The sequence below is a fragment of the Cnephaeus nilssonii genome, assembly GCF_951640355.1.
Source record: "Cnephaeus nilssonii genome assembly, chromosome: 4".
NCBI classification, from domain to species: Eukaryota; Metazoa; Chordata; class Mammalia; order Chiroptera; family Vespertilionidae; genus Cnephaeus; species Cnephaeus nilssonii.
In genome coordinates, this window is record NC_137075.1 from 43,404,204 (window position 1) to 43,537,937 (window position 133,734).

Genomic DNA, 133,734 nt, shown 5'->3' on the forward strand with positions numbered 1-133,734 from the left:
TCCTGACTCCTCCTCCTCTTCCTCTCCCACCTCCTCCTCCTCCTCCAGCTCAGCCCCTTCCTCACCAGCCAACACTGCCACACACAACTCCATCAGCGCTGGGGGCGGGGGCGGCCCCCACACCAGCCCGGCTCTCCAGCACGTTCCCTCCAGGCCCAGCCCCTCTCCCATTCCAGATCCTCCCTCACACCCACCGCTACCCCCACTCCTCCGGGGCTGACTCACCTGTGTCCCCACCCACAGGGGCACTGGGTGGGCAGCTGCCCTCCGCCTCCCCACTGGAGGATGCTGGGCCTGAAAACTGGTTCTTCTTGTTCTTAATGAGGATCTTGCCTCGGAGATCCTCAGGGCTGGGCAGGGGGCTGCCTGGTTTCAGCTGTGGGAGAGGAGAGAGTATCAGCACCCTCTCCTCACCTTCAGGGAGCAGCCTCAGTTCCTTCACACGGAGCACTGCTCCACCTGCCCGCCTCCTCCTGCAGCCGGGCCTCTCGCCACTGCCCCGCGCGCTAAACTGCTGCCTGGCCCAGCTCTCCCCCGTTCCTCAGACATGCTCTCCCTCACCTATTCTGTCTGCCTCGCTCCTTTCCCCACTCTCACCAACACAAACCCAGCATCACTCCTAGGTTTCAGCTTAGCCATCACCTTCTCCAGGAGGCCTTCCCTGATCCCCAAGACCAGTTCAGGACGCCCCAGGTACTCCCAGAGCAGCCACTGCTGTCATGGCCAGGGTCCTTGTCTTTCTCCCCACCAGACGGGAAGCAGTCTGAGGGCTGGGACTGCACCTTTGCCACTAGCACCCCCCCCCCAAAGCCCAGCACAGTGCCTGACACGTGATTAACCTGGCCCCCACCGTGCCCCTGGTCCCCAGCTCCCAGCCCCAGCTGTCCCACAGAGAAGTCCACTCGCCGGAAACTTTTCTAGGGGCTCGGTGAGGAGCATGTCACCAAACATCGCCCGGCAGTACTCAGCCATCTTGGCCTGTTGGCGGGGCCTGCGGGGGGCAGAAGTGGGAAGGGTTCAGCAGCACCACCCTCCTCTTGGCCATCCTTCCGGGCCCCTGATCTGGGTCATCAGGAGCACAAGAGGTCGGGGAGGCAGGGACACAGGCAGGAGGGAATTGTGTGGAGGTCATGGTGGGCAGAGGCCGGGATACTTGGGGGAGGGCAGCACTGGCGGAAGATGGGGACAGAGTAGAGAATGAGGCTGAATGGGCCTGGATACTCACGAGTCCACGTGGTTTTCAAATGACAGAATAACAGGATAGGGGGAGGTCTTAAAGGCACTTTCTGCAATCGCTTCAATTGCTTCCTAAAAGAGAGAGGACTCCGTGGAGCGAGGTCCGTGCTCCAGGCTTCCCCTCTCCCCCGTTTTCACACACACGTTGAACCGGAGGGCCACTGTTGGCCCCTGTCTCCTCTGGTCTCCTCTAGTCCCCATGCTGGTCTGAGGCCCCCAGCCATTCCTCCGGCTTCGTGCCCCCCACACCCAGAAGGCTTGGGGACCAGGGCCCTTCCCTAGTGCCTTACCACCAGCCTCCACACTCCGAGTCTTACCTTGAAGTAGATGTCTGTGGTCATGGTGAAGCCATGGGTGATAATGGGCTCCTCGTCGGGGAGCTTCCCCTTCCAGCAGTCCAGCTCCACACAGCGGCAGCCAGCCAGCAGGACCTGGCGGTACATCTCCGCAGAGGAGAGGCCTGAGAACTGGCCGGCTGAGGCAGAGCAAGGGGGGGGGGGGGCAGGGGCTTCACTCAAGGGCTCTCCCCCACCCCACTCCAGCGTGGTCTGTACTGTTGGCAGCCCAAGGGCAACCCTGCGAGGAATTCAGGGAACAGGAGCAGCCCCCTTAAAAGGAGAAGTCAGTAGTGAGGAGGCGAGGGCCCACCTGTCAGGTAGGTGTTGTGCGAGGAGTTGATAAAGTAATGATTGAGTGGCTGGGTCATGTCGTGGTGAACCAGCAGCTTGTCCTGCACCAGCACGCTGTTCTCCGGCCCACAGAGAAACCACACCATGCCCTGGGGTGACAGCTGGCCTGGGGAGCAGGGGATAACTATCAGGGCCACAGCCCAGGTGTCAGAGCAGGACAAGCCCACAGGGGCTGAGGGCTTCCATTGGGCCTCACCCCTCTGCACGTTGATGCCACTGGGCTCGTACTTGTCGATGAGGCCCTGCACCTGGTCAGGCCGCGCTGGCGGGAACAGTAATGTGTTGAGGCGAGGGTCCCTCTGTTTCTGGTTGATGAATTTGGTCAGGTGGTCCTTGGTCATGTAGGGTTTGGCCTTGGCATGGCTGCAGGCCAACGAGAAGAGCACAGTCTCCATCCTCTAGGCAGTCCCTCTGTCCAGCAAAGCTTCCTAACTGTCAGCATAGCAGGTAGGACTTTTAGCCACACCCTTTCCCCATGCCCAGCCCAATCCAAGAAGCTCACTGGGAAGTGAAGATCTCGTCTATTTCTGGCCGAGGGCAGAGGTTCATGAGGAAACTCTTGTAGACAGATTGTGGGAAGTCCTCAGGATTGATGGCGTCATTCTGGGGAGACAGTCACCTGATCACTTCTGCCCCACCTTCTCAGCACTAAGAACCACACACTAGGCCCGGCCCTGCACTAGGGGCCTGATCCAAAGGAGGGCTCAGGCAGACAGAGGGGCATTAAGGACATGCTGAGCCCCACTTTTCTTTTCTTTTTTTTTTCTAACTTAAATTCTTTATTGTTTAAAGTATTACATAAGTCTCCTTTTTCCCCTATTAACCTCTCCCCAGCTGCCCCCACCCCCCAGCCCATGCCCTCAACCCCCCCACCCCCACCTCCCTGTCTGTGTCCATTGGTCATGCTCATATGCATGCATACAAGTCCTTTGGTTGATCTCTTACCCCACCCAGCCCCTCACCTTAGCTATGGTGAATTGTGAGCACCCACTTTTCAAGGCCCTGGTTGCTGAGCAAAGAGCATGCTTAGCTGGTTTGCTTTGCCCCTGGATTTGGACACTGGCTGGTCTCTTGGCTGGGGCAGGATTAGAACTAAGAATGACCAGAATGAGGAGGGGGAAAGGTCAGAAGTAAGTGGTGCTGCTTGCCAGAGTAGTGGGCTAGGTGTGTGTTTTTTAAGCGAAGAACAAATTTTCAAAAAGAAGCAATTTGAATATAAAGAATACAGCTAACAACAGAGCCCCAAAATGCATAATGTAAAAACTGACAGGCCTGGCTGGCATGGCTCATTAGTTGAGCATCGACCTATGAACCAGGAGGTTACAGTTTGATTCCTGGTCGCGGCACATGCCCAGGTTGTGGGCTCGATCCCAAGTGGGTGGGGGGCATGCGGAAAGCGGCCAATCAATGATTTTCTCTCATCATTGATGTTTCTATCTCTTGCTCCCTCTACCTTACTCTCTGAAATCAATAAAAATATTCTAAAACAAAAATAAATAAAAACTGACAGAATTAAAGAGAAAAATAGACAAGTCAACAATAAATAGTTGAAGACACCAAAAAGCACAAGAACAAGAACAAGAAAAGATAAATTGGACTTCATGAAAATTAAGAACGTTTGTGCTTTGAAGGACACCATCAAAAAGGTGAAAAGATAAGCCACCGAATGGGAGAAAATACAGGGTGGGGCAAAAGTAGGTTTACAGTTGTGAGTGCACTAAGGTTTATTCTTATATTCTTTTTTTTTTAATTTCTTTATTGATTATGGTATTACATATGTGTCCTTATCCCCCCATTACCCCCCAACTCCCCCCCATTCATGCCCTTACCCCCTGTTGTCTGTGTCCATTGATTAGGCTTATATGCATGCATAAGTCCTTTGGTTAATCTCTCCCCCTTACCCCCACCCTCCCCTACCTTCCTTGTCTTATATTCTTATTTATTAATTATTTGATTATTTTCCATAAGAACAACTGTGACCTACTTTTGCCCCACCCTGTATTTGCAAATCAGATATCCATGAAGCAACAGCTCAGCAGTAAAAAAGCAAATAACCTAATTGAAAGATGGGCAATAGATTTGAATAGATAATTCTTCAAAGAAGATATTCAAACAACTAATAAACACATGGACAGATGCTCAATACCATTAGTCAGGGAAATGCAAATCAAAACCACAACGAGATATCATTTCACTCCTACTAGGATGACTAAAATTAAAGAAAAAAGAAGATAAGTGTTGGTGAGGATGTGGAGAAATTGGAACCCTCGTACAATGCTGGTGGGACTCTAAAATGGTGTGGTCACTTTGGAAAACAGTTGGCAGTTCCTCAAAATGTTAAGTAGAGTTACCATATGATCTAATAATTCCGCTACTAGGTATATATACCCAAGAGAATTGCAAACATATATCTGAACAAACACGTATACATGAGTGTTCATAGCAACTTTACTCATAATAGCCAAAAAGTGGAAACTATCCAAACGTTCATCAATTGATGCATAGATAAGCAAAATGTGATATATCCATACAATGGACTGTTATTCGGCCATAGAGAGGAATGAAGTATTGATACATGCTACAACATGGATGAACCTTGGAAACATGCTAAGTGAATAAAGCCTGGCATCAAAGATCACATATTGTATGATTCCATTTACACGAAATGTCCAAAATCGGCAAATCTATAGAAATAGAAACAGAAAGTAGACTAGTGCCCGCCAGGGATTCTGTGCCTTTGCATCCCATCCCAGAAACACCCATCCTACGTCCTCCAGGATCACACTGGAAGGCCAACATCCGTTCGGAGCAGGAGAGCTGGAACAGATTTCCCGAAGATTGGACCTTGGACCCTCAGCTTCGAGCAAAGATGGGCCAGTGGCCCTACTGGGACACAAGCAGAGCTGACAAGTCAGGACTTAGCCCAGCTGGGAGCTCAGGGGGCAGGAAGAAAGGAGAGTGGGTGTGTACTGACCGCAGCTTGCCCTGCAGGCTGTAGGGCCCTCAGCAGGAGCTCATTCCCACCCTCTCTCCCACCCCAAGCTTTGCATCCCATCCCAGAAACACCCAGGGGTCACCAGCTCCATAAAGCTGTGACTGTGGGGGAAGTATCCTCTTGAGATTCCTGGGGACAAGTGATCGGTGAGGTCTTAGTTTAGTTACAATGTTCCAAATTCTTAGCAGGAGAAAAGACTCCATGGGGTGCGTGTGGTGCCCTGTGCAAAGGCATGGCCAAGCGGGGAGAGGGGGCTGAGACCCACTCCCTCCGCCAGGCATGAACCCTGGCTCAGCCCTGCATCTGCCCATAATATACCTTATGGGTGTATTACATAATACACCTGCATACAGCTTGCAATTAAAAATTACTTACCTAAAAAGAAAGGGGAAAACATTTTTCTGTGTTGAGCTAAAGTCTGTGTCCTGGCAGCTTACGCCCTTGATCCTGTGCCCCTCCCACACCCCGCAGAACCAGTCCCTGCCTGCACCTCTCACATCCCTGCAGTCCGCCTCCTGACCCTGCTGACCTCTGGCTCCTCCAGCTGAAAACATTCATCTCCACTCCCATCCCACCCCTGGCCCCACCGCCACCAGCGGGAGGAGACCACCCTGCTCAGAAGCTGGAGCACCTCGCCCCCCTTGCCTGGTCCTGTCTTTGTGTATCAGAACCAGTGGTTCTGGGGTTAGCTGGCTTTGGGGCTGTTTGCTGGGACTGTGCTACCATTCTTACCCTCTCCAACCCCCACCAGGCCTGGCCAAGTTGCCTGCTGGTCAGAGCCAGCTCAGGCGACAAGGAGAATAGTGGGGTGGGGAGGGGGGAGCCACTCACTTTGCCTTTGGGGAGGTGGCAGGCACTGAGAGCAGCTTCTACCCGCTTTCGGTCAGCAGGAAACATCTGGAAAAAACTAAAGGAGCAGAGGGAGGCGTGAGACGAAGAGAGGAGTCCTGCCTGGAGAGGGAAGGCTGTGGAGAGCTGGGTGGAAGTGTGGGGAGGGGACGGGGGACACTCACTTCTTCACAGGAATCTTCCCTTCAGGGTTGAGCTGCATCTTGAGCTTCACCAGGCTGGTGGGCAGAAAGCAGCCTGTCAGGCCCTGGGCGGGCACACTCAGCCCCACGCTCCAGGGCCAGGCAGGCACTTACATCTTGTCCAGGAAGGTGGTGCGGGGGGCGTTGGCTGTCAGCGGGTGCTTCACCAGAGCCAGTATATCCTCAGCCCAGTCCTGCGGGGCCCCAGAGCACAGCAGTCAGGCCCCTGCCCGCACAGGTGTCCACGCCTCCCCACGGCCCAGGCCTGTCTCTCGGAAGTCCAGGCTGTGCCAGGTGCCCAGCCCCAGGCCCGGTGACCCCGGCGCACCTTGCCCACGTTCTCCTTGTAGGAGACGAAGTTGTGGAAGGTGAGGTCCACCATGTCCGGGCCAGACACCACGGTGAGTGTCTTCAGCAGGAAGTTGTTGTCAGGAAAGTCCAGGTTGAAGACCTCCCGGAGCTTCTGGCTCTGCAGCAAAGGTGACGACACGGTTAGGGTGGTCCCTGCCCACGTGGCGCTGCTGTCCCTCCCCCTCAGCCCCTGGGGTAGAATCGCATTCCCATCTTAGGAGCCACAGGCCTCAGCATCTTCCTACCCCCCGACTTCAGGGCCTGGGGCCGGGAGGGAGAACCCCACCAGAGAGATGAACCGAGGCCCTGGGGTCAGGGAGTCCTGCGTATTTTGGTTGCCATTTTTTCATTTGAATCTAGATTCTTAGCTCCCTGTCTCCGGGAATCCTGCTCCCCCAATCCCTTCCTCCAATCTTCCTATGAGCATTAAGCAAATATAGGCAAACCAGTCAGGGAGTTGGGGCGGGGGGCGGGGGGGGGGGGTGTTGGGAGCCACACCTCCCAGACAGCCGGGGTGATTTAGGGGCAAGGGCTGGCCTTGAGACAGGAGCAGCCATGCCCCTTGCTCGGCTCAGGGGGAGGCCCGGTTGCCCAGCCCAGGGACCTCTCCTCGCTCCCCAGGGCTCCTGCCCCAGCCCCGCGGAGCTGGTGACCACGCCGAGCCTGCGCTGCCACTGGGCCCACCTACCTACCTTGGGAATCTTGGCAAACTTCCCAAAGCGGGTGTCCCGGATGCTGGTGATATCCAGAAACTCCATCTCCTGGCGGGGGGGGGGGGGGGGGGGGGGGAGGGGGGAGGAGAGGTGTGGACATAGAGCAGGGAGGAGGGAGCTCCCACACCCCTTCACATCCCGGCCAACCGCCCTCTCTAGATGCTAAGACTGTGTGGGGCTGCCCTTCTGTCCATTCCTTCCCTGGCCACTGGAGTTACTCAGGGGGTGCACCCGCGGTCTCGCCTCCCCCACCCTGGACTCTCTCGGGTTCTCCCGCCCTTCCCTCTGCCTGGGTGCTGAGGCCCGTCTCTGATCTCCCTGAGGCCTCAGGCTCACCGGGGACCACAGGCAGAGAATCAGCCTTCAGCAGCAGCTTTTCCCCTTCTCGCTCTCTCTTTCCATGCCGAGGCTGAGCATCTAGGCTGACGACAGCCATGGCTGGAGTGACTGCACCCTCCCTCCCAAAGCAAATAGCCCCTGCTCACAGGAGATCCCCCAGAGCCACCGGCCGGCCGGCCGGGTCGTTCTGCACTCCCAGCATGCACCTCCGGCTCCGCATTGCCACGAGGCTGCTTTGACTCCACGGAACAGCAGGAGCCCGGGGCCACGCTAGGAGGGCTGCCTCACCTTGCTCTGATAGGTCCAGTATAAGTAATAGCCCTTGGGGTCCACGCGAAGGATAACCGGGGAGGCGAATGTTGTTTCCTGTGGAGAGAGAGAGTCAGCGCCCTGCTCTGAGACGGCAGGCCACGCTTCCCTGGCGCACACCGGGGTTTCGGAGCTCAGCATCTCCCTAGGAGGTGGCTGTCCCAGGAATCTGCGGGCACTTCCCTCATCCTGCGGAGCTAAAGGCTGGGCATAGGCCTCAAAAGCTCTGCGCCAGGGGAGGGAAGGGGTAGAGGACGGGGGCGGGGGGGGGGAAGGGGTGGTATTTCTGGGAGAAGAGAGGGTTTCCCCTATAAGCCCCAAAGAGAGGTTCTCCCTCTAGACCCCAGACAGGGTCTTGGCCCCCACCTCGTCCTGTTTGTAAGGGCCACAGCTCAGTCAAAGGTGTAGAATATCTCTCCCGAGAGTCCATACCACCTCCAGGGGTGCTCAGCAGTGAGAGCTGAGAACCCCACTCCCACACCTGCATCCAAGGCCCTACACAATCCGGCTAAAACCTAGCTTCCCACACGCTCAGTCTTCCCCTCCATGAACTGCTCCCCCATGCACCCATGCCCCATAGATACCAAGTGCGTCCTCACCTCCAACCCTCCCTGCCTGAAACACCATTACGGACCAGCAGAAGCCTCATGTCTTCGGAAAAGCCTTTTCTGAAACAGCCCGAGTGGGGCTTATCCTCAGACCTAGAAACCCACCCAGGAAATCCCCAGGGGCTCGAACTTTCAGGAAACAAGCCCGTACTAGACCATGAGCCCGGTGCCCCAGGTTTGCTAGAAGAGTGACTGCATGATGAATGAACTCACTTCTAAATTCCTGTTCAGTTCACAGAGCACACAGGCTACCTTTGATTGTAATGATGTGTATGCGTATATAACAAGATATTAAAGTTGAAGCTTCCTACAAAACATGGTCGTTCCTGCACACCAAAGCAAGTCAAGTGCAGCATTTACAAAGGAAAGAGTCAAAAAAAAAAAAAAAAAGGTTCTCAGATCTGGGATGCTTAATGGACTGGAGAAAGAGAACACTTTGTGAGGAGGCTAATTTTGGAGAAAGCTGTGCTGTGAGCTCCATTCCCTTCCTTCCCCAAGGGAGGATTGGGGTGCCTGACCCCTCACTTTAAGCCCAGTGAGCGGTTTAACTGCACTTGGAGAGATTTTGTCGCCCCTGCTATTGTGGGACATAACTGACTGGGGTCTGACGCCTGCCCAGGAAACCAGACCAGCTGACTGCTGGAGGCAGAGACTCTGGTGTGCGAGGTGAGCCGGACCCCCGGGGTCTGTGGGGACCACGCACATGTGCACACGTGCTGGGGTTCAGCGTGGGCCTGTGGGAGAGAGGGGCCGAGTCCAAAGCTATGGGAAGCTGGCGGCGGTCACTGGGTTCGGAGGGGCTGAAGAAGCCATTGCAAGTGGCCTGAAATACAGAGAGCAGGAGGGCCCTGAGCGAGAGAACCCCAGTTCCGGGTGGAGAGGTCTCCCGAGGATCCTCAAAAATGTGCACCATCGAGAGAATAAGCTCAGAGAGCACGAGCCAGTTGATGATGCCTGTTCAATGAAGCCCTTTGATACCCCTTTTCCATCTCCCTCCCTGCACCCCGTCCCTGGCGGGACTTGGAGGAGGAGAGGAAACCCCACAGAGGCCTGCAGCCCACCTAAAACCATTCCTAGCAGGAGGAGGGCAGAAGACGTCATTCTACATAAAGGTTGGAGTTCTTCAGGATAACTGTTTCTGAAGTAAGACTTGGCTTTGTGAGGGGAAGTGACCATGGAGTTGTGTTCCCCGAGAGCAAATGGATTGTCTGTGGCTGCCTGAGTGTCCTTCCGCGGGCCGGAGGAGTGCTTCTCCCAGCAAATGCATTGTAAAGGGGCATGGGAGACAAAACGCAGTTGGGAGTTGATTACATCCTGTACATTGTGCTTATTCAACATGGCACGGCATACCCGAGTCACCTGCCACCTGGGCTGAACAGTCTGAGAGCAGAGCCCTGGCTCATAGGTCCATGTGCCCTGTGGCTGGGCGTGGGCGGTTCCTGCTGTGGAAATCCGGACTGAGGGCCCTGCAGTGCCCTACCTTGGGGAGGGGAGGGGGGGCAGCCAAGTACCCAGGTGCTGGCTTGCAGAGAAGGCCACAAAGCATGCCCCCACCCGTAATGACCCTCTGCCCAGTCAGGTTACGCACACTTCCCAGAGGAACTGAGAGAGGCCACTTCACTTTTCATTCTGAGCCACTTCCCTCATTCCACAGGCTCCTGGGACATGCCAGCGCCATGCCACATCTACCACACAGCCCTAGGGAAGCCGAAAGCACCCGCCATGGCCTCCTCCCCGTAGTCATGGCAACCAGATTGCTCAGCCCAGCCCAGCCCTGAAAGGCCGAGAGCCCAGGCTACCTTCACTCACAGACCCAGCGCCCCCTCAGGACCCTCTCTTCCACCCCCTGCAGCCTTCCCCAGCCCTCACTTCCCTTCCTGGGACCAGCCCCTCTGACTCTCACACGGGGCCGCCCAGCAGCCGCCCTCCCTGCGGAAGGGTCCCCATACCTCTCTCCTCACCTGCCCCAGAGAACCCCGGCCCCTGGGGTCTGGGAGGACCAGCGGCTGGAAGCAGCCCCAGTTTGGGAAGGAGCAGACACAGTGGAGACACTACAGGGCCAAGCAGAGCCTCCCCCCGCCCCCGCCCCCCCGCAGACGGGCAGGCGGCAGGGCGCCGGCTGAGCAGCCCGCAGAAGCAGAAGTCAATCCGCTCCTTCCGGGGCCCCTGGGACTTGGGGTGCAGGGTCCTCTCGTGGCTGCCCCACAGCCACTTTTGGGAGAGCAGGGCTTCCTTGGGATAGAGACAGGGACAGGGACAGGGACAGGGGCGGGTGGGGAGGGGCGAACAATCCTAACGGGCAGGAGTGGGGCACCTGTGCTGGGAGCCGGCCCTGGTTCACCGCTGCTTCTGGCCCTGCCGCAGCTCTGGGGCACGTCCCTCCCACGAGGCCGGGACCAGGAGCCGCACACCTGGGGGCGATGGGGAAAGACCCACCGGACCCAGAGAAACGTCCTCCCAGGCAGCCCACCAGCTTCTCACATCCACACAGAGCCTCAGCCCCGTAGCCCAGGAACGTATGTTTGGGGCACACACCCTCACCCCCAGGTTTGTTTATCCAGGCAGTTGTGTCAGCTGCCTGGCCAAGCCACGCAGGCGCCGGAGTCCTGACAGAAATAAACCTACCCGCCACCCTGGCAAAGCACCTCGCAGCCCGGCCTGCTACCCGTGTCCCAGCGGCCCACCGCCCGGCCCCACTCACGTCGTCCCATTTGATGAAGCGCTCCCCCTGGCTCAGATAGGCCTTCACCTGGGGGGGCAGCAGGACAGGGTTGAGCAGAGACATGGTGCCAAGTGTTCCTCTTTGGAGAAGCCGGACAGGCAGAGGCCGGCAGGAGGAGGGCGGGCAGGAGGAGAGCCAAGCTGGGCTCACATGGCACCCGCCCCGAGCTGGTCCGGAAGTCTGGGTGCTCCTGCAGCCCACGGTGGCCGGGGCTGGGTGCAGAGCTGAGTGCTTCGGACAGAGGCCCCGCTGCCTTTTAAGTCAGCCTCCTCCTGCCTGCCTGCAGTGGGGGGCTGTGGTTACTGCTCCTGCCCTGGGAGGCCCGCTCCCCTCCTCGAAGCCCCCGCCCTCACCCTGTGCCTCAGCACTTCCTGCTCACAGCTTCCTTCTCGCTGCTGTGCAGGATGCAGGTCAGGAGGTCTGGTCTGCTTGGAGCTGGGGCCTCCCGGTCCCAGAGGTAGTCCTACTCCCCTCGATGCGGCCGGGGGACTAGAGAAGGAATACTATGGGGCCAGCTGCGGATACTGTTGCCCAGGCAGGGACTGAGGGGAGGAAGCAAGGAGGTGACCAGGGAAGGGACTTCCACAGAGGTGGGGTTCCCAGAGCCGGAGGAGCTGGGACCACCCTGGCAGTGGGAGTTGAGGGCAGGGCAGGGCCCAGCTGGGACTGAGCGTTTTTGAATAAGCAAAGTTTGCTGAATACCCAGCTCCTCTTTCTCAACGCTTCCTCCCCATGAAAATGAGGTGCAAGTGAGGCAATCACACACCTCACCCCCCACACATGACTCTCCCCTCTTGGACCTCTAGGCCTGGCTGACACCTGGAAGCCCCGCTGACCAGCCACCCTCACACACAGCCAGCTGAGCAACCCTTGGCCACCAGACTTCGCGAGGCTCTCCGACCAGGCCCCCTCCTCTGACCTGCGCCCAGAGCCTGGGTGAGGACGCTTGAGGCAGGAGGCTGCTCGCGGAGGCCTCAGCTGTGGTCACTTGCTCTGGGTGCCTGCAGGGCCTCTACACTGCCCCAGCCCCGGGAGCTCAGTCCTGGCCCAGCTCAGCCAGGCCACTTCCTCTTGCTTAATCTGATTTGCTTATCACCCTTGCTAATTCAACTGGGGGAGCAGGGAGCTCTGCCCAGGACTTCCTTCCCTCTCAGGGCCTGGTTGGCTGTCCCAGGTTCTGCCATGAGCCTTAGTGCCAGCCCCCCGACGACTGTGGGATCCCCACTCAGGCCCTAAAACCGACTCTGCTGGCCGGTCTGGGCCAGGGCAGGGGGATGGGAGCTAGTGGGGCTGGAGCTAAGGGGACTCCCAGCACTAAAATCACCTCTAGGAGAGCAGTTCTAAGACTTGGGATGGAGCCTGGAGCAAGCAAGGCCTGGCTGAGCCTGTGGAAGCAGCTTGGGAATCCTCCAGCTTCTTTGCCCTTTGCCCTCATCCTCCCACCCCTCCCTCCAAATCCTGCTGCCCCCTTCTCTCTCCCCCCAGCCCTCTAGCCAAGGGCCCCTCTGGTGTCCCTGTAGTTTTGGTTCCCTCCTGGGCTCAGGTTCCCTGTTGGTCTGTTTGAATAGATTTTGCAAGGGAAATCCCTGCCCCTTCTCAAAGCCCCTGCACCTGTCACCTGCAGCCACCTCTGGCCCTGCACCCCCGTCCCTCCCTCTGATCTGCCCTGCAAGGCATCAGCCTTCTCTTCACTTTGGGCCTGGAAAGACAACCCCTTCCCTCTCCCTTGGGACGTGGGGGGCGTGGGAGCTGGGGAGAGACAGGTTTGGGGGTGACACAGGAAAACAGGGAGTTCAGGATATTTTACTCTAATCCTTCCATTCTCTGGCTCTGAAGATTGAGGCCATGGAGCCACAGAATAAATCCTCACCCATCTTTACCCACTGATGGCACTGCCTGGAGCAAGTTCTTGGGGACCCCCCGTAGCTTCCCCGGAGCCTGTGTTTTCCTGCCCACATCCTGCCGGGCAGCCCTTAGAATGCAGGGGGTTCACACAGCGAAGGAAGCTGGGAAAACCTCCATCAAAGGGCTTTTTTTCTTTTAAAAACACACTGAGGTCTTTTCAAAAATGTGTATTGACAAAGAAAAATACTGTATAAATAATGGTAGAATGGATATGGAGAAAGCAGGCGGTCGCGCGAATACCCAGTTTGAGAAATGTGCTCCTGGCCTGAGCTGAGCAGAGGGCCCCAGGCAATCTGCCAATCCCTCCCCCCACCCCGCTCCTTCCAGGGCAGAAGGTGGAAGGGTGACGATGCCCCCTGCTGGGCACACTGAAAAGCTCGTGCCTCCTGGGGAAAGGCTGGGGATCAAGGGAAGACAGATCCCGAGTGAAGTCGCGGGAGGGTCTGTGTCCGCTGTGAGACACCCACACTGGAGAGTTTGGCATGTGTGAGCTCTGGGCCATACAAGCCACTGGGAACGTACCGTCAGCACATTGCTGCCTCCCAGGGAGATGGTGGTGGCCCAGAGCCTCGGAGGCAGGACCCCAGTTCGTTGGCTCACTGGGCAGCTTGTGTGAGGACCTTGTGCTTTGGTTTCCCAATCTGTTCACCAGAGAAGTTTAGTGGTGGAAGTTGAACTCAGATCTTCGGTGACCCAGTTACCAGCCAACAAGAGTCAGATTGGGTGGGTTTCTTAGCCGATGCCATGGCTTCCCTGATGAAGCAGTTGGGGTTCGGGAGCCCTGAGGCCTGTTGTGCATCTTGGGCCAATGGCTAGCTTAGTTTTGGAATGAGGAGGGCTGCTGTTACATCCTCTGGGGTCTGTTTCTCAGTCTGACACAGGAGCCAAATTCACTGCTCTAGGAACCCAGTCACCCACTAGCTGGTTTACCTTGTGATACTTAACCTTCCTAACCTTCCCGTGCATCAACATCCTGACCTGTAAAATGGAAATAACTATGTTTCAAGGGATGTTGTAAGAACTAAATACTAGAATGAACATAAAGTACTTAATACAATGCCTACGCATGAGCTTAGTAGTGGTAGCAGTAGCAGCAGCCACTGGCAGGAGCAATGCATTTTCTTATTACGTCCTCCTCAGTATATACGCTATTCTTTCCATAACAAATATCTTCACTGACTTGCTCTTTGTGTTTCCCTCCCCCCACCCCCCCGCCAGCAGTTTGTGTGGGTCAGGGGCTGGACCCACCTTCCCAGGGCAGGCCGAGTTAGGGGTGCTTCTGGTTGTAGACTTGAAGCAGGCTGTCCCCCAGATGACCAGAACTCAAGAAGTTGAGTGCCAGCCTCCCACCACCACAGCCCCCACAGCTGATGAGGCAGAGGAAAGAGCAGGAGCTGTCCATCAGTCTGTCTGTATGTCCAGCTGTGGCTCCAGATCCAGCCACCCTCTACACGCTGAGAGTTGAGTGCGAATGGAGGAACAAGGCTGGATAGCAGGTGCCGAGGTTCTAATTCCTCAGGTAGGGGAGGAGAGACAATCGAGAGTTTTCCGTAGAAGCCCAGGAGGGAGGTGTTGCCTGTCCTCCCAAACTAAGCTTTTCTAGAATCATAGAGGGAAACATCTGGGACTTAGAGGTGGAAAAAGATCCAGTCCCATGTGTGTTTCCTTTGAAGTGCCATTTTGGACCAAACTTACTTGGAGATGTAGCTGAGTGAATACTGGATTGTTCTCAAGAAACCCAGATTTTCATCTCGAACAGAGGAAAGGTTTTTGCTGTGTGATCGAGGCAAGTTACCTGAGCTCTCTAATCTGTTAGCTTTTGATCGTTCCTAAGATTCCTTCCAGCTCTAAAAATCTCTCTTTTTCCAATCAGAAGGGTCAACCTTGTGGCGTTTATCTCCCACCTTTCCTCTGGGAGGTGACAAACCTAGAGATAGGAGCTGCAGATGGCAGGAACGGACTGGCCCCTCCCGCAGCAGGGTGCTCTTAGACACAGTCCGCCTCTTCCCTGCCCCTGCTTCTCCGTCTGTGAAACGAACCCACTTTCCTAAGTGTGATGAAAGTGAGACGATGTCCTTCTCCAGGCGGGCCTGGTGCCTTGCACATAAGGAAGGCCCTCGGGAAGATTGATTGTTTGCTTCTGTCCTTAATCCTGTCCTTGTCCATCTTTTTATCAGGACCCGGGCAAAGCCACAGGGATCAAGCCCCTCTACGTTGTGGATAACAGGCAGTCCGTGAGAACAGGGGATGTGTTGGGAGACACACTCAGGATCACAAAACCCCCTCACCTGCTGGAGTCACAGCCTGAACCTCAAAGGTGAAATGAACTTGGCTTAACGGAGAGATCTGGGCTTGGCTCCAAGGCACCGACTGTGCAAGGACAGGGTGGGGAAGTGGTGGCTTAGCAGAAGCAAGTGTGAATAAAACTGAGCGTTTTTGCTGACAGCCAGCTCCGTGTGAGTCAAATGAAAAGGCTGCCAGAAAAGCGGACAGACTCTGCGGCTGCTGAATTGAAGTCGAACACTGAGCCCAGTGACTCTCCATCTTGCTATCAACCAGAATCACCTGGGGAGCTCTGGTAACACTGTGTGTCCTTGCTGTGGCCAGACCCTCTGAATCAGGACCTGGGATGGGTGAGGGGGAAGCGGGGGAGGAAGGTGAGGAATTTGTATTTCCAACGTTTCACCGTTGGTTCCAATGTGCAGCCAGAGCTCCAGAACCAAGGAAGACGCAGTCACATTCTCATTCCTGTCCTGTCAGACCACGTGTCATGTACTCGGGGACTTCCATTTGGTTGCTTTATCTTGGAGAAACGAACAGCGGGAGGGCATTTGGTGGAGGACAGCCAGGATGTAGGATGCACACAACACTCCGTGAGGCCTGGTGGAGGGAACCATGGCTCAGAAGACTCAGGTGGCCAGGAGGTCTACCTTCAGATGCATGAGTTCTCCTGGGTCCCCAAGGTTAGAATCTTAGGTGACTTAGGTGACTGTCTTAGCTCAGGTTTCTCATGAAGCATTATGAGGAAAAGGTTTTCTTGCAGAAAGTTTACTGGGAGGCACTCTCAGAAGCAACATGGCATCGAGGAAGTGAAGGAGTCAGGATTGAGCAGAGGAATGCATCGATCAGTGATGCAGTCACAGCAAAGGACGCCTCCACAGGGGGCCCTGGAGTGCAGATTATCCCTAGGAAGAGCTCATGGCGTAGGGGCAATAGTTCCTCCTACTCGCCGTCCTGTAAGATCCCCGGAGAAAACAGTCACTAGAATTCTGGAGGAGCTGTTTCCACACAAAGCCAACTTCCCCTACGAAGCATGGAGGGCTAAGCCATGTCCAGGGGGCACGGCTGCGGTTGCTGTGGACACCACCCAGGTCCTGCACCTGCGACTAAGAAACTTAACCCCAAGTTTCCAGGAGTGCTGGAGGCCGGGGGCTCACAGCTCTATCTCTCCCCGAGCACTTCCGAAGGGAGCTGCCTGACCCGGCTTCCTGAGCAGGGACCATCTGCCTGGCCAATGTGGGGACGCCAAGGTCCAGCCCTCTTGCCTCAGTGGGGCCAGGTCTGAAGCGTCATCCCAACTCCAGAGGCCCCTGTGGAGGGGTCCTTTGCTGTGACCCCATCACTGATCAATGCATTCCTCTGCTCCATCCTGACTCCCCACCACTGCAGCCTGTCTTGGTGTCACTGGTGTTCAGCATTCTCCCCGCCCCATTACCCAGTCTAGAGTCTCTTTACTTCAGTTTGCACCTCTGCTGGTCTAGGTGGCTTCCCTGGTGGCATTCCTGAGGGGTCTGAGTGCCCAATCACCAGGCCCTTCTCAAACCAGGCTTCTGAATTTGTCTGCTTACTATAAACATTGGGCGAGGGAGTACCAAGACACACCCAGGTGCCTCACCTGCGTGCCAAACATATTCTTTCCTAACCCTACTGTGTAGCAGCAGCCCTGTCGTTTCTAAAGGACCAGGGTCACGTATCCCTGCCAGGAAGTGACTCCTTTCTTTGCCTGCTGGTCTCTCGGCACAAGGAGTCTGAAGGATGAAAAGCGGCCACACTGAACATTTGTGGGATCCTGGTTCTGTCCCCTGCTGGAAGTGTCCCGCCTCTGGGACCCAGATTCTCTAAACCACAGCGCCTGGAACTGTAGGAACAGGAACCACAAAGCCCACCCCTTCCCCAAGGGTCACTGGGAGTGATGGTGAGTGAGGTTATTCCTCCTTCTACCCCTTGTTCCCTAGACCTCTGTATTTTAGCTGTTGAGCCGGGGCCCAGATTATAGCTATTGGATAGAGTGCATACTTGATGCCGGAGCACACTGTACTAAAGTGGTGCTTCAGCTGCACCTTTGAAAGGCGGTTCTTTTACTCTATCAGCTCTATTCACCAGTGGGCAGCAAAGTCTGTGATGTGCCCAGACGATTATATGACCACTCTGTCGCTAGGAAGTGGGACTCTCGATCTGATGCAACATTATGTGAGATCCTAGGTCCGTCAGTGAATCAAACACTCTTTAAGCCCTTGGAGAGAGTGGTGCTGGTTGAGGCCTTTAGCAAGAATGTATGCCCATTCAAGTCAAGATGGGTCTCCAACCCTTCCAGAGTACCTACCTGATAGGTTGTTGTGAGACAAGTGAACGTAAGTGCTGAGTATGGTACCTAGCACATTAGGGCGTGGGTGTTGCTGCTGTTTTCATTGGTCAGAACTTTCCAAGGCTGCCGTAGGGAGCAGACAAGGTACACGATCATGGAGGGTATTTTAGTTGACGCTCCATAGGGATGTCGTTCTAGGGCCCATTGGAGTATTTACACAAGATGACCTTCTGGGCCCTTTCTGTCCCCACCCTGCCTTGACGCTCTGATTTCTCTCACTCTCCTCCCTTAGTCGGGGAGAGGCACTTAGGGAAGCATATTCACCTTCAGGCCACTAGGGGGCCATTTAGTTGCCTGCAGCAAGAATACACTAATGGTTTCTTAATGGCTCAAGCACCAGGGAGATCAGGCTCAATTATATCTGAAAGCAATTTGAGTTCTGGGGTAAAAGACACTATGTAAATCCAGATAATAAATAGGGCTTATTGATAGGTTAAAGAATCTGGCACTGTTTAGTTTGGAGAAAAATAGGCTGAGAGGAATTGAATAAGTGCTTCTCAAGTATGCTTTATTCTTTAGTATAGAAAAGAATGGCATGCTGTTTTCCGCTCCACTGAGAACCAAGCAAGAAAAAAGAAGTTTAATTTGCAACAGAAGAAATACAGGGTAAATTCAAGGAGGCTGCTTTGGGTTGGCCTTACCTGGAATCTTTCCGAATTAATTTACCTTGTATAGTTGGTATGATCAGTCCTGCCAGGAAAGCCAGAGGGCAGGGGAGAGGAGAGGACAACATCCGGAGGCAATTCAGGGATTTTGACTTAGCAACCCCCTGTGGCTGACCTGGGAGCAGGATGGGAAGGAGCGGTTGTCTTTCCCCCTTCAGCCCAACAGAAGACAATACACACTCCAAACCTCCAATGTTCTTGAAATTTCTCAGAAAGTGAAAAGGCAGGCTATTCTGGAAATAGCATCCAGTTGGCCACTGTTAGTGGCAGGCTCACAGCTGGGCCTCAGGAATGGGAGTGAGGGGCCAGGCTATAGGCCTTTGGCTCCCTCGGCCATCAGCACACTCAGTTCCGGTAGCCACCTGACTTCTGTGTGTAATTGGTCAGAACTGTCCAAGGGCTAAGAAGCGGCCTCGGGGAGCAGGCAAGGTCCACCATCACAGAGAGTCTCTCCGGGACGCTGAAGAGCGCTCCGTAGGACATTGTGCAGGAGGTTCTAGGGGCCATGGGGGTATTTACAAAAGATTTCGGTCCCCACCCTGCCCTGATTCTCTGATTCCTCTCACTAGGCCTACCCTAGTGCGGGCAGGACAGCAGTGTTGCGAAGGGGATTCCTCATCATGGGGCATCGTGTCTGGATACCCTAGGTCTCCTGTGGAGGATGAGGGAAATGGGAAAGGCGAGAGGGTCCTGCCCCACAGAGTCAGAAGCGAAAAGTCAGGCTCGCATCTGCAGGGGTAGAAGTTGGGAGGAAGCTGTTCACCCACAGAAGCCCATCACGACCACAGTCCTCTCCCCACACAGGCACAGTCTCCCACACCCAGGTGGTCCCTACATCCGGTTCTGGGAACATAGGAAGTAGAACTCAAGGAGGAGGGACCTAGAAATTCTGGAAAGTCTTGCAGAGAGAGAATAGGAAGAAGAGAAGACAGGAGCGGGGAGGGCAGAAGGAGGGGGAAGGCGCAGGGAAAAGCGTCTGCTGAAGAGTCCGAGCTGGGAGAGGGATCGTCAGAATCGACCAGAGGACAAACCTCACAGGGGAACGGGGCGGGGCTGGGGGCGAGGGAACAAACGCCCATGCTCTGCGGCCTGGAGAGGATGCGAGGTGGGAAAAGCTCTTGGAGCCGCCCCACGGGTTCAGTGCAGCCCCTTGACCTGGGGTCGGAAGCCCCCGAAAGCGGAATGACACCTGTTGCAAACTTTGGCACTAAGATGGAAGGCGAGCCTGGAAAACGAGCCTAGCACGTGGTCCTGGCCCGGAGGCTCTGGGCACCCTGACTGGGGCCCTAAGAGGACAAGGAATCGGATGGATTTCAGCGAAGCCCCGGAGCCCCGGCGGGACGGGAAAGGGGGTGGGGCCGGCGGGGAAGGGGCGCGACCTGCCGGGAGCTCGGCGCGCGGGGCCGGTCCTCGTCTGCCTGCGCGGGGCGTGGGCCGGAGTCGCTGGGTGTAAAGGGGTCTGGAAGGCCACGTGTAGCGGGGCGCGGGGCGCGAGCCGAGAGCACGCGCGTGCTATCGCCCCACTCCGGGGTACACTGAGGCCTGCGGCCCAAGCTGGTGCTGCTGTTCCTCCTCGGGACCGTCAGCAGCGAGGAGAGTCGCCAGAGTTGACAGCTCCGCGCTCCGCCCGCCCCTCCCCGCCCCTTTCCTGTCCGCTCTCCTCCCCGCAGGACGCGGGTCCCCCTTTAAAGCCGCACCGGAGCCCCCCGTCACGGGCGGCGGGCGCGGGGCGGCGGCGACGCTGCCCCTTTAAGACCAGCCTCCTTTAACCCTCTCGCGCCCGGGCGCCCGGCGGGCTCGCGGCGCCGACCGAAGCCCGCCTCCCGCGGCGCTTCCGGACCCCGGCGTCGCCCCTTTAAGAGCAGCCCCCCGCGGCGCTCCCGCCCCGGTCCCGGCGCGTTAGGCGGGGGAGCCGGGCTGGAGCAGCGCGGTCGGCGCGGCCACTGGAGACCGAGCGGCCGGCGGCCAGGCAGACGGTGGCGGCGGCGGATGGGGACGCGGAGCCGGGCGGCTGCGGCGGCTGTGGCTGTGGCGGCGGCGGGGAAGCAGCTGACGGGCCGGCGGCGGCGGCGGCGCTGGCGGCGGTGACTGGCCCAGGCCCCGGCGGCGGCAGCGACGCGGTGGCAGGCTGCGGGCGGGCGGTGTGAGGAGCGCGGAGCGGCCGGGAACCGGGGCGCCCCCGCCCCCTGTCCTCCAGGCCGCCAGGCCCCCGCCCGCCGGGGCCGTGGAGCGCCGCGCCAGAGGCCGGGGCCCCCCCATGAAGGAGCGCGACGCGGCCCCGTCCGAGCGGGGCAAGCCGGCCACCTACACCGGGGACAAGAAGGCGAAGATGGCGGCCAAGACCAACAAGAAGTGGGTCCGGCTCGCCACCGTGTTCGCCTACGTGCTCTCCGTGTCGCTGGCAGCCATCGTGCTGGCCGTCTACTACAGCCTCATCTGGCAGCCGGTGGGCGCCGGGACCTCGGGGGGAGCCGCCGGCCCGCCCCCCGGCGGCTCCAACGCCACCGGCCAGTCCGGGACCTCGGGGGCGGCCGCGGGGCCCAACGCCACCGGGTCGTCCCGCCGCGAGGCGCCGCGCGACGCGCCCCCGCTGCAGGCGGCCGGGCCCCCGCCGCCCGAGCCCCCCGCCGACAGCCCCCTGGCCGGGCCGCCGGAGCGGGCGCGGGGGCCGGAGGAGGACGAGGAGGAAGCGGCGGCGCCCGGGAGCCGATGAAGTCCTCGCACCTGGGCGGCGGGGAGCCGTCCTCCCCGAGCCTGGACGCCGGACTTTGCAGCAGGACGGAGAGCCCGCGGGAGGGACCCTCACGGAGCGAACGCCCCCTTCCCCGACGATCGCCGAGTGGTGGGGCGAGTGGCCTGCAGCCCGATCTTCCGCGGAGGGACCACGATCGGTCTGGGACTCGGGGGTTCGGTCTTCCCAGGACTGTGCGGCGGCGCCGGGTCTATGAGCCATAAAGGGGGGTACGGGGGGGGGGATTCCTGCACCGAACCCTTCGGCGCCGCTTGCAGTGGTGCATCCTTCGTGCAGGGGTGACTCGGGCTGTCCCCCCAGACTCAGGGGAAAGAGGGAGCTGTACGGGCTCTTAAATAAGCTGAAGCTGTCGGAAGGAGGGAGGGCACCAAAAAAGCAGGGGGAGCTCAGGTACGTCAACCTAGTTGCAGTGGCCACAAATGCATTTAATTTATAGATCCCTGTATATAGTTGTTGACATACGCACCAGAAGTTGTAATTACATAGTATTCTATCTATTCTCCCACACCCTGGGTAGCTGATGGGGTCAGGCAAGGGCTATTTGCTGGGCCCCAGAGTGCAGCCAGCCACAGGGCACAAACTGTTTTTTCCATCATCCACTCTTTCCCTCTTACTTCAGAAATAGGTTTATGACACAAAGGAGTATAATCATTCTTCGACTTGCTGAAGGGACAGTGGAAACCCTGAGGAGAAGTAGAAGCAGTTTAGGGCGGGTGGGGAGGGTGCTGATCGCCTCCTCTTCCCACCCTAGCGCCCCCACCCAGGAGGTTTGCGGTGGCACCCTAAGTATCTGGATGTGGGCCAGGAAAGAAGGAAGGGAAAGAGCGATGCCTGCGTGCCTCAGTCTTTGGCCTTCTCACAGTTTTTTAGGAAGAGCAAGCTTTTGTAAGTAGAGTGACTCACAAGTGTTTGTTTTATCCCCCTCCTTAAAATCTCGTCTTGGTCCCGTAATCATCCCAGCCTTCCCTCTGTCCTGAGCTCGTAGTGACAATTTAGCCCAGCGATTAGGATGAAATTTGTTGTGAAATCAGAGCTTTGAACACACCCTCTGGTTTAAAAGATGGGCTTAAAGCTCAGGATTGTGCTTTGGTAGCCAGTTCATAGACGAGCGGTGGCAAGGTTAAATGGGCTTGTCTTTACCTCGCCTGATAAACTCCTGTGCTTTTTTCTGAGATGAGAAACATCAAGGGGAATGACACTTGGCAGAGCTCTGGGGCAGCAAGAATTATACATCCTCAATTAGGATTCCATTTCCTTCTGCCACTTGCTTTTAGGCAATTGAGTGTGGGTATGACAAGATACCAAACCCCTTAATGTTTCCTTTTTGGGAAATGAGGCACCTTTTTTTAAAAGGGACAAATTTAGCCACCTGAGCCCTGAAACAGTTTGTCTCTCCAGTTTTCTGGCCTACACTCTAGTTAGCTCTGATCCAAGGACGCACAGCCTTGCTTTAAGCCATGTCCTGTTGTGGGCAAGAAAACTGCCGCTGAGCTGTCATAGCCTGGGGGCCGGCTGGTAGCACCCCCAAGGTGTCTTGCTGGAGGAGATTTCTGAGCAGCTGACTTGACTTTGGTCAATAGAAAGCCTCTGAGGCCTTTTAAATTTTTGGTGGGGACCTATGGGGGAGAAACATAAAATGCCACTTTATAACTTCAATAATAGCCTGTACTTTATATTTATTGTGTGAATTTTTAGTCCTATATTTTAATAATTTATAAATCGATCTCTTATTCCAAGAATTCTTTGAACTTGCAGGAGAACATCTGGGAGTCCAACCCCCCTGTCCCCATCCTGACCCCTGCATTCTGGACTGTTGGATCCACTCTGGGATGGATCAGAGTCTAGAGAGACCACTCACAGGCCCAACTGCTGGCCTCCTGACTCTAAAGCCTTCACTGGAACTGGGACATTAGTTCCAGCCCTAGCTGTGAACATGACCAGAGACATTATTTATAATTCAGCCATTTAAGATATACCTGTACTCAAAAAAGTCTTGTATATTTTTTAAAAGTTTTATTTTTCAGGTGAACAAAAATACATTCTAAGAACTCTACGTAAGCCTGTGTAAGTTGTTTCTGTTTTCGAATTTCTTGAGGAAGGAGTAGAAGTTGGAAGAGGAAATGGTCTGAGATGTGGTGGATGGGTGATGGTAAATAGCTGTCGGAGGAAAAAACAATTGCCCTAATGTTCTCTGCCCAATGGCTTGACTGAATTGATTAGTCAAGGGTGGCAAGATCCATCTTAGTTGGGAAGCAATGATGGGGTTGGCAGAACAGTGATATCTAGCTTTAAAAGGTTGGGGGGGGGGGGAGTTCTGCTTTTATAGGACTCTGAACAGATGCCTAGCTGAAGAAGCTAAGGGATCAGCCACCATGCATATTAAGAATTAATGCAAATATTGAGCTGGCTGAGAGCTGAGGTGAGGATAAGCCGCGTGATAACATCACTCTTCTCAGCTTTAAACAAACCATTGGCCCCCGGATAGTTCAGGAAATGCTAACACCGGGAAAGATGCTGAGGAGGCTGCAGTGGTTGGTCAGGGCTTTGTCTAAACTCCAAATGGAGGAGGCGAGAGAGCCCAATGCTGAGAGAACTTTAGATTGCTTCAGAAGTGAGGCTTTTTCTCCCCCTAAAGCAAACAATAAAAGACATGTGGGTGAAGAGCACAAAACTAAGGGATTAGTTATGCCGCAAAATACATGGCAAGCAATTGAGCTCGGCTCATTATTAGACGGCGCTGCCCAGTACACAACCAAAAGCCCGTGTTGGTGGGGCCCCCTGGGGCCCTCACTTCTACCGAGCTGTTGGGGGGTGGCTGCTGCTCTTTTACATCACCTTGTAGTCTGCAGGGGAGCGGGAAAAAGTCCGCCCTTCTTTTATTTCCCTCTTCAGCCTACACAATGGCTTTCTGTGAGAGGGCTTGGTAAGGCAGAGCCGAAGGGGCGGGGAAGCGTTTTGTGGTTCCAGGCAGGCTCCCTTTCCCTGGATGGTGACATACGGCTTTTGCTGCTGCACCGGCTTCACACTGGCGGTGGGCCATGCCGCAGGGTGTGTGGCAGGGGCCTGCTGGCTGATGGGATGGGCACCATTCCACCAGAACAGGACCCAGGTGGTGGGGGGCAGTGGTCTCAATAGTTTTATTTTCAAGGGTGAGGCATTACCTGCAAAATTGTCCAACAGCTTTTGAGTCAGAAAGTAGAGATTTGTGCAAAGGCAGTTCCTTTCCTTCAACTAGCTGCTTTGTACCTGCACCACGAGGATAATTTCTCGATGTTTGCTTATATTAGAAGTTACTGCCGTGCGCTTATTCCCTGACAGCCTGAGTTGGAAGGAAGAGATAGATAATCCTCTTTTGAAAGAGGTTTTGGAGGGTGAGGTGGCAGCCAGGAGTTTGCTAAGCCAGTTACACTGAGTTTGTGTGAGTATCATTTCTCTCCCCCAGGGATGCTGAGGTACACAAAGTGTTTCTCTGAAGTTTTAAGCAGAAGAAATATTTTTCTTCCTAAGCTCTAGATTTCTGCACAGTATGAGACCATTTTCTGTGTACCTTGTTTTCCAGTTTTCACTAGGGAATGCTAAGATACTGTGTTCTTCAGCTGAGTATTTATATCCTGTTTTGAAATGCTGAGTGGAGAGCATCTACTTGTTTCTACATGTTTCTTCAAGGAGAACTGAAAGGTCAGCTCCTAAGCTTTAGGGCTACCACAGCTATTTAAAAGGGGGTAATAATTGTCCTCCCCTTCCTGTTTGCAGAGAATAGAGGTACTTCTGGAATCGCAATTGCATTAACAAAAGGGTTACAGCTGGAGGGGCTGTGTGTGTGTGTGTGTGTGTGTGTGTGTGTGTGTGTGTGTGTGTTTTGGTCTCTCTGGGCTGAGAGAGGGACTTTGCTCATTTCTCAGGACCAGCACTAAGCTCAGTGCCTGGCACAGTCGAGGGTGCTCTGCGTTTGTTGCTCACCTGGTTAATCACTGTGTTGGATGGCCTTGTTCCTGTGTCATTGTGGTGTCACGGTCATAATTCACTTGTGGACCCACATCCACAGCCCATAATCTGCTTCAAGGGAGTGGACTGATTGGCGGAAGAGAACCCCTGCAAATCACCGCTGCGCTGGCCGTGCTTGCCGCCGTTTTCTTCATTTGTGGGCCGTGGGCTGGGCCTGCCCGTTCTTCCCAGGCTCCAGGAGCCCACAGCTGTGTTCCACGAGGTGCTTAATGGAGGCAACACAGAATGTGTGACCCGCTCATTGTCTCCTGCGTTCTGACCCTTTATGCCTGATGTCCAGCTATAAAAATACCTACTCCATTAGCAGTTTTACTTGCTGACATAGCCTGCGGGTTTCTGCTGCCAGAAAACCTATGTTCCGCTCTTTGTTCCCTCCAGTATCTAATTTTAAGACTACAAAAACAAAACCTTTTTTTTTACCACACAGCCAGGCTCTACCAGGCTCTCCATCCTAAGTACAGAAACAGCTATGCTCCCATGATGCACGGGAGCCACCTGGTCAGGAAGGAGCACAGTTCCCTTGTGCTACTCTACACATTCGGTGAGCTGCTGCTACGGGGCCAGACAGTTACCACGCAGTTCTCACCCTCAAGGACTTCACCGTCAGTCATGCCAACAAGAATCTACCCTAGTTATTGCCCTGTTTTCTTAACTTCAGTTATCTGTTTTGGCTAATAGCTTATCAGGTAAACAGCAATAAGATTCTAAGTTAATTATTTTCCATAAACCACTACCATTAATTCAAGAACTATTTATTTAGTGCCTACAGTGTGACAAGTGAGCCTCAAACGTCCCAAAACCAACTTGTCCAAAAAAGCAATTATGTTGATTACCAAGGGTTTATTTTTAAATATACCTCTCACTGCTCCCTCCGTAGTATCCTGAGTCACGAGGTGAGCCTCCCCGCACTGTGTTCTGGAGGCCACTCATCCCCGCAGCTCCCGGCTGGTCAGCCCGGGCAGTGTGTCACCGCAGCCAGTCTCTGGCCCACTGACAGCTCACAGTACCGTGAGGACCTGGGTGGGAGGCCGCATGCTCAGGAGGGACTCCTGAATGGGCTACTTGAGGACTCGACGGCATTGGCCATGGCCCTTGAGAGCAAATGGAGGCAATAGATGCGACGGGGCTTGGAGATCTTGGGAATAAAAGTACGGTGTTCACACGTGAGGGAATATGTTTTCAAGGGCATGTCTGTCCCTTTGGGAAAAACCGATGCATGGAAAGAAATGTGAAGGGACAGGTAGCAAACACCACACCCGTGCCCAGACCATCAGCTTGCGCATCCCTGGGAACTTTAGAAATGCCACGCCTTGGGCCCCATCTCAGACCAGCTGAATGAGAAACCCAGGAATGGAGCCCAGCATTGTGGTTTAACTAGCCTTCCAGGTGATTCTGATGCATACTACCACTGGTCCAGCCTTTCCCTCGGAACCTGCAACAGGCGAGGGTATTTCTGTTATTTATTTTTATTTCAGAGAGAGGAAGGGAGAGAGAGAGAAACATCAATGTGAGAAAAACATCAACCAGCTGCCTCCTGCACATGCCCTGACTGGGAATCGAACCCGCCACCTCTTGGTGTACGGGATGATGCCCAACCAACTGAGCCACACCGGCCAGGGCTGAGGCTATTTCTGTTTTGACAGATGATTATCAAGGGGACTTTTGATCCTCTTGGTTGAAGCCAGCTGCCCTGCTAGGGGGAAGGGAAACGCCGTGTCCCCAGAGTTTGTGAGAAAAGGGGAAAAGCCCACAGCGCTGAACCTCTGTGACAGTTACAGCAGAACCTGCCTGGAGAGCTTGTTAACAAGGAGGCAGTCCTCTCTCCCCTCCCTCCAAAGGTACTGATGTGTTTGCCTCACCTCCGCCCTGAGCCTGCTGCTCCGGGAGCCCGTCCTTAAAAGGAGCAGTGGGTGCCACATTGCTTCCTTCTGGTGCCAGGTCTGCGCAATTTCACTTCCCTGGCGTCAAGTGGACGCTTAGTGAGAGGCCGTGACGTGGGCCAGCAGCCTCGTTGAGAAAAAGCAGCCTCGGTCTGGGCCGTACGCTGGCTCCTCTCACTGCCTTTCCCAGCCTTGCCTTCTCCCCCGCAGTGAGGCTGTGGTTACCCAGTGTCAGCCCTTCCTCAAAGCCCTGATAACCCTCGCTCAGCGAGACGCTTGCCGGGGTCTGTGGGTGCTGATAAATGACTCAAGAGGCAGAAGTGAAGGGGTTGGTGTCTTTACTTTCTCGTATGCCCTTGATCCCCTCTGATTAATCCCCAAAATAAGAAAGTAGGGGGGATTTTTTGCAGTTTCCTTTGTTCTTCTGGGGAGCTAGTACCATCTTTACCTGTTATTCCAGTCTCCGAGGCCAGGGTTGGGATTGGAGTGGACTGGTGGTCAAACCTTCCCAACGTGTGCCTTGTTGGGTAGCAAGAGAGCTGGGGAGCCCCTGCTTCTAGGGATCCCCAATTAGCCATCCCTTGACCGTAAGAAAATATAGTCATGCTGCTCCTTCGGGTGACAAAACTTAACACTAGGAGACATGGAGCAACACAAGTCGAGTGTGTTTCTGGGGGAAATACTAAAGGAGTAAACTCTGGTGGGAGTTCATGAGATTCCTAATGATGGGAACAGAGGAAAAGAGAAACCACTCTGACCTGTGGGGGCCGGTGTGCAAAGGCAGGCAGAAGCGCGTAGCCCATCCTTGGACCCCACTGGTGGGTGGGGGCAAAGACCCTCCCTGTAAGAGACGGGTCACTTCCTGAGGCCCTGACTCAACTAGACTTCCCGGGGTGCAAGCTGGTCAGCTTTATAAACCACCCCTTGTTTCCCTGAGGGTGTACTGACCCCGTGAAGATGAGACTAGAGGAGAAAGTAAAAGAAAAGATGGGAAACAAAGTAGACAGGTCACACCAAATAGCTACTTCATTTATTCAACATTATTCACCAAGTGCCTTCCGGTGCCAGGCTACTGTTAATTGAGTGCCTACTGTGTGCCAGGCATATTTTGCATACTCTTATCTTTAATTTTTTGAACAGCCCGTCAAATAGGTATTACTAGCCCCATGTTGCAGATAAGAACACAGGCTTTTAGAAGCTAAATTGACCAAGGTCATCCAGCTGGCAGATGGCAAACAGGATTCAGATTCAGTCTGTCGATCCCAAAGCCCATGTGTGTCCCATCATTAAAAAAGGTCCCTCCCACCCTGGCTGGTGTGGCTCAGTTGGTTGGGCTTTGTCCCGTGCACTGAAAGGTCGCTGGTTCAATTCCTGGTCAGGGCACATGCCCAGGTTGCAGGCTCCATCCCAGCTGGGGGAGTGCAGGGGACAGCTGATCGATGTTACATCATTGTTTCTCTCTCTCCCTCAACCTTCCTCTCTAAAAATCAATAAAAAAAATATGTTTAAAACAAAACAGAACACATACCTCCCTTACAATATGGTCTGCTGTTCCTCTCTGCGAAGGGCTATGGGCCCAGCACAGGGCTGCCTCCTGCCTCTTCCGCGCTCCCTGTTTTGAGGCCTTCGGTCAAGTTGTCACCTCCCTGCTGGTTTCCTGTTACCCTCTGCGCCCTCCCTTCTCAGTTCCCCCAGCTCTGTGCCCGGGCTCCTGAAAGCCATGTCTCATGAAGAACTTCCACTTTTAAGAGCAATCTTGTCTGTCGGTTGGAGAAGAAAAGGGATTCTGAGAGGGAGGCTCCCGACCAGGCCTTAAGGATCCAGGCATAGAGAAAGCCAGCCTTCCAGGACCCCGAGTTCTGTGGAGGGGTGTCTACCCACGTTCCCCTCCTGCTCCATATCCGGTTCCTAGAGCAGGAGGGGGGCCCTCATAGCTGCTGGTTCCCTTCATTCTGAAGAAGGGCTCCCTTCTTTGTGGTTGTTGCTAATCCTCACCCCAGGATATTTTTTCCATTGATTTTTAGAGTGGAAGGGAGGGAGGGAGGGGGGGAGGGAGAGAGAGAGAGAAATATTCATGTGAGAAAGACACATCGATTGCTTGCCTCCCACACAATGGGCCTGGAAAAAAACAGGAATTCCTGCCCTTGACCAGGAATCGAACCCGCGAACCTCTGGTGCGTGGGCCGGTGCTCCACCACTGAGCCACACTGGCCAGGGCAGGGCTCCCCTTTGTTATTAAAGTACAGTGATATTTGCCTTGCCCTACAATCTTCCTCCAGGGAGCATGTCCTGTGCCAGTCTTCTTTCCAGCCCCTCGTGACTCCCTTTCTCCTAACATCCTTTTGGATGTGGCCCTCAGGGAGAGAAGCCCTATCTGTCCGTAGCCTTCTGCCCCTCTTTCTCTCTTGCGTACGTCCTGTTGTGAGGACTGAACCAGAGCTCTGCCCAAATGCTAAATCCCCATCCCACAGTCAACATGCCCTGGCACATACCCTCGAATGAAGGCACATCTGTACGGCTGGAAGCATCGGAGTTGGGAGACGTTTGTGAACCTTAGAATTCAAATTCTTGGTCACAATTATTTTTGGAGACACCTGCATTCCAGGGCTCTGCCCACCCCAGCTCCATCCTTTGGGAGTCATGGGTTCCAGGGCCAGAGCAAAGCTCCAAAGCCATGTTTGTGTGACTGGAAGGCCAGAGGAAAGCTTGAGCTGGGACTCTCTCATCCTTGCCTATTCATTTCCTAGGGTTCTTCCTCCCATACGCACAGGAATGTTCCCAAGCCTTTTCACAATCCCTTTGATCAACCCCCACCAGCCTCTTCCACCCCCTTCACCTCAGCCCTTTCCCACCCAGCGTTCTCACTCTCCACCACACGAAGCTGGCAGCCCCGCTCACTGGCCTCTCCAGTCTCTTCCCAGCTGCCTCAGCTTCCCACCCAGCTCTGAAGCCAGGCGGCTCCCCACACAGGGGCAGCGCTTCCTCATCCCTTACACAGCCAGCAGCAGGCGGTGAGAGTCTAGTCTGTCTTTGCCCCCCCCCCACCCCCCCCCGCATCTATGCTGGTCCAAACCCTGACCGCTAAAGTGTGGTCCAGGAATCAGCAGCACAGGCCCCAGCTGGAGACGCATCAGACATGAAAGTCCCCAGGCCTGCCCCCGGCCTGCTGGATTAGCATCTGCGTTACTCTGCAACTTAGCGTGTGAGAAGCCCCTCCTCACGCTTCCTGAATAGTTGGGGAGGGTGGAGTGAGAACCCGTGAGGAAGCCCAGGCGGCGACCTCATGGTCAAGGCCTCACTTTGACAATGGAAATCCTGGGGACAGTCTGGATGCTCCCCCGAGAACCTAGGGAAGCTGGTGAGGCCAGGCGCTCTCAGCAGAGAGGAACAGCCATGGCAGGAGCAGAGAGGAGGGGAGCAGAGGGGGCCCACGGGGAGATCCAGGCAAGGGCTCGGGGGCAAAGGGTACGTGTGTTGAGAAAGGGAGGGTTCCTCCCACCATCCCAGTCCCTGTCCCCTGTCAGAACGGCTCCCGCTGTGCAGCCTGGCTCTGCCCCTGGAGCTGCCGGATGACTAGGTTTCCTCCCTCCCCCTTGCTGGCAAAGTCACTGTCGCCCACAGGCTGCGTTGCTGGTAGTGTGTGCTCAGGAAATGTTTGTTGAATTGAGAGGAAGCCACAGCTTGTGCGGAGTCTGGATAATTCACCAGACGTGGGCCTCAGAGGAGGGGCAGAAATGGAGACTTCAGTAGGAAAGACAAGCCCTGATGTCGTACTTAGGGAGAGTTGCTGTTTCTCATCCCTGAGATCCTGTCTGCGTCCTGGCTTTTGCCTGACGATGGGGCAGTGAGGTGGTGAGAGGGGAAGGAGGAGGGGGCAGGAAATTACCCCAGGCTGCAGGGCTGCTCCCTGACCCCCCTGCAGGGTGCACTCAGTGTCTGAACTGGTGTGGGGGGGGGTCCCTGATGGTAAGGTCTCCCACCGTACTGTGGGGCGAGGAGACTGTCCCCTCCTCTCCCACTCACTCCATTTCAGAGAGGAAGTCTTCCCAGGGGAGACCTGAGCTCTGCTCTTCTAGCCCCAGCTGTGGCCTCCTTTTCTAGAAAGGCGGAAGGCTTCTGGCTGCTGGATTGGCCACCCTGTGAGTCTGGGTGCAAGGCAGAGGCGAGGGAAAGGGCCCAGGCCTGGACTGGTCATGCCAGCTGCTGAGGTGCCTGCACGGAGGAGCTGGCAGCTGGCAGCTGGAGAGGGAAGCCACACAAGCCAGGTGCTAAGTGCTTCTCAGCCTTGCTCTCTCGCCGAGGGGGGGGAGGGCAGGGGAGGGAGGGGGCAGGGCAAGCTTGTGGCCGAGGCCGCAGTAGACCCAAGACAGAGCTTACCAGCCTCAGAGACCAGGTGTGGGAAACACCTGCACAGGGATGTGCACAGGAGGTGCGGGAAGGACAGCTCCTGCCCCCACACATCACTGGGCCAGAGTTTGCCAAACTGCTGAGCCAGAGGCCACAAGCCACAGCACCCAGACGCCCGTCACAGAGAAGGCTCTTGACGGTGATCTTCCTTCTCTCCCCAGTGTGGTGCCCCTGCTCCCAGGGGCTTTGCTCAGCATCTCCCTGCAGGGCCAGGGCCCCCTCTCCTACTCCTCACACCTCCCGTGCCCCTCGCTCCTGGGCCAGCTCCTCTGGGGGGCCTGCTTCGCGGTGCCAGGCCCTGCTGGGCCCCAGCCTTGCCAGACCTGTCTCTCCTGGGTTCCAGGGGCCCTGCTCCTCTTTGTGGCTCAGAGCAAGTCTGGACTTCCTGCTCAGCCTGGGGGTCACCCCACCCCACAGGCTGCTCAGAACCGTCCCCCGGGGACACAGGACTGTCCTGGGCCCCAGGCCTCAGACACATGCTCCTCCCAGGCCCGGGGCTCCCGGGGCCTCCTAGAGAGAGGTCAAGGGGGACCAAGTCAGCGTTCTGTGGAGAGCCAGGGGCCGGACTGGCTGCCGAAGCTTCTGGGTCCCCTTTTGTCCCCTCCGGGGATGCTGGAGCCGGGCTGGTTGCCGGGGCGCCCGGGGGTCTGCCCTGCTCCATCCTGCTCTGTGTCTGTGCAGGTTCCTTCTCATTCAGAGTCTGGCTGGTGCCTTCACTTCCCTGAAACAAGAGATTGGCACTGCTGGCTGGCAAACCAGGGCTCATGTCCCTAGCCCGCCCCACCCCCTGTCCAGGTACCCACCTCCTGGCTCTCCGCCTCCTCCTTGTCTTCCTTTGTCTCCCACCTGTAGAAACACCGCACGTGGCAGGCCCTGCTCTTACCCACCCCCCTTCACGTCCTCCGCACTGTCCTCAGTGGCTCCAGGGTCTCAGGAGCATCAGAGCCAGAAAGAGGCTCCAGGATACTTCCCTTCCAACCCGCCTCGCTCCCCGAATTCAGTTTCCTCTGAACACTGCCCTCCTCAGCCCCATCTCAGGTCCCCCGCTGCTATGCATGGCCAAGCCTGAAGCACCCTGAGTTCTGTGGAGACTCCAGGCACGTCCCCTCCTGCGCTGCCTGGGAAAGGCACCTGACTTCCCGGGGGAAGGTGACTGCTGTAATTACCACCGGCCTCCCTGGGCACCAGGCTCTCGCTGCTGCTGCCTTTGCTGATGGCCTCGCCCTGCATCTCATTAACCGGCCACCAGGCCACAGGCAGCAGGCAGCCGGGAGGCAGAGGCCGGAGGGCCAGAACTGGCCCCCGGACCAGTGTGGGTCCTCAATTCCTGGGGCAGAAGGGAGCCAGGAAATCAGGACGCTCAGACGCTGCCCTTGATTTTGCCCCCTGCCCCCTGTTACCTGCGGGCCCTGCCAGTCAGCCTCTGCGTCCCTCGGGCTTTGCTGTGTAGGGCCGGTGCCACCACGGGTCTGCTAGATTGCCCACCCCGAGCGGCACCACCTGCAAGAAATGGCCCACAAATCAAGGTGAGAAGAGGGCCTTCGCAGCCTGGCTCCCTCACCAGCTCGGGGGACCCTGCTCCTGCCTCCCTCCTAACTCACCTTTGCCATCAGGGGACCGAGGTGGGGGCTGCAGCTTCCGGTGGCTCCTGGGACCTAAGTGAGGCCAAGGAAATGGGGAAAGGGAGGGTGACAAAGGATCCAAACACCAGTTCTCCCAGGACCAGGGGGCTGTTGGTCATTCTCTTGGTCTAGCTGTGGGTTTTCTGGCTCCCACACAGAGCCCTGGTCTGGCGCCCAGGAGGGCTGGGTCCCTTGCTCACTTTGCCACTCCCACTCCAGCACCAGCCTCCCCATGTGTAAGACAAGGGACCAGGGATCCGCAGAGCTCTGTTCTAGGCCAGGCCAGGGGCAGGGGAACGCGGGCTTTCGCCCACGAGGAGCCAACAGCTCAGCAGGACCCAGCACGGGCTTCCTCGTGAGCTTCTCCCCAGACCTCTGGGGTCGGAGCCAGGGGCAGGAGCTGTGGTTTGGAGGGGAGCAGGGGGTCATGGTGACCTCCTCTGATAGCAAGGGGGAGGAAGGAAGATGTTCTTCCATGCTTCCTGGCAGCTCTAAAAATAAGTGGCAAACCAAGCGGCAGAGAACAGCGAGGAAGAGGGGGACAAGGGGTTTAAAAAAAAAAAGCCAAAGAGGGGCAGGCAGTGAGGGGGGTGTGGCTCACCCCTGGCGCTGCCGGTCCCGCCGGGGCCCTCATCCCGAGGCTGGCTGGAGCCCGGGAGCCTGTGGAGACAGAGAGGCGGTCAGGCTGCTGGTGCAGGGAGGACAGAGGCTGCAGCAAGACCCACACCTGCTCCCCCTCCCCCACCCGAGCCCCAGAACTGAGGGCAGCAGGAAGATGGTGGGCCCCGGAAAGATGGGGGACCCAGTGCCCACCCAGAGCCCTGACTCGAAGGCCCAGGCAGACCCTCACCACCCTGGGGAGGGTCCTACCAGCTCTCCAAGAAGCACCCACAGTTAGCCTACCCCAAGCCCCACAGCACGTCAGCCCAACAAGCTCCCCTGCCCCGCCACCCACGTGGGCTTGGCCTTGTCCAGGTCCCATGGGCGGCGCCAGTCACCCTGTGCATCCCTGTGCCGGGCGAGGCGGGCCAGGTCAATCTCCTCCCGCTCCTGCTTCCACTGCGCATAGTCCCAGCCCGCCTCCAGGCGCCCCCACGCGGGCCGGGGGGCAGCTGGGCGTCCCAGGCCTGGGTTCCGGGGCTCCCGGGCACCCTGCCAGGAAAAGACACTCAGAATTATGGGGTAGCAGCAGAAAGTGCCCTCAGTCTACTAACCCCTTCCTCTCTCAAGGTGTCACTGTCCCCATCTAAACATTAGGCGTGTTCCATCTCTAACGTGCTGCTGGCGGTAGGCATGGTTTCCACCCCCTTGCTGGCTGTGTCTTTGGGGCAGTTACTCACCCTCTCTGTGTACCATTTCCTCATCTGTAAAACGGGGTAATAACAGCACCTGCCCACAGGGACGCTGCAGGGGTGTGTGGCCAGGCCCAGAGGGAGGGCACCCAGCCGCTGTGAGCAAGAGCCAGGACTAGGTGCTGCTGCCACCTAGAGGTCGGACCTCCCACGTGGCCAGTCCCTGGCTCCCTCCTGGCCCCACCCACGTGCCACCAGAGGTCCAGGTAGGGTAAGGGGCTGGATCACAGGTCTGGCTTACCCTGACTCTCACTGCAAGACCACCCAACACAGGGACTGGCCCGAGAAAGGGAGAAAGCGTGGGAACTCTTGCTGGTGCTGCCTGGCCCTGTCCCCACAGATGGGGACATGTGACTCAGCTTCTTGACCTCCCCCGGAGGGGAACCACCACATCCATGTCCCCGTCCCCTCCTGAAGATCTACCCTCCGTGCAGAATCCAAGCTGGCAGCCATGTGCGTGAAGGAGCTCCGGCCCCAGCCCTCTCCAGGTGACCCTTCTGCCCCCTGGTTCCTCGCTCTGGGCTTCTCACTTACGATCCGCTTGGCCTGGGGGAGGTGAGGGTGGGCATTGCGGCGGAGCTGGGGGAGGAGGGGCTACACACCGGGTGCCTGGGCTCCCCCCCCCCCCCCCCCGCTCACCTCGGCTTTGTTTTCCATGGTCACGGCCAGCTCCACCCACTCCCCCAAGCAGAACGTATCCGCGTGGTCCCCCACCTCCTCATCCTCCAGCATCTCATTGGCTGCTCCAGGCCCAAGGGCGCTCCTCGCCCAGTTCCGGCTGACCACCCGCTTCTCCTGCAGAATAAGGAGCTCTGCCCTCCGGCCTTGGGGGCAGTGCTGGGGGCTGGGTCCTTCGGGTGGTTCCCCAGGCTGGGCTCCACCCTGGCCCTCCCTGGAATGCCCACAGAGGAGCTGGCTCCACGGGAGTTCACATGCCGGTGGCATTAGGTTATCAAGGCCTGGGGCCACCCTGGGGCCCAAGATGCCACAGTGACCGGTCATCTCTGAGCCGGGAAGCCCAGAGCAGTCGGACAATGGGGCTTTGTCCCTCAGCCACTGTTCCTGGCCCTCAGTCCCAGCTCCCTGGCCCCGGGGGTTTGGGGTTCAGGAGTGCTTTGAGGCCTGTGTACAGGGCTGTGGGGCTGGAAAAGGGTATGAGGAGGCTTCTGCTTGTTGGCCTTCCAGCTGTGGCCCTTAGGGGATGGGGACAGCAGTGGCTTGGGCTGCATGGGGTTGGGAGCTGGAGAGCAGCCCAGGACTGAAGTGGGAGAAGCAGAGGGGCAGGGGTGGTTGTCCGCCCCGATGTGGGCTGGGCCCCCACCTGCTTGCCCCCTGCCCTGCCTGGGGTGGGGCTTACCCCGGGAACCTGGCTGATGGTGACGGTGAGGCTGTCAGGGGGCAGCAGCTCCGGCGTGGTCACAGCCATGCCCCCCTGCTCCGCCTGCCGACGGTCTTCCTGGATCTCCTGTGGGGTGACCTGGGGTCAGCATAGGCCCCAGAAGCACAGAGAACAGTCGCTGGCAGGCCTACAGAGAGGCACCGGCGGGACACCAGGAGGCAGAGGCACCACGTCACCGAGTCCCCAAGACCCTACAGAGCCTCTGAGATGGACCACACCCACCCTTACCCCGCCCCCAGCCCCAGCCTTCAGGGAGAGACCTCCACACAAGGGGTGCGGGTCAGACAGGGCGTGCCAACCCAGCTGGTCCTCCCAGCCCCTGGCACAGCCCACTCACCTGGTACCTGCGTAGTAGGGCCTGGTTCTTCTTTCGAAGAGCAACTATCCTCCGGTCCAGCTCTGCATCCTTCTCTTCCTGCCTGTTCATCGGGGTCTCAGCCCCGTGAGGCCCCTGCAGAGGGCAGGGGGCCCGCGATCCTGACGGCTGGGCCCAACACTCACCAGTGCCCCAACCTTCCCACCAACCAGATTCTTACCACCCAAGGAACGGACCTGAGGCCCAGAGCTAGGGGCACAAGGGGAGATGGCACAAAGGGGCCCAAGCCCCCACCCCACGAGGCCTGTCTGCCCTTCGCTCTGCATTCTCGGGCTCAGGTCAAGGCCTCATACCCAGGCCCCAGGCTCCCAGCAGTGGGCTGCCCCTCCCCCGGCTCTCCAGGGAGCGCCACTGCTGAGCACAGCCTGGAATGGGAGTTATAAATGGCTCTGGCAGCAGAACCTGCCGTGACTGGGAAGCTGCCAGGGGATTCGGGAGGCCGAGGAGCGAGCTGTTTGGCTCCCAGGCCGAGAGCCGCCGTGGAAAGAGAGGCCCCTGATTCGTCCTGAACTCCCAGGCCCTGGACCCCACTCCCCAGGCCTGCGCCCAGCCTGTGGGAAGGAGCTGTTCCCAGGGGTCCGGGCTGGCGGGGCGTGAGCACAGCAGAGAGCCAGCTCCAGGGAGGCCCAGCCCCTCCCTGTCTGGCTGCAGGGTCTCCTTTGTCACCAACGCCCCTGCCCAGCCCTCCGCCGGCCGAGGCACAGCCCTTCTCCTCCCAGGCCCAGCTGTCCCCAGCTGCCACCAGGGTATGGCCTCCTGATGTCTCAACCCTCTCCCAGCCCCAAGAAGCCCTCCATCAAGGGCGAGGTGCCACTCACAGCTGAGTGCATGGCAACAGCAGGCACGGAGAGAATTCCAGAGCAGCCCCGGGGGAGCCGAAGCAGGAGGGACGCTGGAGCCACTGGAGCCAGGCCTCTGCCGGCCTCTCCCTGCCGGCTTCGCTGCTCAGCACACGAGATCATGTTGTGATTACAAAAGACTCCTCTGGGCTCCCGGCCAGGAACGCCTTGGCCACTGCCCCCACCCATCCACTCGCAGAGGGCGAGGGCCAGGCCGCCGGCAGCCAGCTGGTCCTGCCCAGCACCTCTCCCTGCCCTGCCCCAGTGTCCCCAGACAGACCGACGGGACCTCTCCCTGGCAGGTCGAGCCGACACAGGGGACCCTGCTTTCCCCAAGGCCCTGTGCACAGCAAGGCCCCGCCGGGCCTGCCGCGGACAGATGGGCGGCCTTTACCCCTCCCTGTGGTAGAGAAAGGCCCACGGGACTCGGGACACAGCCCCTCGGCAGCCTGGTCTGAGGGCCACCCACCCACCCCCCAGAGGAGTCTCCCCTCACTCTCCTCCCCAGCCCTGGGAACATAATCTGAAGCGATCGAGAAGCTCACCTGACCTAGTCTCCGCTACCAAATACTACTCAGACCTAAAATAACACCATTAGTCACTCATTCCTTTAGGTTGAACGCCGTCTTTCCTGTATTTTAAAGTTCAGCCCCTCCTGGGAGGCTCAGCGGTTCGTGTCTCTCTTTGGAACGGGGTGAAGGGCCCTTGCCACCACAGCTCCCAGCTGGCCACACCAGCCTGCCCTCCTCAGGCTCCCAACTCGGGGCCCTTGCTCTCCAGGGCTGGCCCTTCGGCCTCTCTGACCCGGAGAAAGGAAGCAGCCTTTCTTGGGAAAGTTTCTCATCAGCGTTCCCTGTGCAGCTAAGGCTGTCTGTCCCTCTGCCCGGGGAGCAGCTTGCCTGCATCCCCTACATCCCTGACTGACAAGGCCTCAGGGTCCCTAATCCCACGCCATGGCTCCTGCCCTTCCGGTTCCAGAGCAGAAAGCTCCTCTGCCCGCTGTCTTCCCCAGCCCAGCCAGAGGCCCCACCTCTGCTCCTCTTGAACCCCCCTTCCTGGGGGCCCTCCCCTCCCCTCCACGGCTAGCCTCTTTCCTGGCCGGGCCTCACACAGCACCCTAACCCCACACCCAGTCTCCACAGACCCAGAGTCCCCTCGGAAATGCCCCTGCTCTCTCTTCCTTTCCTGCCGGATGTTCCCACTGAGTCAGACTCATCTGCTTTCCCAGCCACTGATGCACCCAGGCTCCTTGTCCTGGGTCTCTCCCAGGCACACTCGCCCCATCTCCACCTTCTCCATGCGCTGCCCCCCACAGCCGCTGAGTTCCTGCAGAGCCTCTGAAGGCGGGGTGGGGGGTGGGAGGGGACAGGCCCTGGAGCATGGCAGGCAGGCTTCCCATCCACTGCCCACACCATGTTGTTGGAGCCGGAGGCCTGCAGAGCATCAGCCTGGGAGGGGAGATGCAGCTGAGACCTAATGTTCTCTACCATGCCTGGGACCCAGGCTCCCAGACCAGGTCGAGGAGGAGGGGTGTAGACAGAAGAGGCTGCAAGGGTGAGGCGAGATCTGCTGTGCCCCTGGGTCCCATTCCCAGCCAGGGGAACAGGAGGCACAGGTAGAAATCCAGCCGCCCCGGGGGGAGGGTGACCCGGCGCTTCTGGAAGGGCCTGCCAGGAGGGACTCCCCTGACCTAGTGGCAAAAGCCCATCAGGCTGGAGGCCCACGTGCCCAGGACAAACCAACAGTCAGAGCCCCACAGTTTCCGGTCCTGAGCTGCCCAAGCGTTACACTGTCACCCCTCAGAGCGGCCCCAACACGCCCCTGTTTCCTCCAGAGCCTTATTCGCCTGTGTGCTCTCCCACCGGACAGAGGCTCTCTGGGGGCAGAAAGGGTGTGCCAAGGGCCTGGCAGCGCCCTTGCAAACGACAGACCCCACCACCACTTGCAGAATGAATATATGAGTGAATAACCCGTGTCATCCTGGGCGCAGCTGCGGGTATCTTATATATAGGCAGGCTGTGCCTGCCTTTCACCCAGGCCGAAGGCAGCCCTGAGGGAGGCGGTGGCTGGTAGAGGCCACTAAGAGTGAATCCCCCTTCCCTGTCTCGGGGAGGCAGGGAGATGACCAGCATGATGTTCCAGGAGACCCTGATTCTGTTACTCCATGCCACCACTAGGGGGCAGCAGAGTTACAAAAGCCCGGTTTGGGGAGGCGTGGCCTTCCCCTTCATTCCTCCTGCTCCCCAGCTCCTGTACATTAAATCTCCGTAACCCCCACCTCCCAACTCCACCAGAATGGAGATGAGGAAGCTCAGAACGGTAGCCCCATTTGCCTAGGCTGCACAGCCTGTGTGAGGCCCAGATGCAATTACTAGAAACCAGCAGGGCACCTGCCTCCCTTGCCCAGCGCTCTCGCCCGCCCCTCAACTCCACCAGATGCCCCAATATTTTACTTCTCAGGTCTGGGTCACATCTCTTCCCTTTGGAAGGTATGATGGGTCTATGGTCCACAGACGCAGAGCCAACCCTGAGGGCAGGTGCTGCAAGCCTGCAGATTCTTGCTGAGGAAGAAAAGAGGAGGAAAGCTTGCAGGGGAAGAAAGACCCTCTGGATTACTCTCTGAGATGGGAGCACAGATCTGGCAGAGAGCCGGCACTACTCAGACCCTGGTCACTGTTTCCAGAATGGGTGATCGTTAAATACAAGCACTCCTTGCCCTTCCCCAACCTTGTCATAAAATGAGGCAGTGCAATTGCCGATTCCAAATCAACTTCACCCCTTACTGGCTGCGTGGCTCTGGTCCTCATCTATAAAATGAGGTGTAACTACTTCGAGTCATTGGCAGATGAAATGAAAAAACACAGTAACATCCGTATGTGTCTCTACTAGCGTGAAGCTCAAAATAGTTTTCTTCTTGCCTCAGGTAACCTTGATAGCCACCTCTGGATGCTTTCCTTGAGGCATCCCAAAGGATGCGGGGACTGCACACATTGTGGACGTGTGGTGTACGGAGACCTGGTGCAGGAGATCCTGAGGCACATTCTCAGCGTCCTTTCTGTGCCTCCCTTCCTGTTGTTCCCTGCCCAGAAAACCCTACCAGGCCAGGCTCCTACCCCACCCCCTCCAGGAGTCTCCTCTGCCTGCTCCCCTCCCCAGGCCTCATTCCCTCTGAAATCCAGGCTCTGGCTGCCATCCGTCTCCAGCTGCATGGGAGCACCTGCAAGCAGCCCCTGTACTCCCCCTGCCTCTGGATCCCACTGGTCCAGTTCCAGGCTCACGTCCCCGTGCCTGGGAACCATTCTTTTTGACGGGGGCTAACCCCTAGAGGTCACTGGTGCCACTAGGCAGCTCTGGGTGGATGGATGAGTATTGAGGAAGAGGATGGGCAAAGCCAGATTGCACGGGAGCCCAGCTACTAGGGAGCAGCCCTCGGAATAAGAAGAGACAAGAAGGTGGCTTAAAGCACAGTGTTCCTTTCCTACAAACCCACTTCCTCCACTCCCCCCCATTCCTGGCTGAAGAAACTGCTGTGCTAAGTCCCACTGACTAGAGCAGCGGTCGCCAACCGGTGGTCCGCAGACCACTGGTGGTCCGGGAGGTCCGAAAGGCTGGCGACCGCTGGACTAGAGGATACGCAGGCCTTGCAGGTCCGGCCAGGCCTGGCCCTGGGTGGAGAAGACGCAGAGTGCATGATATGGGGCCAAAAGGGCCAGTCCTGGGTAGGCTCCAGGTGCCAGAGACAAAGTCTGGGCCCGCCTCTCCCAAGAACACACATGCCAGAGCGGGGCGGGGCCAAAGCCCTCAGAGGCATCAGGAAGCAGAAGGAAAGCTGGTCTGGGGACCCACCCCTCCATTCTGCTCTCCAGGGCACACCGGGGCGGGGCCTCTAGAGCTTTCCAGCTTTAGGCCTAGCAGTGGGAGGTGAGCCCTTGTGTGGAGCGGAACCCCTGGGGTCTCCCCTATAGGGGACTCCCTGTTAGCTGCAAAGTAACTCAGCTTTTTTTTCTCAGAGCTGCTCACACCAGAGGCCAAGGGCTGCCCCGTCGGGCACCTACTGTGTGCTTCACCTGGCTGGGGGGACAAGGCAGTGAGCACACAGTAGGAAGCTGTGTCCAGAGCTGGGAGGGAGGGGTCTGGGCCAGGCAGAGCAGTGGGGGTCCAGGGAGAGTGAGCAGGAGGCCTCAGAGCATTAGCGTAGCTGGGGGTGAGCACAGCGGAGAGGGGAAGGGCCAATACACGTTCAAGGACTCAGGCCTGCGGACCCTGGAAGCGTGGAGCAGACCGGGCTCGCCTGCGTGTGCCCAGGGTGCTCCTGCCTCTGGGCAGGCAGAGAGGGTTGTGTGGGATACACAGGCTCTCTTCCACCTTGATGCTCATCCAGGGGCCTCTCATGGGAGTGGGGTGTGGGTGGAGCCACATCCTCTAGGGATCTGTAGGGAAAAGGTCTGGCAAGTTTTGAGGGGTAGAGAGCTGGCTGGCCCCACAACAGGGAATGGCCAGGGGTGGTGTGCCCCATCTCTGGGTGGCGTGCCCTGGACTAGAGGCTTCAAGGCAGGAGCGGTCAACCAGGGAGAGAGAGAGAGAGAGAGAGAGAGAGAGAGAGAGAGAATGCTGAAATGCCCGGGGCACCATATTCACCACGGGGAAGAGGAAGCAGCCTGGGGGTGGGGCACGCAGGACGGTGACCTATTGTCCCCATTTGCCTGGAACTGACCCCGTTTTAGCACTGAAGGTCCTGCCTCCAGAAACCCCTCAATTCTAGGCAAACCTGGACATTTGGTTGGTTCAGGGGAAGGAAGGTGTTGCAAGAGGCTGGGGCAGGGGGAAAAAAAAGAGGCTGGGGCAGGGGAGTGAACGTCTCAGGAGCCCATTAGTGAGATGCCAGGGGCCAGAGGTGGAGCCCTGTCCATAGGAAGATCCCTGTGTGAGCAAGGGAATTTAAATAGGTCCTCAGTGCTCTTGCTGACAAGAGTAACAACACCTCCCACTTACAGCTGACATTGCCAAGCCCTCCATTTGATCTCATCAAGCTCTGAAATCTTCGAATTAGCCAGGGCAGGTGTTATTATCTTCTCTTTGGCCATCAGGGTCAGTGACCTGCCCATGGGCCTGGGTGGAGGGGTGGAGGCCTCCCACTCACCTGCCCGCGGCACACTCTCCAGGGCACGCCCAGGGCTGGCCACCTTTGCCCTCCTGCCGTGAGAAACCTGTCCACCCAAACCAGTGGTCGGCAAACTCGTTAGTCAGCAGAGCCAAATATCAACAGTACAACGACTGAAATTTCTTTTGAGAGCCGAAAACCGACTTCTGCGCATGGGCCATGACGTTTTAATCGCACTGAACGTGGGCGCCCGCAGGTGGTATTTTGTCAAAGAGCCACACTCAAGGGGCCAAAGAGCCGCATGTGGCTCGCGAGCTGCGGTTTGCCGACCACTGACCCAAACCATGCAAAGAGCCTGCTGTCCTGCCTCCCTCCCCACCCAAGGAGCCCAGGAGCAAGGGGCCTTGCCGGCTCTGCTGAGAGAGATCGGATGCCACAGAGGGACATTCTGCCGGCTGGCCTTCACTGTCAGTGCGCACCTCCCCGAGACCCCTGCCCAGAGCCTCTGCACTAGGAGACGCCCTCCCGCCTCTCCTCTCCCTGAGCTCAGCCCTCACCAGCAAGGTCTCCTTTGCTCCCCAGGGCTCCTTTCTCTTCCGCTTGGTGCCTTTCTGGCAGGAAGGTGCCACCTCTCTCAGCCAGGCAGTAAGTCCGAGCACTTGGCAAGCGCTTACCCCTGAAGGCACAGTGCCGAGGGAAAGAGGGACGCGTGCGGCTCAGGCTCTGCTTGCACATCTCAGGGTTGGAGAGGGAGGATCCGAGCATCATGCTCTGCTGTAAATTGACTCTCACGTGCTGGCCCTGCTGTGGGCATCCTCACTTCTCTCAGGCCTCCCACCCCAACCAGGCTACTCAGCCTGTCCTAGCTTCTCTGTCCACCTCATCAAGACAGGTCTACCGCCTCTGTACCCCCCACCACGTTCCTCAGTGAGCTCAGACCTTGACTCCAGAGATGGTGAGAACTGAGGGCCTGAACCTTGAGACCAGAGCAGGGAGCCCTCACAACGCTCCTCAAGCCTGCAGCCCCTCAGTCCCCTGAGGGTCCTCGAGGACATAGGCCTCCCCTTTTGGCTCCCCGCCAAAGCTGGGGTGGGTGGGGTGGGAGGTCATGTTGTCAGGGGCCCTGAAGGAGAAAAGGAGGATTCCTGGAAGGGGGCCGGGGGCATGGAGGGCTGGCGAAGACAGGCCCTGGGTGGACGCAGGTCCTGCCACTCATGCAGTGTGGGCTGAGGGGTGGGAGCACTGTGAGCACCAACGCCTTCATACACTTCCCGGCGCCCCCCCCCCCCCCCCCCGTGCCCTGGCTCCCCCAGGCTCACAGCAAATGCATGGTGATGGATGCAGTAGTAACTCCCCACTAAATCATTGACCAAAGTCCTTTGCCCACAATGTTACCAAAGCAGGCTGCAGTTTTTCCGAAGAGCATTCCTGAAAGGGGAGACAACAGGGTGGAGAAGGGGCCCAGGCTACACTCAGATGGCTGTGATTGGGACTAACTGTACACTGGCTGGGTGGCCTCAGGCAAATTTCCTAACGTCTCTGAATCCTGGATTTTTTTTTTTTTTATCTACAAAAGAAGGGAAGATAAAACTAATCTTCAAGAGCTGATACAAGATAATCCTATATTTAAAAAAGGCTAATCTGCAAATGGACCAAACAGCATCAGAACAACCTGTCGCTATGAGGTGCACTGACCAGCAGGGGGCAGACGCTCAATGCAGGAGCTGCCCCCTGGTGGTCATTGCACTTCCACAGGGTGAGCACCACTGAGCCAGAAGCCGGGCTCATGGCTGGCGAGCGCAGCAGCAGTGTCGGGAGCCTCTCCCTCCTCCATGGCAGCGCTAAGGATGTCTGACTGATGGCTTAGGCCCGCTCCCACCTAAGCCAGCAGTTGGATATCCCCCAAAGGCTCCCAGACTGGGAGAGGGTGCAGGCCAGGCTGAGGGACCCCGCCCCCAGGGCACAAATTTTGTGCACCAGGCCTCTAGTTGATACTATAAAAGAACCTGACACACAGAAATACTTTTCTACCCACCATGAAAATAATGGAGAATCATTCTTTTTCCTTCTCTCCATTTTTCAAATACTTTTCTGATGTGGTTGTTACTTCTGTTTTTACAGCCCCTAAGTGAGAACAATTGACATACCATAAACTGCACAAATTGTGCAATTTGCTAAGTTTTGTCTATGTATAATCCATGAACCATCACCATAATCAAGATCATGAAAATATCCATCAAACCCCAAAGTGTCCTTTCTAACATCTCCTTTCATCCCCTCCCCATTTCCACCATGCTGTCCCCAGGCAACCATTGATTTGCTGTCATTATAATTAGTTCACATTTCCTAGAATTTTCCAAAATTTTACAATTTTCTAGACAGAATTATATAGTATGTGTTGCTTCTTTCATTCAGCAGTTATTTTGAGATTCAATCATATTTTAGCATATAGCAAAGTTCTTTTTTGTTGTTAATCCTCACCCAAGGCTATTTTTCCCATTGATTTTTAGAGAGAGTGGAAGGGAGGGAGAGGGGTGAGAGAGAGAGAAACATTGATGTGAATGTGACACATCGATTGGTTGCCTCCTGCACATGCCCAGACAGGGGCCTGGGATCAAACCTGCAATCCAAGTATGTGCCCTTGATAGGGAATCAAACAGACCCTTTGGTGTGCGGGTCAATGCTTGCCACCTTGCCACACCGGCCAGGGCCAAAGTTCTTTTTATTGTTGAGTAGTATTCCATCAAAAGCATATACCACACTTTGTTTATTCATTCACCTATTCATGGACATTTGAGAAAATTTCAAGTTTTAGCTTTTCCAAACAAAGCTACTCTGAACATTCAACTATAAGCCTTTGTGAGGACCTGTTTCCATTTCTCTCAGATATGTTACTTTTTTAATTTTTTTATTAAAGTATTTTTCAATTACAGTTGGCATACAATATTACATTAGTTTCAGGTATGCAGCATAGTGATTAGACATTTATATACCTTGCAAATTGAACACCAAGATAAGTCTAGTACCCATCTGCCAATAGATAATGTTACTTTTTCTTTTCTTTTTATTTTTTGGGTTTAACAGTTTATTATGATTTACAAGTGTCATTTTAAAAGCATTGGTCCATTAAATCATGTAGAAATAAGTATGCAGAAAGTTTGCAAAACAAAGCATACTTTAAACTTGTTTAAGTACAGAAATCATCTGAAATTCTGCATTTTTCAGTCACTTCATTACAAGCCAAGTAGTCCTTAACTTCAGTTGGAGTAAGACTCCTAAATCCAGCTTCATTGCAGATTCCAGCTTCTATGTTATCTTCTGTCATTTGCCCTTCAAAGCTTTCCTTTAGGGTTAATATGGCTGTATGAATGGCATCTTCAAGTTCTACATCTTCATTATATCTTTTCTCAAGGAAACTTTCCCATTCACATGGTTTTTTCCCATTGCTGTGGCTTTAAATATGGTCCCCCCTCATTCCAACCACAAATTTGTAAAACACCCCAAATGGACGAACATCACGTGACAGGGCATATTCTTGCATCACAGAAGCTACTCTGCACCAGCTGAGCGGTGGGAAGGGGTTCTTGGTAAACAAGACAATATTGCTGAGCCAGATTCCAGCTCTGTGCCCAAGCACTCTAATCTGGGCGCGTGCCACTATAGCCAAGCCTGTATGTTTGGTGACTGGCTCCACTTTGTGTACACTTTGCTCATCGTACTGAATGGATTTCTGTTTCTCCTCAGTTGCCAATACCACACCATTTGCAGCTTTAATTCCCACTGAAGGGGGGTGGGGGCTCCTCTAGCTACAGCAGCTAAAGCACATGCAATCTGGACAGGTTTACCAGATGGCTGAACATAATCAACGAGGAGCTGTAACCTGCTCTAACCACACTCTGCCATCTTAACCCGGAGACTAGGTATGTAACTTTTTATTTGTTAATCCTCACTGGAGGATATTTTTCCATTTATTTTATAGAGTGGGAGAGAGAGAGAGAGAGAGAGAGAGAGAGAGAGAGAGAGAGTTCCCGAAACGAGCCTCAACTAGCAATCAGCAGGGACCTGAGGCTATGCCCTCCCCCTCCCCCTATGGGGCTTGACAGGGGACCTCAGGCCGCACCCCCAACGCTGGCACCAGGCCGGGGGACTTCAGGCTGCTCCCCCCACCCAGCGGGGATTGACGGGGGACCTCAGGCCATGCCCTCTGCCCTGGCACCAGGCCGGGGGACCTCAGCCTGCGCCCCCCACCCCGGCGCAAGGCCAGGGGACCTCAGGCTGCACCACCTGCCCCGGAGCCAGGTGACTTGAGGCCTTCCCCCCCACCCCGCCCAGAGGGGCTTGACAGGGGACCTGAGGCTGCACCCTCACCCCGCCCCCCCGCCCCCGCCACTGGCGGGGCTTGACAAGGAACCTCAAGGCACGCCCCCCACCTGGCGGGGCTTGACAAGGGATCGCAGGTAGCACCCCCCACCCAATGCCGGGCCAGGGGACCTGAGGCTGCGCCCCCTGCCCAGTGGGGCTTGGCAAGGGTGGGACCGGCCAGGTCTGGATCTAGCCCAATGCAGGGGAGAGGCCAGCTGGGTCTGGGATTCAGGCAATTTTGAGGCGCACTTAGGTGGGAGGGGACTTGACTCTGGATCCAATCGTGCACCCCAGACTCTGACAGGTGGAAGACTTTCATATACATTTTACTAATTTTATTTCATCTCTGACATTTCTATTATAGAGAAAGGGCAAATAGCAATATTTCCTCTAATTAATCCCCTTTGGATGTGCATGAATTTCGTGCACTGGGTCACTAGTGTGTGTGTGTGTGTGTGTGTGTGTGTGTGTGTGTGTGTGTATATAAAGAGCCAGGGTCCGTAACATCCAAAATGACCGAAGGGACTAACTAATGCCAGGCTGCGCATGCAGCAGGCTTGGGTGGGCAGGGATTGGCTAGTGGGCTGAACTGCTGACCTCTCGGAGAGAGAGAAAGGCGGGGCTGATCAGCAGCCACCCCAGGCTGCTGGCGAGGCTCTCTTTCTCTCCAAGAGGTAGGCAGTTTAGCCCACTGGCCTGCTGCCTGGGGCGGCTGCTGGTCAGCCCCGCCTCTCTGATCAGGCCTAGAGATGCTGAATGGCATAGAAACCGACCAATCAGAACCTAATCTGGGTGAACTGTGAAGGCAGAATCTAAGGTGGGGGCTGAGGAGGGGTTTTAAGAGCAACAGCTGTTTGGTGTAAGGTGTAAGAAAGCAGTTCAATTTTTTAATGACTGATTTAGCAGAATAGTGCATATGGCTGGCTATCAGTCCAGATGTAGGGGTTATGTATTTTTGTCTGCCAAGAGCACCTCCTCCTGCTGAAAAGGGCTCTGTTCCCCCCCTCCCCCATTTAAGCAATCCTATCCTATATAATCTATCTATACTACTAAAAGGATAATATGCTAATTAGACCAGGTTGACTGGCCATATTCCAGACATCCGACTTCCTTCTGGACAAAGCCATGGTGGTGGTGGTGGGGGGGGGTGAGGCAGAGGCAGTTAGGGGCGATCAGGCCAGCAGGGGAGGGTCATTGGGGGTGAGATCAGGCCAGTAGGGGGTTAGGGGCAATCAGGCCGGCAGGGGAGGGCAGTTAGGGGCGATCAGGCAGGCAGAGGCAGTTAGGGGCAATCAGGCAGGCAGGGGAGGGCAGTTGGGGGCAAGATCAGGCCTGCAGGGGAGGGCAGTTGGGGGCAAGATCAGGCCGGCAGGGGAGGGCAGTTAGGGGCGATCAGGCAGGCAGAGGCAATTAGGGGCAATCAGGCAGGCAGGCAGGTGAGCCGTTAGAAGCCAGTGGTCCCAGATTGTGCGAGGAATGTCCCCGATTAGAGAGGGTGCAGACTGAGCTAAGGGAACCGCCCCCCATGCACGAATTTCATGCACCGGGCCACTAGTATATATATGTAACAGAGAGAAAAAACACAAAGCATAAACCACAGAAATATATATATATATAAAATATTTCATTATTACCCAACAGTAACTACACTCCAACTTCACCAGATATTTACTGGCCACCTGCTAAGTGCCAGGAGAACTGCTAAGGGCCAGTCCCTGGGAATACTAAGGTGAGCATACAGTCCAGTGGGGCAGGCAACATTAGAAGAAAGGACCCAGGGAGCTAGGAGAGCTTGTAACAGGGGTACCTGGTCTGTCTGCAGGGCGTAAGGAGAGGCCAGTGGGCCAGGCACACAGAGCAAAGGGTTGTGGTTCACAGCACAGGTCAGGCTCAGTGGAGGCCAGAACACAGGGGCTAGCAGAGCGCAGAGCAAGTTGGCAGCCTGGACTTCAAAACCCAGGCTCCTTTCTGTCTTGTCTAAATTCCATCCAGAAAGCCCCCTTTTCTGACTTGTTTAATGTCCACTCACAATATGGCGCCCTGGGTTGCAGCAGCACGTTTGAGCACTCAGGACTGGGATTTGGTATTCAGGGCAAGTCGTCGACCTGTTCCTTCCACCAGGTCACTGTTTCCTCCCCCACCCACGGAAGCAGGTGAGAATCCTGTCTGTTTGGTAGGAATCCGTTGATTCAAGTGTGTGAAGCAGCAAAAGGCTTGGGACTCAGTAGCAGCTCCACAAATATTTAGAGCCAGTCCCTGGGTGCTGAACAGCCTTGCCAGGGTCTGACCAATGGTTCTTGTTACCAGACCAATCAGGTAATGAGTTGTTCCCTACTCTCTCTGCCTGTTACAAACACACACACACACACACACACGCACGCACGCACGCACGCACGCATGCAAACTGCTTCCAGCTCCTCTTTGCCCAGATAAAGATTAGCCCACCCCCCTTGTCCCCTCCCCACCCTCTGCCCACGATCCTCCCAGTGCACCTGAGCCATCCCAGCCCCTCCCCACCCTATACCAGTGATTTTCAACCTTTTTCATGTCATGGCACACATAAACTACTTACTAAAATTCTGCCGCATGACAAAAAATATATTTTTGCCGATTTGACAAAAAAAAAAAGTGTAATTTTGATTCATTCACACTAGACAGCTATTGTTGTGTTGGCTGTTATCACTTTTTTTATTTGACAATCTAAGGGAAAAGAGGTCAGTGCCCCTGACTAAATAGTCAGGTATTGCATGTGACACACCGGTGTGCTGCAACACCCTAGTTGAAAACTGCCGCTCTGTACAAATACACCTGAGCACCGGGAGAGCCTCAGACTCCCCCGACCCCTGCTCTGCGCTCACAGGTAAGAGTCTGGCTCTGCTGGCTGCGGCGGGGACAGGAGGGGCTCTCTGTGAGAGTGTGTGGCGGGTCTGTGTGGTCATCGTCTCTCTGGGTAGAAGTGTCTGTGTACTGAATTGGTATCTGTGCCCGTGTCTCTTAGGGTGGGTGTCCTGCATCTGTGTGTGTTAGTCTGTGTCTCACATCAATGCAATGTGGTCTGTGTGCTGTATGTCTGTGTGTCTGTGCCTGTTCACCTGCCCTGGTCCCATTCCTGGCCGAGCCCCTGAACCTCCACCTTCTGCTTGAGTTATACTTGAATCTATAGCCTCTGCCATGCCAGGCAGAAGGGTTTGGCTGAGGGTTGAATGGATTGAATGACTAGTCCCCTTTCAGAGCCACCAACTCCTGTCCCTCAAGCACTTGTCCTGAATTGGGGAGACAGTCCAAGGCCTTTTTATTTATTTTTTTAGGTTTAATTGACATATATTAGTTTAAGGTATGCAACAGTTCATACCTTTCATCCCCTTCACTCATTTCACACACACACACACCCCGCCACCTTTGATAACCACCAATCTGCTTTCTGTGTCTATGAGCTGAGGAGTTTTTTAAAAAAAATTTGTTTTCTGTTTTTAATATTCCACATATGAGGTCATACAGTATTTGTCTTTCTCTGTCTGACTTATTTCACTTAGCATAATGTCTCAAGGTTCATCCATGTTGTTGCAAATGGGAAGAATTCCTTCCTTTTTTATGGCTGAATAATATCCGTGTGTGTGTGTGTGTGTGTGTGTTTGTGTGTGTGTGTGTGTGTGTGTGTGTGTGTGTGTGTGGTATGTGTGTATGTGTGTGTGAACATTCATGCTTCTATGTTCAGCAACTATATGAGTACCAGAGAGCCCTGACGTCAAGTATTTCTGTTACATAATGTATTCTAATTTGTGGGTCAGAAAAAAATGAATGTACTGTGTGCGTACTTGGTCCATTCTGGGGTTGTCCATTGTGACCTACCTGCCAGCCCCAAGCAAGATGAGGCCAACCTTGCACCAGAGTTCCTCAGTAGTCCATCCAATGAGAACACACTTGTTGGTGAATGACAACTTGGCTCAGACCCCAGGCCTCCCACCAACTGCCAATCCTGGTGGGAGGAGACAGGAACAAGACTTTCCATTCACTTGCAAAGGTCTTCGGGTCCCTGGATCTTCCATAGGCCCCTACCCACTAACTCCATCCTGCTCTTCCCTGCTCTGGGTGAACTGATGTCACCAAGCCATCCTCTCCCACCTTTATGCCAGTTGTCTACACAGGGACAGGGATCTATAGGATCACCATGAAAATCACATGGTAGGCACACAACATGAATAATTAACATGACTGACATTGACCCAAGGGGAATTGAATCTATAATAATAAAAGGGTAATATGCTAATTAGACCGGATGTTCGGACGTCATTTCGGATGTCCTTCCAGATGAAGCCAGGGCAGGAGGGAAGCCCAGGTCCCAGGTGCCCGAGGGAAGCTGGTGCCGGCAGCCAGGGGAAGGAAGGCCCACTCTTGCACAAATTTCGTGCATCGGGCCTCTAGTTAATATATAATTGTGAGTCTGGGGGTCATGTGTAAAGGTGTGTGCTTCAGGGACCAGTGCATGATGCTTTCATGTCTCTGTCCACCCACCATGGGGGTGAACCCACTGTATCCATTCAACACTCATGCCTGGCACCTACTCAGTGCCCAGCTCCGTACTGGGTACCAAGCTAAGCCAGAGGGAGCAGTTCTATCCCTTTTATCCCTTGATGGGCTGTGTGTATACATCCCTGAGAGAGAATAAGGAAAGGTGGAGATTTCGATTACAGTGAACTAAAATTTACCTGTTGAACCACAGGTGTTCCTTGTGTCAGTCTCTGTACTTGCCCCATAAAGATGGAGCCAGGGAATTACTGTGGTTGAGAAGCTGTGGATGGAAGAAGGAAGTGAGAAGGAAAGAGAGGTAAAGGCAGGGGCAATCAATCAGCTCTATGTACTGCACGCCAAGAAGGTGTGTTTGTGTGATGGTGGAGGTAGGCTTCCAAAATGAAAACAATCTCTTACACTTTGTAGAACACTTTGCAGTTTAAGAAACATTCTCATACATCCTTCATCTTCAACCTCAGAAATAACACAGACAGATGCTTCTCCCATTGTGCAATGAGGCCCAGGGAAATTAGGGGTTTATGCTCAGGGAGAGGCCATGGAGGTGGAGCTAGGTCTGGAGTCCAGAACTCAGCTCTTGGCAGCTGTGCCATTGGCTTCCCTCAAAAGGAACAAAAGCCCAGCCGGTGTATCTCAGAAGTTGAGCGTCAACCTAAGAACCAGGAGGTCATGGTTTGATTCCCAGTCAGGACACATGCCCAGGTTTCAGACTCAATCCCCAGTGTGGGGCGTGCATGCAGGAGGCGGCCAGTCAATGATGTTTCCCTCTCTCATCATTGTTGTTTCTATCTCTCTCTCCCTATGTCTTCCTCTTCGAAATCTCTCTCTATATATATCTATATATCTATCTATATCTATCTATCTATCTATCTATCTATCTATCTATCTATATATATATTTTTTTAAAGGAACAAAATACCATCCTGATCCTCAAGAAATATGTCTCGCCCTGACCGGTTTGGCTCAGTGGATAGAGCGTCGGCCTGCGGACTCAAGGGTCCCAGGTTTGATTCCGGTCAAGGGCATGTACCTTGGTTGTGGGCACATCCCCAGTAGGGGGTGTGCAGGAGGCAGTTGATTGATGTTTCTCTCTCATCGATGTTTCTAACTCTCTATCCCTCTCCCTTCCTCTCTGTAAAAAATCAATAAAATATATATATATATATTTTTAAAAAAGAAATATGTCTCACTGAGTAGGCAATTCCCACCAAAGGGTCCCTTCAGAACACCCAGGACCACTCAGATTGGTTACTGAAGAACGAGCCATTGGGTCGCAGCTGAGCAGGCAGGGCAGGCAGAATGGCCCCATCTAACCAGACATCCTGCAGGAAAGCAACACAGAGTTGAGCCAGAGAGATTTTCAAGTAACAGGAGATATGAGCAAAGGCTAACAGAGGGAAACAGAAGATCATAAGCAGTAGCCAACAAACAGCTGAGGATCTGAGCAGAGGCTGGGCTGAGAAAAGTGGGGTTGGGGGGAGGGGCACATGGGGAGGCTGGATGGGGCCTGTCTGGGGGTAGAAGCAGAAGAATCAGGGTTTGCCAGTGCAGAGTGTCTCCCTTAGTGTCCTGGAGTTTGCCTGAGATTTGGAGGACAGACAGCTGACAGGGTGGGGAGAAGAGCCCACACTTCCTAACTGGCCCCGCCCCCATGAGGAGCACTCAGCCGGCTCTTGAGCAAATGGGAATGCACAGCTGAACTTTGCATTAACTTTCAATAGCCTGTTGTTGAGTGAACGAAGGAAGGAATAATGGTCAGGCAAGTGATCAAGTCTGAAGACCTTTGCTGGAGGTGGGGGTGGGCACAGAATCAGCACCAGGGAGAGACCTGGCTTCTCACTGCAGAACCACGTGACCAAAGCTGCTTCTTTTTCCCGTTCTCTCCCACAGGTCAGGAGGTAGGACAGTTTCCCAGTCATCTTCCCTTTTCCTCCCTGCTGCCATGTCCTCCAGACCTCTAGCCGCCTTCTCAGACCTTCCCAATGAAGAGCGGGGAGCAGGCACAGACATCAGCCCCACCGTACTCATCCACCCCCTGCCGGCTGCAGCCTTCTCTTCAGCTGCTCTCATATTTTCCATCTGTTTCTCTCCTTTCCTCTCATCCCCTTCCTGCCCCAGCAGCCCATCCGCTCTCCTGCTGCTTCCCCTCCTGTTCATGTTTCCTGCCTTCCTGGCTACCCCCACAGCCTTCCTGGATGGCTGGCTTGCTCTCAAACCCAACCACACTACCGAGCCCCGATGACCTGACTAGGCCAGAGCAGGGCGGCTGCCAGCTCCCCCAATCCCTCCATCGCTACCACGGGCAGACCCAGCCCCTAGGCCTGGAGCTGGTCCTACCATAAAAATAGTCATGGAAGGAGAGGTGGGCAGGGTAGGAAGGGGCTATTTCCAGGCATCACAGAGCCTGATGGGGCAGGGACTGCTCTAACATGGTCACAGAAAGCCCCTAGTCCTGGAGCCTGCCTCCCGCTCCTCCCCCATGCTGCCACCCCCATGGCAGCCCCCACTCCCCAGTCTTTACGAGGTCCTAGAGGCAGAAGCAGCCTGGGAGGTATCCCACCCCTAGAGCAGGAGCACAGCCCTACCCCTGCTCCCTCAGGACCCCAGGCAAGGTGCTATCGCTCTTCTCTTCCCTCGTCCTGCAAGAGGCAGAGAAACCCCTCTGACCGTGGGGCCTCAGGAGTGGTTGCAGCCAAGGCAGAAGGTTAAACCACCCTCTTTCCAGGCCTCTTCTGGCGGAGGCAGTAAAGCATTGATTTTTACTTTCTATTCTTTCTGGTTTCTTGAGTCTGGCACCTATTCAGGGACAGGCACAGGTTCACACACATTCCCATTGTCCTGTGCATACAACCATGCACATGCACCCATATGCATATATCTGTGTACACAGCAGGCATGCATATGCACCCACCCATGCACATGTACACAGACACAGCTATTTTTATGTAAATTAGCACATACCCGTGTACCCACACACATGCATGCACTACCTACATAGTGAACACAAATACCCTTGACTTGCCACTTCCTACCTTTGGTCTCCTCCCACCCTCCAGCTGCCTTTCTCCTCTTCCTCCTCCACCGCCTCCTCCTCCTCCTAGTCTTCCTTTTCTCCTCCTCCTCTTCCATTCCTACAAATCCTACAATTCCCCTGACCCTGCCTCCTGTCTCCTCCTTGCCTCTGGCCCACAGTGAGCTCCTCTGTAGCCTCCCCAGCCCCACCCTCACTTTGAAGTACAGTCGGCTTGCAGTTCCTAGCATGGCAAAACCTCTAGTCACTCTACAAGGGTTCCTGGGTGATAGAAGGGAGAAGATGAGATTGAGATCATTTTGCTTCTTTGTTACAGATAAAATAACTGAGGTCCAGGGAGTGGGAGTCATATCTCAACTCTAGGAACGGAGACAAATGAATCTGGCTTCCTCCCTTTTGTCTGCTCAGTACTCTGGTTTCATCAAAGCAAAAGGCCCAGAGCTAGGAACTGTCACTGCTGTCTGCCTCCCAACCCTCCAGCATGATCCCCTGCTAGTGCCCCAGAATCCCGAGTCCTCTACAGTAGGGGGTAGAGAGAAGGGAGGAGGAGTGTCGATTTGGGGTGAGATTGGCACTGACCGCTGACTCTAACATTGTTCATTTGGCTTTCCACAGGAGCACTGCCATGATGGTGGGCATGACCATGACCCTGGCCCTGGGCACTGCCTGGGGGGGAGCCACCCCAAGGGTCCTGTGGGCCATCCCCTGGTCCACATCACTGAGCAAGCAGAAGAACAAAGGCACAAGAATGGGAAGCCTGAGTGGGTTGCCCTGCTGACCTGCAGAGTCTTTTCTTCCTAAAAACAGCTTCCTAAAGGCTATGCTTTATTCCTTTTTGTTTTTTAAGAAAGAGAGAGAGAGAGATGTGAGAGAGAGAGATGTGAGAGAGAAACATTGATCAGTTGCCTCCTGTACATGCCCCAACCGGGGATTGAACCTGGGTATGTGCCCTGACTGGGAATCAAACCCATGGCCCTTCGGTGCACGGGATGATGCTCCAACCAGCTGAGCCACACAGGCCTGGGCACCATGTTTTACTCTTAAAAGAGCCTGTCTTCCGTCACATCCAACCTGTCACTCAGGGGCCAGCAGTCTCTGAGTTCCCTAGTTGTGAGAATGGGGTACCCAGCCAGGCATTCTTAGAACCTGGGCTGAGTGGTCCCCACAGCCTCTGGTGGTATAAGGCCACCTCTCCATTCCTTTTCACTTCTGCTTCCTCCAATCAGAGGGCCTCAAATGTGGCCCATCATATACACCCTAAGGGCCTCCCAAAGTTCCATCTTACTTCACTTTATAGGTCAGAAACCTTTAATGGACCCCTATTGTCCAGATGTATTTCTCACCATTCCCTGAACATACATTGAACTTCCCAGCCTCCTTAACTTTGCACAGTTCCCCACCGCCACCACCATCCCTGCCCTATCCCCAGGTCGGTAATTCCTTGCTTCCAAGCCACCTGAGGCTCTGCCATCAATGACGCTTCCCCTAAAGCCCATTAGGAAAGGAGAAGTCCTCTCTCTGCACACTGCCTCCTTCTCTGTAGCTTATATCAACTATCGCATGGGCCTGACCACAGCCTACCCAGTTAGCACCAATTTATGGGCTAGCCTTTTATCTCTCCAACCAAACTAAGGTACTCGGGGCAGGCCTACCGCTTCTATACATCTAGATTTCCCACCCCCACCCCCTACTGACCTATGCCTTGCATAGAATGGCATTTGCACACAGTTTTGGGATATCTATACTCCAAAGGCTTCTGGTTCTAACTCTCGCCCCCAGCCCCATTCTTCAACCAAGGCCCCTCCCTGCACACACATCCAGCGTGCTTGCTGTGAAACCCTTTCTGCTTATGCAAACCCTACATCTGGGACCCTCTCCACTCGCCAACACCCAGACTTCTTACATTTGCCCCTATCGATTCTAGTGCTACCACAGCCCTCTGGCCAGCCCTAGCCACAGCGCATCACACCTCCCCTCCCTCACAGTCATTCCCAGACGGGAAAGGCAGCAAGGGAGTGGGTACTGGGTACTTCCCAGGCTCAAGTAGGGTGATTATAAGAAAAGGAGCCAGGGATGCTATTGAGTGTCTTTCTTCCCCCTCCCCATTGTACTCCACACAATAACAGAATTGGGGCTCCGTGTCTGATGGGCGCAGACTCAGGTCCAGGTCCAGATGAGCGTAAAGGAAGACACAACTTGAGCAGATGCCTAGCCCCACTGGAGAGGAAAGGGGGTCGCTGAACGGAGCCGAGAGAAATGTGGGACTTCTCCCCTGAATGCCCTGTGCCGTGCTCCCTCTTTCCGACGGGTAAAGTCTGCATTTCAAGTTGCGAGGCTCTGTACACTGTGCCCGGGTCGCGCTTCCTGGTTCCTTACGGGAAGATCGACGCCCCTGAAGAAAGGCCGGAGTGCAGACGACAGCCAGGAAGCCGGACTCCTAACAGCAGCTGTCAGACTTGGCCTGGTTAAGGGGCCCACACCACCAGCCCGGGGGTCTTAAGGGTTAGCGAGCCTCCAGCTCTGGGCAGCGGCGCCGCGGGTAGACTCTGTCCCCGCCCCCCGGGGCCGCGCCCATTGGTTGGGCTGCTGATCGGCCCCGCCCAGCAATCGGCCCGCCCGGCGTCTACGCATGCGCAGGAGCCCACCCCGCGACCGCTTCAGCACCAGCGCCCGGACAGCGGCACCGCCCACGGGCATGGACCGAGGTAGCTGCAGCAGCGGTAGCGGTTCGGCTCCCGGCCCGGGTCCGGAAGGGGAGCAGCAGCACGAGGGGGAGTCTTTGGCCCCAGATGGCAGCTCTCCGGACAGGTAGGGCAGACCACTCCACAAACCCAACTCTCAGACCTTCTCAGCACCCCCGCCCCAGGTATCCCCAGTAGCCGCCATCCATCACCCCATGCAATCCCCAGCCCCTGTCGGAGCCCCTTCCGGCGCCTCCAGGCTCCGGGCCCCCTGGCCACGCCCTCATTCTGCCAAGTCAATTTTCTCTCTCGCTGATACCCCCTACTGTCAGCTCCCACCTCCCTCGTCGCCCCGGGGAAGCTGCCCCTCCCACTGTTCCTACCATACCTCTAAGACCCGGGGTTCCCCTACCCCACCCCACCCTACCCCACCCACCGGCCTTCCGAGCCACTCCCTCTAGGCCCTGCCCGCGCGCCTTCTCAGTGAGCCCCAAGCCTGCGGCCACTCAGTCCGGGTTCCAGCATGTCAGTGTGCTGGAGGGTGTGTGTGTATCGTAGATGGGAGGCTCGCCACGGTGTGTGTCCTGGGGAGGGCAGACACTCGGCGGCCACGCCAGGGACTGGCTTTGTCCACTCTACCCTGCATGGCCAGCTGCGCACGTGTGGGCCAGAGTCTCCGCTTGTGGCAGCTACCTGCACTCTCTGGAGACCTGACCGAGGCTCAGGCCACCGTCAGAACCATCTCCCCCTCCCCCCACCCCAACCCCAGGAGCCCCAAGAGGGCGGATGGGAGGAACACTTCCCCACTGAGGGCCCAGGTCTTGGTGCTCTCCTCTCTCTTCCTCCACCATATGTGTGAGGAAACAGCCCGGCTAGGTAGCAACATGGCGCAATTTCTGTGCCCTGTTAGAGCTGCCGCCTCCAGAACCCCTCCCCTGACATGACACTGCCTTTCTACCCTGCCTGGACTGAAATGAGAGGCATTCTTTGGAGGCACAAAGCAGAGGTGGACACATGGTCTCCAGACTGCTCCAATTGAAATGTACATTCTGTACCTCAGAGCAAGAGGATGCCCCACAAGTGAAAAGAAATGTTTCCTGCCCTCTATTGTTAACACATCAGCCTGGACAGATTTAGCCACCTTTCCATCTGAAAGGCCAAGAGTTTTCTTCAAAGGGGTGAGACACAGGATGGATGTGTTTCTGAACCAGGGTCTACCTGGGACTGTGGCCTGACCAAAGAGCCAGGGGTGGACAGGGCAGGAACAGCTTCAGGGCAGAGCAGGGTCCTGGGCCAGGAGACTCCCAGGAAGGGACTGGAGAGTCATTTGGTGTCTTGGATATTCTGCCAAGGATCAACACTGTCTGGTCTGCTCACCTCCCCTGCACATGAGGGTCATTCTTGAGCACAAGAATCACTTGCTCTCCTCCAACAACTCCCTGGGACCTCTGGCGCCTCTCTCTACATCCCTGATTAGAGACACTGATTCTAATCAGGCAAATTGACTCTGGGGGGGATAGATACATAGTGAATATGATGGCGTGCATGTGTGCACGCACACACAGTCCTTTACTAATGCATTGACTACAGCGCAATTTGAAAAGTTCATTCTTTATGTTGTTAGAAATTACCTTTTTATTTTCCTAGTGGTATGGGCTGCTTCCCCATCTATCCTGGCCACTCTGCAGGATCACATGGATGTCCATATGGCTATGTGTCTGTGGACTTGGGGGAAAGATTCATGCACATGTGCATTGCCCCTAATAAGGCTCCCAAGTGGGGGCTCTGTGTCTGGAGCCCTGTCAGCTAGGCCCTGAATACTATGACTTTGGCCTCTTAAGGAGGCCTGCATCACTACTTTCCATCTCCCTGCCTGCCTGTCTCAGTCACCTGGCTTACAGGCCAGCCGGCCCAGGCAGTCAGCCCAGAAAGTAGCTCATCCCTGTCCGAGCCATGGAACTGAGAGGGTGAGAATGAAAGCCGCCTGGGGAGGCAAAGTCTGGAGTGCTTAACTCATATTATTACTAGGTCTCCTGAGCATAGAAGGCAGCAGGGGCTAGCAAGAGAAAGCTTTTATTCTGAGGAGAGTTTGGCTGTTCTCCTTGAAAGAGTTGAGACAAAGGCCCAGTCCTACAGCAGTCAGAATGTGGAGTTTTCACATTTTACCATATTGCCCTAGCCCCGTGGTCGGCAAACTGCGGCTCGCGAGCCACATGCGGCTCTTTGGCCCCTTGAGTGTGGCTCTTCCACAAAATACCACGGCCTGGGCGAGTCTATTTTGAAGAAGTGGCGTTAGAAGAAGTTTAAGTTTAAAAAATTTGGCTCTCAAAAGAAATTTCAATCGTTGTACTGTTGATATTTGGCTCTGTTGACTAATGAGTTTGCCGACCACTGCCCTGGCCGGTGTGGCTCAGTTGTTTGGGCATCATCCCATGCACTGAAAGGTTGTTGGTTCAATTCCCAGTTAGGATACATGCCCTGGTTGCAGGTTTGATCCCCAGTCGGGGGAGTGCAGGAGGCAGCTGATAGATTAATGTTTCCCTCTCCCTCTCCCTTCCTCTATTTCTCTCTCTTTGAAAAATCAATTTTAAAAAATTCTACCTATTGACAATGATGGGCACAGTAAAAAAAAAGGGTGATATTTGGGAACAGTAGATCCTAGGTCCCTGGAGAGGGAAAGAAGGGGTTAAAAGAAAAGGCATGGCTCCAGGAAGACCTTAGTAAAAGCAAATCAATGGTGGAGGCTAGACTCTCCCTTGAACAGAAGCCACCAAAAGAAGGAGTTAGGCTTATGAGGTTTGGTAGACTGGTTAAGGGCGTGTGCTCATGGTCTCCTCCGGCACCCCCTGGAGTGCTGACTTCCCTTAATGAAACAGAAACTGACGCTGAGTGGGAGCCTGGCTCCTGGGACAAGTCAAGTACTCAGTGAGTGCTTTAAGGCCACGGGAAGTTGGAATAAGCATCCTTGTTGCCCCACCCTCCTGACCTCTGGAAGGCAGGCCCTGCTCTAAAGAGGGAGACCAAGACTAATGGGTCATCTTCATGCCTTCAGAGTCCAATCCAGACCAAGCTCAGTCCCCAGTGTGTGGTAGGTGCTCAAAATATACCTGCAGAATAAAAATCTTCAAGATGTAGATGTCCACACTTAAACACATAAACTCAGGCCATTTATGCAGCTTCCTTTTGGTCCATGGAGATGGGCCCATAAGGTCATTTAACTGGCAGGACACTGGTTGCTATGTCATTAACTTTATGGGGTCATCTGAGGTCTTGTTTTAGAACAACATTGAACAAATTCCTATTTTTCTAAATGTTGTTAGTAAAAAGAAAAGGTATCAGTGATTTAATCATGAGATCAAATTCTGATTCAGCTTTTGAATAACAAAAAAGAAAGTATTTTAAAAAAAGAAAGGAAAGTATTTATAATTATACTATATGAGGCCCGGTGCACGAATTTGTGCATGGGTGGGGTCCGGCCAGCCTGCCCAGATGGGAGCCCATCGGGGCACAGTGGCGGGGGGGGGTGGGCATGGGTGGTTAGCCCACTGGCCCCGCCCCCGATCGGGGTGTTGGGGGCCGATCTGGGCCCGGATCAAGCTAGTTGGCTGCCACAGTACACATCATAACCATCAGTCGTTCTGCCATTCCGGTCGCTGGGCTTTTATATATATAGACTAGAGTCCCGGTGCACAGAATTTGTGCACTCAGGGTGGGGAAGTTTCTCAGCCCGGCCTGCAACCTCTCACAGTCCCGGAGTCCTCAGGGTATGTCTGACTGACAGCATAGGCCTGCAGCTCCCCATGCTTCTGGCTGAGCGGTGCTCCCCCTGTGGGAGTACACTGACCACCAGGGGCAGCTCCTGCATTGAGCGTCTGGCCCCTGGTGGTCAGTGTGTGTCATAGCAACCGTTCATTCCACTGTTCAGTCAATTTGCATATTAGCCTTTTATTATATAGGATATATAGTGAGATTCTCAAGGTATGAGGAGTTCTCAAATAGAGATATATTATCTGAGGTGCCTAAAGAGGTCAAATTGTAAATATAAAAATACTTCTTAAACTACATGCTCCCCGCAGCACTGAGTGTGAGGAGGGGCAGGAAAGCAAATGTGTCTTCCACATATGTTATATCAGTTAATACCAAACCTGGGAGGGATCATTATCATTATACCCTTATGCCACAGACATGGATGCCAATGCTCCGAGAATTGTGTGTCTTTCCCAAGGTCCCAGAGTTAGAGGATGACGGAGCCAGGAGTACATCACCACTGCTCCCCCATTTTATTCTCAGCATAAGGCTCTGCCAGCCTTCTTGGAGGAAGAGGTTGAGTTTGCCTATTCTTTACAGTTCCTCTACTTGGTCTCTGGGCAGAACCCAGCCTCTGTGGGCAATGTCCACTTGCATCAGGACTCCGGCCCACAGCCCCTTCAGCAGTGCAGCAGGCAGGACTAGAAGCCCGGGTTGGTTCCGCATACACCTTGCTCTCCCATGAGGGCTGTGCAAGCTCTGGCAGGCCACAGGATCCAGGGAAATGGAGGGAAAGAGACAGGGCTCTGCCAAGGCCACCCATCCCAGAACTCTGTTCTGTGGCCATCTCCTCGTGTCCTAAGTCTGGCAATTCTGTCACTGGGGTGGGACTCCATCTACCCCCACACCCAAGGAGTGGGCTGAGTCCCTACACAGAGTGTTGCCCTCCTCAGTAATCTTGGAAGAGATATCTATTTCTGAGTCCTCCTGGCAAGTTCCTTGGGGGTCCCAACTCTATCTCCCAACTGTGCACACGCTCACAAAGCAAACCTTCTGTCCCGTGGTCCAAGGTTGGTGGAAAGGCAGTAACTGCCTTGGCCAAACTTTCCCTGTCGATCCCCAGCCTTGTGAAGGTCGAGCCCTCCTCTGTGACTTCTCTCACAGCACTCAAGAGGTTAGACTGTCCACATCTCCCACCGACTTTGAATGCCTAGAAGACAAGGACTGGGACTTCTTTATCTTAGCACCACTAGTAACAGACTGTCTGACACTCAATATTAATTCAACAAACATTCCCTGGGCACCTTCTGTGTGCAAAGCACTGAGGATAGAGAGATGAACAAATGCTTCAGGCCCCTGCTCTCCCATAGCTCACATTTCATATGAGAAACAGGCAATGAACGTGACAATTATATCATATAATTCCAGTTGTAGCAACTGCTCTGAAGAATTATAAAGCAGGTAGGGGGATGGAGAGCTGGTGGGTGATTATTTAGAGAGGGTAGTCATGGAAAGCTTCTCCAAGAAGGTAATCGTTAAACTGAGAACAGAGTGTGAGCTATGCAGTTATCTGAGAGAGGAGCAGTTATCTGTGGGGACACGAGTGTTGCAGGTGCTCAACAAAAATCTAACAAGAGAATGAACCAATGATTGCGGCAGCAAGAGCACAGGACTGCAAGTCAGAACTGGGCTCAAGGCCCAGCTCTCATATCTCACTGAAACTCAGTTTTCAAATCTATAAACAAGGAAAGTACTTCCCCTGTAGGTTTTTGTAAGGAATAATTAGGTCATACATGTAAAAGCACGTTCGTTGCCTAGCACAGTGTCTGGCATATAGCAGGCTGACAATAATGTTGTGTGTGTGTGTTTTGAGTGCATGGACAGATGAGTCAATAAGACAATGGACCCCAAGAGGTAGATTGGGGCTATAGATACACGGTCCCCACCCTCCTTGCCTGTCCTCCAGGACTAGTAATAGAAAACTCTTGCCCTAGCCAGTTTGGCTCAGTGAATAGAGCGTCAGCCTGGGGACTGAAGGGTCCTGGGTTTGATTCCTGTCAAGGGCATATGCCCGGGTTGTGGGCTCGATCCCCAGTAGGGAGCGTGCAGGAGGCAGCCAGTCGGTGATTCTCTCTCATCATTGACATTTCTATCTCTCTATCCCTCTCTCTTCCTCTTTGAAATCAATACAAATATATATTTAAAAGAAAGAAAGAAAACTCTCACCAGTGTGCCTCACCCAACCTTCCTTGCCTCTTCTCTCCCCAGGTCCCAGAGCAAGGCTGTGGCCCCTGAGGCAAGCCCAGAAAGGAGCTGCTCCCTTCACAGCTGTCCCCTGGAGGACCCCTCCAGTTCCTTGGGACCTCCGCCGGCAACTTCTACCCTCCAGCCTGTGGGTCCGTCCAGCCCCTTGGCCCCTGCCCACTTCACTTATACCCGGGCACCGAAGGAATACCGAGGGGGCAGTTCCCTGCCAGGGCTTGGGGACCGAGCAGCTCTGTGTTCCCATGGCTCCAGCCTCAGCCCTTCCCCAGCCCCCTCACAGCATTACGGGGCCTGGAAGCCACCATCTGTGCAGCACCATGTAATCAGCGTCAGGTAAGAGGGGTCTAGCAGCCGGCCAGCTGCCACTGGAAGTGGCCTCTCTCTGGAGACCTCATTTTTTCTCCCATTCCCCTCAATGGTGTGGGGAGATGGGAACCCATTTGAGGGCTGGGCTAAAAAGTAGGGCCAACACTGCCCGTCCCCCCCCCCGCCCCCCCGCCCGGGATCTGAACTCCAACAGTAAGGCAGCCCAGGATGGCCCCTGCCTCTGATGAAGGAGGCAGCTTGGATGGAGGAGGAAGTAAGGGTTTAGCTGTGGTATGGGAAAGCCTAAGAGGGTTAATGCCATCATCCTCTATCCTCCTACCCCCGCCTCCCCCACTGTAAGAGGACTCTGACAAGCAAGTGTCTTTTCTTCTATTCCACAGGCAGGAACAGGCCTTCCGGATGCCGAAGAGGTAGGCCTAGGCCTTTTCTTGACCTCTAGAGTGACCAGGCTGTGCCCAGTACAGGTCCACTAGTCCTTCTTGGTGGCTCCTAAGCTCACCAGCCCCTGCTACCACACCCAACACCAATTCATGCGGGCTCTCCTCCTCTTTCCCAGCTATTCCCAGCTGATTGCTGAGTGGCCAGTGGCAGTGCTGCTGCTGTGTCTAGCTGTCATCCTCCTCTGCACCCTGGCTGGACTCTTGGGGGGCCACCTGCCCGACTTCTCCAAGCCCTTGCTGGTGAGGGGTCAAGGGGAGGGAGGGGGGCCCCAGGCCTGGCCACCTCAGCTCAGTCTGGGGCAACAAGTCGGAGTGGCCCAGCTGGGGGTGGGGTGGCAGTGGTGGGCTCTCAGCCTACAGTTGGGAAGATGGTATAGAGATGATACTCCCGTTCAACAATCCAGGCAGGTGAGCTGGCCTTCCCTGCTCCAGGGACTCAAGGGGGCAGAGCCAAGAAGGACCAGATGGAAAACCCCTCCTCCTACTTGCCTCATCTTCCTCCTCCCTCAGGGCTTTGAGCCTCAGGACACAGACATTGGACGAAAGCTGGTGGTCTGGAGAGCACTGCAGACCCTCACGGGCTCCAGGAAGCTGCTCTCCCTTTCCCCAGACCTTGAGCTGAACAGGTAATGGGTTCCCATCTTCCCACACCATTGAGGGGAATGGGAGAAAAAAATGAGGTCTCCAGAGAGAGGCCACTGGGTGACCTCCTCAAAGGTAGGTCAGAGGAGCTTGTTGGGGACCTCTGGGGAGTAGTGTCTGGCCTCCTCTGAGCACCCCACCCCTTGATGATGCCTGGTATTGCTTTTCTCTATACCTCAGCTCAAACCCCCACCCCACTCTGAGCCCCACACCCTGGAGTAGTGCCCAGGAGGGCATGGTCCGGCCCCGGAGGATGGTGGAGCCCCTGGAGGACAGAGGGCAAGAGAACTTCTTCTGTGGTCCCCCTGGTAAGCTTCAGCTTGGCCACTTCCTGACTTTAATGGTGGTCCCCACCCCCACCTACTAGAACAGAAGGAGCCAGAAGAACAAATTTGGGCAGACAGAAAGGGAAGGAAGCCAGCTGGTCATATTTATCCAAGGAAGTGGGGTTATATTTGGGAAGATGAGGCAGGTCTCAGGTGCTCCAGCCAGGTAGAGTTAAGCTGGGTGTGGGTGGGACACAGAAGCTGGGATGCAGGCCCAGGATGAAGCAGCCAGGAACAGGTTTCAGCTTCCTGAGAATATGAACCTCACATGGCCCTGGGTAAGAATCTTTCCTTTGGTGGGTCCAGGACCTGGGGCAACAAGGGCTGAGCTTTGGGGGTGTGTTGCAGAGAAACGCTATGCACAGCTGGTATTCATGTCCACCTCAGCGGGGAGCCTGTGGAACCTACACGCCATCCATTCCATGTGTCACATGGAACAGGATCAGGTGAGCTGGCTGGGGAGGTACCAGGGACTGGGTGTGGAGGGAACCAGGACACCAAGAACCTGACCCTAAGGAAATACTGCTGAGTCAGGACTGCCAAGGTGGCCTGGGGAAGAGCATTCCCTGCTTAGAAAATTATCCCAATGCTGCGGAGAGGCTCCAGGCTGGGTGGGGGAAGAAGAGTCAGCTGTTTTCAGGAGAGCCAAAACACAAGTGTTGGAAGACAGAACATGCAGAGCCTGGGGATTTCCTAAAAGTCCTAAAACGGAGCTCAAGAACTGATGCCCCAGCCCAAGGGCCGCAAGCCCCATCAATCCAAGCAGTGCACAAGGGTATCCACAGTACCCAAAGGCACCGGTTAAGAACATGTGCTCTGCCCTAGCCAGTTCGGCTCAGTGTATAGAGCATCAGCCCCCCCAACGGAAGGGTTGTAGGTTGGATTTCAGTCAAGGGCATATACCTCAATTGCAGGCTTGAGGTAACCAATCGATCTCTCTCTCTCTTCCTCCCATCCACTTTCTTTAAAAAAATCAATGGAAAAATATCCTTGGGTGAGGATTAACAAAACAAACAAACAAATAAAAAAGAGCATGTACTCTGGAGTCAGATGCTGATTTCAAGGCCAGCTCTAATATTCCATAGGTGAATTCAGACCACTGACTACCAGCTGCCCTCCCGAAAGCTGTGTGACTTCAGGCATGTTTCTTAAACTCTCAGTGACTCAGTCTTTGTATATATAAAGTGGGATAAGCCGTAGCCAGTTTGGCTCAGTGGACAAAGCATCAGCCTGCGGACTGAAGGGTCCCGGGTTCAATTCTGGTCAAGGGCACATGCAGGGGTTGCGAGCTCGATCCCCAGTGTGGGGCGTGCAGGAAGCAGCTGATCAATGATTCTCTATCATCATTGATATCTCTATCTCTCCCTCTCTGAAGTCAATTAAAAAATATTTAAAATAAACAAATAAACGGAAAACAAATAATACAGTGGGGATAAGAATGGTACTTTCCTCATAAGGATGTGTGACAATTAAGATAGAGTTTGTAAAACTATAGCATAATGACTGGCAATAGTAATCTCAATAAATGTTACCATAGTCACCATGACCTCAGAGCCCAGGCCAGACATCCAGCTGGTGGCAGAACAGAGCCTCTGGTTCCCAGGCAGGTGCTCTCTGTAACTACACCAGCCGTTGTGATGTCAACAGCAAGTGGGAGAGAAAAGGAGGCATGAGGTCTGATAAAGAAGCAGACCTGTGCCTAAGAGGGTTTAAGCAGACTAGGAGACAGAGCGGGGGCCGGGGTTTGGCAGTGGCCCTGATCCTGGAAGGTTTTGGCCTCCGCTTTTCTCACCGTTTGCTCCAGTTCCCTGGCCCTGTGGCCCTGTTCCATCTGTGACTGCCGCTTCCACGCCTGCTCCTGCTCAGACAGGGCAGAGCTGAGGCGTGTGACCTGCAAGGCCCTTAGGGCAGGACCGCTCAGGCTGGGGCCGCAGCAGCATTCCCCAGGCTCCTCTTTGATGGAGCCGAGATGTAAGTGCTGACACCTGGGCCGCGAGCCAAAGGCAGCTCTGAGACAAGCCCCTTCTGCTGGGTTGTCAGGATGCCTCCCTCCCCCCGCTCCGCAGCCTGAAAGGAGGTGAGAAGGCCTCGGACAGGGCTGGGAAACGCCGGCCCCTGCACTGCCCTTGAGCTCTCTCCTGCTCTCTGTGCCCTACAGATTCGCTCCCATCACCGCTTTGGGGCTCTGTGCCAGCGTACCGCAGCCAACGAGTGCTGCCCCAGCTGGTCCCTGGGCAACTACATAGCAGCGCTCTCCAACCGCTCCTCCTGCCTGGACACTACTCAAGCAGACGCAGCCCGCATACTGGCCCTGCTTCGGACCTGTGCCCTCTACTACCACCGTGGGGCCCTGGGGCCCCCTTGTCTGGGGCCTGGGCAGGACAAGCCCCCACGCTGTGCCCAGGTTCCCGCCAAGTGCTCCCGGAGCAGTGCCGTCTACCAACTTCTGCACTTTCTGCTGGACAAGGACTTTCTGAGTCCCCAGACTGCTGACTACCAGGTGCCCTCCCTCAAGTACAGCCTGCTCTTCCTGCCCACCCCAAAGGGTGCCTCCATGATGGGCATCTACCTGGACCACCTAGCCACCCCCTGGGGGCTCTCTGACAATTACACGTCCATCACTGGCATGGATCTGGGCCTCAAGCAGGAGCTGTTGAGACACTACCTAGCCCAGGACACGGTGTACCCCTTGCTGGCCCTGGCTGCCATCTTCCTCAGCATTGCTCTCTACCTGCGCTCCTTCTTCCTCACGCTCATGGTGCTGCTAGAGGTGCTGGGCTCCCTCCTGGTGGCTTTCTTTCTTTACCGAGTGGCCTTCCGCATGGACTACTTCCCCTTCGTCAACCTGGCGGCCCTCGTCCTGCTCAGCAGCGTCTGCACCAACCACACCCTCATCTTCTCCGACCTCTGGCGCCTCAGCAAGAGCCAGCTGCCCTCTGGGGGGCTGGTGCAGCGCGTGGGCCGCACCATGCATCACTTCGGCTACCTGCTGCTCGTCTCCGGCCTCACCACCAGCGCGGCCTTCTACGCCAGCTACCTGAGCCGCCTCCCGGCCGTGCGCTGCTTCGCCCTCTACATGGGCACGGCCGTGCTGGCGCACCTGGCGCTCACGCTGGCCTGGCTGCCCTCTTCGTTTGTGCTCCACGAGCGCTACCTGGCGCGCAGCTGCGGGGCCCGGGCGCAGGGCCCGTGGGCCGGCAGCGCGCCCCGGCGGCTGGCGCTGGCGCTGCACCGGCGGCTCCGCGGCCTTCGGAGGACCGCGGCCCGGACCTCGCGCCTGCTCTTCCAGCGCCTCCTGCCCTGCGGCGTCATCAAGTTCCGCTACATCTGGATCTGCTGGTTCACGGCGCTGGCGGCAGGGGGCGCCTACATCGCCGGCGTCAGCCCCCGCCTGCGGCTGCCCACCCTGCTGCCGCCCCGCGGCCAGGTCTTCCGGCCCAGCCACCCCTTCGAGCGCTTCGACGCCGAGTACCGCCAGCAATTCCAGTTCGAGCGGCTGCCCGAGGGCGAGGGCGGCCACATGCCCGTGATTTTGGTGTGGGGCGTCCTGCCTGTAGACACTGGGGACCCCCTGGACCCTCGCAGCAACAGCTCGCTGGTAAGTGACCCTGCCTTCTCAGCCAGCAGTCCCGAGGCCCAGCGCTGGCTGCTGGCACTCTGCTACGGAGCTCGGAATCAGAGTTTCTTCGGTGCCCAGCCAGAGGGCTGGCCCACGCTGTGCTTCGTGGAGGCCCTCCAGCGCTGGATGGAGAGCCCCAGCTGTGCTCGCCTGGGGCCTGGCCTCTGCTGTGGCCGCTCGGGCTTCCCCTGGGCACCCCAGCTCTTCCTGCACTGCCTCAAGATGATGGCTCTGGAGCAAGGTCCAGAGAGCACCCGTGACCTGGGGCTCCGCTTCAATACCCAGGGCAGCCTGACTGCCCTGGTGCTACAGTTCCAGACCAGCTTCCAGTACAGTCGGAACTACAGCCGGGCCCACCACTTCTACACTGAGGTCAGCCGCTGGCTGGCCGCAGAGCTGGGCAGGGCACCGCCCGGCCTCCGCCAGGGTTGGTTCACCAGCCGTCTGGAGCTGTACAGCCTGCAGCACAGCCTGAGCACCGAGCCTGCCGTGGTGCTCGGCCTGGCTCTGGCGCTGGCCTTTGCCACGCTGCTGCTGGGCACCTGGAACGTCCCACTCAGCCTGTTCTCCGTGGCGGCTGTGGCAGGCACGGTACTGCTCACCGTGGGGCTCCTGGTTCTCCTCGAGTGGCAGCTCAACACTGCCGAAGTGCTCTTTCTCTCGGCCTCTGTGGGCCTCTCGGTAGACTTCACTGTCAATTACTGCATCTCCTATCACCTTTGCCCACACCCAGACCGCCTGAGCCGCGTGGCCTTCTCGCTGCGCCAGACCAGCCGCGCCACAGCCATGGGGGCTGCAGCCCTGTTTGCAGCTGGTGTGCTCATGCTGCCTGCCACCGTGCTGCTCTACCGCAAGCTGGGCATTATCCTCATGATGGTCAAGTGCGTCAGCTGTGGCTTTGCCAGCTTCTTCTTCCAGTCTCTCTGCTGTTTCTTTGGACCGGAGAAGAACTGTGGGCAGATCCTCTGGCCCTGTGCCCACCTGCCGTGGGACGCCAGAACTGGAGAGCCAAGTGGGGAGAAGGTAGGCCGCCCACGACCAGGGCCACCCGGGTCCTGCTCAGAGCAGTATGAGCTACAGCCCCTGGCACGGCGCCGGAGCCCCAGCTTTGACACCAGCACAGCCACCAGCAAACTGTCTCACCGGCCCTCTGTGCTCTCTGAGGATATACAGCTTCATGATGGCCCCTGCTGCTCCCGGCCCCCACCGGCGCCTGCCTCACCAAGAGAGCTGTTCCTGGACCACCAGGCAGTCTTCAGCCAGTGCCCAGCTCTGCAGACCTCCTCCCCTTACAAGCAGGCTGGCCCCAGCCCCCAGCCCCAGGCCAGGCAGGACTCCCAAGGGCAGAAGGCTGAGCCCGTGCAGGCCTCACCAGAAGCCCCAGCCCCAGCCCCCAAGCCCAAGGCTGCAGAGCCACCTGATTGCCTCTGCTCCTCAGCCAGCACCCTGGAGGGGCTCAGCGTCTCCGACGAGACCTGCCTAAGCACCTCTGAGCCCAGTGCCCGAGTACCAGATTCCATGGGTGCCTCCCCAGAGGACCTGGATGAAACTGAGCAATCAGTACCTGAGCGAGGCCAGCTGAACGGGAAGCGGGACACCCTGTGGCTGGCGCTGAAGGAGACTGTGTATGATCCATCACTGCCTGCCTCCCACCAGAGCAGCTCGTCCTGGAAGGGCCGAGGGGGGCCAGGGGACGGCAGCCCTGTGGTGCTGCCCAACAGCCAACCAGATCTTCCAGACGTTTGGCTGCGCAGGCCCAGCACCCACACTTCAGGCTACAGTAGTTGAGAGGGGCCCAGGAAGGCTGGACCAGGGTACAGAGCCTGGACCAGGGTGCAGGCAGGGGCAGCATCAGGCCGGAGCGTGATGGTGTTTTCCTGTGTCAGCAAGGAGAGGCCTCACCCTTCAGCTTTGGGTTTTAGATCCTGCCAGATATCCCAGCCTTGGTCTGGGCTGCTGCCTACACCCCACATCTGGAGGATTCAGTGGGCAGAGACTTTGGAGGGGAAACGCCCCGCTCTCCTTGTGACCTGCTGAGGGCTCCTGAGCACCCTCCGTGCCAATCAGGACCCACCCCAGGGTATCTCACCAAGCAAGAGTCCCGGGGAATCTCAGCAGCCTCCTGGGCCTCGTGCTTTTCAGGGGATCTTTATCAGGACACTTGCTTCTCTTTGGGGAGCTTCTCTGTGCCAGAATGGGTCTGGGGCCTCTGTCCTGAACTGCCCTGCCCCCCTCACTCACCCAGTCTGACCAGAAGTTCATCAAGGCCAAGCTTGAGATGGCAGGAGCAGGAGAAGGAGGGCTGCTCAGCCTCAGAGCATCCCTATTATACTGCAGGCTGGTCCTTCATAGGAAGCTGCTGTGGCAGGGAGAGTGGGCGTCCCAGTTAACAATCAGAATCCTTTCCATCCCTGCCTGGGTTTACGGAACACTTCCATACTTGTCTCCTGGGAATCTCACTTCGAGGTGGGGTAGCCTGCAGTTGGCCAGGTTCTTTGGCCCCCAACTAAGTTGATTTACCCAAAGTCATGTAGCTGATAAATGGCAGAGCAGGTTCCCACACTCACTCCACCACTACAGCTCCCACTCTCCTCCTGGCCACCTACCCCAAGGCTGTCCTGATCTTTTACCTCTAGCTCCATCCTGTGACCTGCCTTCTCAGATGTCTCTGAGGAAGCCCCACCCTGCACCCCCGCCCCACTTTACCTCCATTTCCAGAGAGAGCTATTCCGAGCAAGCCTGGAGCTCCTCCCCATCGTCCCTGTGTGCCACTCCAAACTCAGCTGAGATGCCTCCTGGCCATACGGTATCCTGGCTCATCTGATTCCCAGGTTCAGAGTTAGGGGCATGCCTCTTCTATGGCCACAGTATATGGAGAGCCCCCACCAGAAGAGACACTGAAGGAAGTAGAAGTAGGGCAGAGTTCAATTAAAGCAAGAACTGCCTTTTTTGGGACTGTGTGGGTCTGGAGCTGTTCCCCAGGTGGGGTCCCCAGCTTCCTCAGGACAGGTGTCCCTGGTGGCCAGCAGCAGACCAGAGGCTGAATCCTCCTCTCCAAATCAGTGAGTCTCTCTGGGAGGTTTTATCCCATGTAAGAGCTCCTGACACTCAGAGCATCAGCAATTCACTGAATACCTCCTCTACATATGGTACCACATGGGGCAGAGGAAAACCGGCACCTTCCCTCGAGGAGCTCACCCTCTGACTGGGGAAACAGTTCACACATCTATGCCTGTCACCCTCAGTATTGCTGGAGCTCGAGTACCAGGACTGGGTAACCGGGAAGGCTTTTGGAAGAGGAACAACTTGAGCTGGGCTTCAGAATCCTAAGTATCTCAGACTGGAAGGAATGATATCCTCCACTCGAGCTGTTCTCAAACTTTGTAGCCTCAGGACCCTTTCTTCAAAGAATTATTGTATGGAAACACAGTATATAAATCAGATAAAAAGCAGCTACTCTGGTGGGTGCTGGGTAGGGAGTACAGCTCAGCCCTCCTTTCTACGGTGCCCGGGAAACCCCTCAAACTCTGAAGGCTCCAAAGACTGTGGTGTGAAAACCCCGGATTCAGGCCATTTTACAGATGAGTATCACCAGGGGGAAGGGAGTTTTCTAGGAACAAACAGTCTGGCAGAGCTGGAGGCAAATCAAGGAGTGTGTTGGTTTTTCCTGTGTTGTTGAGACTCGCCTCTCACCCAAGTAGCTCATGAAGTGGGACAGAAACCCACATGAGACACGGAAGTTGAAGACACAGAAGACTGTGGGCAAGATAAGTACATCAAACCCATTTGACTCCTGACTAGGAAGGGAGGGTAGTGACTAGGACATAACTTCGACCTGTCCCCCCAGAGATCTGCTTGGACCTCTCTCCATGTCCAAGTAGAATTCAGCCTCTCTGGCCTCGGGCTGCTCATCAGGGCTGTCTATGGACTGTCCTTCTGTTATCACACAGCCAGGCTGAGAGGGCCCTGGTCTCATCTGGGACAATCAGCTCCCTAGAGGGAGGACAGGTGAGCCCTTCCTCCTGAGCATGAGCAGAAGTCTGGCCTTGACTCAAAAGAGAGTCTAGCATCTTTGTTGCTTCCCAGCAACTCACTGTTGTGGGAGGGCAGCAGGGACCTGGACCAAAAAAACCTGCTCTTCCACACCCTTCTTTGTGTCTTACAAAGGAGAACATTGGTGTCTGGGACTGGAACTTCAAAAACTGCCTGAACACAACCACTGAAATGTTAAAGCATGGGGAGCGGGGGGAGGGGTTATTGGGGGTTTGGACCCAGGGATTTCTGGGTCTCATTCTTGTAGACCATGACCATCCAACCCTATAGGAAGGCAGATGAGCTAGAGCAGCTTAGGTACCGACTGGATTTGTTCTTTATGCCTCCAGGCCCAAAGGATTGGAAGAACCCAGTAGCAATCAAAAACTTCAACCTCACAACAAGAATGGCCCAAACCACCCTAGTCGGGTTGCTAAGTGGTTAGAGCATCAGCCCTGGGACTGAAGGGTCTCAAGTTCAATTCTGGTCAAAGGCATGTACCTCGATCCTGGGCTCCAGTCTGGGCGTGTGCAGTAGGCATCCAATCAATGTGTCTCTCTCACATCAATGTTTCTCTCTGTCTCTCCCCCTCCCTTCCACTCTGTCTAAAAACTCAATGGAAAAAATATCCTTGGGTGAAGATTTAAAAAAAAAGAATGGCCCAAACCAACAGCAGGCACCCCACTCCAGCGGGTAATCCAGCCACCTCTCTAGCCTCAGTTTTAGAAAGCAGGATTTAAAGCATTTTCAATTTCCTTTGACGTTAGCAGGTCTATTCACTTTTTTGTTACGGGTGGCTACAATGACTGTGTGGACCTGGACACGCGGGGAGAGGCTTACAAGCAGGTTCTGAGGCAGGGGGAAACCAGTCAAAGCATTCACGTTTGCTCTGGAAAATTCAAGAAATGATTTCTTAATACTGAGACACTTTAAAATAGAAGTACATTAAAATTCACTTGGGACTTGAGAGTATTTCTCCCATTTGTGCCACAGATCCTTGGACTCACACTCAGAGTATGTGTGCTGTTTTCAAAATGTAACTTGGTATAGTTTGCTAGAATGGGAAAGCCCATCCTTCCCTGGCTGTGGTGCTTTGATGACGATGGGAGACAGACTGATGTGACCAGCAGAATCTTAGATTTTTACTGGCACATGGCATATCCCATGCCATAATATTTCTTCAGTATCCCAGCTTGAGCCTGGTTCTGAAAGAGACATCTCACAAGAGATTTATAAGCCAAACTTCCTCAGCCCCCTCCAATTTCATTCTTCTCCCAGCGCACAACAGGACAAGGAGGCAGGTGAGGGGTAGCAGTTTTACAATCTTCACGTTGTCTGGAGTTTCTGATCTTTTCTTCCATGTTGGCCTTATCTCAGCCTTTGATAATACACATGGGCAATGACAAGCTCTCTGGCGCCCCACGCCACACATCCAGATCCCATTAGCTTGGGGACAGGAAAAACAGACATTCCGCACCCTCTCTACCCTGACCCTTGTTCACAGGGGCGACTGTAACTAAAGGTCTGGAGGTATTTATGTTAAGAGAAGAAATTGTAACATAATTCGTTGGGAAGATGAAAATAAAAGAGAGCCATTATGTGCTATGTGAATGGCGGGCCGTCCAGAGCCACCCTGTAACTGAAGAGCCCTGGAAGGACCTTGATAAACTATAATTATTATCAGGCCTCTGTGTGATTATTCACCGTATCTCTCAATACCAGGGAAGGATCGGCATTGTACTGTTAGGCCTAATCAAGTCATTGAATGGATACCCTCTCCCCTGGGAACGGACCTTTAGACCATTTCACAACCGACGTTCCCTTTCACTTCGACCCGTGGTCGGCAAACTGCGGCTCGCGAGCCACATGCGGCTCTTTGGCCCCTTGAGTGTGGCTCTTCCACAAAATACCACGGCCTGGGAGAGTCTATTTTGAAGAAGTGGCGTTAGAAGAAGTTTAAGTTTAAAAAATTTGGCTCTCAAAAGCAATTTCAATCGTTGTACTGTTGATATTTGGCTCTGTTGACTAATGAGTTTGCCGACCACTGACTTAGACCACATTCCATTTGCTAAGACCATTATCCTTCCCACCCAGAAAAAGCCCTTTAAAATCTCTGACTCCTCGTCGCCTGGGTGTTGGCACCATTTTGGGGCTCAGCCCATCTGGGTTTCCAGATGACCTAATACATTTATAAATCTTTACCCCTTTGGCCTTGTGCGTTCCCCTTTGGCAACCCTAACATTTCCCAAATCCATAAACATCGAACAAGAGCTTCAGTATTGCTAAAGAAAATCACACAGATTGATGTAGATCTGAATTCATGACCACCAACCTCAATTGGACCCTCAGCTAGTTTCCATTCTAGTTACTAGTTTCCATTCTTTGTAATGACCATTTCATACTTTTTCTACCTTCCTCAAATATCTGATGCCCATATCCAGCTTCCACAACCCCACTGTCAGTAGATAACTCATTCTTCATAAAGAAAACTGGAAATTTACTCACCTCAAGGCACCAAGTCCCCAACTTACCTACTCCTGCTCCTGCCTGCTTCTGTCCCCATCCCTTCTCTTACCACAAAGGAAGCAGTAATGGTTCCATCCATGGCTTCACGCTGCACAAGAGGCCTTCAAACAAGGGCTTGCATTCCCACAGGGACATGAAGACTTTCCAAAAGGTAGGTGGACACAGACAGTTTTAAGGAAATCAATTTCCAGAGCTTCCTCCTTTATATGTTTCCTCTCTTTATATTGATCAGCCTAAGAAGGAGGCTTAGGTCAGTCAGTTCTTCTCTATCTCCATTTTCCCAGTTGACCTCTCCTGTATTTTGAATCCCACTCTGGCAACTCAAAGGACAACTTGAGAATACTCTGCTTGAGGGAGTCCTTGAAGGAGCAAAGCCTAGAGAGCTTCTATGAGAAGTTTCAGTTCTGTGCCTTCTCCATTTAATTTGAATTACTTGAATTGAAAAACAAAATTAAGAACAAAAATAAATAAATAAAAAATTGAAAATCAGACATTTTCTAATAGAAAGTCAATCTGATTTGGCTGATGAGTTTGACACAGAGGCTATATGATGGACATTTTCCAAAATTAAAATCATTTAAATCTGAAGCTTCATGGTTTGAACAAAAATATATTTAAAGTACATATACAACTTTCCCTTCTGGCCAGGATGGAGTAGCAGGGGTCAGATTTACCCTCCTTCCTGAAACAACCACCAAACAGGAAAAGAAAAAATGAAACAACATTTTTCATGACACTGGATATCAGACAAGAAAGGACAGTGATCGCTGATAGACAAGAAACAAATGAAGTGGGCCCTCTAATTGCTGAGCTCACTGCTTGAGAGAGTTTGCAGATAAGTTGCAGGAAGGGAGACCGCAGGCAGGGCCATGCAGACTTCCTGAGCTAAGGAGATATAGCTCAGGGTTTGGGGCAACCGAGGTAGCTAGAAGGGAAAGTTGTAGATGTACTTTAAATATATTATAGAGAGCTCAGGACAGAATACTGGATAGGAGAAAGGTGCAGAGAGAGAGTTCTGGAGATCTGCCAAGGGTCTCCCTGCGTATTCTGCAGAGCACTGCTCAACATATAAATGTGAGGAAACTACTGGAGACCAAGGAAAGAACCACCCAAAATGATTACAAGGAACAGAAGTCACTAGTTACACAGGGCTGGAACATAGTCTATTCCCGTTAGACTGAAAAACCTCATAATTTATGGAGCATTGGTTAGAGTTTTCAAAAAGTTCTTGGGGGAAGAAATAAGAGTGCGGCGTGAACATGGGGAAGCAAAAGAAAACAAGGAAGTATGCGACCATGAAGCAAATGCTTAGTCTCAGAGATCAGAGGCCTAAAGAAAAGGATAGATTAAAACCTAAAAAGAAAGAAAAGAAAGATCTCAGTGCACTCAAAGAAAGAGAAGTCCCCCAACACCCCTCCTGCTTATTCTTTCAATATAACACACAGCTAGGCCCACCTTACCACATCCTGGTTGATACCAACTTCATCAACTTTTCCATTAAGGCCAAACTGGACTTAGTGCAGTCAATGATGGATTGTCTCTATGCCAAGTGTATCCCTTGTATAACTGACTGTGTAATGGCTGAAATTGAGAAATTGGGGCAGAAGTATCGAGTGGCTCTAAGGATCGCCGAGGATCCAAGATTTGAACGATTACCATACACACACAAAGGAACCTATGCAGATGACTGCTTAGTACAGAGAGTAACTCAGCACAAGTGTTATATTGTGGCCACAGTTGACCGGGACCTTAAACAAAGAATCAGGAAGATCCCTGGAGTTCCCATCATGTACATTTCTAACCACAGGTACAACATTGAGCGGATGCCAGATGATTATGGAGCCCCTCGGTTCTAATACTTACAAGACAAAGTTTCTCTGCGTTCTTTCAAACAACTTTCTCTGTTGCAGGTTTATTAAACATGCTACAACATGTGTTATTGCTCCACTCACACATTTGCTGTTATGAGCTGAGAGCAGTTAAATACACTCACTTTTTGGTGGTGTTTTGAAAATGATACTGATGTTGTTTTGAAAATGATATTTTGTGTCATTTAAAATTTTGTTACATCTTTTTATAAATCAGATGACTGCTCAAAAAAAAAAAAAAGTTCTTGGCTCAGTAGTGGGGACTCATTAGACCTAGTTTGAACACTGATTGCTCCCACCTAATAAATCTCAAAAGCAAGACTTGAAAGGATCAAACTGTTTCTAAGTAATGTAACTTTATCCCAGAACAACCCTTTAGAATATTTACAGGAATACAAAAATAACCAGCATCCAAAAAATAAAATTCACAATGTCTGGGGTCAAATAAAAAATTACCAATCATGCAAAGAAGCAGAAAAATATGACCCATTGTGAGGGGAAAATGAATTGATACCAATCCAGAACTGATACTTGTATGAGAATTACCTGACAAGGACATAAAAAAGTTATTGTAACTGTATCCCATGTATTCATATAGCTAAGTGGAAACTTGGAAGGTATTTTTAAGATATGCAATTTGAACTTGTAGTGATGAAAAATCACTGGATGGAATTAAAAACAGTTTAGACACTGCAGGAAAAGATTAGTGAACTTGAAGACATAGGAAATTATCCGAAATGAAATAACCAAAAGAAAAAATAATTTTAGAAATGAATAAATATGATGCATAATATATAATAAGTAGAAAGTATATGTTCTTTATAAATATTTAAAATTATGAAAACATTTAGGCATCAACTAAAAATAGGTAAGAGGGTACATTTTTTTGTTTTATTATTTTGTGGGGGTATATGAACAAAAGAACGTTAAGATGCTGCTGTAGATCCATCTTCCATCCCGCTTTCTCTATGACTTCACTCCTTTGATCATCCCCTCTCCCCTGTGAAGCATCCTTTTCTTCCTCTCAGCTGGCACATGTATCAGGTAGTATCTGCACCTTCAAGCGCCCAACCCACCTCCAGTTACTGCTCAACTGCTCCTCCATTCACAAGCTCTCAGTCTATACCCGCCTCCTCCTCTCTCATGCACTCTTCAACCTGCTCCCACATGGCTGCCACTCACACCTCTGCACCAGGCTTTCTCTTCCTATACTCACCAGTGACTTCTTTGTTGCTAAGTTAAATGGATCCTTTTTCTTTCTCATCTCACTTACCCTTTCGTGTGTTTTTTTTCAACAGTTTACCACTCCCTCCTTCACTCCTTCAGCAGTTTACCACTTTTTCCTTCATGGCTTCTAGGATACCACCCTTTTTTCCCTTCCTCTCACCTCTCTGGCACCTCTTTATCGTGTTTCTTGGCTGGCACCTCCGTATTACAACTTCTAAATGCCGCTGTCCCTAGGCTCTCTGTGCACTTCTTCCCTTGGTGATCTCATCCAATATTGTGGATTTAAATGCACCCATATACCCATAACTCCCCAAAGTTTATCTCCAACCTAGACTCCCCTCTGGGCTCAAAGCCTGCATTTCCCACTGGCTACCTAGCAGTTTAAACACGTGAATGTCTCAGAGGCATTTCAAGTTTACCATGTTCAAAACTAAATGCTCAATCTCCCCACAACACAAAGCAGTGATTCTATCCACCTAATTATTCAAGCCCGGAAGTCATCCTTAAGATCTCCCTCTCCCTTATCCTCCACTCCCTGCCCCACTTCCAATCTAGCACTGAGTTCTGAGATCCGATCTCCAAAAGTTGTCTTAAATGTATCTGATTGTCTCTTCCTTTCCACGAATACCACCACCCTCAGGGCCAACCCACCATCTTCTCTCACTTGAATGATTACAGCAGCCTCCCAATTGTCTTCCTAGTTCCACTCTTGCCCTCTTCCAATCCATTCTCTGGGGTAGCCAGAATGAGCTTTAAAAATATATATGTTTTTTTTAAATTGATTTCAGAGAGGAAGGGAGAGGGAGAGAGAGATAGAAACATCAATCATGAGAGAGAATCATTGATTGACTGCACACCCTTTACTGGGGATTGAGCCAACCACCCGGGCATGTGCCCTGACTGGGAATTGAACTGTGAGCTCCTGGTTCACAGGTTGATGCACAACCATTGGGCCACACTGGCCTAGCCAGAATGAGCTTTTTAAAATATAACTTGAACCCAGCTGGTGTGGCTCAGTAGATTGAGCGTTGTCCCTTGTACCAAGAGGTCACCAGTTTGATTCTGGTCAGGGTACATGCCCCAGTTGGAACTGGATCCCCAGTAGGGGGCATGCAGGAGGCAATCTATTGATCGATTGATCGATTGATGTTCCTATCTCCCTCTCTTTTCCTCTCTATCTAAAAATCAATAAAAGCATATTTAAAAAATAAATAAAATATAACTTGAAGAATACTCTCCTGCTCTAATCCTATCCTATATAATAAAAGCCTAATATGCAAATCGACCGAATGGCAGAACGACCAGTTGCTAATGATGTGCAATCGCTGGCCAGGCCTAGGGACCCTACCTGTGCAGGAATTTCGCTCACAGGGCCTCTAGTACTTCAATGACTTCCCTTTACTCTTTAGATGAAATCTAATCTCTTTCTTTACCTTTGGCCTACAAAGGCTGCCGTTCTTCCAACTGTATCTGTACCACTCTCCTTGAATTTTTCAGTCCCTTCTAGGAGAAAAGCCCATTCCAGCCTCAGGACTTTGCATTTCTGCCCCGCCCCCACTGTTACTCTGGTTAAGTCCCACTTATCCTTACATCACTGGGATGTGGTCCCTTGCATTTAAACTTGCTTTCCCTGCTTTTCTCTCTCGCAGAACATTGTACTCTTCCTTCATAGTTTTACTACATTTGGCAAATATATATTTACTTGACATTTGTCCAGCTTTATTGAGATATAATGGACAAGTTCGTATGATTATTTGTTCACTAGATTGTAAGCTCCAGGAGCGCAGAACCAAGGTCTCACTATTTGTCTCTCTCCTCCTTCCCGCCCCCCCTCCCCCACTTAGAGTAGTGGCCTGGCACATGGCAGGTGCTCCGTATTTGTAGAGTGAAATGATCAAGTTAGAATTGCCTGCAGGTGCCGCAGGTATTTCAGCCCACAGGCCCTCTTCAAACCTCATCGGCTGCTCCCCACCCTGCAACGTGTAGTTTTACGCCCACTGAAATCCCCTTCGCGCCTGGCAATGAGGCATCCTGCACCATCCCTGACCATCACAGACCAAACAAAGAGAGGGATTGTGACACGGACTCTAAACTTGGCTGCGTTTGCGTCCCGAGCTGGAGCGTGACGCCGGTGGGTCACAGCTCCATTCAGGCCCACCACGTGCACCACTCCCCTCCCCGGCCCAGACCCAGGGACTCCGGCAACACCCGCCGCGGGGAAACGGACTCGCGCCTCCGCTCGGACGTTCCGTACAGCATGGCAGCCCCCAGAGGCGTCGCCCAGGGCAGTGCCGGCGGTACAACATGGCCGCACCCAGGGCGCGCGCCGCAGCCCCGCCCACCCGCCCACCGGAAGTTTCCATTTGAAACCCAGGCGGCGGACCCGGCCGGCAGCGCGGCGGTTTCCGCGGAGGACCTTTTGCATCGGAGCGACGAGGAGTGCCGGCGGGAGCAGCAGGCACCTGGGTTCGGCTCTCCCGGGGCCGGGGGTTGGGCTGATGAGGGCGGGCGGGTTGGGGTGGAAATGGACGGGTTTCTCCCTACTCCTCCCCGGAGCCGGAAAGGCTGGGTCGCGCTCTCCCCGGGCCCTTCACCTGCTTGGGGGCGCCCCTTGGCCTATTCCTCGGGGTAATAGTCACCTTCCACCTTCCAGGGCCAAGCCTTGCCACCCCGTTGCGATGACCAGCGTGGTTAAGACGATGCACACACTGCAGCCCCCCGCCCTGCAGAGTGGCGGCCCGCTCGCAGGTGAGTGTCCTCACCTCCCCCCAGGGGAGAGGAGGATGGAATCCGTGGCCGGGAGTGGGGGGCGCAGGAATCCCTCTGTAAACAATTCCCAGTTTTCTTTTCAGACCTGCGCTCTCGGGAGGGACTGGGTTTGTTGTCAGGGAGGAGAGAGAAACAAGATACTGAGGGGATTCCCAGCACGTCTGGTTCACATTTGTATCTGCCCAGGGTCTCTCACATAGTACATTCTCCATAAACATTCGTTGAGTGAAGTGAGAGACGGGGGTCAGGCCCGGCTAGAGCATTCGAGAAACTTGGGAGAAGATACATGGTTAGGTTGGGTTGGTGGCTTTGCCATCTTGCTTTATGTTACCTGGCCTGTGGTCCAAAGGCATTGCCTAGGGTCTGCAGGTGTCCAGCTGCCTAATCTAGAGACTGTAGCCCCCCATGAGCTCCACACTTTAGAACCTGTTATGGAACAGTTAAGTTTACAAGAGCGAGTCGATAGCTTGTATTTGTTTTCCAAATTCAGTTAATCCTGTCTTTTTTTAAAATTATTATTATTATTATTATTATTATTATTATTTAAAGAATCTGTTGTGGGAGATTTTGAAGCAGCTAAGATCCCTTCCCAGTGACTCCAGGCCGCTGGCTGAGGAAGTAGCAGGACTTACCTGTGAAGTAAATAGGCTTTTCTCCCAAGGCTTAAAGGGTTGTTCTGCTTTGTCTTTTGCCGTCTCAGAACACCTGACTGGTAATCCTGGCTTTAATAGGGCCCAGGCCTGTCGCGGGGGGGGGGGGGGGGGGGGGGGCGGGGGGCGGGACCAGAGCCACATCTGGCTGCGCTGCTTTTCCCTGAGAGTGCAGTGCCTCTCCGTCAGTGTGGAGTGACTGGCTCTCCCCAGTCAAGTTGAAAAATTCCATCTCTTTCTATCCCTGTCCCAGCTTTATGATCTTATGTAGCCTCAATAATTTAACATTTTCAGACGTATTCCAGGCTTTTTGTTTTTTGTTTTGGGCATAAGTTGGTTGTTTTTACGTTTCAGGTTTTTTTTGTTTCTTTTTATTACATTTAGTGAGGTAACTGGTTAATAACATTATATAAATTTCAGGTATACAACTTTATAATACAGCATCTGTATATTATGTGCTCAGAACCCGAAGTCTACTTTTTTTAAATAACTTTTTTTTTATTGATTGCTTTTTTTAGGGGGGGGGAGGGCAAGGGAGAGAAAGAGAAAGAAACATCAATTTGTTGTTCCACTTATTTATGCATTCATGAGTTGATTTCTTGTATGTGCCCTGACCAGGGATTAAACCCACAACCTTGGTGTATCGGGACGACGCTCTAACCAATTGAGCTACTCAGACAAGGCTCTAGTCTCCTTCTGTCACAATATATTTGATCCCCTTCCCCTCTAGTAACCACCATTCTGTTGTCTGCATCAATGAGTTTGGTTTTTTGTTTATATCCCACATACAAGTGAAATCATATGGTTGCTTTTTTCTGTTTGACTTATTAATTAGCATAATACTCTCAAAATCCATCCATATTGTCATAAATAGCAATAGTTCATCTTTTTAACGGCCGAATGGTATTCCATTGTATATATGTACCATATCGTGTTTTTCCAATCATCGTCGAAGGACACGTGTCGTAGGTTGTTTCCATGTCTTGACTATTGTGAATAGTGCTACAGTGAACGCAGTGAGTGGTACATATGTCTTTACAAATAAGTGTCTTCACATTTTTAAGGTATATATACCCAGAAGAGGTATAGCTGGCTCATATAGTAGCTCTGTTAATTTTTTGAGGAGCCTCCATACAGTTTTTCATAGTGGCTGCACCAATTTACATTCCCACCAGAAGTATACGATGGTTCCCTTTTCTCCATAGCCTCTCCAACACTTATTTCTTGTCTTATTGATTATAGCCATTCTAACAGGTGTGAGGAGGTATCTCATTATGGTTTTGCATTACATTATCCCTTATAACTAGTGATATTGAGCATCTTTTCATTTTTCTGTTGGTCATATGTGACTTCCTTATAAAAGTGCTTATTCAGGTCTTCTGCCCATTTTTTAAATAGGATTGTTTTTGTTGTTGTAACTTGTATGAGTTCTTTATATATTTCAGATATTAACCCCTTATCAGAGGTATTGTTTGCAAATATCTTTTCCCTTTCTGTTGGATGCCTTTTTGTTTTGTTATGGTTTCTTTTGCTGTGCAGAAGCTTTTTACTTTTATATAGTCCCAGTCATTTATTTTTGCTTTTACTTCCCTTGCATTTGGGGTCAAGTTCACCAAAAACCCTCTTTGACCAAGATCCATAAGTTTAGTGCCTATGTTTCTTTCTATATATTTTATTGTTTCAGGTCTTATATTCAATTCTTTACTCCATTTTAAGTTAGTTTTTGTATATGGTGTCAAATAGCAGTCTAAGTTTCTTTCTTTTGCAAGTGGCTTTCCAGTTTTCCCAAATGTATTGAAGAGACTTTTCTTTCTCCATTATATCTCTTTGACTCCTTTGTTGAAAATTGGTTGCCCATATGTGTTTACATTTATTTCTGGGCTCTCAATATTGTTCTATTGGTCTGTGTGTCTAATTTTCTGCCCAAACCATGTTGTTTTAATTATTGTAGCTTTGTAGTATAATTTATCCTTTTTTCTCAGGATTGCTTTGGCTATTTGGGATCTTTTATGATTCCATACAAATCTGAGGATTTTTTCTATTACTGTGAAAAAAGGCCATTGGGATTTTGATAGGGATTACAATAAATCTTTCAACAGTGTCTTGTAGTTTTTATTGTACAGATTCTTTATCTCCCAACTCGATTCTTAGGGTTTTTTTTTGTGATCATAAATGGGATTGTTTTCTTCATTTCTCTTTCAGATATTTTGTTGTTAGTATATGGGAATGCAACAGGTTTTTATGTCTTGATTTTGTATCCTGCAACTTTGCTGTATTTGTTTGTTGTTTCTAATAGTTTTTTGGTGGGATCTTTAGGGGTTTCTGTATGTAGAGTCATGCCATCTGCAAATAGTGTCAGTTTTACTTCTTCATTCCCAATTTGGATGCCTTTTCTTTCTTTCTTTTTTTTTTTTTTTTTTTTTTTTTGTTTAATTGCTCTGGCTAGGACTTTCAGTACTATTGAATAGCAGTGATGAGAGTGGGCATCCTTGTCTTGTTCCTGATCTTAGAGGAAAAGTTTTCAGTTTCTCACCATTGAATATGATGTTAACTGAGGGTTTGTCATAATGGACTTTATAATGTTGAGGTACTTTCCTTCTATACCCATTTGATTTCCTTCTATACCATCTATAAATGGATATTATAACTTGTCAAATGCTTTTTCTGTACCTATAGTTATAATCACACTAGTGCATGAAATTCGTGAAGGGAGTGCGGGGAGGGGACCCTCAGCCCGGCCTGCACCCTCTTGCAATTTGGGACCTTTCAGGGGATGTGCAACTGCCAGTTTAGGCCCAATCCCACAGGAATCCCTGTGGATCGGGCCTAAGCTGGCAGTCAGACATCCCTCTAGCAGTCCAGGACTGCTGGCTCCTAACTGCTCGCCTGCCAGCCTGATCACCCCTAACTACTCTGCCTGCCTGATCGCCCCAATCATTCGCCTGCCTGCCTGATTGCCACTAACCACTTGCCTACCTGCCTGATTACCCCTATCCGCTCGCTGAGGGGCAGAGCCGTTCTGGTCATTCCACTGTTTCGGTCACTGGGCTTTTATTATATAGGACTAGAGGCCCATTGCACAAAGATTCATGCACTAGGCCTTCTTTCCCCTGGCTGCCGGCACCAGTTTTCCTCCTGCACCCAGAACCCGGGCCGCAGCGGAGCCAAGCCTTCAGTCTTCAGGCTTGGCTCCAGCCGCAGAGGAGCCTTCAGTCTTCAGTCTTCGCTCTATGCCTGCATATGCAAATTAGCCCGCCATTTTGTTGGGTTAATTTGCATAGTCTTGATCGGCTGGTGGGCGTCATGGAGGTATGGTCAATTTGCATCTTTCACTTTTATTAGTGTAGATTGATTGGTTTATGGATGTTGAATCATCCTTGCATCCCTGGAATGAACCTCACTTGATCATAACTTACGATTCTTTTAATATATTTCTGTATTCAATTTGCTAATATTTTGTTTAGGGTTTGCATCTGTGTTTATCAGAGCTACTGGCCTGTAGGATGTGTGTGTGTGTGTGTGTGTGTGTGTGTGTGAGAGAGAGAGAGAGAGAGAGAGAGAGAGAGAGAGAGAGAGATCAATCCTTGCCTGGTTTTGGTATCAGGGTAATTAATGTTGGCCTCAAAATGAATTAGGAAGTTTTCTCTCTTCAACTTTTTGGAAGAGTTTGAGAAGGATTGGTATTAAATTTTCTTTGAATACTTGGTGGAATTCACCAGTGAAGCCTTCGGGTCCTGGACTTTTGTTTTTTAAGAGGTTTTTTTATTACTGTTTCAATTTCCTCACTAGGGATCCATCTATATGCATTTTCCACTTCTTCATGATTCAGTCTAGGGAGGTTGAATACTTCTAAGGTTTTGTACATTTTTCCTAGGTTATTGAGTTTGGTGGTGTATATATCCTTTCATAGTATTCTAGTATAATCCTTTGTATTTCTGCAGTGTCCCTTGTAACTTCCTCTTTCATTTCTGATTTTATTTATTTGAGTCTTCTCTCTTTTCTCCTTTAGCCAGGGATTTGTTTATCTTTTCAAAGAACCAGTTCTTCATTTTATTAATTTTTTTCTATTGTCTTTTCTCTATTTCATTTATTGCTTTATTTTTATTACTTCCTTCCTTCTACTGACTTTGTGCCTCAGTTGTTCTTTTTCTAGTTTTTTAAGGTATAATGTTAGATTATAACCAATGGATATAGACACCGGGGGGGGCGGGGGGGTGAGGGCATGAACAGAAGTGGGGGTGGGGGATAATGAGGGGATAAGGACACATATGTAATACCTTAGTCAATTAAAAAAAAAAGATTGTTTATTTGGGGTTTCTCTTGTTTCTTGAGGTAGGTCTGTAATTGTATAAACATCCCTCTTCGTGCTTTCGCTACACCCCTAAAATTTTGTTACATCATATCTTCATTTTAATTTGTCTCTATATATTTTTTGGTCTTTTATTTTTTCTTTGACCCAGTAGTAATTCAGTAGCATGCTGTTTAATCTCCACATATTTATGATTTTTCCAGCTTTCTTCCTGTAGTTAATTTCCAGTTTCATACCATGTGATCAGAAAATATGCTTGGTATGATTTCAGTCTTAAATTTATTTAGACTAGTTTTATGTGCTAACATAGAGTCTATCTTGAGAATTCCCATGTGCACTTGAGTATGTGTATTCTAGTATTTGGAGATGGAAAGTTCTGTAAATATCAATTAAGTCCATTTGGTCTAATGTGTTATTTAAGGCAGTATTTCCTTATTGACTTTCTGTCTGGATGATCTATCCTTTGCATCATCATCCAGGGGTGTTCAGGTCGCCTATTATAATTGCAATTTTGTCAGTTTCTTCCTTTAAGTCTGTTAGTAATTGCTTTATATGTTCAGTGTTCCCAGGTTTGTTACATATGTATTGATAAGTGTTACGTCTTCTTGATGAATATCCCCTTTATCGTTATAAAATGTCCATCTTTGTATCTCTTTACCTTTTTATTTTGAAATCTATTTTGTCTCATCTAGGTACTGCTACACCCGCTTTTTTCTCTGAATGCCATTTGCTTGGAGTGCCATCTTCCACTCCTTCTCTTTAAGCCTATGTTTATCTTTGGAGCTGAGTCTCCTGCAGGCAACATAGTTTGTTCTTTTGTAATCCATCTCGATACTCTATGCCTTCTGATTGGTGAGTTTAGTCCATTTACAGTTAGGGTGATTATCGACATATGAGAACATAGCAATAGCCATTTTATTTTTTGTTTTCTGGTTACTCTGTGTCTCCACTGTTTCTTTTTCCTTGTGATTCTCTCTCATATTTTAATTAGGTGGTTTTCTATGATTTTTTTTCTCCTTCATTCCCTCTTTTTTAAAAATCTAATGATAATCTAATGGGGAGAAACAAAGGAGTCTTCTCACTCTTCCATGATGCTTACATCATTCCCGAGTTTTACGTAACTCCAAGTTTTAGTTTTATGACTGGGTACCATATACAAAAAAAAAAAAAAAATCCAAACTTAGGAAATGATTTGCAGTGGAAAACAAGACCCCTTTCCTTTTTTGAACACCAGCATTCAGTTTCCCCCCAGCATCTCTCATTTTAAGAAGACAGTCTTTGTTAAATCCTGCTAGATTTTTCCAAAATGAAATCCTTAGATTCTAGTAAATAGGGGTTATTGGAACTAATTACAGTCAATGAATTTATGGTTTAACACCTTTTTACATGGGGTGGATTTGTTATTATGAATAACTTACAAATACTTGAGAAGGTAAATACATTCCCCCACAGTTAACCTTTTATTTCAGACAGAGACCTCATGAAGAACCCATTTAATCTTTGTTTTGTGGATAAAAGTATGGAAAATAGAGTGTAAGTGCCAGTGAGTATACCTATAAATGAAATAATTTGTTAACCTGAGAAATCATATTTATTACAAACTTATGCAGTTAGAGTCATCAAAATAAAATCTCTTTCAAATATGAATACAAAATTTCCTAATCCCTGTGATCCAGTGCTTTGTACCTCATTTTTTCAACTTGATTTCATTATTATGGCTTTTTATTTAGGTTAAGCTTAAAGGAGCCATTTTACAACGAACAAAGTAAAAATTAGTATAAACTAGAAAATCGTGGAGGCAGGGAGGGAGTATGCTTAATTCCAGAAGAAGTTATTACTTGAATTTGGTGTGGAATATAAATGGTAAAAAGTGTGGTGGAGAATAGGTAGCATAAGGGTTAGGGGGAAATACTCTCTGTGGGGAAGAAGAGTCATGGCAGGGCCATTTCTCTGCTTATCTGACAATAGCCTGGCCAAAGGATCAGAACAGAATGCCAGATAGGGAACCTCTGATGGGTAAACAAATTAAAAGGGCTGGCGGTAAAGGTAATCAGCATGGAAGAAGGAAAGAAGACTAGAGGAGATTATTTAGAGATGATCTGTGAACAATCCATGAAACTGTGAAGTATACCACTTATTCAACAAGCAGGTATTGAACCTGTTGGTAGGCCAGATACTCTCCTAAGCGCTGGGACACAAGACATACTTTTGAGTAGTTAGGGAGACAGTCTGGTGAAAACAACTAAAGCGATATTTAAAAGAGAAACTTGAAGCGGTTTGAGTGTATCCTCCGGAGAGTGTGCAGAGTGCCTAGGAGCTTAACAAGATGGCTTGATTCTTCTGGTGTTTGATGAAGGAGTCTACGGTGTTTTGCCCTGCTGACTGCTACACTGCCTTTTATTTAGCTCTTTGCTTGTGTCAACCTTCACTTTATACCATCTGGCCATTCCATTTGATAGGTCATGAAGCTTTTGGCTACCCTTAAACATACTGCGCTGTTACATTTAAAAAATTTGTTTTAGCCCTGACCAGTTTTGCTAAGTGGTTAGAGTGTTGGCCCTCGGACCAAAGTGTCTTAGACTCAATTCCTGGTCAAGGGCATGTGCCTTGGTTGCGGGTTCACTCCCAGCCCCCGTCGGGGCGTGTGGGAGGCAGCCAGTCGATGTGTCTCTCTCACATAGATGTTGCTCTGTCTCTCTCCTTCCTCCCCCATTCTCCCTCCCTTCTACTCTCTCTAAAGCTCAATGGAAGCCCATGTGGCTCAGTGGTTGAGTGTCAATCCATGCACCAAAAGGTCGCTGGTTCAATCTTCACAAATTGAGGTTGGCCAGAATGAAATACAGGTTTCTGACAACTTAGAATGGAACTCTGCTTGAGTTTTCACCCTCCTGTTTTCCTTTGCAGACACACAAACTCGAGCCACTTCTAAGAGCTTATTACCTGTGAAGTCTAAAGAAGTCGATGTTTCCAGATCTCTTCATTCAGGAGTTTCAGAAAATGATGTAATGAAAGTCATCAAACCGAGACGAGAGAATGGGTGGGTCAGATCATTGGTATCCAGTTAGAAATTGCTCAGTACCAAGAATTAGAAAGTGGGGGTTTGAGAGCTCAAGGCACCTGAACACTGAGCCTGGAGTCAGGGACCTGGAGCAGAGCCGCATTGCTGAGCTGCTTGTCGGGACCTTCCACATCGATCAGTTCTGAAGAGTCACAGCAAGGGTTATGCTGAGAGACCCTTTCCCTTCTCACCACTGCTCGGAGTGTACAGTGGCCCTGCGGTGGCCATACCCCAGCCCCAAATGGTAGTCACGGTGGGTGGGCTAGTTGTTAGCCTGTGTTGCTGGTCTGAGCACAGTCCAGGCCAGTGCGTGTGTGTGTCCCTCCCCCCAGTGCTCGGTCCCCATGTAAGTGAGGATGACATGAGAAGGCCATTCATTTCTGAGCAGGAGGGGAGTTCATTATTAACAAGCCTTTTTTGATAATCTGGGCTGAAACAAAGTGCATGGGCTTCAGAGCTTCTCAGTCTTGTGTTATTTGCATTGTTTAAAATCTCTGGTTCTTTCCTCAGAAAACCAGCTTCTCTGTTCTGCTTTGTTCACAACACATGTAACAACATGTTACAATTCTCGGCTTGATTCCTTTGTTGTTGGTTTTTAATTAAGGCATTGACTACATTATAGTTTCAAGTATACAGCATAATGAGGTGATAAGTGTACATATTGCAAAATGTTTGCCACAATAAGTCAAGTTACATTCTGATTTCTTTGTCTTTGCTCCGCTAGACAGGGGAAAGCTGCAGATACTGCCATCAAGAAGAACATCAAAAAGAGGTGAGCATCAGAGTAAATGAAGGTTGGGCACCGTATTAGTGGATCTCAATCCTGGTTGTGCAGGATTTGTTGGGACTTGTTTAATGTGTTACAGTCTGGGTGCCACCCAGAAATCTGAATGGCATTTTCAGGGGTGAGGCACAGCTAGATTTGAGAAGCACTATCAGGGCACGATTAGTGAAGCTACCATCTTGAGTGCCAGTCAAGAGCTTTTGGGGCTCCGTGCCAGGACCACTGCTGACCAGAAGTCAGACCCAGCTGTGACCTCTCAACAGAAGTGTGAAGCCTTCAAGATCGGAGGGGCTGTGTGTAGTTAGCAGTTTCAAGATGGTGTTTCTGGTGGTGCTGCTGGTGCTGGGGAAGGAGAAATCCAGGAGAAGGACCCATCCTTCTGTCGTGGAGGCCAGCTTGGACATTTTGCGTCCTGAAGACAGAAATAATATAAGCTGAAAATTCTGTAGAAATAGGTTCTACTTCCAAATCTGGGCATGTTTAAAAAGTTCTGAAAACAAAACTCTACCCAAAAAGAACTCTGAGAAATTTAAAAAGAACATTTAATATTAATGGTGATAATGGCTGTTATTTATTAAATGTTTACTATGTGTCAGTAGTGTGCTAAGAATGGTACATGTATTCTTATTCTTCACAATAATAATATTATGAGAGGTAGGTATTATCCTAATTCTGGAAATAAGGAAACCGAGCCTCAGAGGTTATGCAACTCACTGAAGGACATATACCACTATGTGATGAAGCCAGGAATCGAACGCCTGTTTGTGAGACTACCCAGTCCATACTCTTTACCCCCCACCACTTCATATAAGTACAATTACCATTACAGCTACAGGCCGTTGAGTAAGCAGAAGTCAGAGGAAGAGCTCAAGGATAAGAACCAGATCTTAGAGGCCGTCAACAAGCAGTTACACCAGAAGTTGACTGAAACTCAGGTAAGAGACCCACCAGACCTGTGCCATCAGCCACACTGGGTGATGCATGTGGAACCCCAAGGGACAGCCCCTCACACCACCCCTGCCGAGTGGCACAGGCCTGATCTGTCTGCATGGCACCCCCATAGGGAAAACTGAAGGACCTGACTGAAAAGGTGGAGCTGCTGCAGAAGTTTCAGGACAACAGTTTGGCGATCTTGGAGAGCAAGGGCCTCAACCCAAGTAAGAAACAGCACCCAGCAGCCTTCAAAGGAAGCAGTGTGCGGCCCCCGCTGGGGTGGTTCTGGGCTGTGTGTTGGGGTCCAGCGTAGCCGCAGCTGGCCTAGGCGTGCAGAGGTTTGGAGCACCTTTTCTCTCTGGTGATGCTGACTGTGCCTGACCGATTCCAGGTGGCTGTGGAGAGAGGGTTATCGCTTTCTTATCTGAACACTTTGGTGCCCAAATGTATGACCTTGCAAATTAGACCAGAAATATTTTATTCCTTTCAAGATAGGTATCATACAGTTAACTTTCTCAAGTGGGAAGAGAGAGAGATGATACTGTTTCTGGCTAATCGGCAGAATCCCAGTGGTTAAAGTGGGATTCCTGCTCTGACCCTCTAGATCAGTCTAGAGCAGAAAGGAGAGCACAGAAGGACTTGCCCAGAGACTGGGAGGGGGCCTCAGACGGAGCTGAGGGGCCTGAGCACCCCAGGGAAGGACCCCAGCTTCTTTGAATTAAGGAATGCTGACTGAATGCTACTGGTTAACTGTACAGTTTAGGATATATTCTTCACATAGGTTTTTATATTATTTTATTATGTGTATGCACTACTTTTATCAAAAATAATAATATTTAAGGCCTAAAAAACTTTAAAAAATTGTTTTGTGTTTTGTAAGCAAAACTATACATTGCCTTTGGACAAATTTTCTGAGGAGAGAGCAGAATGAATTTTTGGCCATTTCCAAACACAGAAAGGTAGGAGCCAAAATGTATCTCGAGGCAGGCGTGGGCCACGCTGCCAGGGTGAAAACGGGGGTTTTTCCTCATGAAAACTCTTGTGCTTGTCCTGGAGGGTTTTTTTGGTTGTTTATTTTGTGGGAGGTACAGTTCCCTAAGCGAGGCTAATTTTGTTGTCTCCATTACATCTAGACAGTGAAACCCTGGAATCACAGCAAGAATCCAGCCCGGATCACATGGACTCAATGGTGAGGGCCTGGGTGTGAGTGGGCGAAGGCCGAGGGCCCACGGGGCTCTGCGGCTCTAGGAGATCGCTGCCATGTGCTCAGTAAACCCCGAGAAGCAGCCTGTGGGACCAGGATGTGGAAGAAGAGCGTGGTGGATATGTACTCAAAAGAGCATATTTTACTTGGCAGGTGACCTGTGCTTACAAATATGAGTGAGTCTGAGTTGAAAATGTACTACTTTAAAACACATAACAGGACAGACCAGTAGACAGAGCTTTCTGGTTTCTCTGTTTTACACCAGACCAGTTTTTCTCCTTATTCCTTCGCTGAGAACTAGAAAATGAAAAGGTTCTGCCTGAGTGAAATTTGGCTTCTCTTTGGCTCCTTCCCTGAGGTAGGAAGGTAATTGTTTGGGATTAATGTCTCTTGAGCTTCTGTGAGTTGCATCTTACAGTCACAGAGCACTAGATATGGAACCATCCTCAGCTCTCCCAGGTTATTAGTCACCCCTTCAGTGGGTACGTGTGTTCATGTTGCTTGTGCAGCAGAACCCATGGAAGTGGGATAATCCTTCGTCCCTCCTGGGGACAGTTCCTCCAGGGTGTCCAGTGGAGAACCCAGATGTGTGTGGACACAGCCAATGACTAAATGACGTTAACAGTCATCTAATTCAGCTCCCATTTTATACAAAGAGATTAGTTTATATGAAGAAAATGTTCGCATACCAATGAAGATTTGTACTTTATTTTACTAATTGTACTTTCCTCTTAGTTGCTGTTAGAAACTTTGCAAGATGAATTAAAGCTTTTTAACGAAACAGCAAGAAAGCAGATGGAAGAGTTACAGGTGAGAGGCATACATCACCCTGAGGCAAAATTACCATTCCTGCTACAGTAGATGGATATATAGAGGGTTCTCTCTCTCTCTCTTAAATCCTTACCCAAGGATATTTTTCCATTGATTTTTAGAGAGAGTGGAAGAGAGAGAGAGAAACACGGATGTGAGAGAGACACATTGATTGGTTGCCTCCCACATGCCCCCGACCAGGGCCAGGAATCAAGCCCGGGACCCTTCAGTCCACAGGCCAACACTCCAGCCACTGAGCCAACCAGCTAGGGTTGGAGGGCTCTCTCTTATTTATCTATTTCTTTATTTTTAATAAACTATTTTGTAATAATTTTAGATTTACAGAAAATTGGCAAAGAGAATTCAATTCCCCTACAAATACAGAGAATTCTTTCTTAATGGAACAGAAGCATGATGTTTCAAAGTTTTTGTTTTTGTCTTTTTAAAAATCTTTCCAAACAGGCCTTAAAAGTAAAGTTGAAGATGAAAGAAGAAGAGAGGGCCCGGTTCCTAGAGCAGCAGACCTTATGTAACAGCCAAGTAAATGATTTTACAACAGCCCTTGAGGAAATGGAGCAGCTATTAGAAATGTGATAAAGAGCAAGTGGCCAGATGGCTCTCTCTTGGGGATTAACTCTCGGAGGAAGCCGCTAAGGACATCTGCTTCTTGGCCGTGATCTTCACCATTCCAAGAATGGAACCAGTGTGTGCAGTAGGATTAAGGATAGTTTGTGCTGGAATGGCAGTTCCTCCTTTTAAGCAAGTGTTCCCACTCATCAGATGGGCCAGCTCTGAACCTCACACGTACGTAATTGAGGTCGACAAGAATGGCACCTGGAAGCGTGGCTCGGCTCCTAGGCAGCAAAGCGACCCACGGTTAGAAACCGGAGACTAAACCAGCCACAGCCAGAAGATCCAAAGGTCCCGTTCAGATGTGCGGGGAGAAACCCTGAATCGGACCGTGGGGCACAGGTGCTCCACAGGAAACGCCACTGAGGAGCCACGCAGGCCCTTCTGATTCGGACACATGGGAACTTAAAGTCACTTGAAATGGCTTAATAAACGGGGTGAAGGTATAGATAGCAATGACACCAACTGAAACAATACACTTTGGAGCTTTTAATCTAAATCACTTCTATGTTTTTAATATCTATATATATATATATATATATATATAAAGTGCTAATTTCAAAATAAATATTTCTGTAACTTCGGATTGCAATGAGAAGTGAAAATAGCCTTTTAACTTAAATATATTCACTGACTATTGAACCAATGTAGGCAAGTTCACACCTCTAATTTAATCCAGAATCTTCTTTCACTCATTAAGTGCTCCGCCTACCCGAGGCCTTCTGAGGGCGTTCCCTGTTTGCAGCCGTGGGCCAGACTCCACCCACCAGATCTGTGTCACTAGCTGCCTGTTCTCCTGAGCATGATTATGTTCCTGCTATTTGCTTTGCACAGCCAGTCCTGGACCTGGCTTCATGGATCCTTAATCAACCGAAGTCCGTGGCAGGCCGCCCCACCCTGGTTTACCAAAGGCACAGCCATATTTCATTTCGTAGACAAGGCAGTCGTTGGCCAGCTCCCTTTCTTTTCTGCAATTTTTTCACCAAACCCATCCACCATTCAGCATTGCTGAGGTTGCCCAGAGCCACCCATTAATGCCCCAGCCCTAACTTACAGGGCTAAGTTTTTTTGCCTTCACACACAAACGTTCATGTAGTTGGTTATGTCCCAGATAGTTTGAGGGGGGAAATCCAGTTAAATAATTCTCACCAATGAGAGGGGCTGATCATTGTCTTCTACCCATTTTCAAGATGTTTATAGTTTAAAAGATTGTTTACAGCAAATGAATTTGTAATTGCTATTTCAGGCCCCAAAAAAGTTTTACTTCCTTTTTGGAAGGAGAGGTGGGAAACTCAGTTGTGGGACCCTCACCTTGTCATGCCTTCCTAGTTAATGCCCAGGAATGTAATGATCTTAATGTCTCCCATTACTCATCTCCCTCAGTGTCGAGACCCTGCTCTCATGGCCTGGTCTCACCAAGGGGCTTTCACGTCATGGTTCTGCTTTGCACCACCAGCCAGCGTTTGTGCACTCTTGCCTTTATTCCCTCTGACCTGTGCTGTTCCATCTGTCTCTTGTACATGTGACTTAATCTGATCTGGAACCTGAACAGATTCATACATAAACCCAGCAAATAGTGATCTGCACCCTCCGCTTTGCTAGATGCTATAGGAAACTTTAATGTAGCATGACATTCTAAACCTCGAAGCTTACAGTCTTATTTGGTGAAACAAAAAATGTGCAGGTCATAAACAAGTTAAATAACAAAAGGCAATACTTTATCAACAACGGGTGGTGTGATACAGTTGTGTTCTATAGTAGTTAACTGTGGGCTAGGCTTATGGAGGAGGTAGACTGACATTTGGAGAGGCTGGCAAAAAAGTTGAGGACCTTCCAAGTTGGTGAACACATGGAGAATTGGCGAGAGTGGCAGGATCATTGGAAACTCCAGGGAGAAAATAAAATCACGAAAGATTGAAAGAACAGGAAGGGGGCGGGGGGTAGGGATATCCAGATGAGTCTTGGGGAACTTAGAACACTGGGCTGTTCAGAGGGTTCAATATGAGAAGGGATTATGTCTGACATTTAATTGAACATTTGTAATATGCAAATGTATCTATGTTCCTCATGTCTATTCTCATGTAATCCTCATTATAAGCATACAGGTAAGCACTATTACTCCATTTTACAGCTGGGGAGATAGCTCAGAGAAGTTAAATTGATTCACCCAAGGTCAAACAACAAGCAAGTACCGGAGAAAAATTTGAGCCAGGGAATAATGAGGGTAAAAGGTACGTGGTGTTACCAGAAGTTTTGAACCTTGAATGCCAGGCTAAAAAGTGTGGGGGTTTTTTGTTGTTGTTGTTTTAATTTCTTTATTGATTAAGGTATTACATATGTGTCCTCTTCCCCCCAGTAATCCCCCAACAGCAGTGTGGGTTTTTATAATTTAGGCCAGAGGTTTCCAACTTACTCAGTTCATGATGCCCTTATTATCTCAGTAATACATTTTTTTATTTAAAAAATTTTATTATCAGCTGTCTCTACAGTTTGCTTGCTCTTATTGGCTGATAAAAAAAGTTCCAGAGCAGAGCAATTCACTGGCATTGGCATTAAGTTGTAAATCTATCCTTTGTCACAGAGCAAGAATACACTTCAGATCAACTCAAGAAAATAACTTCACAGAAAAGTGTCACAGAAGTACCCATATCCATTGATCATGCATTCCAGTGTCTTGTAGTCCCCTTTGCAATTGCCTAACTTCTAGCCCAGTTTCATTTGTAGTCTGAAAATAAGGAATCGCTCAAGTGGGTTGTCCCTTCAGAGCATTGTTGAAAAAAATATTAAACGTAGAGATATCCCATATCCCTGTTCTAAACGTTAAAAATACATTAAATGAGCACACAGAGAAAATGTCCATAGGTATCGTCTGTGTTCTAATTAGTTTTTGTCTCCCCCTTTTTGATACCTCCACCTTCTGAGGCCCTTTCTTTGTAGTCATTTGGTTCTATCATATTTAACTTCTGATATTCCAGTGGCAAGCCATTCTATTTTTGCACCCATGCAAATAAATGACCTTTTTATACTGGGGTGAAAGGGGAGCATTTAATTTTTAATTAAATTGATTGGAGTGACATTGGTCAACATGAACATACAGGTTTCAGGTGTGGGTTTCTATGTTACAAGATCTGTATATTGCACTGTGTGCCCACCACCCAGAGTCAAACCTCCCGTCACCATATATTAGAATCCCCTTCCTCCCCGCTCCCCACCCTTCCCTCTGGCAACCACCACACGGCTCTTTGTGTTCATGAGTCAGTTTTATATCCCACATCTGAGTGAAGTCATATGGTTCTTGGCTTTTCCTGACTGACTTATTTCACTTAGCATAATGTTCTCAAGGTCCATCCATGTTGTTGCAAATGGTGCTATTTCATCCTTCCTTATGGCTGAGTAATATTCCATTGTGAATGTACCACATCTTCTTTATCCAGTCCTCTATTACAGGGCACTTTGGATGTTTCCATGTCTTATGCACCATGAATAATGCTGCAGTGAACATAGGGGTGCATATATCTTTGGGAATACATGATTTCGAGTTTTTTGGGTATATACCCAGGAGAAGGATTGATGGGTCATATAGTAGCTCTATGCTTAATTTTTTGAGGAATCGCCAAACTGCTTTCCATAGTGGTTGTACCAGTCTATGTTCCCACCAGCAGTGAAGGGGTTCCCTTTTTTCCCACAACCTCTCCAACGCTTGTTATTGTCTTACTGATAATGGCCACTCTAACAGGTCTGAGGTGGTACCTCATTGTAGTTTTGATTTGTAATTTTTTATCCGGTAACTTCGACAGGTTATTTTCCTTCTTGAGAGTAAACATTAATTTCTATTGAGACATATGTTCCACTATTAAACCCTTCTTGCTTTTGTTCATTTTCCATACTTCATCACCTGGACTTTGAAAAATGGTGGCTATACCTCCACACCACGTTTCGCTTATTTTGCCATGAGAATTGCCAAAGTCAAGCTTAAAATCCTATAAATAAATAAACATTTGATTGATAGCTCTTTCCCTGTCTCAACTATAAGTATCTGAATTTCTTTCCTACATTTGGGAAGTTCCCTACCTCGTGCGTCTGGAGGGTAGAACCACAGAAGCTGGTTTTCCATCTTTGCTTGCAGTCAGGGCATGGGCATGCGGCCAAGACTTAGCCAACAACACCCTCTGGGGTTTTGAATTATGCCCAAAGACAGCAGACGCTCCACCCTGGTGGTGGCAGCCACATCTGGGTTTTGGAAACTGCAGGGGTGTAGTGAGAGTGGCAGGCAGGGCCCCGAGCAGGCGGTGCTGTTAGGTCAGCTTTGTGGTCCTAACTTCCTGGTCATTCTATGAGCTCTCCAACAGCCTTTCCACACAAAGTGTTTACCTCAGCCACTTTCTGTTGCTGCAACTAAGAACGTGGGTGGGCCACACAGCAGAACGCAAACCCAGGGGCTTCAGAGATGGATAAGCTGGGCTCAGCATGTTCCTGCCACAGGCAAAGTGCAGAAAACTCTCCTCCTCCTGCCATGGGTTCAGCTCAGGTCCTCGCAGCCTGAGCTCACCATGCAGACGCCTGCACGCCCCGCCCCACTGTGTCTGCAGCCTGGTGATGAACGGCAAGCACAGCACAGTGCCACCACCTCACCTCAGGAGTTAGAGGAAAGGCGGGAAGTATGGGCCCTATTGCCGCAGTAATATTTTTTGACACCAAAAGAAGTACCTGACTGCCCTAGCTGGTTTGGCTCAATGGATAGAGCGTCAGCCTGCAGACTGAAGGGTCCCAGGTTCGATTCCAGCCAAGGGCACATGCCCAGGTTGCAGGCTTTATCCCCAGTGGGGCATGTGCAGGAAGCAGCCAATCAATGATTCTCTCTCATCATTGATGTTTCTATCTCTCTTTCCCTCTCCCTCTCTGAAATCAATAAAGATATATTTTTTTAAAAGAGAAATACCTAACTACTTTAAGTAGTTACATCCAATAATAAGTACTTATGTCCTAACAACTTAATAGCTGTTTGAAAAAAATAATACACAAATCTAAAGAAAATTTTTTTTATTTCATTGCTCAGTAACTACAATGATTTCCTAACAGGATGATCAAATTGGACACTACTGCCTTCATTCCCAGTTTGACACTGAAAGGAATGTGGCATGATCTAATGTTGAAACTGACCTACTTCACACTAGTAGTTCACATGTCTAACATGTCAAGTATCACTGTGATTCCCCCAAAAGTTTAAACTATCCCATGGAGTGCCTGTGAGTTTGTTGCCCAAGAGGGCCTTAACTCACAATCTGGGAACCACAAATCTAGGCAATGGAATCAGTGAAACATTCTGAGCAGGCAATCATCATGATGAATGTTTTAGAAAACTGAATCTGGCATTGGTGTTAAAGATGGATGGCAGCGTTAAAATCCAATAAACAAATGGAGGCCAGCCTTGACAATTCCGAGGAGACAAAACCAGTTTAGTCAAACAAACAAATCGTAATTTAGCTTATTTTGCTACACCAACTTGCCCTGTTCGTTTCTTGCTTTTGCTTCAGGAAATCATAAGCAACACTTGATCCCTTTCATGAGATTGACATAAGGTAGCCACTGAAAATCGCTGTGAAGAATAAGCAGTCACTGCGAGTTTGTAACTTCAGAACCAGCTCAAAAGGGTCCTATCCTGTTTCTGACACGTTACTGAGTTGCCTTTCATAGTCAACAGACCAAAACTGCAACTCATGAAGCCAAAGCATGCGCAGAGGAGAGAACTTTAGCTTCCAGCTCTACACAGGACCAAAGAACTGGGACATGACTGGTATTTGAACCAAAACCCTTTCAGAAGCAAAGGGTCAGTTGTGCAGGAAGATCAACGCTGAAGCCCCTTGCCAGAATCCTATCTAATAAGGAGGGAATATGCTAATTGACTGTCACCCCCTCAAAGATGGCAGCACCCACAGCCACAAGTTGGGGGCACCCAGTTCCCTCAGCCCTGCTGGGGCGGCAGGCGCATGGCACGGCCAAGCCTGCCCCCAGGTGGGTCTGGCCGCTCCGCGCACCTGCCTCTGGAGTCCCCCAGTCCTCTCAGCCCCCCAGCCGCCCAGGGCCAGCCCGCGGCACAGGCAAGCCTCGGATGGTGGCTGCCCAGCTGCCCAGGGCCGCCCGAGGCTCAGGTAACCAGGGCCGGCTGAGGCTTGCGCTGTTGGCAGTGGCAGCAGCAGAGGTGTGATGGGGGCATCGCCTTCCCCTGATCGTTGGGTCACCTCCTGCCCGTGAGGGCTCCCAGAGTGTGAGAGGGGGCAGGCTGGGCTGAGAGACCCCCCCACTCCCGTGCATGAATTTTCTCGGGCCTCTAGTGTACCATAAATGGCCAAGTTCCAAGCTCTCCAACACCTGCACCACTAGTGCTTCCACATACTAGCAGCCTGTTCCCCTTAGCCTTTGCCTTTAAAACCCCTTGATTAAAAGCAAACTCCATTGGGAGTTGGGTTTTTAAGTGATTGTTTCCTGTTCTCCTTGCTTAACTCCCTGCAAACACCAGTAAAACAGCTTTGATCTCTCCATTGCAAACCTGGATGTGCAGCGTTTGGCTTTGCTGCACATTGGGCAAGCAGACCCTTGATTGGTTTGGTTTGGTAACATTTTCTCACCATATAAGCTGCTTTATAACAATACTAGAGGCCCGGTGCACGAAATTCGTGCACGGAGGGGGGTTGTCCCTCAGCCCAGCCTGTACCCTCTCCAATCTGGGACCCCTCGAGGGATGTCCGACTGCCCGTTTAGGCCCGATTGGGATCGGGCCTAAACGGGCAGTCGGACATCCCTCTCACAATCCAGGACTGCTGGCTCCCAACTGCTTGCCTGCCTGCCTTCCTGATTGCCCCTAACCGCTTCTGCCTGCCAGCCTGATCACCCCCTAACCACTCTGCTGCCAGCCTGTTTGCCCCCAACTTCCCTCCTCTGCCGGCCTGGTTACCCCTAACTGCCCTCTCCTGCAGGGTTGATCACCTCCAACTGCCCTCCCTTGCAGGCCTGGTCCTTCTCAACTGCCCTCCCTTGCAGGCCGGGTGCCTCCCAACTGCCCTCTCCTGCTGGCCATCTTGTGGTGGCCATCTTGTGTCCACATCGGGGCAGGATCTTTGACTACATGGGGGCAGCTATATTGTGTGTTGCAGTGATGATCAATCTGCATATTACTCTTTTATTAGATAGGATGCCCCTGAGCCTCATTCCATGTTTTAGTTTGAGTGCTCCTGGTTTGCACAATAAACTACTTCAGTGATTCATTGGTTTTACTTTGGCTATTTATGAAGTTTTAAGAGGGTTAAGAGAATAGAGTCAAGGACATCAGGACAATGTAGGAATCAAATGTGTAAGGGCCATAGCAGCAAAGGTGTAAAGAAAGATTCAAACACAAGAAAGCTACAGGAATTTATTGATGGCATAGGGTATGGGGGGGAAGGAATCCATATACATAGAAGTTTTGAGCAAGGTGACAGAATAAGAATTAGTTATAAAATTAGGATGTTAAAACTTCAGCTTGCAGCCCATCCCAGCCAGACAAATCTGGATTGGAATCCCAGCCTACACACTGTTCATCAAACTGGAGGCTTTGGCTAGAAATAAATGATAAAGATGTCAAGGGTCTTAGGATTTGCAAACCGGAAACACAACTAGTCAATACCCAGAGTGTTCTGAAAAAGACAGAAAAGCTAAGGGTCCTCACAGTAAAAAGTACATTCTTGAAAAGAATGAGTTCATAGACTATGGATTGGTCCAAAATGGTAATCCTCTGGAATCTAGACGACCTGAGGTCTGAATAATGGCTGTCAGTAGTTTGGATATGTGAATATTTTTTTCCTTCGTCTTTCAAGGAGTGATCAGAAAGTCACCTGGAGGTTTGATGTATATCCAGGTATTGATGTTGGATTAGAAATTCCAAAAGTCAGTTCCCAGGCTAGTTAAAACAAGAATAGAATCATTTATTTCCTCATACTTCAATCTGCTTGATTTCAATAATTTAGCAGCTTGACTATACTGATTCCATTTTATTTCTTCACTCTATTTTTCACCACTAAAAGCTGGTCTTTGACAAATTACTTCTCTCAGTCTAATTTCTTACCAGTAAAATAGGGATAATTGTGTCCAGCACTTGGCAAAGGTACTCAAATTCTGATGGTGATTAGTACTAAAATTCAAACTTTATCTTGATAAATTATTTCTTTCATAATCTTGCCCTTAGCCATGCTGGCACTCTCTCCTGCTCTCAAATGCCCTCATTTTACTATGACTTTGCAAACCTCAGATATTCAACTTCCCTGTCACTTGGATCTCTTAGGCTCAAATACAACCATCTTGAAAAACAAACAAAAAATAAAACACCATTCTCATCCCCTCCAGCTACCATCTATCATCTCCTATTCATTCACTCACTGTCCTTTTCCCCTTCTAGTCTGATTACATGAGGATACCTAGAGTATGCAAATTAATAAAGACAGAAAGTAGAATATAGGTTCCCAGGGGCTGGGTGGAGAAAGGAACAGAAACTTTAACACATACAGTTTCTGTTTGACAAGATGAAAAGTTCTGGAAATGGATAGTGGTGATGGATGCACAACACTGCGAATGTACTTAATGTCATTGATGTACACTTAAATAGTTAAAAGGGCAAATTTTGTTATGTATACTAGTAGAGGCCCAGTGCACGAAATTCGTGCACGGGTGGTGGTGGTGGGGGGGGGAGGTGTGTCCCTCAGCCTAGCCTGCACCCTCTCCAATCTGGGACATCCCTCTCACAATCCAGGACTGCTGGCTCCCAACCACTCGCCTGCCTGCCTGCCTGCCTGATTGCCCATAACCGCTTCTGCCTGCCAGCCTGATCATCCCCTAACCACTCCCCTGTTAGCCTGATTGCCTCTAACTGCCCTCCCCTGCTGGCCTGGTCGCCCCTAACTGCCCTTCCCTGCAGGCCCGGTCCCTCCCAACTGTCCTCCCATGCTGGCTTGATTGCCCACAACTGCCCTCCCCTTCAGGCCATCTTGTGGTGGCCATCTTTGACCACATGGGGGCGGCTATCTTGTGTGTTGGAGTGACAGTCAATTTGCATATTACCTCGTTATTAAACCTATCTAATAAAGAGGTAATGTGCAAATTAATCATCACTCAAACACTCAAGTTGGCTGCCCCATGTGGTCAAAGATGGCTGCCCTCATGTGGACACAAGATGGCCGCCACAAGATGGCCAGCAGGGGAGGGCAGTTGTGGGCGATCAGGCCAGCAGAGGAGGGCAGTTGGGGGAGACCAGGCCAGCAGGGAAGGGCAGTTAGGGGTGACCAGGCCAGCACGGCAGGGCAGTTGGAGGAGCAGGCCTGTAGGGGAGGGCAGTTGGGGGAGCAGGCCTGCAGGGGAGGGCAGTTGGGGGTGACCGGGCCAGCAGGGGAGGGCAGTTAGGGGTGACCAGGCCAGCATGGCAGGGCAGTTGGAGGAGCAGGCCAGCAGGGGAGGGCAGTTGGGGGAGCAGGCCTGCAGGGGAGGGCAGTTGGGGGTGACTGGGCCAGCAAGGGAGGACAGTTCTGGAGGACCCAGGCGTGCAGGGGAAGGCAGTTGTGGGCGACCCAGCCTGCAGGGGAGGACAGTTGGGAGGGACCAGGCCTGCAGGGGAGGGCAGTTTTTGGCGACCAGGACTGCAGGGGAGGGCAGTTAGGCGTGACGGGACCAGCAGGGGATGGCAGTTAGGGACAATCGGGCCAGCAGGGGAGCAGTTCGATGTCAATGAAGCTGGCAGGGGAGTGTTTAGGGGGTGATCAGGCTGGCAGGCAGGCAGGCAGGCGAATGGTTGGGAGCCAGCAGTCCTGGATTGTGAGAGGGTGTGGGCTGGGCCGAGAGACACCCCCCATGCACAAATTTCATGCACCGGGCCTCTAGTTTTCAATAAAATGTATTGAGGTTTACCAAAGTGTACTAACCTTAACCTTTTGCACTCGGATGTCGAGTGTGACTCAACACAGTTAGCATCGGTAGCAGCTCGAGAAAAAAGCAAGCGAGTGCAAAGGGTTAAGTATACAGGTTAATAAATTACTGCCTCCCTCTGTAGTAGGCAGTTAGCCAGACATGAGCAGAGCAAGGATGATGGGCCAGGTACAGAAGGTCACCAGGGCAAAATCCCTGGATGCCTAGCAAAAGACAATTGTAAGATGGAACTTCACCTCCAGGGTAACCTTTTCTCCCTTAGCGTATCTCTGGTCATGCAGTTTGGATTCCCACAACCTTTTGTATCACTGACCTTTCCTCCCTAGAGATAATATCTAGGCCTCAGTTGTATTTCAGCTCCAGATCCAGAAAGGCAGCAAAACCAGACAAGTGACACCACGGCTGACCTCAGGACCAGCTGCATTGAATAATGACCCTGTGCTCTGGTGCCCACCACTTAATCAGTGGAGACCCAGACTGGCACAGGCTAAGACCAACAAGTAGTTAGCATAATTATGTGAGAAGTCTGATGTTAGAAGTTAGAAGGCTGATGGACTTTGATATTCAGCAAGGGCTGAAAATCAGCATTGTATTCCCCTGCTGTTGGCTGAATGGCTGAAGGCAATCCCCTAAAGGTTAGGGCCTAACCTGATAATCCTTTATTGTTTACCAAATCTTACCATTGACACGTCTGTTTGCTTTGCTAAAAGGCAAATGTGTATTCTAGTAAATAGAAAGCTAATGGGTCCAGACATTCAGGGAACCTCTCCACTAGAGAGTAAGGTCTCTACCTGGCTCTCCGTCCCCCTCCCCCCCGCTCCCCCCCCCCCGTGCCTTCTAAATTTATATTTCTTGTCTAGTATATCCGTTTGTGTGCAGACCCTTCTCCAGACCTTGAACCCTGGCCATGCCAGTCTCGACTTCACACCAGACCCTGAAAGGACACACCTGGAATGCTGCTGAATATCCCATTAAGGTTTTTCCCCTGGGACCTCCCCTAAAATCTCCACCCTTATAACCCTCAGGACTGGAAGACCTATGGAGCTTTCCTTTCCCTCCCCCTCCCTTCACCCCTCCCCCACCCAGGCACCTTACCATTACCTTCCTCACTCCTAAGCTCCAAAGGTCCTTCTTTTCCTCCTCCTTTAACTTGTTTTCTGGGCCCACTTCCACTGAAACATGCCAGCAAGCCAGGACAAGTGGAATAAGGAAAGTGAGACAGGTAGCTGAAAAACTGGCAGAGCAATTTACAGCAGATACGGAAGGTCATCTCCCTGGAGATAACATCTAGGCCTCAGTGGTATTTCAGCTCCAGACCCAGAAAAGCGGCAAAACCAGGTGGGTGACATCAGGACCAACTGCAATGACTAATGACCCCCTTCCCTGACACTGACCATTCAAGGTAAGGTAAAAAGGAATTGGTGGGCTTTCATTGGTTTTTGGAGCCAATACCTCAAGAATTGGGTTGTGGTGTAAATGGTGGCAAGACTGACAAATGCATTCACCCACTGTTGGAATGTTTCTTTCCCTCTGGTACATTTCTTATCAGGCTCTCTTATCAGACATTAGTTTCCAATTCAGCCAAATTTCTGATCAGAAAGTTATTAAATCCTTTTAGATATCTTGTCCGGTTTCAGCTGGGATAAACAGTAAGTATTTCTGGTGGTACTGAAGAATCCCACGGACCCAAGAGGACACAAAGATTATCACCTTCTAAGAGTCTTTTCCTCTGATAGCCAGAAGAAAGAACTGACAGCCTCTATGGAGAGGAAGGAACTTGCCTCTGCTCTCTCATTTCACCTGGCTGTTCTAGTAATCACGTAGACTCGACACAGACTAGCAAGAGAAAATAACCAAATTTCATACATACGTACATATGGGAACCCCACATACATGAGAGAGTCAGACTCCACATGTTCAGAAATAGAAAGGGAACATGGGTATATAAAACATCCTGAGCTAGGGATGAAGAATAGTGACTTGGGGGCTTCAAAGAGTTATTGCAGGATGATAAGAAGAGCAGATGCTTAGTAAATAAAAGGTTGTCCTGTCCTTAGCTAAAAAAAATAAAAATCCCCATACCACATTTTGTAGCCAGAAGCATATATTGGGGTGACTTGTTTTGAACTCCCACACCTTCAGGACTCAGTTCGCCGATATCTATTTCCACAATACAATCAGGTAAAAGAGATGCAATCAATTAAAGTTGACATAACTTTTTAAGACTAAGGTCTATTTATTCCAATTTCCATAATCTAATCAATCCTTATGTTGTAGGTGTTGTAGGTGGCACCGAGAGTCACCGATGGGGTCAGACCCAACCTGAGTTCAGCAAACACAGTACTTGAGTTCTGTCTAGGAAAGAATTCAGAGCCAAGGCCCAAACTGTAGGAGACCATTTACTTACTTATTTATTTATTTACTAGAGGCCCGATAACCTGGTGCACAAAATTTGTGCACTTGGAGGGAGGGGGTCCCTCAGACCGGACTGTACCCTCTCGTAGTCTGGGAGCCCTCAGGGGATGTCTGACTGATGGCTTAGGCCTGCTCCCCATAGATACATTTTAAATAAAGGAAAATATCTTAGTCAAAAAGAGTTTTATGTGAAATAATACAAGTATTTGCTCTAAACTGTACTTTATATTCTCAACTCCTCTCAAAGAGATATTAATTGACCCTATGTTCACTTAATATTAATTGACCTTACGTTCACTGACTGCAGAACTGACTTCTGATATTCGGTTGAGCCTTCGGTAGTTTTGGATGTTACGGACCCTGGCTCTTTATATATAAAGATTATTGTTGAAAGTATTACAGATGTCCCCCTCGTTTTCCCCATTGACCCCCTCCACCTTCCACCCCTCTCCCACTGCCCAGGCTTTCACTACACCAGGGGTCCTCAAACGTTTTAAACGGGGGGCCAGTTCACTGTCCCTCAGAGAGAAGGAGGGGAGTCAGAGAGTGTGGTGCACATTCCACACATGCGCACTGCGGGCCCGGGACAAGTCGGCTGCTAAGCAGGACAGGCAGCGGCGGCAAAAACACCCGGCGGGCCCGATAAATGTCATCAGGGGGCCGCATGTGGCTGGTGGGCGTGGCTTGGCTGGTGGACGTGGCTTATGTAGCGGAGTGATGGTTAATTTGCATATTACCATTTTATTAGAGAGGATAATAAATCTTTATTGTTCAGATTATTACAGGTGTTCCTCTCCCCCCCCCATAGCTCCCCTCCACCTGATTCCCCACCCCACCCCATGCCCTTACCCCCCGCCACTGTCTTCATCCATAGGTGTAAGACTTTTGTCCAATCTCTTCCCACACACCTCAGACCCCTTTCCCCCTGAGAATTGTCAGTCCACTCCCTTTCTATGTCCCTGATTCCATTATATTCACCAGTCCATTCTATTCTTCAGACTTTTTATTCATATAGTTTTAATCTAATTGTAGTCTGAGCCAGGGCTTCACCAATGGGCTTTTATACCACAGTTCATGAATTCCCATATGAAGGAATCCTGGAAATTTATCTTTTCTATCTCCTGACCATTTTGCCCACTCTAGTAAAAAGGCTTTAGGTCACCAGCAAGGAGTCAAGCCGAGAAACCATGGCCCTGTTACCAAACTTTAACCTGACTTAGCCAGCCTGATTGTTGCCCCACCTGATTTGCTGGTCAGGGTTCTCATTGTAATCACTTCCTTCCAGTCTTACCTAAAGACAGGTAAATAGAAAAGACTTGCTCGAGGCCCTTTAATGTTGGCGTTCTTCCAGGGAGTCAACTCAGCCCATTCAGCCTTTGGTAATGCTGTACTAAAACCTGTGTTTTAACCTCATCCATATCCATTTTATTTATCCCAATCTTTTTAAAACGGAAGGTTTCCACTCTGGTGAAAAGAGCTCTGTGATCCACCCTTCTCTTTGTTTCACCCTTATGAATATTTAAAAATACTGTAGGCACCTCATTGTGTTTACTTGATTTGGAAGCCCTTGCTTTTTTTTTTTATAATATATTTTTATTGATTTCAGAGAGGAAGGAGAGGGAGAGATAGAAACACCAATGATGAGAGAGAATAATTGATCGGTCGTTTCCTGCACGCCCCCTACTGGGGATCGGGCCCACTACCCGGGCACGTGCCCTTGACCGGAATCGAACCTGGGACCCTTCAGTCCGCAGGCCGACGCCCTATCCACTGACCCGAACCGGCTCGGGCAACTGCTCGCTCGGACACTGTTCTCTTGCTTTTTCAGTGCAGCCTCCTTGCCTAGTCTGCGCTATCCCAGGTTTGCTTTAACAATTACTTCCCAAACACCGGGCATTTGGGGAGTTCTCCCTTTGCGGTGTGAACACCCGCTTTCCAGTGGAGGGGAAGCACTACAGCCTCCACGCAGAAAAGGAGGACGCTTCTCTTGCTGTTCTAGTTAAAGAAGTCCCAGCCTGGCACCGAACCGCCTCACTCGGGGTCACCGCAGATCAGCTGTGGTGCCGGCGGAGGGCAGCTGCGGCCCGCGGACAGCGGGGCTGATAGGCTGCTGGAGACCCATCCCCCTCGCCGATTGGTGGGGGCCGCGCAGCCGGATTGGCGGAGCCCTTAGGGCGGGCTCATCTCCGCTCGGCTCCGGCTCGCTGCGGTGCGGAGATGGCGACTGCGGCTTGGCTGCTGGGGCGGCGAGTGAGGAGCTGGAGGCTGCGGGCGCCGCCGGCCCGCGTCGCTTCCCAGCGGGCCCACTCGCTGCTGGCGGTGGACGATGCGATCAACGGGCTGAACGAGGAGCAGAAGCAGGTAGGGAGCCTGACCCGCTTCCCGGCCCCTAGGCCTCCCGGCCTGGCCCCATCTGCCAGCCGCGGGGTCGCCTGGGCACTCGCCTGCCCGCCTGCCCGCCGCGCGCCCGGCTGCGGGCGTGAGATGCGGAGGCCGGCAGGGAAGCTGCTGGAGCCGAGGGCGTTCTGGCGGGCTTTGGGCAGAGGGGCCTCGGTCTGCCCGAAGCCTGCTTACCCCTGAAGGAACGCCAAGGTTAACCATTATCCCCAACAAATCGCTTTCCAGTACACACCCCGGGGGCTTGGACAGGCAGTGGAATCTCACCCCGCAGAGTCAGCCCAAAGTTGAACAAAATACTTGGAAGATGTCATGACAGCGGGAGCTGAGGCAGAGCCCTCCCAGGAGGGAGGAGACTGTTCGCTGGGACACAGCTCCCCCGGCAGGTGGTTTTCCTGTGGCCACAGCCAGCCTGTGCCAGAGTTTCCGGGAACTCCAAAGCCCACTTGGGTTGACAGACAGCAGGCAGAGCTCTAAATCACGCCGGAGAACTAGAAAGCAGTTCTGGTTCTCAGACTTTCCTGCCAAGAGGAGTTTCTAATATCGTTGAATAATCCCTTTTAGACAAAGGGCAGAAAAGAGCCGACAGGTGCTTACAGCTGGGAGGGGGGGGGGCGGGCTACTGGGGAAGGCTGGACGAGTCAGTGCATGCAGGGCCTTGTCCTTCTAAGCACAAAGGAAGGCCATGGGATGATTTTATGTAGGGGAGTGACATTTTAAAAATACTCATTAAGCGGTCTAGACTGAGGACCTCAAGAAAGAGGGGTGAAGATGATCTCTGAGGAAGCATAAACTACGGTCTCTTAAGTTTCAGTCTGATGCTGTTTGGTGAGGCATCATGGAGCCTGTTGCCCTGAATGTGTCCTCCGTAGTGGAGACGCTGTCTTCAGCGGCAGTAATGTACTGCTACAGAACTGTGCACCTCTCTCCCTCTAGCTTCGCCACACCCTTTCCAAGTTCCTGCAGGAGCACCTGGCCCCCCAGGCCCAGGAGATTGATCGAAGCAATGAATTCAAGAACCTTCGAGTGAGTCTTTTTTTTTTCTTTTTTAAAATATTTTATTGATTTTTTACAGAGGGGAAGGGAGAGGGATAAAGAGTTAGAAACATCGATGAGAGAGAAACATCAATCAGCTGCCTCTTGCACACCCCCCACTGGGTATGTGCCTGCAACCAAGGTACATGCCCTTGACCAGAATCGAACCCGGGACCCTTCAGTCCGCAGGCCGATGCTCTATCCACTGAGCCAAACCAGCTAGGGCTCGAGTGAGTCTGAAGGCCCACACTGGGGGTGCAGGGGGGCAGTCTGGGAGCTGGGCTGTGCTGGGAGTTAGCCTGCAGCCTAGAACTCATACAGTCTTCTGGTAAACGAAACCTCCTTAAAAACGCAGCCCCTTTCTGTGAAGTGTTTGGGTCTCTTGGTTCCAGGTGTCCAGGCACCTGTGACTGGCTGCCTTCTCACCACTCACTAAGCTCTCTCCATTCTGTTGGCAGGAATTTTGGAAGCAGCTGGGGAACCTGGGAGTCCTGGGTATCACAGCCCCTGGTGAGTAGAGTTTCATTCCCTAAGGAGAACTTTTCTCTGTGTCTTGCGTGCCCTTTAACACCAGAACTAAAAGAAGCAGGAAAGGAGTGAAAAGACTGCTCAAAAAGAAAAAAAGGGGGGGGCGATTGTGCTCAAAGACACCCAGAACTTCCTCCCCCTTGGTCCTAGGAAAGCTCCCATCGGCTGTCAGCCTTTCTATTTTTGTAGGCAGTGACGTTGAGATGACAAAGAGCCAGTGTGGTTCACTTGGGTCAGAATCACTTGGACTCTTGAAGTCTGCGTGCATGCGGAATAAGCTCCCCCAGGTGATGTGGGCAGCTTAGTCCCTTAGTTTAGTCCCTAATTTCTTAAACTCTGTTCTACCAATAACACCTAGGCACGAGGCTTGGTCCTGGGGCTCATTTGGAAACAGATGAAGTTGTGGAGGAATGCCAGTCTGAGCCTCCACATGAGGTGGCCCGATGATGTGTTAAATACGCTGTCCCTGGGCCTGCCCTGTGTCCCCTGTGGGTCTTACTACTTGTTTCCAGGGATAAAGGGAGCTGGTGGTCTCTGATTTGGATGTTGGCCTCTGAAGGAGAGGCCCAGCCTGGCTGGCAATGCCCAATAAATAGATGGCACACCCTGCTTCAGCTTGTGTTCCTTGGGCATTGGAATAGAGGGCAGTGTACTTCTTACATCCCCCCCTCACCGCTTGGAGACAGTTCTTGGTTTTGAGCTGATCCTAGAAAGTTAGATCATGGGTACTGGTAAAATGAAGCCACTTAAAAATCAGTTTAGACCACCTTAATGGAAAATAGGGGGAAAGCCACTGGAAACTCCCAAACAAGGCTTTCTTCCTCTGTGTCTCGGGGGTTTATGAACCCCATAGAGAATATGTTTCTGAACCGGATGGTATGTTAATGGAAGAAAGAGGTAGTTGGACATCAGAAACTTGAAAAGAAAGCCAGATGTAAGTCCTGGTTTCTGCATGATTGTCCCGGTGGCTGTGTCCAGTGTCACCGCCTGAGGGCTTTCCTTCCCGGGATTGCAGGGGGCGGGCCAGCCTTTCCGGGGAGCCTTGGATGAGCCTGACTTCTTGGTCAAGAGTGAGCATGTGCAGAGGCTCTCACCAGGGTTTACCCAAATAGCAGGGCAGCAGTGGGTACCAGTTGACCCAACCACTTTTTAAATTTTATTTTATTGATTTCAGAGAGGAAGGGAGAGATAGAAACATCAATGATGAGAGAGAATTGATCAGCTGCCACCTGCATACCCCTTACTGGGGATTGAGCCCAAACCAGGCATGAGCCCTTGACTGGAATCGAACCCGGGACCCTTCAGTCTGCAGGCCGATGCTCTATCCACTGAGCCAAATCGGCCAGGGTGATCCAGCCACTTTGATTTAGGATCTCCTGCCAAGGAAAAGGCACATTTTTACAAGGAGTTCTGAAATTCCCTAACCAGCATCTCGGCTGCCCTGCCCACCAGATTTTCTCTCAGGCTGTGGCTCTCCTGTTCCTGTTACTAATCTTGCTTTATTTTTTTATTCTTTTTAAAACTTATTTCATTGAGATAAAACTGACATGTAACCTTATGTATGTTTAAGGGGTACAGTTTGTTTATTTGATAGTCCTGTTTCTTTAGGTCCAAGCCTGTGCGCATCTCACTTTCCTCGGGCCTTTTACACAAGCATCTGTCTTGCACTTCAGGGTCTCTTGCCTTCGTTAAGAGGTCTGTCTGGGATCAAGTGGGGGAGGCAATGACTGTTTTCTGAACCACCTCAGCTGACAGAGGCAGCAAAGAGAACCCATTCTGTGTGTTTGTAGACAGACTCCGTGGCATCAACCTGTTGACTTTGTCAGCAGGAACTTGGAATAGATGCCACAAGGACGTTTCTCTGCTGTCCACGGCTGCTAGGTTCCTGTCAGTGTCCTGGTTTAATCTGAGCTGCCTTTTCTGTTCCCCTGCACCACCTCTACTCCCAGTCCAGTATGGCGGCTCTGCCTTGGGCTACCTGGAGCATGTGCTGGTGATGGAGGAAATATCCCGAATTTCTGGAGCCGTGGGACTCAGTTATGGTGCCCACTCCAATCTCTGCATCAATCAAATTGTACGCAATGGAAATGAGGCCCAGAAGGAGAAGTACCTCCCCAAGGTGAGGACATGGGAATGGAGAAACACACCCTGACCTCCGTGCAACCACCAAACACCAGGCACCCTGCTGTCGAGGGCCAGTCAGATTTGCTTTCCGTAGCATGCTGCCCTGAACCAGATATAGTTAGGAAGCAGTCAGGGGTTTGCTTTCAAATACTTAAGTCAAAAAAATTAAAAATACGGCCAAACCTTCTGAGTTCATCACTGGACAGCATTTGCAGGGCGCACTCTCAGAAACTGAAGACTAGGACTTGCTTCTGTGCAAAGGGACTAGGAAAAGAAGAGATATTTTCATCCATGTAGATACTAGGCTTCTTTTATAAGACTTTACCAATAGCCTGGTCTTTGAGAGAAGTTTGAAGGGGTGTCATGTGTGCCGTGCCAGCACAGCCAAGGGTTTGGTGAGCCTGAGGGAGGGCGGTGAAGGATGTAGAAAAGACAGGCAAAGAGAATAAGCTGGGTCTAGGTGGATCTCCTGTGCCTGGCTAAGGACACAGAGAAAAGATCGAGACGGCAAGCTGAGCCTTTATTTTATAGCCAGAGGTAAACAAGGTAGTGGTCACCATAGTTACAATGTTCTTGTGAGTTTCACTTGTTTTGGCAGCACTTGCTGCACCTCCCACAGCCCATTAGCTACCCAGGAAGGATCTAGGGAGTGTCATAAGGTCAAGCTTAATTATGCTAAGAGGGATGTGCCTTCTAAGCTGGGACTTGTTTGTGGCTTTGACAACAGATCAGTCCGAGGCTTAACCCTATAGCCGCTCCCTACAGTCATGCCAACAGGCAGGAAGTATCTCACTCCTGTAGGTACTTCTAAACCAGTGGTTCTCAACCTTTCTAATGCCGCAACCCTTTAATACAGTTCCTCATGTTGTGGTGACCCCAACTATAAAATTATTTTCGTTGCTACTTCATAACTATAATTTTGCTACTGTTATGAATCGTAATGTAAATATCTGTGTTTTCCGATGGTCTTAGCAGTTCTCAACCTGTGGGTCGCAACCCACAGGTTGAGAACCGCTGCTGTAGAGTAGCAAAATTACAGTTATGAAGTAGCAACGAAAATAATTTTATGGTTGGGGGTCACCACAACATGAGGAACTGTATTAAAGGGTCGCGGCATTAGAAAGGTTGAGAACCACTGTTCTAAAGTCATAACCAAGCCTTTGGGGTTTTCCTTGCAGCTGATCAGTGGTGAGTACATCGGAGCCCTGGCCATGAGTGAGCCCAATGCTGGCTCTGATGTTGTCTCCATGAAGCTAAAAGCTGAAAAGAAAGGTGAGGCCTCTCTTGACTTGGGAGCTGAAAAGGACAGAGGGTCAGTAATTGGGGTGGCCTCTGCTAGATTTCCAGGACTATTTCCAGCTGGGCAGCGTCCTGCTTAGCAGGTCTGTGGACTGAGATGGACCAACACGGCTGGTGTTAAGTAGCCAAATTCCTGTTCTTAGGAGATCACTACATCCTGAATGGCAACAAGTTCTGGATCACCAATGGCCCTGATGCCGACGTCCTTGTTGTCTATGCCAAGACAGATCTGGCTGCTGTGCCAGCTTCTCGGGGCATCACGGCCTTCATCGTGGAGAAGGTGAATGGAGTGGGAGTGCAGGTGGGAGGTGTTGGTGATGCCAGAGATAGATCCCTTCCCCTGATGGCAGACACCAGCTATCCTGTGTGCCCTGCCAAGCTCTCTGGGATGGAGGTGAAGGGCAGACTGAAGGAGGGTGGCAGACAGTGGAGTCCAGGGAGGTGCGTCAAGACTGAGGTTGGTGGAGCCGCCCACCGAGCCAGGCCACATGCAGGGTCAGGATGAGGAGGCCTGAGGGGGACTGGATTTGACAATGAAGGCGTCATCAGGGGGCTGCTGAGAGCAGCTATGGAAGACCGAAGTGGAAGTGTGAATGGGAACGCGAGTGGAGAAGGAATGAAGTCGGCACCTTTCAATTCTTTTTTTAAATATATTTTTATTGATTTCAGAGAGGAAGGGAGAGAGAGAGATAGAAACATCAATGATGAGAGAACCATTGATCGGCTGCCTCCTGCACACCGCCTTCCCCCCCCCCCCCCCCCCCCCCGCCGCTACTGGGATCGATCCTGCAACCTTGGCATGTGCCCTTAACTGGAATCGAACCCAGGACCCTTTGGTCCACAGACCGATACTCTAGCTACTGAGCCAAACCGGCTAGGGCCAGATCTTGACAATAAAAGCAAGAGGGAGCCCTGGCTGGTTTGGCTCAGTGGAACAGAGCGTCAGCCTGCGGACTGGGGGGTCCCGGGTTCGGTTCCAGTCAAGGGCATATGCCCAAGTTGCGGGCTTGATCCCCAGTGGGTGGCATGCAGGAGGCAGCCGATCAATGATTCTCTCTCATCGTTGATGTTTCTATCTCTTTCTCCCTCTCCCTTCCTCTCTGAAATCAACAAAAATATATATTTTAAAAAAAAAGCAAGAGGGAGACAGGGCAGAAGGTAGAATGAAGGGTTGGGAGTTTGGCCCTAGCCTGTTTTGCTCAGTGGTTAGAGCACTACTTCCGGTCAAGCACGTACCTGGATTGCAGGCTCGATCGAGGAGGCAACCAGTCAGTGTGTCTCTTTCATATCGATGTTTCTCTCTCTTTCTCTCCCCCTTCCTTCTATCACCCCCTCCCAAATCAATGGGGAAAAAATATCCTCCGGTGAGGATTAACAACAACAAAAGTTGGGAGTTTGAGTTTGTTTTTAAGAATGGGAGAGAACTGAGCGAATTTTTTGGTAAAGAGAAAGAAATTTAGGAGAGGGAGAACTTGAGATGTGTCTGAGCCAGTGAGCACAACACAATGGAGAGTTGAGGAAGGAGAGGTAAGGCTGGTGCAGGTGATGGGGAGGAAGGTCTGCCTGGTGACCTTGAGGTGGAAGGCCAGGGCATCCGTGCGGGCTGGGGACCACAGCGGTGAGGGAGTTGGTAGACAGTTTCACAAATTAGTGTCGGAAGGGTTTGCAACACCCTCCCTCGGGGGAGGGGGAAAGTGGCTGGCTGGAGAATCGAGTAGCCCAAAGGGCCTGGCTAAGCCTGGAAATCTCAAGGTTGTGTAACGCCACTCAGCAGCCGGGAGGTTAGGGAAACAAAACACGTGCTCTGAGCACTCGCCCATGCACGGAGCATCTGATTAGTCCAGGCCGAAGCACACAGGTGGTTGAATTGATCCCGGCTGTGATTCAATTAGGTGCAGATGGCAGAGGAACAAAAGGCCAAAGGAATTGAATGGGCTGGTGAGAATGTCTTGGAAATTATTTCCCTAAGGAAAGGAAACAAAGCTAGGAAGGGTCAAGCAGGCCCCAGGGATCAGGCGCTTGAGAAAGAAGTGCCCCCGGGAGAAGTGGGGAGAAGGCAAGCTAGCGGCAGAGAAGGCTGGGGTCTGGTGGGGTGCTGGGGCTGGAACTTCCAGGAGTGGACCAGTACAGGGTGGGGCCTGGGGTTAGAACGCTGGTGTGCCGTGGGAGTGCTGGGACTGGGTGGGCAGGTGGGCCTTTTCCAAGGGTCTTCCCTTTACCAGACCCCGTTGGGCCTGGTCTGTAATCAAGGCCTTTTGTTTCTGTGAAGAGCATGCCTGGCTTCAGCACCGCCAAGAAGCTGGACAAGCTGGGGATGAGGGGTTCTAACACCTGTGAGCTCATCTTTGAAGACTGCAAGGTTCCTGGTGAGTCTAAGAAAGTGTGAGCCCCTGTGGGGGGACCCCTTCATAAGCTGAGAAAGCCCACCTCTGGGTTAGAGAGGCTCCCCACTGTTAGCTTACCAGTGACTGTGGCTGGACTGGCCCACTGACCCATACGTGTGGGACTCTGGGCCTGAGGGGCAGCTGTTTTCCCTGTGTGCCTGACTGTGGCTGCGGTGAAGGGTGGTGTTTCCTATGTGGCTAGCACACTGTATCCGGGTTGGATTCCAGGATCTGGAATAGAAAGATAAGATCTGCTCGTGCCCGCGAATGTCCTTCAGACGTCCTTGTTTGTACGTTTCCCTGTACAGCCTGTGTGAGGTATTCATTAACAATGCTAAAAAACCATCCAGGTACACTGATGGAAGCTGGACTCGGGGAAGGGAAGGCAATTCAGTTGGAGAATTTTCTCCCCTGAAGTGTAACTGAAAATGTGACACATTGTGGGAGAGCCAGCACACCCTTCTGTGCTAATGAGACCAAAGGCATAGATTTGATCACCGACTAGGTTTACTCCGTAGTACCTCAGCCATAGACCGCGCCTCACCCTCATGATCCACCACCCAAGAAAAGTATGCTTTGGTTACAAAGAGCATCCGGGGAGTGGGGGATCAGTGCAGATCCTCCTTCGTAAGCAGGAAAACACTCGGAGGTCATCCAAGGTCCTGGCTTCTGGGGTGGAGGGGTGCTCGGCAGGTTCTGTCACCAGTGTTGACTGGCCCATCTCCTGAGCGATGCCTATTCCATGGACACTCTTGGAGGGGAGGGGCCGGGTGATACTGGACCAGCGCAGGCTCCGTCTGAGGGAAGGAGTAATTACGGACACAGGTGTGAAAATACCAGGACGGGTTTGGCTGACTTCTAGACCAAATTAGCTCTTCTTCCCATCCAAGGCAGTGGAGGAGGAAAAGGCCTAAGGGTCGGGCCTTGGTGTCTGATCCTGTGGATCGTGTGTGCATGGGGGTGGGGTGTCTGTCCAGCAAGCTCTACTTCTGACTGGGAGTGCTGAGCTCCAGCCTTTTCCCTCATCCAGAATCTCCCTCGTTGAAGGTCAGGTGACATATTTTAGTGCCTTTTGTAAGAGCCCTGGTACCAAACCCAGAAGCTTTTATAAAGTGAGAAGTCTGTGGGCGGTGGACAGCCCTCTTCCCTCTGACCAGCACTTCTCCCGGCAGCTGAGAACATCTTGGGCCATCTGAGTAAGGGCGTCTACGTGCTGATGAGTGGGCTGGACCTGGAGCGGCTGGTGCTGGCTGGTGGGCCCCTCGGGTGAGTGTGAGGCTCAGGGTGCAGGGGTGGGAGCTGGGCTCTTAGCTTCCTTGGCAAGCAGCGCCCTGGCAAACAGCAGCCACAGCCTCAGCCTTCCCCTCCTGGCCGATGCACCTTCTTTCCTGGAAATAAAAAGAGCCTTCTATTCACATGTGTAATTTCTTCACACTGAAGGGAAAGAACATTCTTTAAAAGACAAAACTCCTGAAGAGCAATACTGCTTGGTTACTCGGGATGTGAAACAGGACACCCAGGCTCTAAGGCCCCACTGTGCAGGGGTCTTGCCGCTCTGTCTGGTCTTGGGGTGCAGTGACCGAGCAGGGGTAACCAGTGTCCTCAGTCTCCTTTTCTCCTCTCTAGAACTCCAGCTTTTTGTCTCACTGAGCTGCCCGTCCTCCCCCCCCCCACCACCAAGCCTTTTCACACTGGCATTTTGCCACCCCAGCTGGCAGCGGGGGGACAGGGAGGCACCGCCCCAGAGTCTTTGTCCTTCCCACAGGATCATGCAGGCTGTCCTGGACCACACCATTCCCTACCTGCACGTGAGGGAAGCCTTCGGCCAGAAGATTGGCCACTTCCAGGTGAGTGGAATGCTTTGTTGACATGTCCTCTTTCATTGGGTTTAAGTTTTCTTTAACAAATGAGAACGTGGAGCATGTGCTATGGGCATTTGCCCACCTTCCCCGGCAGCGTGAGTTTGAATGCTTGGAGGGCAGGCTTCTTCGGCGTGCTACCTGGCTTCGGAAGTTGTCGGGAAGTTCACCACGTGTCTCCTCGCTTCTTGTTTGAGATGTATGAACTAGGCATTGTAAGGGTGAGGCGTGGGTAAAGGGGGCGCATGTCTAGTCGCCCTTTCTGGTGCGAAGACCCTGCAGGGCGTTAATGAGGGTGGTGGTGGGTGGAGGGCCAATCAGGGTGCGGCAGCAGCCCTCCACCCTCTGTCATCCTAGGCAAGTCCCGTCAGCTTTCTGTGCCCCGACGTTCCCATGCTGGCTGCCAAGTTGCTGCTGCGGATCTGTTTTTGGTAACGAGGGAGAGTATCTAAGAGGAACGTTGACCTGTGACCTCTCTTTGTGCCCAGTTGATGCAGGGGAAGATGGCCGACATGTACACCCGCCTTATGGCCTGTCGGCAGTATGTCTACAATGTCGCCAAGGCCTGCGATGAGGGCCACTGCACCCCCAAGGTAAGGGCCTGCCCCAAAGGGAGGCCGTGGCGGGTTCTGGAACTCGCTGTCCGTGTGGCCCTGGCAGGGCCTGCTGACCTGGGGCCTCCTCCCACAGGACTGCGCGGGTGTGATTCTTTACTCAGCTGAGTGTGCCACACAGGTGGCCCTGGATGGCATTCAGTGTTTCGGTGAGTGGCCCCCACTCCCACCCCCCTTCCCAGGGCTTGCCTGTGGCTGCCTCCAGAAGGAGGCTTCCTCGTCACCCCTCACTCTGAGCTTCAGCTGGCTGCAGCTGAGCTGGTGCCATTCGGCTGCTTCTGCCCCAGTTATTACGAGAACACGGAAAGCAAACGAGAAAACTGCTGGAGGCAGCACGCCCCCTCACACCTAATCCTATGGACACTGGCAAGTGGAGAGCGAGGCCTCAGGGGGGAACAGCCTGGTTTCAAAGCTGCACAGTGGTTAAGAGCACAGACTCGAGCCAGACGGCCTAGGTTTGAGTCTTGGTTTTACCACTGACCAGTTTTGTGACTTGTGCAAATTACTTCACTGCTCTGAACCTGGCACCCAGTAAATGCTATGCAGTATCTCCTTACCCCCCTTCTCCGTGCTCACCCGTGGTCCTCTCTGCCTGCCTGCTGTCCTCTGCCCTCTGGGTGGCCTTCCGGCCCCCGGTCCACTGTCCTCCCCAGTAAGGTATTCCCCACTCCCCGCCCTCTCATCACCTTTTGCTGGTTCTCTAGAATCAGTCTCTCTTCCTCTGGCCTGTTTCTGTATCCTTGGCCCCCTGTTTGCTTCTCTTGCTTTGCCCACTTCCCATCACTTTTCCTGTTGTCCTTTCTTCTCTGCCCACACCCTGCCTGCAGGTGGCAATGGCTACATCAATGACTTTCCCATGGGCCGCTTTCTGCGAGACGCCAAGCTGTACGAGATTGGGGCCGGGACCAGTGAGGTGAGGCGGCTGGTCATCGGCAGAGCCTTCAACACGGACTTCCACTAACTCCTAGACCTTCACCCTCTTCCCAGCACCGAGAGGCCTTTCTTCGGAAGGAGAGTTGTGGCAGCTCTCCTCCCCCGCCTGAGGCAGGTCCGGGGGCTTGGCTGCCCTGGCATCCGCCTGCTGGCCTCTGCACGAGGTTGTGTTCTCTACAACGGCAGCCCAGCGCTGTGGGCCGCGGAGCCCGGCCAGCCAGCCTACAAAGTGTTCCGTGGCTTAAAATGGACCCGACAGGAAGCAGAGTGGCTTTTCTGGGCTGTGGCGATGGGCTTTGGTGACTGCCCTTGCTCTCTAAATTCCAAGCCTGACGCACCCACCTCCCAGGGTGGTCACATGGGGGCAGGCAGGCAGTCACCTCTTTTTTGGGGGTGAGCCTTGGCAGGAAGCCCTCTGCTCATTTACTTGTGCCTGGGAGCTTTTCCAGGGGGGAAACCCCCAAAACCTAGCCTTCCTGCTGATTTCCAGAGGAATCAGCCCCTAGCAGCTTGTGAGCAGGCACCCACTCTTCACAGCCCTGCGTCCTTCCAGGGGCTTCCCTCTTTAGGGCTGAAATCCCCCAATCGGGGAACGGGCATCTCAGAACATGTGCCATCTAGACCAGCAGTCACCAACCAGTGGTCCACGAGGTCCGAAAGGCTGGCGACCGCTGGTCTAGACTCTGTGGTGGGGTAGAGGTCAGCATGCTTGTCAAGGATCAGCACCTCTGAGCCCTTCAGCACTGCTGTGCCACCACCACCATCGTCCTAGCCATGTGACAGCCCGCGGCTGACTGGGCAGCAGGCCTGTGTTGGCTGGCTCGACTCCAGCCAGGCTGCCTGTGTACATTTCTCTGGACACCCCACGGCTAATTCTGTTACAACTGCACAGCGGCTGCTGCCATTTTATATTAAACATTATGAAGCAGACCCATCTGCTTCTACACTGGTGTTTTGGGGAGAAGCAATTGACTTGCCTCCTGTCTGGCTCCAGCCCCGTGGAGAGTGACTGGTCTGGGTCCTGCCCTCCAGTCTGCTCACTGAAAGGGGAACACCGGCGTGAAATCAGCCCTTAGAAGAGAAGAAGCCTCAGCCTCTCTTTTCCAGATCCCCAGAGATTTTTTAAAGGCAGTTGGAAGCCCAGAGTGGTAAGAGCCTTGGAGCTAGAAGGAAGCTCATAAATTTTGGAAACCATCCCCATGGTTTGTTTGTGTATTTGTTTGTTTGTTTGTTAATCCTCACCCAAGGATATTTTTTTCATTAATTTTTTTAGAGAAAGTGGAGGGGAGAGAGGTGGGGGGAGAGAGTGATAGAAACACCGGTGTGAAAGAGACACATCTATTGGTTGCCTCCTGCGTGCACCTGTCCAGGGCCAAGGGTTGAGCCCTTGATCAGACAGGAACCCAGAACCCTTCAGTTCGAGGGCCAACCTTCTAGCCACTGAGCAAAACTGGCTAGGGTCGTCCCCATGTTTTTTTTAAAAGAGCAAGACGGTTTGATTTTCCCAAGGTCAGAACTGGAAATCTAGAATCCAGAGCAACAGAAATGGGCATTCTGAAAAAGCCATCATGGGTCCCCACGGCACAGCTGCCTGGGTGGGGCACAGAGAGGAACAGGTTAGGGTGGTTCCCTTCCCTCTAGGTTCCCCAAAAGAGAACTGGTTTTCTTGGTCCTCAGTCCAGTGATGCCCCTTTTGATTTTTGGGCCTGGCCTGTAGCCAAGTGCTGTTCCATACCTACCCCGGCCCGTTCCAGCCTAAGGGGGGGAGATCCAGGGCTTGTGGCCCTGCCCCTTCACTTCCCCACTCGGCCTCTGGTTGTGTTGGTGAATGTGGCTAAGATGGTGGTCTCACTGGGTTTGGTGTGGAGCGGGAACACTGGCCTGGAGACATTCAGCATGTGACAGAATGGGATGTTTCGTCCAGTCAGGATGGGTTACAAACCTTGCCACCATCTTGGGAAGAAAGTGATTGTTCTCCTAAAACCAAAAAAAAAAAAAAAAAAATGTGTAGCATGAGTCATGAATGGAAGAGCAGGGGGCCCTTCCGCTTCGGTGGCTGTGGGAGTTCCTGCCTGTTCACATGCACTGTGCAACCCCACAGCCTCCGCTGCCGGCCCTGCCCCTTCCTGGGCTGCCTCTAATTCCACTCCAATCGTGAGCAAGTCGCACTCCGCCCAAGCTCCCCCGGGGACTGCCGTCCCTGCTTTCCCACTGCCTGCCCCGGGGGATGGTAGTAGAAGCTAAGGGAATGGTTCTCCAAGTGTGGTCTGAGCACACACCCTTTATGAGAGCTGGGCAATCCGTTAAAAAATAAAACACAGATTCCTGGGTGGGCTCCAGACCTAGTCACATCTCCAGGGGTAACTCTGAGGCACAGGCCACCTTTCAGAACAACTGGTCTCTCTGGGGCTGTAGCTACGGGATGCCTCCCAGAGGCCTGAGTCCTAATTCTAAACCCATGGAACCTGGTGATGGCAGTGCCTTGCCTATGCCGCTCTCTCAACGCTCGTTTTGACATATTACTTCCTTGATCTTCCTGACAACCCGGTTGGGAAGACAAGGTTGCACACGGTGGTGGGGGTGGGTGGAAGTGGAAGAGAGCTTAAGGGAAAAATAAATCAATTAAAGGTTGCACAAGAGCCCCATTCCAAGAGACGGGTGAGGTGAGTGGCCCAGGGGCGCGCGAACAAATCGCAGGTGAGCCAGCCCCGCCCAGACGCTGGGTGGAACCAGAGCTGGTGTCAACACAGCGGGGGGGGGGGGGAGAGGGGGCGCTCAGTTCACATCCAGCCCCGCGGAGCCCGGACTCTTGACCCAGGTGGCTGTTCGGCGTGACCCCCAGTTTAAGGCAGGTTTAGGGTCCTCCGTCTGCCCCTCTCCCCGGAGGCACCGCGCGCCCAGAAACGCTGCTCTGGCTCGGGTTCGGCGCGGCTCCGCGGGCCGTCCGTGGAGCTCGCCTGACCCCTGCCGGCCGGCCGCGGGGTCGCAGGCGCGCAGAACCCTCCGCTCGGCCTTTGGTAGGTGCTCTTCGGGTCAGGGCTCAATGAGAACGTTAAGGGGAGAAAAAAGCCTGCTGTCTTTGTATCATTTCATACAAGAAAGTCCACTTTTAGCAATTAAAAAACGAAAGGACTTAAACTCAGAACAAAGGCCAAAGGTGCGTTTTAAAATTTTGTATAGTGAGTCTTTAAATATAGTTTAAAGGGCTTATTTTAAAACCCTTTAAATTAAAAATAAAGTCCTTGTCTCCAATGCCTATTCTCCCCCACCCCAAAGACAAACAAACAAACAAAAACCCTCGCCACTTTTGAATCTTTAAGAGACTTCTTTTGGTAATTCACTTCATGCCTGTAAGTGATATGCTTACTTATTGATTTAATTACAGACACTTCTAAGGATGGTTCTTTAAAGTGTATACATTTGGCTTATAAGAAGCTCATTACATGCCCATATTTTCCTGACTTTCTCAGATCAGTCCTGTCCACAGGCCAGAATTTGGGAGCCCTGCGACCAGATGGTGCAGCCTCCCATCCACATTCCTGGCTGTCCCCTGACTCTGCCCATACCCAGTGCTCCCAGTTCCCAGCGCTCAGAGCCACACTGGTCCCAGGTGGGAGCCCGCCTCTCCCTGTGTGCTCCACCTGGGCACTCCAGCAGAGAGCTGTTTTCGAAGCTGGCCTCGCTCATACCCACCATCCACCCTCTCCAACACAGCTAGCCTGTCTAAATATTTCTTGAATCCACAATAGTCTGGCAACTTGCCTTCCTTCTTCCAATCCATGCCCCTCAACCCTTCCTCTGTACTGAGCCAGAGTGAACTACCAAGCTCCCCCTAAACACTTCAGGGGCTCCCCGCACCTGTAAGATCCAAGATTTGGCCAGGCAGATAGGACTCTGGTCTGCCCCAGCCTTCCCCTCCCGTGGCTCCTCTCCCCATGCCCGTGAGGACTTGGGCTCAGTTGCACCTGGTACTGATAGTGCTGCTTCTTGCTCCTGTGCCTTTGTCCCAGCTGATTCCTCTGCAGAGGGTGTCCTAGCCCTGCAGCTTGCCTCCTCACCCATAATGCTCAGTTCAGGAGCTGTCCCCTCAGGAAGACCTCCCTTCTCCAGCCTTTTCCCACTGCTTGTCCCCACCCTACCCATCCTGAGTGAGGCCCCTCCTGCGTCTCCCTGGCCATAGCTACACCGGTGGGCTTGCCCCACTGTTAGGTTTATCTCATTGATGTGTCTGTTTGCCCTGGATCAGCCTACGAACTTACGGGCCAGGATTGTGATTTAACTGCCTTTATCGTGCTCACCATCCCGCATGGCTCCGGGCACATAACAGATGCTCAGCAAACGTTTATGGAAGGAGTAGATGGGTTGCCATGTGTCACTTAGCTCACGTTTTCTGGTGTCGCGGTTATTTGTGTGTGTGATCACCTCTGAGTATATTGTACAATCTCTGAGGTCAAAGACCATTTCTCACTTACCCGAATCCTCCCCACAGCACCCAAGGCTGACAGAAAGCCCTCAGCTATGTTCATGCGGAATGAGTGAAACAACAGGTGGGCGAGAGCCTTGGCCTAATCCCCAAAGTTGGCAGGAACAGCAGAGCCAGCCGGCCTCGCCTGGCCCTGCTTTCCCATCGCCCTGGAGTGGCCAGGACCCAGCTGCAGAGGGGGGCCCTTCACCCCCCAGATTCCTCTCACCCACTCAGTAACAGAAAGGAACTGTGATGAAGGACACTGGCCCCTCTTCTGCCAGCTGAGGACAGGAATGGGGGGGGGTGTTGAATGTGTGGTATATACACAAGAGTATGTACGATGCATATGCAATGCAGAGAACAGTAATAAATTCCTATGTGCCCAGCACCAGGACGGTGAAGAGAATGTTCCAATTACCTTAGAAGCTCGTGTTCCCCGCCCTGACACACTTCCCCAAAGGGAACAGCATCCTGAGTTTAGCGAAAATCCTCTCCTCACTTTTCTTTATGGTTTCCTACCTTTGTGTATACCCCTAAACAATATTGCTTAGATTGCCTGTTTTTAAATTTTCTCCATTGGACTCGGACTTAATATATTCTTCCATGTCTTGTTTCATGGGGTCATCATTGTACATGTTTTAAAGATTTCTTCATATTAATGAGCAGAGCTGCAATTCGGTCAACTTTCTTTCTTGTATAGTATTCCGTTCTGTGAAAAGGCTGCAATTTAACCTTCATCCTAGTGTTCGTGGACATCTGGGTTGTTCCCAGTTTGAGGCCACTCTAAAACACTGTATGTCTTCTGGTTTATGTGTGCCAGAGTTTCTCTAGGGACGTTCCCAGGAATGGAAGTTCTGTGTTGTAGGGTATACACCTGAACAAATTTACTAAGTAATTCCAAACTGCTTTTCAAACTAGTTGTGCACCTGTATTTTTTAGAATAACGCCACCAGGGGCGACCCAGGGCAGAAGCGGCATGCCAGCCTCGGGGCCAGCTGCATGAGCTGGTTCTCAGCACGGGAGAAAAGTCAGAAGGCAAGAGTGTGCATCATGCTTCCCTGCCCGGGCCCACCAACCTCATGGTCCACAAACCTTTACAGACAAGCTAAGAGCCAGGCACTGGGCCAGGGGCTGGGAGACAGCACTGAGCTAGCGCAGAGCCGCCTAAGAGAGGGACAGTTGTGTTCCCACTTATGCTGCCAGGCAGCCTGACACAGCTTTGCCCTGGAACCCGTGGGAGAGTCAGGGTGGGATGGGTCAATGGGAGTTTCTTGGAGAGAGGAATAATGTGTCCGGCTCAGGATATCCCAGCACAGGCACGGTCTTCCTCCTCCTCAGAGGAGAGCGGTCCGTGGAGGAAGGACAGGGGGCTGCCCTGGCCACCGCTAGAGGGAAGGAAGGAAGGAAGGAAGAGAAGATTGGGGCTCTCTGAACCCCAGAGATGGACATCTCTCCATCCAAACACACCTGTTTCCTTGTGCCCATCCAAAGGCAGACGCGGCGCACACGGTGAGGCAGGCTGTTAGGCATGCTGCAGGAGCAAAGGCCAGAAGCATGAGCCTGCAGCTGCCTGCAGGAGATAAGCCTCGCTCACGGGCCGGCCTGGGCCTGGACTGCCCTGAGCGTCCCCCTGGCACATCGCCTGGGCTCCCAAGAGGCAGCCTCTGCAAAGCCTAGTGTCTTCAGGACAACCTGGCGTCCCACCCCAAATGCTTGCTCTATTTATGGAAATGGGGTAGCAAAGTCTCTTAGTCCCTACTCCACCCCCCCCACCCCATCCCCTGCAGCCCCCTCTGATGCTGCCAGGATGGACAGGATTGAGTATGCAGTAGTGAAGTAAAATTGTTTAATTAAATTTATTATAAGATGAATTAAGATTTAAAATGAGGGGAGGAGGACTCTGAAATGCGAAAAGGCTAGTGAGATGAGACTCTGTGTCCTTTCATAATTGGCCTGCAGCCTGCCCCGTCCTTCCTTTCCCTCCAGACTCCCACTGTTGGCCTGGAGTGGAAGGGTGTGGTCTGTTGACCCGGAGTGGATGGGTGGGGCTGGGGCCATTGCAGGGTTGCTAATTAAGGCTGGAGGTATGTGAATGTGATATGACTGTAGCTGCCTGAGAAAACAGGGATCTGCTCCCCAGTGCTGAGACTGTTTCCAGTGGCTGAGCTGGCCACACTCGGGCTAAAGCATCACTACCTGGATGGTCAGACCCAGCAAGCACCAGCCCCTCTCACCGTGCTCTCCCTGCTCCCACCTCCCGGGGGGCCATGGGCAGAGTACACACTTTGGTCCTGCAAGGCTGAGAAGAGGGGGGAGGGAAGCAGGTTGGTCCTTTGAGATCTCCATCTCCTTGGGGTACCTCCCTCCCTGGGAGGCTACCAGGCTCCAGAGTGAAGGAAGGTGCCGTTCTCACTGGAAAGTAAGTGGGGCCCCTTAGTCTTCTGTTGGGGGGGGGGGGATACCCAGATGCTTGGAACCCTGCCACACACCCCACCCCACCCCCGTTCGCTGACCCTTAGGGGCCAGCCGCAGAGCTTCATGCTGCAGTTTTTCTGCTCTCCCCACCTGGTCACCCACATCTGCAAGGGGCTAGAGCCTCGTGTCCAGGACTCCCGAGCCCTGGAGAGAGGCCCTGGGGGTGGGTGCCGCGGAGTGTGGAGCCTGCTGTCAATAGGCGCAAGCTAATCTGTAATCTGTTTGACTCTTTGACGCTCCCCAAAGAGTCAAACAGCCCTGGCGGTGCAGCTCGGTTGGTTGAAGCATCTTGGGTTGATTCCTGGTCAGGGCACGTGCTACGTTTGGGATTCGAACCGCCGCTTCCCCCCTCCCCCACTGATGCAGGAGGCAACCAACGGATGTTTCTCTTTCAAATCAATAAAGGAAAGAAAAAAAGGGTCAAGGCTGGCTTCTCAGCCTTAGCTGAGAGGCAGATCCCTCACTCATGGATACCCTTCCCGATCCCATATTCTGCATTCCTGAAACTTCCACGTTCCCCTCTGCTTCAAGTGGACACTCCTGTGGGCTCAGCCCTCCTATGATGCCCCACAAGGTCCTCTGATAAGCCCCTTCCCTCCACCCAACCCCTCACCCCAGCCTGCCCCTCCCACCAGGACAGCCACCGAAACTCATTTCCTTGCTGCCTCCCGGAAACTCCATCTCTCTGCACCTCCTGTGAGGGTTTCAGTCCCCAGTCAGTGGGTGGACCTGCTTGTCCAGCTTCCTGCCCCCAGCCAGCACATCCCTGGCTCAGCCCATTGAGTGACCCATCCTTGCACCCACCAATCCCTGGCTCAGAACAAAACAGGCATTTGCTGAGTGGCTGCTTTGCACCAGAGGGTGCTGGGGATTCAAAGACCATTAACAGTCATGGGGCCAAAGGTGATTACAATTTAGTTGAGGAAATAGACATAAAACAGATCAGTTCAATCACTCCAATCAATTCTAATGTTATTTATTCATTAAGACCTAGCATGGGCACTGCTCAACCAAACATTACCTGTCTGTGGTTTGCTGCTGTATCCCCAGCATTAAGTCTGGCTTAATGGAGGTGCTTGAATAAGAAATATTTGCATGATGAATGCCTGCCCTGGGGGGTTGCAGGAGGGGACCACCTAGTCTCTCTCAACCAAGCTTATCTAAATGAAATCAGATTTAACTGAAACATCACCGGCAGATTTGCTGGGGGAGCGGGGGAGGTGCCAAAGTGGGCCGGGGAAACCCCACGGCTTTGCCTTGAACTAAATTCTCCAATCTTTATAGTAGCAGCTAAAAGATTGGGGTTCCGGGGCCACAGACTCTGACTTCTTGGAGAAGCCATCTGGTCTGCCAGAGCCAGAACTGTAAATTTTATGTCTCCAGATTTCAAAGGCTCTGCCTGTCAAACCCGTAACTCGGAATCCAGTCACTGCATTCATCAAGTCAGTAAATTTTATAGTAAAAATGTACACAAATCACAAACCCCACAAACACTGGAGACTCAGAGACCAAGGTAACTTCAAAGTGGCTCCCGAAAAGAGGCACACTGGGCTGGAAGGAGTGAGTCTGAGGGCAGCAGGCAGGGCCGGGCACACAGTGTGGCCAGAGGAAGTGGTTTTCCAGCACGGTGATCATGTGGCAAAGCAGTCGGACCGCAGAGCTAAGGAGGCACAGGCAAGGCTTCATTTCTCTGCTGGTCATTGATTTATTCATCGTTTGGTAATTGTTACTGAGAACCTACCATGTGCGTTACCCCCGCCAGGCTGTGGGGAAACAGTAGGACCCAATGCAGACGTCCCCACCCTAGCCTAGTCCGGGAGACAGGCCTTACGGGAACCACTCCCTTGACAAGCTGGGCTTGGGAGGGAGAGAGGGAAGGAGGGAACCTCGAAGGTTCAGGAGTGAGATTGGGGGGCGAGGCACGTAGGGGTCCGGAGCCTCCCGGCTGAGGCAGCCTCAGTTGTCTGTTTCAGATTTTTGGATAGCAGGAGCTACAGACGGGTTTAATCCGGAGAATGATATGATGCGATCTGTTTTGGAAAGATCCCTGTGGCAGGTCTGGGGGGCGCGGGGTGGGGGGATGGGAAGGGCCGAAGGGCTGCGGGAGGCCAGGCTGTGGTTGCTGGGGTGGGGAGGCGGTCCCAGGCGTGGAGGTCAATGACAGTCGGGCTGCAGCTTTGGATTAGATATGGGTGGAGGCCTGGAAGGAGAGGGAGGTGCCAAGGATGATGCTTGCAGGTTCCTGGCTTCTGAAACTGGGTGGGAGGTGGTGCTTTTGCCCCCAGATGGAAGCACGGGGAGCACCAGGCTTGTTTGTGGTTGGGAGTTAGTTGACGTGTGTCTGATGTTCCTAAAGGACCACATTGCTATTTCAGTGTCAAAATGAGTGCAGAGGGCAGGGAAAGGGCACTTTTGATGAGACTTTGCACAAGGAATACCTCTTTTTACAAATAAATATGACAATACACTCGCAACACTTTACCCCCAATCTAACAGTGGCTTACAGCACCTTTATGAGTAAAATCCAAATGATTTGCTAACCGATGGCTGGAAAACATAAGAACAGAGAGTTGTTGGGGGAAACTCGTTTAGGAACAAATGATGGAGGAACAATTCAAAGTGACAAGGCTGAGACCCACCACTTATTAGCTGTGTGACTTTGGGCAAGTTATTGAAACTGTCTACGCCTCAGGTTCCTCATCAGTAAAGTGGGAGTAATAACTGTACCTATTTCATAAGACTGGTTGAGGATTATGAGAGTGTATACTCTTTCCAGCTGGCAAGCCACGGGCATCTCTCGGGATAACTGGCACAAGCGTGCAAGACCTGGGGGTGGCGGGGTGGCAAGAGAAAGCCTTACCACGAGAAGCCAAAACATGAGCTGGGAAGCCCTGCTGCCTACAGTCAGATTGCCCTCCTCCCAGGTCCTCCTCCCCCCGCCACCCCCCCCCCCCCAAGTCTGAGTGCAGGGGAAGCAACAAGAAGTACGTGGAGCCCTAAGCGGTTTGGCTCAGTGGATAGAGCGTCGGCCTGCGGACTGAAAGGTCCCAGGTTCGATTCCGGACAAGGGCATGTACCTTGGTTGCAGGCACATCCCCAGTAGGGAGTGTGCAGGAGGCAGCTGATCGATGTTTCTCTCTCATCGATGTTTCTAACTCTCTATCCCTCTCCCTTCCTCTCTGTAAAATCAATAAAAAATATAAAAAGTTAAAATTAAAAAATAAAACTCAAGCTCCTTCATCTTAAAAAGAAGAAGAAGAAGTACGCGGAGCCTTGAGGCTGGATGCGGGCAACTTCTGGGGCTTGGAGGGTTGTACGTGCAAAACAAAGATTATCGATGTTGTCCACAATGCATCCAACTATGAAGTGGACCGCACCAAGACCCCAGTAAAGATCTGCATTGTGCTCATTGACAGCACACTCTACCCACCGAGGTTCGAGTCCCACTAGGCACAGGCCTGGGCCACAGAAAGGGGTCAAGCTGACTCTTCTTTTTTATATATATAATATATATTTTACTGATTTTTACAGACAGGAAGGGAGAGGGATAGAGAGTTAGAAACATTGATGAGAGAGAAACATCAATCAGCTGCCTCCTGCACACCCCCTAATGGGTATGTGCCAGCAACCAAGGTACATGCCCTTGACCGGAATCGAACCTGGGGACCCTTCAGTCCGCAGGCTGACGCTCCATCCACTGAGCCAAACCAGTTAGAGCTCAAGCTGACTCTTGAAGAGGAAGAGATTTTAAACAAAAAAAATGATCAAAGAAAATTCAGAAGAAATATGATGAAAGGAAAAATAATGCCCAAATCAGCAGTCTCCTGGAGGAGCCAGTCCAGCAGGGCATGCTTCTTGCGTGGGTCACTTCAAGACCAGGCCACTGCAGCTCAGCAGATGGCTTTGTGCTGGAGGGCAAGGAGCTGCAGTTCTGAGGAAAATCAAGGCCTGGAAATGCAAATAAACCTTCTTCCCTCCTCTCTTTAACTCATTATTAAAGGTGTTTATTCTAAAGACAGAGAGAGAGAGAAAGAGAAAAAAAGAACTTATCCCTAGCTCATGGAATCTCTCTAGGGATATCACCTATCACTACAAACTATAGTCCAACAGAGAGAAACAAATGAAAAAGGAAATTGCTGACTTATACATATGCTTTTCAATAATAAAGAAGACTTGCCCATATAACTAGCACGGTTTTTACAAATTCCTTTAAAAATATTTTTTAAAATAGAATTATTCACAAATCGGAGGGGAAAGATGGTTAGACCTGGTGCCTGAGTCTAGATGTCACCTACCCGGCTGTTTTTAGCCTGGCCCAGTCATTCTTGGGTTATATATGCTTCGCTGGGATCTTTAGTTTCAGAATCTCAGCAAGGTGGAATGGAAGCTTTCCAAGGTCAGACGCAATGTTATCTGCATCATCTTCCAGGTCCCGCTGGTACCTGAACAGTGCTGAGTGTGAGTGATGCTGTGGTTGGTTAGCAGAGTACTATCGTTTGGAGACCACTCCAGGGTGCGTTTGTGCTGGGAGAGGCTGGTCCTGGCTCTCGTGGGTACATTGTGGTTAAGGGAAAATGGCAAAAGAGCCATTTGCTGTTGGTTTAGAAAAACTCGAGAGGCTGGTGGCTGTGGCTGAAAGCATGTAGAAGATGGAGCCACCTCATCTTGGGGAATGTGCTTAGGGATGCCACGGAAAATCTTTCCAAACGTAGAGGAAGATGGCTAAGGTCACAGAGACAGCCCTGGTGTTGGGAGGGTGGAGTGGGAAAGCTATGGGGAGGGAGGCAGGCCTCCTCCAGACCCAGCAAAGGGAGGCACAGCCTGACTAAGGCCAGAGTGGGACACACTGCAGCTGGGTGGACAGAATACAGCCATGGATACCACGTAGTAGGGACTCCATATGGGAGACAGAGGTGCAAACAGGGGTTGCAGGACTGGCTTCCAGAAACAGGGCAGTCTATAGACATGGCGGGATGGGGGTATGATGAAGTAGGAATGTTACCTATCATAGATGGGGGGCATTTGCTCAGAGTCAGGCACTCTTCTAAGTACTTTGCATGTTTTAAGATGCTGCAGAGCCAGAACTCCAACTCAGGAAGTCTAGCTGCAGAGTTTGTATTCTATAGCCACTACATTATATGAAATATAGAAAGAGTAAGGGTTTCAGACCTACGGAGGGTTAGACCTCTGTTTAACCTTTATGCTAACTGCTATATTGTAAAAAGCAAAGGTCTGGAGCCACTCCAAGCCTGTGTGATCTTGAGCAGTTACTTAGATATGCCAGGTCTCTTATTTGTTCGTAAATTTGAGAACATTTACCTAAAAGGGTTGTGGAGGATTAAATGAAGAAATGTGTTTGTGTGCCCGTGCCTTCTGTAAGACTCCCGGTTTTGGAAGACGTTGCCTATTCCAGATCTGGGTGTCTTCATCATCCCAGGAGTCTGCAGGTCTGGGTTCTAGGAACCATAGTGGGTGTACTCCTGGACTTCCAGTCCACAGCCTCTGGGGTTCCTCGGGGAGGGGTCCCCTTTAACATACTCCCATTTGAGCAAAGTGTCCTAATAGCAGTGATCCTGAGCAAGCTGAGGTCCCGAGCGGCCACATCCAGATCATCACAGGCATTTCATGCTTCTCGGAACCATTCTCCCTTCGCCATTAGTTTAGTCAGTTGCTATTTACCAATCATTTACTATTCAGTTCATCAAATATTAGGCACCAACTATCTGCCAGGCATAATGTCATGTTCTTAGGAGTAGAAGCCCACAGATGCTGGCTCGTGCTCAATTTCCCTTTCCATCTCCAGCCTAGTCCCGTGGATCTTGGAGAGTACTCATTAACCATCTGTACCTGAGGCAATAATCAAGGCTCTGTTAGATGTGGTTAGGGATGCCACAGAATGTAACAAGGCTCTCCAAGTAGGTCCAATGGAGGTGGACACTCCAAAAGCTTAGGCCATCCTTGTCTGTGGCCACAATGCAAGCATCACAAACCTGAAAACCTTCAAGAGTCAGGCAGGTCTCATCAGTGCCCGAAGAGGGCAAGGTGGGACCATGGCAAACTAGAGCGGGCCTGCCCCATAGAGATGGCATTTGCTACTTGGCACTAGCCCATTACTGCGAGTGGAAATGTGGGCCAAAGATAGATCTTCTAAGTTTTCAAGAGAAACTGGAAATTGGGATTTTTATTTTAAACCTCCAGAAATATCAGCACTGGCTCCTAATTTAAATCTTTTTTAAAGTCCTGTGAAACAAACACTTACCAAAACAGAGCTTGTCTGCCTGCTGAATCCTGCTTAAAGGTTGCCATTTGGGACCCCTGAGTGGATCTGTGGTAGGGGAGAGTCACCGGGCTGTGTGTCCTGGGGCCAGGTTCCGAGAGACCTAGAATGCCATCCTTCTTTGGGTGCATGGAAGTGCCAGACACACAGGAAGCCACAGTCCTGCCCTCCAGAGGTTTAGTAGTCTCATCCCAGTCCAAGGCAAAGCAGCAGGTGGTCAGGAAGGCAAAGCAGGGGCCCTGGGAATTCAGGGCATCAGGGAGCAAGGTCTCACTTCCGGAGGAGACCTTCACCTGAGCTTTGAGAGACCTTTCCAGGAAATCAGGCGTAAGACTCTGAAGATGAGGATGAGGATTTCGGAGACAGAGTTCAGGGAGCGACTTATTCTGGGGACCCCGAAGAAAAGCCCTGAAGGGAAAAGGCTCGCTGGAAGAGGCAGGGCTCTGTAGCATGAGGCTTCTATGATACCCACACCCTGTCCTACGGGACCTGGCAACCCCTGACTGTGACAGTGGTCCCAACGGGCAGGCTAGTGGGGCAAGGCTCTCTACGCTTGTAGAAGGCAGCGCTGTGGGCTGGGGCTGGGGGGAGTCCAACCCTGACGTGAGAGTCAGGCAGACCCGACTATAATCCTGGGGACAGGCATTCATGGCTTTAAGCCTCGGTTTCCTAATCTGTGAAATGGCAACAGTGAGCCTATCTATCGCCTGGCAGTGAGGGGGTGAGGATGAAACCAGCTCCCAAAGTAAGGTTCTGTCTGATGCCAGCCCCAGTGAGGCATATTTGCCAGCGTCTTTATATGGTTTTTATCAGCAATGTCCACTGCCTGAGAATTCTAGTCCCAAGTCGGGCGAGGAAAGAGCCCCGGGAGGGTTAAGCTGGTCTCCATGTTTTTGTCTTCTTTATTGTCCTTGTTACAGGAAATGGCATTGATTCTGGGAGGGCAGGAGGGGGTGAAGGAGGAGGTGGGGAGAAAGAGGTAGAGCCCCTGCTTAGCGGTGGGAGCCGCGCTTGGGAGCAGCGCTGAGGCATGGCTCTTCCCCGGGGTTGGACCCTTTCTGCCTCACCCCCACCCAGGACGGGGCGGGGGGCGGGGGGGGGCAGAGACTCAAGGTTAAATATCCCTCGGGGAAGACAGCTTTGATGAAAAGCAAAGTGCAACGTCCCTCCAGCGTGAGCCACACCAGGCTGCTCCCCCATTTGCCTTCCCAGGTCTCTGTCAGATACGGATCCGACCAGGACCTGGCTTCCCTTAAAAACCTCCAGTGCCCCCAGCGCCTTTGGGGCGAAGATCCTGGGCAGGACTTCCGAAGCCTGGGCGGCCCCCCCTCGCCCCCCTATGTCACACCATGGCCGAAGCCCGTCCCCTGTGTGGGTGTCCTCGGCTTGCGTCCGACTGATGGCCGACGTGCGTGAGGAGTGCCTGCGCCTTCATCAAGGTTCTGCTCCGGGCTTAGCTCCTTCCTCCTCGGGACGCGCTCGCACCTCACCCCGGCCCCGCACGGCAGGACCTGGCGCTCTGCCCTTGGCTTCCCCGGCAGCCATGACGGGCTGCTGTCGAGAAGTTGTGTGCAGCACACCGTCTTCGGTGCACTGGTCCCCCGGCCCCGACTGGAAGCTTCCTGAGAGCAGGAGAAGTCTGGCTCCTCGTGCTAACCCCGGGGCTGGCTAACCCTCCCGCCCAGGCCGCTCTGGCCACTCCGCGCGGGACGGACACGGGGCGGGGGCGCCGGCGAGCGGGCGGCTGGATGGGCGAACTGAAGCCGCGGGTGGGGGTGCCTTTCTAGAAACCGCGGGGGTGGGGTGGGGGCGAGGTCAGCTCTGCGGCCTCTGCAGCAGGCTCCCGCCGACCCCAGCCCGGCCGGCCCAGCTCCCTCCCGCTCCGGGAGCCCGTGCCCACCGGGCCAGGTGATCTCGAACCTTCTCCCTCTCACACCCCAACAACAAACAACCCCGGCGCTCTCCCTCCGGAGAAAGGAGGTGGAGCCTGACCTCCGCCGGAGGCTGCCGCAGCTGCCGAGGGGGGTGGGGTAGAGCGCGGAGCTCCAGTCCTTAGGGGAGCCTGTCCTCCCGGGAGCGGCTGGGGTGGGGGCCCTGGCGAGTTCCCCGGCGCCCGGGGAGCCCTCCCTCCGCAGCCCCGACCCTCCTCGGGCGAAAGGAGGAGGGGCAGAAGGGTGGCTTCAGGGAGTGCCTGCTTCCGACTCTGCCCCTCTCTAGATCTGGAGTGCCCTCGGACCCCCTCCACCCCACTCACGCCCACCCTTCCTCGAACCCTG

At 52.3% G+C, this 133,734-nt stretch overlaps 7 protein-coding genes and 1 pseudogene across 10 annotated transcripts in view; 5 read left to right on the plus strand and 3 right to left on the minus strand.

Moving 5' to 3' along the window:
* Window positions 1-11,935, minus strand: part of PLCB2 (phospholipase C beta 2) — a 20,635-nt gene extending 8,700 nt beyond the window's left edge. The window contains exons 1-16 of the mRNA XM_079769749.1: window positions 11,913-11,935; window positions 10,973-11,273; window positions 7,643-7,720; window positions 6,995-7,063; window positions 6,280-6,420; window positions 6,066-6,145; window positions 5,934-5,987; window positions 5,752-5,827; window positions 2,428-2,528; window positions 2,122-2,288; window positions 1,885-2,031; window positions 1,554-1,711; window positions 1,226-1,308; window positions 907-991; window positions 226-376; window positions 1-74 (exon numbers count right to left, since the gene is read on the minus strand). The exon at window positions 1-74 is cut by the window's left edge and continues 42 nt beyond it. Coding sequence (XP_079625875.1) covers window positions 1-74; window positions 226-376; window positions 907-991; window positions 1,226-1,308; window positions 1,554-1,711; window positions 1,885-2,031; window positions 2,122-2,288; window positions 2,428-2,528; window positions 5,752-5,827; window positions 5,934-5,987; window positions 6,066-6,145; window positions 6,280-6,420; window positions 6,995-7,063; window positions 7,643-7,720; window positions 10,973-11,056 — 1,548 coding nt within the window. The 5' untranslated portion in view covers window positions 11,057-11,273; window positions 11,913-11,935. The remainder of the gene's footprint in view (window positions 75-225; window positions 377-906; window positions 992-1,225; window positions 1,309-1,553; window positions 1,712-1,884; window positions 2,032-2,121; window positions 2,289-2,427; window positions 2,529-5,751; window positions 5,828-5,933; window positions 5,988-6,065; window positions 6,146-6,279; window positions 6,421-6,994; window positions 7,064-7,642; window positions 7,721-10,972; window positions 11,274-11,912) is intronic.
* An 8,015-nt stretch (window positions 11,936-19,950) lies between these two features.
* INAFM2 (InaF motif containing 2) lies at window positions 19,951-23,013 on the plus strand. Of its 2 annotated transcripts, none has more exons than XM_079770009.1 (2): window positions 19,951-21,845; window positions 22,716-23,013. In XM_079770009.1, exon 1 carries the CDS (start codon window positions 20,466-20,468, stop codon window positions 20,919-20,921), a length of 456 nt encoding a protein of 151 aa, XP_079626135.1. In that variant the 5' UTR covers window positions 19,951-20,465; the 3' UTR covers window positions 20,922-21,845; window positions 22,716-23,013. The 2 variants fall into 2 exon arrangements, with proteins under 2 accessions (XP_079626135.1, XP_079626134.1); XM_079770008.1 differs by having other exon boundaries at window positions 19,951-21,099; window positions 21,712-23,013.
* A 4,138-nt stretch (window positions 23,014-27,151) lies between these two features.
* On the minus strand, window positions 27,152-37,029 carry CCDC9B (coiled-coil domain containing 9B; the record flags this gene model as incomplete). 2 transcript variants are annotated; one of them, XM_079769678.1, is made up of 11 exons in its annotated part: window positions 27,152-31,973; window positions 32,056-32,098; window positions 32,653-32,752; window positions 32,854-32,907; window positions 33,476-33,534; window positions 33,830-34,026; window positions 34,650-34,772; window positions 34,866-35,021; window positions 35,584-35,691; window positions 35,963-36,076; window positions 36,820-37,029. In XM_079769678.1, the coding sequence occupies 11 exons, from the start codon at window positions 37,027-37,029 to the stop codon at window positions 31,443-31,445; spliced, it is 1,695 nt and encodes a 564-aa protein (XP_079625804.1). In that variant the 3' UTR covers window positions 27,152-31,442. The 2 variants fall into 2 exon arrangements, with proteins under 2 accessions (XP_079625804.1, XP_079625805.1); XM_079769679.1 differs by having other exon boundaries at window positions 35,584-35,703; window positions 36,820-36,963.
* An 8,099-nt stretch (window positions 37,030-45,128) lies between these two features.
* LOC307098257 (proteasome subunit alpha type-2-like) lies at window positions 45,129-56,558 on the minus strand (annotated as a pseudogene). The gene is made up of 2 exons: window positions 56,507-56,558; window positions 45,129-45,821 (listed from the first exon to the last, which is right to left on the minus strand). The product of its transcript is annotated as a proteasome subunit alpha type-2-like (transcript).
* On the plus strand, window positions 56,542-69,696 carry DISP2 (dispatched RND transporter family member 2; the record flags this gene model as incomplete). The annotated part of the gene is made up of 8 exons (XM_079769800.1): window positions 56,542-56,669; window positions 62,558-62,887; window positions 63,262-63,291; window positions 63,438-63,561; window positions 63,832-63,947; window positions 64,144-64,271; window positions 64,638-64,735; window positions 66,448-69,696. The coding sequence occupies exons 1-8, from the start codon at window positions 56,557-56,559 to the stop codon at window positions 69,694-69,696; spliced, it is 4,188 nt and encodes a 1,395-aa protein (XP_079625926.1). The 5' UTR covers window positions 56,542-56,556.
* A 6,018-nt stretch (window positions 69,697-75,714) lies between these two features.
* Window positions 75,715-76,449, plus strand: LOC307098496 (rRNA-processing protein FCF1 homolog). Its single transcript, XM_079769341.1, has one exon. It carries the CDS (start codon window positions 75,726-75,728, stop codon window positions 76,320-76,322), a length of 597 nt encoding a protein of 198 aa, XP_079625467.1. The 5' UTR covers window positions 75,715-75,725; the 3' UTR covers window positions 76,323-76,449.
* Window positions 76,450-79,936: 3,487 nt separating this feature from the next.
* Window positions 79,937-93,386, plus strand: KNSTRN (kinetochore localized astrin (SPAG5) binding protein). Its single transcript, XM_079768568.1, has 9 exons — window positions 79,937-80,027; window positions 80,215-80,309; window positions 88,194-88,326; window positions 89,072-89,119; window positions 89,961-90,066; window positions 90,195-90,288; window positions 91,198-91,253; window positions 92,004-92,078; window positions 92,541-93,386. The coding sequence occupies exons 2-9, from the start codon at window positions 80,240-80,242 to the stop codon at window positions 92,670-92,672; spliced, it is 714 nt and encodes a 237-aa protein (XP_079624694.1). The 5' UTR covers window positions 79,937-80,027; window positions 80,215-80,239; the 3' UTR covers window positions 92,673-93,386.
* Window positions 93,387-107,271: 13,885 nt separating this feature from the next.
* On the plus strand, window positions 107,272-119,492 carry IVD (isovaleryl-CoA dehydrogenase). The gene is made up of 12 exons (XM_079767888.1): window positions 107,272-107,429; window positions 108,402-108,491; window positions 108,959-109,010; window positions 110,978-111,147; window positions 112,331-112,424; window positions 112,595-112,731; window positions 114,721-114,817; window positions 116,008-116,101; window positions 116,601-116,682; window positions 117,183-117,287; window positions 117,385-117,457; window positions 118,136-119,492. Exons 1-12 carry the CDS (start codon window positions 107,286-107,288, stop codon window positions 118,267-118,269), a joined length of 1,272 nt encoding a protein of 423 aa, XP_079624014.1. The 5' UTR covers window positions 107,272-107,285; the 3' UTR covers window positions 118,270-119,492.
* Window positions 119,493-133,734: the final 14,242 nt, after the last annotated feature.

Coding starts and splice junctions, on each gene's coding strand:
- INAFM2 (XM_079770009.1), top strand. CDS start 20,466: ATGAAGGAGCGCGACGCGGCCCCGTCCGAGCGGGGCAAGCCGGCCACC.
- LOC307098496 (XM_079769341.1), top strand. CDS start 75,726: ATGGGGAAGCAAAAGAAAACAAGGAAGTATGCGACCATGAAGCAAATG.
- KNSTRN (XM_079768568.1), top strand. CDS start 80,240: ATGACCAGCGTGGTTAAGACGATGCACACACTGCAGCCCCCCGCCCTG. Junction 89,120..89,960: donor AAGAAGAACATCAAAAAGAG/GTGAGCATCAGA, acceptor TTACCATTACAG/CTACAGGCCGTTGAGTAAGC. Junction 90,289..91,197: donor GAGCAAGGGCCTCAACCCAA/GTAAGAAACAGC, acceptor CATTACATCTAG/ACAGTGAAACCCTGGAATCA.
- IVD (XM_079767888.1), top strand. CDS start 107,286: ATGGCGACTGCGGCTTGGCTGCTGGGGCGGCGAGTGAGGAGCTGGAGG. Junction 109,011..110,977: donor CCTGGGTATCACAGCCCCTG/GTGAGTAGAGTT, acceptor CTCTACTCCCAG/TCCAGTATGGCGGCTCTGCC. Junction 111,148..112,330: donor AGGAGAAGTACCTCCCCAAG/GTGAGGACATGG, acceptor TTTTCCTTGCAG/CTGATCAGTGGTGAGTACAT.